Consider the following 144,179-nt stretch of genomic DNA (forward strand, 5'->3'; position numbering starts at 1 on the left):
AGCCACCCCTGTAGCTCCCCCACTACCAAAACCTAAACGGCTACAATGAGTGTCTTGCATAGATTTGGACATCCTAGTATGAAAGGCAACTCTGACTATTACAGCATCTCATCCTCTGATTTTGACATTAAATTAATGTTCCCTCATGTCTGCTGAAGTAAAACTATGCCTCTTCCATTATAGGTATCCATAAGCAAACCAACATAATGGGTGTTGGACAGGTCCCATCCAATTTGATTCTACTATGACAACTGATACAGCTTTCCTGTGATTTATCCAGGATTAATAATTTAAAATTAATTTGAAATTAATTGTTCCATTATTTTCCCTAGTTTTAAGTAATCACTGTGACAAAATTGCCAAACTGAAATCAGCAATGGAATGAGATTCAAGACTTTTTGGCAAAATGTTTCAGTTAATATGAAAAAAGTACTCTGATTTGCCGTCCTTGGATGTTAGGGAAAGCTGGTTAATTACAGTTAGTCATTATGACAGGAGTTGAAGTATAAACTGGATTGAATCCTTTGTTCATCGATACACCCAGGAAGTCTGGTAGCCAGGCTTGTTTATCTATATAGATTACACTCAATGAGATCTCTAACCAAAGCTGGTAGCACATTACAGAGGAGATATAATACTGGGAAAAAAAAGAGAGTAGAAATATCTCATAGCTATCATCTCTGTTTCTCCAGACATACATTTTTATCCCTCAATCTAGACAAAAGTCCTGGGAAGGGAAAAGCATCACAGCCACCACAATCTAATTGAAGTGAGTGAAGGGCATTATGACCTACCAGCTCACACTAGCTACTACAATCATGGGGACTGCTGTAAAGTGTAACTATTTTTGTTCTCAATTATTCACCTGTTAATGTTCAAAAAGTAGCCTTGTGCTATACATTAAAAAAACCCACCCAAATCAGAGAAGAAATTGTGGTCTATCATACCAATTTACAATGATGACAACAGCAAATAATCCAAAAAAATAAAAGAAAGCAAATTCGAGTAGAGGAATTTGTCTCTTCACTGACTGTTTACATACAAGCCCACATACTAGTGGAGTGATAGGAAAAGTAGATGACACTTTTAAGAAGAAATATGGGCACAAAGTGGTTGATTATTGTTTCCAATTGGATTTAAATGTCTAAAAGGTATATAAAGCATTATGGGAGAAAAAAGGATAATAAAAAGGAAAATATTCTGGGAATATTTCTAAAGTAAAATTACCCACTAAATGGGCTTTGAGACTGGGAAGAACTTACTCTTACATTTGAGAATTAAAAAGTTATTTGGAATGAATCAAGACTATCTTTATTATTTCAGTGTCTAACAAGCAACTCTTGCTTTGGTTCTGCAGATGTTGTTGAACAAGTCAGGCATACCATCTCCCATGATGTCAATGAAACTAATCACAACTCACTTGCTTACAGCAAAACGTGAGCCTAAATTTAGCGGTTTATGGAACTACTTTGATGAATCTGGTTTTGTACAAGTTTTGTACAACAGGAGTGAGCTTATGCCAACAAAACATATTCCTGCAACACCCACTTAAAAAAAGCTTTTACTGAAATCTTTATGACAAGTCAGATAAGTGCAGACTCTTTAAAAGAGGAGCAAAGTATCGCTATGTCTGCAATTTTTAATTATCTTCTTTAAATAATAATCTCAAAGACACATTACAATACATTATTAAATGGGTACACACTTATACAGATGAGAGCAATTTCTTTTCAGAAAAAGCTTTCCACTTTCATTTATTAAGTTATTACACACCACACATCAAACTGTAAAGCTATCACATAGTCTCATGCCAAATAGGTGCTCTCCCAGACTAATTTGCCTGGTTATTTATTCTTTATTAGTCATCTGGATAGCAAATTACTTCCTTCAGGCCTAATGTGACTCCTTACAGCTCACAGTCACTATTGCTACAGTATCATATGGAGATAAGAGAAAGTTTTTTAAGAGATTTTGAGCAATCCTCCTTCCTGCACACATTCACATTTTATCTCAAAGCACAGCACCACCCTTCCCTTCTCTCCCTCTTGAATTAGACCAAGTAGCTAGGACCAAATATGAGATCTTCACACCATAATGATAGAGAAGTACCCTGTAAGTCTAGTGTGGGCCACTCCCTCTTTTCCCAGACAGATTGAGATTTCATTGAGATTAATATATCCTCCAAGCCATCATTTTCCAACAAAAACAAAAAAGCACCAAAGCAACGTCAAAATCACTGGTTTGCTCTATTGCCATTTAAGATGCAGAAAAACCATCTCTGCTGAAGTGAGAGGCTTTCACAGTTACCCACTAGCTACCAGTGGGAAAGCACAGCATTGCTGGCATGTTTTTTGAGTGGTTTAAACTTACTTCTGCCTTAAAATTAAAGCTGCAGATAAACATAATGTTTCACACGTTGCTGGAGAGAGTAGTACGGGAATTAGAGGCTTAATGTCATTACTACACTGAGTGCATTTCTCTGCCCCACTAGCAAATACAGATATATAGATGCTTTTGTCAGTTTATGAGGCGACTGTGCAAAATTGATTCTGAGGAACTTCATCATGCACTGAATGCTGTTGCCTCTGGAGTCTTTTTAATGTCAGCATCAGATGCTTCTCAAAACTTAATAGATTTAATATGGTCTCCCCTTCCCTGACCAATTTGCATCTTTGAAATTTCATGCAATTACATTTCTCCTAACTTTTTACACTTCAATGGTGATGAGTTATGAACTGCAGAATCCAGAGGCATGGATTAAAAAAAAAAAAAAAAAAGTCTTGAAACCAGCATCAGTATGTGGACAAGGATGCACCTTAGATAGCTTCATCATTCTTTTCCTGGTGGCAAGCCGAATTTTCAGAGAAAAATTGCTAACGGATAATAAATGTGATGCCTGGTGGTCCTATAACAACACTACATTATAATACCAAGCCCAATCAAGGTCACCTTGATATAAAATTGATATTACAGGGATAGAGAAAGGAAAGTAAAAGGAGCATTGTATGATGAATAAATCTGGGGAATACAGTTATACAGAAAGGCGAATGAAACCAAGCCTGTTCTCTTTAAAAACAGAGAGACAGGAAAAATGAGATATAGAAGACTAAGACAACAATAGAAAATATAAGCATAATTTCGAGTACCTAGCTCACACAATATGACCGAGGAGACGTTCATTTAATGAATCCCTGTCTGGAAGTTATTCAGTAATAAGTTACACAAACTGAAGTCATGACAAAAAGGCAGCACCATACTATTACAGATAAACTGCAGTTTAATACCTGAATGCACACTCTAAATCTTTGCTTTGAGAATGTCACTAAGAAACATCAAAACAAAAAACCAAATCCGATAAGCATTTCCTTGACAACTGTGAAAAAAACTCCCTGCTAATCATGCAGCAAATGATTAATGATGAAGCTAATCAGAATCTCAGTTTGGAAAGAAAAAACACTGCTGTAGAAGTTGATAACTGTAAATAAATACAATAAACCAAAATTAAATGACACTACCTTCTAATCAACACACAACCCAGCACAGTGAATAGCAGTAGGACAGTATGAAATACAAAATCCACTGCTTTCCCATCCAAAGCTCTCAGTCTTTACTAATTCAACAAGTGCTGAGGCCAGTCATGACGTGGCTCATGAGGGGAGCTCAGATTTGAAGAGCTGCCCACATTTAAGCAGCACCTGAGCAGCACAGGCAGCTTCCACAAAGTGGAAGAATAGAAAGAAGGGAGGGTGAAACTGTCTGGAAAAGAAGACATTTCTGGAGGAGCTGACATTACAGAGAGTTCCCTGGAAAACCCCTGCCTAGTTTTCTTCCTCTCCAAAATGAGTCTCACATCCTTTTTCATCCTTCTTTGTCACTCTCTGTGCTAACTCAGAGCAATATACCACCTAGAGGAGCAGGACATAAAATTGGATATTTTTTTCTTTGGGTTATTTGATTATGTCTGTAAGGGTACAATAAGTCAGATTAGAAACATATAAACAAAAATTTCACAACCTGGAATTTTCTGTCTCCTTTAAAATTTATGATTATGCTGTAATTCCAACATTTACTTGAGGAAACGGGCTATGGGATGAGAGTAATTGCAATATGATACAGTACCATAATCTAAATGAATGAAAAACTAATCGATTGCAAATATACACCTCCAACTGAATGCAACATCTCTACAATTAGGCAAACATTTCCATTTAGAAATAACATGGTACATAGGCTTGTCCATAGTTTGAATTATTATTGTTTTGTAGAAACTAAAGAACTTCAAGGATATCATAGACTCATAGAATGGTAGGGGTTGGAAGAGACCTTTAGAGATCATCCAATCTAACCCCACTGCCAAAGCAGGTCTAACTAGATCAGGTCATACAGGAATGCATCCAGGCAGGTTTTGAAGACCTCCAGAAGAGATTTCGTCTTCTTTCTGCCCCATTCCCCCCCTGCCCAACTTCCTTATTTTGGGGGCAGCGAGGTCATGATACACTGTCTTGATGTTGTCAAGTTTATTTTGGATTTTTAAGATTCATGGTAAAGGAAGTAAATTTTATGTTGAAGGAAAGTATCCCAGTCTTTACTCTCTGTGCTCCAAGAGTGGCTAGCTGCTCCTAGGCTTAGAGCTGACGAAGCGTTTTACACCAGGATGGTTCCTTTGAGATAACAGTTGTCACAGTGGGTTCAGTCTTCAGTTTTGAAAAAAGTCCCATTATTACAAATAAGAAAATGGAATAAGGATACCCTAATATGTGTGTATAAAACCAATTATATACGACAGCTGACAATGAACAGTGTAGAATGGATTATATTCTGCCATACCGGCAACATGGATCAGACAATTTCATTTTAGAAGTTCTGATATGATGAAGATGATTGTTTTTCTATTTTTCTTATGAGTTCTCAATGCAAGAATCTAATGCAGTGTCATTCTTTATAAAATTTATTCTAAAAATCTTAAATTTAATTCTTAAGAAGGATTTTTTTCCTTGCAGCTTAGGCCAGTCTGGGAGTGGAGTTTTTTTCATGCCTCTGTCTAACAGATGGGTAAGCAAAGTGGCTAAGCATGCTTGCAGGAGATCGCTGCTTCCATCCCACCAACATATTTATGTGTCATGAAAACATAGTGGTATTTAGGCAAGCTGCCAATTTTGAACACCTTTGTAAAAGCTTCATCCATCAGTGATTTACTCATGATTCATTACTATGCCCTAAAATCCTTTCCTCTTCTGTGTCAGATCAACAATCAGCTTTTCCCTTTTTGTTATTTTCAGGAAATGGTTGCCTCTCTGCAATCCACTCCTGCCAGCAACTAGCAGCCTGTGAATAAGTTTGAGGTATAACTGAGAAAAGAACGTATTTCATTTGTTTTACACTGTGCTAATATAATTCTGTTTAAACTGCTGCCAGGTGACATCTCATAGCCTTAGCCATTTGTCCTATAGAGTCTGTGTCATATTTTTCACCTCCCTGAACCTGTGACATCCCTGAAGAAGGAAAAGAAAGTGCTGCTTCACTTCTGCTTGTAAAGTACCTCCCTGACTTCACTCACGGCTGGCTAAAAAACACATGATGAACATCTCACAGAGGAGTTACACTGTGCTCTTGCATCTAGAACTCATCTTTTTTTTTTTCCTTTTCTCCTTTTTTTTTTTCATTCCTAAAATGCAAAGTAAGAGCTGTTTGTATGGCAAGTACGTTGTTTATCTTCTTGTAGGGCAGATAACAGTAATACCACTAATAGCTGATGCTTCTACTTCTCTGCCATTTGGTAATATCATATGGTTCTCCATTTCTTCCTCACAGTGTCATTTACAGACTTTTGTCCCTGAGAATTTTGTAGTAATTTAGTATATCCAGCCATGCAACCCCTGTGAGATAAGGAAGCATTACCATTATTTTAGAAATACAAAGCTGCATCAGAGAGAAAATATGGAATAAAACTATGCAAGGCACTAGGTATCCTCCACAACACATAGCAAAAAACAGGCTTTTCAAGTTGGATACACAAAAGATAAGCCATCTTACATTTTCAGCTAATTAATCAGGAGAAAATGTTGAGAGCACTCACACCCAGAGGTAGGTCCTCTAGTACGTACAGTCCAAAATAACTTCTATAAAACCGGTGCCTTCAAAGTTTCACAGTAACACTGTGGAGATACTCTTGCCATTTAAAAATATCAAGGTTGTGCTGTCTACTGAAATATAACTTCTTTTGTTATGCCCTCATATAAAAACAGTGGAGGAAAGAGACGAAACTGGGTTCTGAGATAAGACACCAACAGAGAGGCTATTGAACATAAAACTATAAGCAGATCAGGAATGAAAGAAGGTTGTTGCCTCAGTGCCGCCATTGTAAGTCTATTTTCCTAGACATCACATGAGTACTACTGCATGGAGCCTTCCAGGGAAATTAGGTGCAAGATGGTCTACTTTCTAGACCCCAGCTGGAATCAAAGCTACAGTAGCCCAGCTCAATACGTGCATGAATTTCAGAAGGGAAAGACAGAAAACAGTTGTTTTACCTTTGATCTCTCAGTCTTAAACCTTAAGGAGACATACAAAGCATCTTCAAAAGGTAATTCTTTGCAATGCAATTTATACCCCTCTTGGATACCAAATATCAGGGATCCAAAATATGTGCTGGTTTTGTGACAAATTGTAATCTCTCTCCACATTAATCTCTTGATGTTTCACAGTCTGGAAATGGAATTACCTACCTTGCAATGAAAAGACTATCATCTTAATATGTTTCACCCTTGTAATGTTCCATCTATCCCACAGATACTGTATCTGTTCTCTCAGTCAGGCTAATTGATAGGTATCTAATGATTTGTATCTATTTCAGCCTGTATATAGCTTTGAAGTTTACTGCTTCTATTTCGTACTGGAAGAAAGGCACATGTGCACAGAAGTTTTTTGATGTTTCTTTTTCCAGCTATGCTTGTTGGTCTAATTAAAAAAAACCCCACAGTTTCTCCTACAAATCTGATCTTGCCAAGTCTACCAAGACTGAAACAACACTTCTGCAGAGACCTTTGTATCTAGCCTTATCAAATACAGGTCATATTAAATTAGCATCTAACAAGTACAACTCTAGGTGGTCCTGCTCTGGCAGGGGAGTTGGATAAGATGGTTTTTCGAGATCTCTTCTAGCCCATGAGATTCTGTGATACAGTGTTGGAGAGACAATCACCAAGATAACCAGGGCTTCCTTACCTTTTACTATAGACCCCGAGTTTCCTATCAGTTTAGGGACGAGTTTGAGGTTTGCAGTGAGTGGGGATGCATAAAAAGAGTGTTCCATGAACCTTACTACAAAGCATACCCTATGGTTCTTCTCATTGTGAGAAGCTTTGATGAATGACTCAGGCTTTCTCTGTTGATTCTCTGTTAGCAGGACTATGTCCACTCACAAAAAAAAATTCCATTAAAATTAGAAACCCAATACAGAGTTCTTAAGAACTCTAGCCTCCTCAACCAGTACTTAAGTTTCTGTATCTTTCCTTCTTTTTGAGGGTATAATTAAATATTTTAAGTTATTAGTTCAGCTCTATCTTTTTAATTAAGAGATTATAGTTATTTGTGGGAGACATTTTATGGGAAAATCTTAGAGTTAATTAAATTTAATTACTTTATAGGTAAGCTTGACAAAAAATGGCTTATTTTAACTTCTTGTTGCAGCTTCTCTGAAACTGCACAGGTTTTACATCATTTTAAAGTTTGAATTGTAAAAATTGCCAGAAAACGATGAAAAGACCATACCAGGGATTCTTACAAGTGCTATAAGACAGGTCAGATACAGAGAGAGCTGGTAACTCTGTCGACTACATATTTCAGCTCTTGCTGCAGTGATATGTTTCAGACATTATACTGGTAAAAGACATGTTTTTTTCTGAATCTCAAATAGTGACTTAATCATTCCATTTCCAGATTGACAGGATACTCCAGATGGTTGTGTTGTCAGAGAGTCCTGGACAGGCTGGAGTAATGGGCCAACAGGAACCTCATGCAGTTCAGCAAAGAGAAATGCAAAGTCTTACTGACTGACATCCCTGACTCTCAGAAGAGCACAAATCCCCTGTTTAATTGTTCCTGAGGAGATGCTTTCAGTTGTCTGCAGACCAGTCTAGGAGGAGGAACTTCCTCAGTACAGAGGTGGATGTTTGAGTGGACGTTGTGCTTAGGGAAATGCTCTAATGGTTGATAAAGGCTAGGATGAAGGTTGGACTTGATGATCTTAAAGGTTTCTTCCAGCTGAAATGATTGTACAATTCTATGATTCTCGACTACTTATTATCAGAAATAGGCTGTATCAATATGCAGGACAGGTTCCAAAGCATATCTTAATGCAGCAGAATGTCTGTAAAGAAACTTAGACTATTTTTCAACTCAGAGCACTGCTTTGTATGAATTTTTCCCTCATAACCCATTTGAGAGGTGAGGAAAGTGACTGTAATAGAGATACTTGGTAAGGGGCCAGGTGAAGAACACAGTTTGTACAACTCAAGGCATTTCTTTCTGAGTTACAGTGACTGTGAGTCAGGAAAGAAACATATTTGTTTATGGAATAAATCTCAACAAAGTCAAGTGGAATAAAAAAAATAACATAAACCTCAATCTCCCAGCCAAATTTACTCCTACTTGTCATATTGGATTTGAGCTGAAAATGTATTTAGTTGAGAAAATAAGAATGGGATTGGACAGTAAGTTCAACTCAATGGGGCAGTTGCTGCACCAGCTACAAAAACATAAAGCAAGAGGCCTTCAAGCATCCTTAAATTAAATGCATTTAGTTCCCTACATATCCCTACTTAATTAAACATATTTTTCATATAATTCCCAGAGCTCCTTTCATTTCTAAATACAGAAGTACTTATAATGTCTCCAGACAATTGTCCTGGATGCTAATTTGCAGGACACAAAAAGCAGACCATGTTACTGAGCAGTGAGAATATTAATAAAGCAGTTCACCGATGAATTTCATTTTTCAAGCTTCCATCAGTGTGGTCAAAAAATTTAACTGTATTCCCAGTAATTGTTTGGAAAAGATTTTGCATTTTAAGATACATGTCTCAAGTGAGTTGAAATCCTCTGTGAATATTATTGACCTGTAACAGATTTACCTGAAAGGCCTTATTTACTGTTTACATCCATTACACAAATATTTATAGTTTGCAGGAGAGGTATACAGCTAACACTTACCAGTCTTCTATCTGGTTATAAGAGCACTATTTAGTAAAAGGTAATTTGGGAAGTAACTGCTTGGAGATAGAATAGGAAAGATTGCAATTGACCACATACAAGTCTGCACAAATTGCTTAAATTAGTTTACTTAGGTGACTAGGAAGTTAGACAGGTGAGTCTGTAAGACAGATCTTTCCACAGACAAAAATCAGGCAAAAAAACCTGCTCATAAAGTAGCCTATACTTGCAAGTCTATCATTTGGATTCAAATGATTATCTGTATTATAGAATAAGATCATTGCATCATTATAAGAGACAGTAAAATCAGGATTCAGAACCAGGATTCTGTCCCCACATACCAAGTATCCGTCCATGCAGGGGTTTCTAACTGCTGTCTCCAAAAGAATCTTTAAACACAGAATAAATACAGATTTACTGACCCAATATGTTAACTACTTATTAATGGTCATCAAATTAATCTCAGCTATTGTATCTTTTACATTATTATTATTTATTTGTTTGCATTATCATTTATATGTTCACCATTTGGATATATTATATATGCAGCCATCATATGGATTTTCTGTGTCATATCTGAATTGGTTTTCCTCAGTCATATTACAAGCTATTTAATTTTTCAAGTAAAATCATTTCTTATTCTTGTGAGAATCTGGTCTGTTTAGATTCATTTGTATTCCTCAATTTTCTGTCTAATGTCTAGCAGTCTATGGAGAACTACAGATTTGAGGACTTGTATTTATAAACCTTGTTTATAGATAAGTTCTATTCATAGCACCTGCTCTAGATCATTCAAAACTAAGAATAGAAAGTGTCTTGACCCATTCCTTTCCCCCACACTTCAGTCTCCAAGACTCTTTAAGTCTTCAGTGTTTAGAGAATCAAATGGATTTTTTTTCAATAGTGATAGGAGAAAGTATCTCTCTTTAAACAGTGTTATGAAACCCCTACCCACCCAACATAATAACTTATCTTCTTTTCAAATGTCAGTTCTCCCTCATGCTGATACATGGAGCACTGAAGCTTCTAAAAGAAATATAAAATTTTATTAGAAATACAGCTACTGGGCCTAATCTCATTCTCTAGGGAGAAAGAAAAAGAGAGAAAGGGAGAGAAGGGGAGAAGCTAGTGAGTGCCTTTGCCAGGCTTTTTGGGGGAAAAAAAAAAAACCAAACAAAACAAAAAAACGTTAAGCAGTTTGTTTGATTAATTAAGGTTACATCCCAGTGCTACTTGTCAAAAGAGCATTGTGCTCTTTTGCTTGTAGAACACTTTATGAATGGACTAGCTGGAAAAATGCCTTGAGAGTGTGCAGGACAGAGTGATAGTAATTCCAGAAATAACAGCATGCTACCATAGATGTCAGGTAACTTGTGCCTATAAAGTGGCTCAAAATTAGGTTTCAGTTGTTTAAGAAGTTGGCATATATAAATTTGGCAACAGATAATCATAGATTTTAGGGTGGAACGGACTGTTCATCTGATATTATTTAGTTCTAACTGCTGTATATCACAGTTGTCCCTGCAATATGACCTAAAATTTGTGCTTAGCTACAATACATCTTCCAAGAAGGCATTCTGTCTTGATCTGAGGACATCAAGAAATAGAAAATTAATCTTTTCCCAGGAAAGCTTGTTCCAAATATTAACAACCTCTGGCATTAAAAACAGCAATGCATATCAACAATTTAAATTAGTCTATCTTCCAGCTATGAGTTTACATCATATCTTTTGTCAACTATGTTAAAAAGCTTCTTAGTACATAATAATCTTCTTGAAGATTCTTATTTACAATAACCAAACTTTTTAAACAAACAAACCCCCAAAAAACAACACCTTACAGATCCAGGTGGCTATGTTTCTTGCTCTAAGGTATCTTGTTGAGTCAGCTTCATCATTTCTGATTGTATATTTATAATCCTTTGAAACTGGATACTAGAACTATGTTATCCTTGTCACATAATCATAAATAAATCTATAGTTATTACAAAATGATCTCTTATCCTATGACTGTGTTTACACATAGAGGAGCCCATCAACCCTTTTTGCTATCACATCACACAAGCAACTCTCATGCAGTTGCATGTCCATACTGCACACTTTTCTGACAGATACCATTTTGGACTGTATCCTACCTGGTCTCTTACACTGGATGCTGCACAAAACAAACTGAAGGATAATTGGATGATTGTGTAATTGGTTTCAAATGCATACTCCTCATCTCAACTAAGATATTAACATAGGCATTCTATGAAACCCAGGTCATTTCAAAGTCACTGCTTTCAGGGACAGCCTCTAAACTGATGGGCACAAGCTGAATTCCTTGTCTTTAAATGTGAGACCTGTATTTGGTTCCTGTAAAGTACTGAGTCACAAACTTGTATTAACCACCTGCATCTTCTAATTATAGTGTCTGTCATTTTTGTATCCTCCTTAAATTTTATCAGTAATCATTTTATAATCCACTTTTAAAAAATTATTATTGACACAAATCATGCATAGTATCAAGCAGAGTACTAATTTTGTCAGTAACATACTTTAAATATTCCAAAGAAAGGAGAAATGTTACATCTTTTACTTGAACAGCAACATCTTTTAGGCTGAGTGACCACTCATTGGAAGGGTGCTGCAGCTTGCTCATCCTGCCTGGCTCCATCCAGCAGACTACAGGAACAGCCCTGAGGGATCTCACATAAGATCAGCCTAGTGTAACAGAGAAGGAGGGATGTCAGGATTGTGAGGGAGTTAATTATAATCATCTCAATGTAAGGAAATCCTAAATTGCCTCAAGACAGAACCATTATATTTCAACTGGCAATGGACTCTGAGGGATTTGTGACAGAGTAGAAGTGACAGACCTCTGCTTTTTTTTCCTCAGGCTTGCCACATGAAAGGGCAGGGAAAAAGAGAGACAGAAGGACACACATAGCTGAGGAGCAGATGTCAAAACATCTTTGCTCTGGAGCAAAAGTAAGGCAAAGAAGTTATTGCCCCTCCTTCACGTTTGCATTATGAAAGAGCTTTAAAGGCACAGAGAATGTATTCAGATAAGTAAACATGTTTATTCATTCAAATAATGAAAGAATGGCTAATTTGAATAACGGTAGCAGTGTTATGTTCAAGTTAATTCTACAGATATTTGTAGTTTTTACCTTAACCTATGAATACCAGATATGGAGTGTACTTCTCATGAGCCATATAGTTAGTTAACTGTTCCATCCTTCCCATAAGACTCAACTCACATGCCTTTCCACTCAGAATCAAAGGCTTTTATGCCACATAGCACATGTGCTGGGCTCTGTCGGTGGGAATAAAAGGCTGTGATCAGTTGCATGATGAGGATAACTGAAAAGGGCATCAGGCAGGAGGAAATGTGTGCAAACTGCTGCTCAGTAAAAGGGTCTGTGAGAAGGCAGCAGCAGGGTGAAACAATTGTAGCCAAAATAGGAGTTCAAAGGAGGGAGTTGCATGAATGCCAGTTGTACTGGAATGGTTTTGTAGATCACAAGCAGTCAGGCATCTTTCTTATAAAGAGCAAGACACAGCACAGACACAAGAATTTCTGAGATCATCGATTCCTGTACTTTTCCAAAGTACTGAAGATATTAATTTGTTTTAGATATCATTCTCCACTTTTTCACAAAAATGCTTTTGTGTTTCATGGAGCCATCTTGCTAAGGATACATTCCTCATCAAAGAGGAATATTTTAAGTAAATTGTGCTGTCAAACTGCAGTGGGACTTTAAAAGCTCTGAAAAAAGTCAGTACCTTCTAAAACTGCTTCTCAGCAGGCAAGGAAACAATCTAAAGCTCAGACCAGTTCCTACCATTACCTCTGCTGGGGAGGAAAAGTAAGGGCTTCAAATATTTTTCACTTAGTGAAACAGCACATTCATGTTTTGGCCTAAGACAAAGACTATAATGTAAAATAACAATTCTTGACATTTCTTTTCTTACCATTTATTTGTCAGCAGATTATCAAAACATATTGGTCAAATTCTCTGACAGATGTGTGCTATAAAAATGAGCTATCCAGGTAAGCATAAATATTTAGAACTGATCCCCAAAACAAACATATTTAGCATGGCAAGCATTGTTCATGTTTCCATTTAATTTCAAATTAAACTTTGTTCAGTTGTTTACAAATATACTCTGAAAGCATGCAGGAATATTTCCAATAAAGCACATACAAAGACAGCACTCGTAGCTGTTGCTCACAGGACCTTCTGTTTATCAGGAGACATGGATCTAAAGAATTGTTCTCCTTTTCTTTCTCCTCTTTGATAGCTTTGTTTCACATCTTCATGGTGCCTGTAGCTTGTGAATTATTGTTTTGCCTTCATTTAAAATAATAAAGTTGGTTTATCAGGTTAAAGCAGATGCTAAACTAGATTCTCTAATTGTCACATAAAACAGATCCATACATATGTATGGCTTTATCAGGTAATAACAGGTACTGAATATTTATCCCCCCAGCCACAATGGCTACACATTACAAATTTATGACTGCACACTATCTACTGTGCAGCCTCCTTCCAGCAGTCTCAAATGGACAAATCTCACTTCTCTCTCCTGGGACTCTGAGGTGTTTTTTTTTTGGATTTGTTTTATTTTACTGCCTTCAGATCATGGAATTGTGTTGCCCTCAGAAAATATGTATGTATTAATACCCACCAAATTTCAAGTTTTTCTGCCAAGGATCTGTGTATGTCAGGAAGTCAATAAATACAAAAATTAAAAGTATTAAACAGAAAAGTGATGCTTCAAAATCAAGTGAGACGTTTTCCAGGTCACCTTGAGATATAATATTTTAAGCATCTCATAAATTTCCCATGATAGCATGAGATGAAATCCCTGTAGCACACTACAATATCCAAATTTTTCTGTCCCTGTATAAGTATAGGATTTTTTACATTTCAGTGAATATAAAAATAAACTTGTCCCTCCTTACAGAAAGGAGAAACTTCACAATATGAAATTATGTAAATATTATAAGTCAATTTGGTCCCTACACAAAGAATTAAAAGTATGTCATGCACATGCTTTCTTGCTTTATCATAATCACAGAGTGCAACATATAATACAGAAGAGATCAAATTTTTGTTACCATCTTCAATATAACACATTGCCCTTGCTATCACACAGCACATACAAGGCTGGTGAAAACTCTGCTAATAAAATTTCAAGTCAGAAAATTGCTGAAGTAGGACACCAATGCAGCAAAGAAGACAAAAAGAATTTAGATAAAGTATCTAGAACTTAGCACCTTCACATTCTGACTGCCTCTCAATTCAAACCAAGACCAATGGTCTTCTGACCATTTACCCCGTATCACAGCTGGGTAAACTGTTCTGAGTGTAGTGACACTAATAAAGTCTAGTTTCCTTATAGCTTTCTGCCCTTTGATCTCCTAGTTCTTACTTTCAGCTTCCTTTTTCCCTCCTTCTACCTCCTTATGTGCCTTCAAGGAGAAAAATTCAGCACATTCTGCAGCTGAGAGCTGTAAATCCACTAATTGAGTAGCCAACACATCTGTGTTGATTAGCCAGCTGGCTACCACCAAACAACAGCCGCATGCCTTCCTTTTGTGGCATTGTTTCTGTTTCCATTCATTACCAGTAACTTCTGTTTTACCAAACCAGTGGTAAGGATGAAATTCTCTTGAGAACAAAATTGTCTGTGTTGATGTTATACCTGCACAGCTTTATCTGAAGTCACAGGAGCTGGGCTTTGGGCTTCCCCAAAACATTTAGTACAAGCAAACACAAGCCCTACTTTTGTTAAAGTGTTCAGACACAATTTTAATGTATCCTTCTGACTGAATAGTTTCACATCTCTAAAATGGGAAAATACCATATCCCTTCAGAAAATGTTGCATTTTTTTTTTTAAAGGACATATCAGTGGTACCAAAAAAGGGCACAAAATTCCTGTATCTGTCTTCAAAGCATAGTTTGAACAAGTCTAATAAATCAGGAAAAGATCATTCACAGGACTGTGAGATAAGAAGATGATCATTAAATGAGTACCACGTATTTGTGTTCTTATAAGTCAGGAGGCTTTGGAAAAAAAAAGAATATATGGATAAATAAACAAAGACTAAATTATGTTAGCTTGGAGTATTTTTTTCATGTTCCTAATGGAAACACTTTCCATTCAGTTTCAGTGAAGGCTGGTAATATTTGAAAATGGGCAAACAAAACTGGCAGGCAATAAACAGCCTTAGCCACCAGAGAGAAATAAAAGGAAAACATAAACGCTTGCAGCCACCTTCAGATTTTTTTTTAATGCATTCATTCTGACTTGGCACTGTGGACCATGAACTGTCTTTCCCATCGCAAAGAAAAAGTGAGTCATACTGAGAGCAAAAAAGTCAGAATCAAAGATGAATGACAGTTTTCCATCCCTACACTATGACTGCAAATATAAAGCCCTCAATCATCTATACATAACAGCTTCCACAAAGAGTCTTCCTTGCACAGAATCCATTCCTCTAAAGCACCGCTTTTTTTTTTCTTTCTCTAGAAAATGGGCAAAAAATAAATGCTAAATCAGCTTTATAGTGCCTAGGAATATCTAGAAATATGCTCAAAATACAACCACATACCCAGTCATTTGTCTGTCTCGGTACTTTCAGTTATTCTCTCTTAGTCTAGAAGACAATATTCTAGATTTTCTAAACTAGGATTTTTCAGGTGAATCAGGATTTTCTCTTCAGAAAAATTAAAAGGACGTTCTGAAGAATTTTTGTTGATTCTCAGCTGTTATCCTAATCTCTCTGTTAAAAATCCATTCTCTCATGTCACATTACAGTACAGAAATCCTTGGCTTTCTTTCAAGAATATAACATCTCAGCTTTTGGAAGATTATAAGATTACCAAAATGATTACATATGCATAATTAATTGTGAAGACTGACATCATCAGTACTTCAGAGATTAGCCCTACACTATCGCCAGCCCCGTACTGGGGTTAACAAGGCACCTTTTTGAATTGAACAAGGCAACTCTGTAAATGAACTCAGCATTCTTCTACAGTCTACCACCTTCAAAATGCCAAACCATCTGCTTCTAGATTTTTTAAGTGTATTTTGCAAAGTGAAATGTGACATTTTTGCTGTGCATAGATATCATGAAAAGGCGATTACAATAGCCTTTTTAATTATTCAGGACACAAGCACTCTTGAATGTAGGTGTAGAAAAAGAGGTATTCTAGTAGAGGACTCTCCTGTGAAGTGATAGTATTATAAAACTGGAGAAAAAAACAGTAAGCTCAGTTGTTTGTATACTCACACGATGAGTATTGATGGCTTTTTTGTCTTTTTAAAATCTGATTGAAAGGTCTCCCTTTTTTGGTTTTAAAGGAGAATGGACAAATGACAGAAAATATATGACCATCCCACCACCAGATAAATGCAATTCTTTTTTATTTCACATAGCTATTCTTATCCTGTAGTATAAAACAAGGTGCTGGTAAACAGAGGAAATTTTTTTTCATATTTGAATAATAGAACCTTAAACTTCAAAGCAAAAATGTGAGATTGACCTTTTGTTGTTGAATGTCAGAGTTATTTGCTCAAATGAAAGCCAATACATAAATGTCATCTTCATAATATGACAGTAATAAACAAGCAGACATAATAAAAGAAGCTAACATTGTCTTACTATCAGTCAGTACCAATCATTTCACTCAAGCTACTATAACACTGCTCCAAACATTTATTCACTGTAAAAGGGGGTGACTTGTTTCAGTCAATAGGTACTCACTCACTTCTTAGAAAGACAGCTTGGGTAGCTCACTGTTTTCATTTTATACATAATAACCTGCTATAAGAGCATGCAGCCTACAGATGCAAGAGAAATCTCTTATAACTCCAAGAAGAATCCTTCCCAAAGCTGAACACTAATTTTCAGAAAGTTTGATCTTCAGGGCCACAGAAAATAAGACAGATTTGACCTTGTAGCCAACAAGGTATGTTCTGAGAAATGTACTGTGTTCCACAGACTGCATATTTTTCAATACGGAGTCATTACATAAAATACATAATGAAATGACAGTCAGGGTGACAGTTAGGAAGAGCTTTATGATCTGCACACCTTTTCCTGATGCTGATATTTGGAATTTTGCAATACATTAAAATGCAACATCAAGTCAGGCACTTTTTAAAGTTTTCCAGAAACAATTTTCTTATTTATGTATTTATGATCTAGTGTTTTTATTATTAATGGCCACATTAAAATGATAATACCTAAACCTTAATAATAAAATATGCATGTTGGTACATGAAGATATCATTAAAACAAATTCACTTGTAATATGTCATGTAGTTTGTGGCTTCACATTTTATACTAGCTTTTGGCAGAGTAATTAAAGAACAATCAAGTCTTTCACTAATTAACATTTTCAGTCTGTCTATATGATATGTAAAATGTGATAATGAGTTGAGAACTTTTAGCATTCAGGATGATGTGTTTTTTCCTCTCTCCTGGAAGGAATTTAATAAAGAAATATCTGGAAGTGGGGTCATCATTATATTTATAGGAAATCAAAGAAGGATAATGAATGGAACAAAAGGTTAGAAATTGATAGGCATCAATTCATCTTCTTCATTATGTTCTATTAACTGAACCCATACCATCAAATAAAAAAAGATGATTTTGAGCATTACTGTAAAATTTGTGATTCCCGTTTGAAATTATGAACTCTGAACATGTGCATTTACTTGAAAAACTTGTCTTTTCACGTCTTTTTAACTCATTTTGGACAGAAATCCATTCATATGAAATCAGTTCATGTGGATTAGGAATCTTTAACCAAGACACTTGAGAACCTTTTAGTAAAATATTTTTTCCATACAATTAACATATATCAGATATGATCTTTTGATGGGGACATGAAGTTTTGATGATTTTTTGCTACGTCACAAGCAAGCTTCCATCAAGGACTATCTTAAGTTTTTAATCATTCAGTTAACTATTCAGTTATTTCCCAGATAGGTCTGTTATAAATAAAATTTATAAAAATTTAGAAACAGAAATCAAAATAAATTAAAAAAAAATATATATTAAAAAATATTTAAAACTTAAAATAACTTCAGGAAGCAGACTAGTCTATGCCTGAGAATTTATAGACTTTCAAGTTACTTCATTGCATTGAGGGGTAGATCAAGGAAACCAAAAGGCATTTGTGTTCCTAAGACTATCAGACTTAAAGACTTTCTGTGCAGTCTGCTAGTCTCGGGCCAGTTGGGATCGGGGTGAGGTGCTGAAACTCCAAACCCACTCTGGTTTGCTGAACAGGGAGCATTGCCATAAGCAAGTGCTGCCCTGTTGTACTCAAGGCCCCAATTTATTGTTAAAGTTACATAATATCTGGTTTTGCTTTTAGATCCTGCTTACCTTCAGGCTTTGCCTATTTCTCACAGTCACAATCAGGTATTCTGTAACATTACCTCATTAGTCAGCAATCAGTCTCATACCCTGAAGGTCTGTTTACATTTTTTGCCAATTACTAGTTCTTTATTCCCACAGCAGTCTACCCTCGGGTACCCTTGGGATTGTCTGGCATAGTGTCACGATTTTGGTCCAGCCAGCAACAAGCCACCAGAACAGTCTCTTGCTTACTGCCTCTCATTCACCCCCACCCTCCTTACGATGGTGGAGGCCCCAGTGAAACAGGAGGAAAAAGATAACCAAGAATGTTGTGGACTGAGACAAGAGCAGGGAGGGCTCACAGCCAATTATGGTTGCGGGAAAAACAGACTTCACTGGAAAATAAGAACAGTTTCTACTACCTACAAGAAACAGAATAGAACAACAAGCAAAATGAGAGTAGGGTGATGAGAAAAATACTGTCGGCACTTTAAAATCTCCTTCCCTCATCCCTCCCTTCTTCCCAGGCTCAGTTCACCACTCCTGATATCTCTACCTGCTTCCCTCTCAACGGCACAGGGGGCCAGAGAATGGAGGATGTGGTCAGTCTCTCACAGATGGGCTCTGCTGCCTCTTCAGAGGAGGATAACTCCTTGCATTCTTCCTCTGCTCCAATGCGGGGTCCCTCCCACAGGACACCTCTCCAGTGTGGGTTCTTCCCAACAGCTACAGCTTCTGCTCACAAAATTCTCCAGCATGGGACTCCTCTGTGGCCAGCAGCATCCCTGGCACTTTCTGCTGCAACACCACCCTCCTACAAATTCATGACTTCCTCTGGGCACAGTCAGTGTCCCTGGCATGGGGTCCTCCATAAACTGCAAACAAATCTCTGCTTCACCACTCCTCTCCATAGAATGCAGAGGAGTCTCTGCTCCAGCACACCTCCTCCTCTCTTCCCTCACTGACCTTGGGGTCTGCATGGTTGCTTCTCTCTCCTCCAACTCTTTGCACCACCACCAGCTGGAAAAGAAGAAAGAAGGAACAGGAAGAATCCTCCTCTTTCAGCTTCATGTTCTTAAAAAGTGATCGTGAAGGGACCCAATTGGCTCAGTCTTAGAAGCAGGTCTGGCTCAGAGCTGGGGAAATTTTTGAGCAACTTCTTACAGGAGCCATATTTACATCTCTCCTGTAAGCAAATCTCTATTCCAATGTCTACATGTAAAATTCCAGATATTATGCTCTGGGCATGTGAATCATAACTAGACTGCACAAAGTATGTATCTATGCAAAAGGGATGCTTAGGAGCAACAGGGCTGACTCCAAGAAAAGGAATAACTGAGGGTACCTTTGTGGCAATGTAGAAGCTTGTACTAAACTGTCATAAATATAAATATAAATTTTATATTAAAAATAATAATAATAATTTGAAATAGTCAGGAAACAAGCCAAGAAAGATCAACTTGAAAACACAGACTAAGCATGAAGGGACTATAGTCTTTTCAATGTCCATCTATTGACAAAATGTCTTCCTTTGGATGATGCAAAATGGATGTGAAAAATGCCTCTAGTAGCCTTTTATATTCTGACATCTTATGTCACTTTCCAGTGCAAAGAAAAGCGTAAGCAAGTTTCCTAACATTATCAGAGGATGAATGCTGCCATATGTGAAAGCAGAAGTCATGGTCCCTCTTCCCTACAGTGACTGAAAACTAAAATTACACTGAATAAATGAATCTCATCGTCTAGAGGAACAAACAGTATCTCCACTGTCACCAGACACTTCTGGGAGCTATTGCATTTCAGATACTTTTTTCATATAAAGAAACAACTTGTTCACAAGTGGTGAAACTCAACATATACATTGCAACACTTTGGGCTTGATTATATCATACAAATAACACCAATCTATAATTTTAGTGAAGCAGTTCCCGTGGCAGCATAAATAACACAGTGAGTCTCAAAAAAACTAGCAATTTGACATTATGAAGGTAGCTTTACTCTCTAAAGCTCTCCTTGTATTATATTTATCTATGAGAAAAAGTTTCTTGTTCTTTTTCACACATTCTTCCCTGTGGTTTGCATTATTATCTTCTAAATATATAATGCTTTATTTACTCTATGTATAGCTCAGGGGCTTTTCTGCAGTTTTTTCTTTCAATGTACTTTGCAGACAAGCCACTAGGCTAGATCTATGTTTTTTTCCTGCCAATTAATACTGTAATACCTTTGAAGATAAATAACTTTTTGCTTAAGTTTAAATCATGTTCTTTACCAGAGACATAAACAGTTGTAAAACCAGATAATCAAACATTCCTCCACTAAAGCTACAATTTTGCTTTGCTCAGGAGAGTATGCCCTGATTTTTTTTTTTTTTAAATTTCAATTGCACATGCAACCTAATTTAAGTAACTGAATGAGTTATAACAGTAATTATTTCTTTCTAACCACTACTAGGCTCTGAAGTCGTGTTAAAGAAGTATACGCATACAAACTGTAGTATATCTCCTAAAGCGACACTCTAGAATTTGTAGTATCCAAATTAAATCCATGTGACATTTTAGGACTTTCATGCACTGAATTTTCGTTTGTCTCTTTTCCAAAGGAAAACATTTAGTATTCTTCTCTCAAGAAGATGAACAGCTAAGTAAGTTAAATAACAAATGGATGTTAAAGCAATATCAGAACACTATGTGTGACAGTAGTCATAAACTATCTCTCAAAGTGACAGGTAAGTCTTAGTGTAGGACCTCGTGCACTGCACCTCCAGATTCAAAACTCTTAAAAACACTATATACCTACAAGTTCAAAAAATAAAAAAGGAAAGAAAGAAAGAAAGAAAGAAAGAAAGAAAGAAAGAAAGAAAGAAAGAAAGAAAGAAAGGAAGGAAGGAAGGAAGGAAGAAGGAAGGAAGGAAGGAAGGAAGGAAGGAAGGAAGGAAGGAAGGAAGGAAGGAAGGAAGGAAGGAAGGAAGGAAGAAAGGAAGGAAGAAAGAAAGTAAGAAAGAGAAAGAAAGAAAGAAAGACAGACCATATGGCAAGTGAAATTAGTAACTTGAAAACTCTTGAGTATCTTCAGTCCACCATGTCTTGACTACTGGGTACTTTCATATGCATTTCATAACAAATAGTTCTCATCATACTGTTATCCCTTATTTCACAATATCTGAAACTCTGTCATAAAAAGTAGTACAAATGTTTCTGTCCCCTCTGCTAGAATATCCAGACTGTTAAATAACTAAAAACGCTGACAATTGGCCATACTACAATACTGAATAACAGGTAAATGCGAGCCATACTTTTCCTTAGAGAGCTAGAGGAGTGTGAGAAAGTTTCATGGTTTACTGCATTGCTACAATGCACATTTTCTGATTATGTCAAAATAAATTCCTAGTATAGAAAATTTCTAAATTCTTGAATTTTTGTTAATTTTGAAATAAACTAAGAATACAAGACAGCAATAGCATGCAAAGTGGAAAGCTACTGACATATTTTTGGAGAAGGACAGTATCTAGTGAATAAGACAAACATCCAAAGAAGTTGAGGTTGGATAATGTTCAGGGAATGAGAATTGAATCTTGGTAGAGAAAAGAATACATATCAAGAACTGAGCAGATGTCTTAAATGGATGTTATCTAATCTTCAATTAAAGCATGGCAAGGATCTTCTTACAAACAAGAACAAATAGCTAAGCCTTTATACGTAAACATGAGTGTCAATTCAATTTAGATCACTGGCGACACATTTAAACTATAGTACTACTTCACTGTGACACACAGGGAGGAAAACTAACTTGCAGAGCCAAGGCTCACTTTGGGAATTCTTTTCATACTTCTTATTTGCTTTAAAAATTAATTTGGACTTAGGCTGTTAGTGTTCCATGTCCAGTTTGTAGAGAAATCCTATGAGGCCCTCCTTGATACTCCATTCATTTTCCCTACAATTCTACATTCCTTTCAATTCACACTTCTGAATAACTTTTTTTCTTCTAGATTGGAAGCATCTGCATTGTTCCAAGGTGCAAATATTGTAGTAGTCACCAAAAAAGCAGCAACTCTTACCTGCCAGTCAAAAATTTGTCAACAGGATCAGTAGCTATTAATTTACAAAGTCTAAATTTGATTGCCAAGAGCACCTAGAAGCCTTTGTTATCTGCCCAGAAAATTTATTAAAGTCTCAAAAAAATTGTGTTTATCTATCAAAAACTGTTACTTGACAAGTTTGAAATCTGAACATACTATTTCTTTCTACAGCTAGATGACAAGATAAATGGAACTTTTCCTTTTCAGTGTAATTAGTATATACAAATGCAAACACTGAAAAGGGGAACTTAGAAAATAAATAATAAATCTCTATGAAATCTGCCACCTTATAAACCTATGAACTGATTTTATTCTGTCTACATTTCACAAGAGTAAATAGGCACTGCTGAATTCTCTGCTTTAAATGAACATAGCAAATCATCTAAACACTCCAGGGTTTGCTTCTTCATTATTAAAAAGTCAGATACATACACAATTTAATTATGTCAGTAAAAACAGTGTGCATTTTCATGCATAAAGAGAATAATTTAGACTATATATTATTGCAAAATCACTTTCTTGTTGTTTCAGAAATGTTTCTGAATGCCAAATGTAAGCCTGCACTATTCTGCTCAAGTTGCTTTAAGCTGATTAAATGGTCAAATATTACCTACTTAAATGAGATAATGACTTTGAGATTAATCTAAGGCAAGGCAATATACCATAGATCAGAAAGCAAAAGGCTCTGAGACAATTTCATGCTACCAGGGCAACAAAATCAAGAGCAAAAAAGTATGTACCACTAGAGGTTTGCCAATGGGAGTGAAAGTTAAATTAGAGATAATTTAATTAAATATTTATTACTGGCTTCAAGACAGAATCACAGAACCACAGAATCTCAAGGTCTGGAAAGGACCTCAAAATATCATCTAGCCAAATCCCCGTCAGAGCAGGATCACCTGTAGTAGGTCACACAGGAACTCATCCAGGTGGGTTTTGAATATCTCCAGAGAAGGAAACTCAACAAACCATCTGGGCAACTCATTCCAGGGCTCCATCACCCTCACAGTGAAGAAATTCTTCCTTATGTTTCTCTGGAACCTCTTATGTCCCAGCTTGTACCCATTGCCCCTGTCCTGTTACCGGCCACCATTGAGAAGAGCCTGGCTCCATCCTCCTCACACCCACCCTTTACATACCTGTAAATATTACTGAGATCACCCCTCAGTCTCCTCCAAGTTGAAGAGTCCCAGATCCCTCAGCCTTTCACCATAAGACTGATGCTACACTCCATCATCTTGGTGGCCCTGTGCTGAACTCTCTCCAGCAGGTCCCTGTCCTTCCTGAACTGAGGGGCCCAGAACTGGACACAAGATTCCAGATGTGGCCTCATGAGATCAGAGTAGAGGAGGAGGAAAACCTCTCTCAACCTACTGCCCACATCCCTCTTATGTGTCCCAGGATGCCACTGGCTTTTGCATTTTCCCCAATGAGGCTCCTTTGAAAGGTGTTTTTATTAAACCATGTGCATTATCATAGATTTGTTCTTAGAAATATCCAATGGCTTTTCAAAGTTTTCATGTAAAGTCCCTACATATTTCTATAGTCCTGATACACTCTTGAATGTAAATGTGAAGCTTTAGTGCATTACATGCAAAAATATCACCAAGGAGAGGAAAATATATCCATGCATATTGACAACATTTAGAATAGATCTTAGTTTAGTACCAATAAAGCCTTTGGTAAGTAGTAATTTATATGTATTATGTGTACAAGTTTTACACTTGCATAACTGCAATTGCTCGCAATTACTTACAACTTACAATTGCTCGCATAACTGCATCTTATTTTAGCAAAGCTCACGTTCCCTTTCCTAGGATCTGCACACACTGTTTTCCACTGTAGACAGAGCCAGCTTCTGACACTCTTCCTACTTATGTACATATATGAACAGAGGTGGATTTGCTGAAGACAGGAGAAAGCCAAAGTTGTATTACGACCCTTGTCACTACAGTGTTTAAGAATCACTCCAGCTGAATGTTTCTATGCTCACAGGACCTTCATGCTGCTCTTCAGCATTTAAATGTGATCAGAGACAGGGGAAGACAAATAAATGCCTTTTAGATTTGCATTGCTGCTATGAATTTATGTTTTTAGGAAAAATATCAATAAGGGATTTAGTGGATTCCATAAATGTTTGGTGCCTGATTAAAAAAAAATCCCTCTGTGTTTAACGTGGAGAACCTCCAAAAGTGGTATAAGCTGAGGTGTGTTCAGAATAGCTTCTCAAGAGGCTAAAAAAATTAGAGTTTTGTCACCAAGAATTTGTCTAAAATTTTGCTTCACTTCAAGTCTGAGATGCCTGACTTTGGTATGTAGGTCAAGGCATTAATTCACATATGAATACAGGTCACTCATCTGTACAAACAGGTAGGAGCAATTTTGTTTCCCGGCCCAGAACATGACAATGTACATCTGCCAACAGCACACTAGTGACCAAGAGACCTTACTTTATAACCAGCATATGAGTCTGCAAACTAGCTCTTACATGATTTGAGGGAGGAGGGAGCTCTAGGATTGCTCATTTACTTATATCAAACATACATTAGAATCTACACACTCCTTTAGGCAGAAAGGCTATAGATATACATTCACTTTTGTTTGTTCATTCTGTTTGGTTTCTTTCTGCACTCTGAATGGGCAGTCCACTATGCAGTTTATGGAATTCAGTTTTGGATGCATGTATCTGAAGTCTAAAGTCCTACTTAAGGTTTCTTCAATTCTTTTTAGATCTGGGTTCTTAAATCTCTTACTTTTTGTCCTCAGTGACTTAGTAAAGAACACAGTGAAAATCTAGAGTGAATTCAGATATAGGTAATGTTTCCTGCACCTTAACTTTGTCTTTAATACATAAGCATTTTCTTGTTTTTACACTGAACTCTGACAATCTTGTTGCCTTGAGTAGGTGAGTATAACCAAGTATATGCTGGCAAAATGAGGAACATTTTGAGGTCTGGTTTTACAAACAGTCACAAAGGAAGGTCTCAGGTTAGAACACTATTGTTGATCTAAAATAAAAGTATTCCATTAACAAAACCTTAAATAAAATGAACTCATATTTAAACAATTTCTATTTCTGAATAAATCAGCAATAACTGACAATAATGTGAGCCTGAGAATCCTTCAGAGTAAATGTCTCAAGAAATATCACTTAGAATAAATATTTCCACTCACAAATAGCAATAGAAAATCAGTACATCTCATGGGACAGTGAAGATGCAGTGTTTTAATCATTTTTCACTTGTGATACAGCACTAGCAATTCCCTAGTGTTGCTTACACTTCAAGTGATATGTAATCTGTTGATGGTATGAATCCATATTAGCCATATTTCACCACATTAGAACTATTTGCATAGTCATGTTAGTAATCCTAAAATCTAATCATGCTGGGCACTGAACAAACATGGAATCTATGTGTATGACAGTACATACAGAAAGATAGAACTGAAAACAGCAGGTTTGTACTGGGCTCAGCCTAACATGTAGTGGAGAGATTGAAGAAGACAGAGAGAGGCATGTAGATATTTATGCAAAATATTCAGGGATCTCCTCCAAAATGGGGAAGTGGTGCAGAAAAACTGTGACAGTGCTTCTTTGAAATCTTGGGCAAATAGATGATGTGTGAGTGATAAAAAGAAAAGTTGTCCTGCAAAGAACAAGACAAAACAATTAGAACTAGGATACTAAGAGCTGCAGAACTTAAAATTATCAACTTGTGTTTGAGGTGACAAAGAACCAGACAAGGGCATTGGGAGAGAGGTTAGAGGTTTGGAGGAGAGCAAACACAATCCAGTTGAAAGGTGGAGTCCAGACCTGTAGCAGAATTCTTTGTGACTCTTGCTGTGGCAAAAATATGTTTGCCAAGACTAAATAAAAACCATGAATTACTAAGTTTAGAAAAATTTAACCTTTGTGAGTATCCTGAATAGGAGATCAGCTATGATACAACTCTACTGTTTTTTGCAAGCACACAAGAAGGAGCTATACTGGTCATTAACAAGGGACGGGTCAGAAAATACTTCAACAAACTGGACATAGAAATCCACAGGCCCCAGTGGGATACTCCCACGAGTGCTGAGTTGATGCGATTGCAAAGCCCGTCTCAATTATCTTTGAATGATGAAGGTAATTGGTAGAGATCATAGAATTATAGAATGGTAGGGGTTGGAAGGGACTTTTAGAGATCATCTAGTCCAACCCCCCTGCAGAAGCAGGTTCACCTAGATCAGGTCACATAGGAACGTGTCCAGGTAGGTCTTGAAGACCTCCAGAGAAGGAGACTCCACACCCTCCCTGGGCAGCCTGTTCCACTGCTCCATCACCCTCACAGCGAAATAGTTTTTCTTAGATTTAAATGGAACTTCTTGTGTTCCAGTTTCATCCCATTACCCCTTGTCCTGTTGCTAGCGACAATAGAAAAAAGGGATGCCCCAACCTCCTGACACTCACCCTTTAGATATTTGTAAATATCAATAAGATCCTCCCTCAGTCTTTTCTTTTTCTAGACTAAACAGCCTCTATTCCTGTAGTCTTTCCTCATAAGGAAGATGCTCCATTCCCCTGATCATCTTGGTGGCCCTGTGCTGGACTCTCTCCCAAAGTTCTCTGTCCCTCTTGTGCTGAGGAGCTCAGAACTGGACACAGTACTCCAGATGAGGCCTCACCAGGGCAGAGTAGAGTAGGAGCAGAACATCTCTTGACCTGCTGGCCACACTCTTCTTAATGCATCTGATGCTTGAGGACTGGAAGACTTTTTAAAATGGTCAAGAAGGAAGACCAGGAGAAGGAGAACAACAGGCTGATCAGCCTCACCTCAGTCCCCAGGAAGGTGGTGGAGCGACTAATCCTAGAAATCATTTCTAGTCAAATGAAAGATCAGAAGCAGTCAGCATGGATTCACCAACCCTATAAACTTCTATAATAAAATAACCGTTATGATAGATGAGGGTAGAGCAGTGGATATTATCTTCCTAGAGTCCAGATTTTGGTGAAGGACAGGATATACCATCTGAGGCATTACAGTACACATGTTCTGAGACATGGCCACCTGTGATTCAGATAAAAATGAAAACACAGATGTCTGCAAAATACTGCGTGGATTACACAAAATAAAATGACAGATTAAATGTAACCTCAGTCTCAAAAAGCTACCATACATCTCTTTACACTTGAAAAATGTCATTGAAAAGCATAACAAAATATAATAAATATGTTTTTTTGTAAACCAAAGACAAATTTATCTGAATTTGTCTTTCTTATTTTTCTGGCATATTTGGAAGCATGTTTCTTGAAAAGATTCCAAAATCAAACTAAATTCAATGAATTCTGAGAGGCATATAAGACAATATGATGATTAAATGCAACCTCAGTACTAATTACCTCCTGAATTAATTCTGCTACATACCATGTTTCATCAGGTTTGAAAGGCTTTAGTCTAGAACACTGAATGTCATTTATAAGGTAAAATTGTAATTTTTTCCATTTTATGTCTGTTTATCCATACTGCACTCACAATGATGCTAATTAATACGCTAAGGCAAAGAAATATGGTTTTTGTGCCCCACACAAATGTCTCAGCTAATGAAAAAGTCTCTCAGCAGCAAGAACAGAAAGATCTATTAAATTTCTTCTACATTTAAAATCCTTTCAAAAAATATTCAGCTGTAAGAAAAAGTGTAGTTTCTAAATACTTTTGCTGAAGTTGTGCTGTATTTCTAAACAGCCCTAAAGTTCTAACAAATTATAATAATAATGTATAGACTTGCATCTTAACATTTTAGCCCATGTTTCTGCTACTTTCTTGATGTTTAAGGGCATTAATCAAGAAATTCTCTCATTGAAAGTGTCTGTCATGCTTTCTTGTTTGTTCCTCTCATATTGTTGTCCCACTCTTTGCACAATCTTGAATGACTTCTGATGAGCTGCAATACAGGATCAAAATCTGCATTCATTTATGGAGCATAATTTCATTATATTCCTACTGCACCGTGAATGACTGCAGATTAATGACACTAGGTTTAGAGGTGAAACTCTACTTGAGTTTCTAAAATAGTCATTGGCTCTGGATAGTTCTTGCTTCTTGTGCTGGATAGATTTCATTCAATTTCTTAGGTATTATTTCCTTTACCTCTGATGTGTCTCACTGCGTAAGGCAGATGTATAATATCAATAGCAGCTAAGACAGAGACATTATTACCATCCATTCCCAAAACAAATAATTGAGAGTTTCTGATGATCTTACCATGGGCATTCGGGAGAAACACCAAGGAGGTAGCCCTACGTAATGCCATTCTGTCCCAGACCTGAAATTTGCCCACACGAACATCTGTTGCCTGTTGTTGTTGACACACACCTATCTTACTAAGTTTATGAGGTCTTCTTTGCAATTAACAGCTTTGAGAGAGGTTGTCCTTTCTCTCCCTTATTGAGTCTATATGTGATCTCCTTAAGAATCCAATTCACTCACAGACTAGATTTTTCTGGACAGCTTTCTTTTCTTTCTAGTCTCCTGCCAGTACTATATTATGTAGATGTTTTGGATGGAGTGATACATTTCACTTGTAAGAGAGAAGTAGCTATATTTATTAATATAAATCAGTGATTTAACAAAATTTAATAGTAAATGTGACAGTGATTTACAAAATTCAATGTCACGGTTCACTTGATATTTACTGCACAGAGGACAGGGTAAGACAAAACTGTCAGGGAGACCTTCCTGTAGAGTCATGAGGTTCAGAGAGGACCCTTTGGCTTTCTAAACCCCTTTTTGGACAGGAGTTTGGAAGATACAGATCTTATCACTCTTGGTTGACCATTTATGTCTAAAGGATTAGATGTGCACATTCAAATCTTTATATAATTTAGCTAAGATGTCAAACTTTCATCATGCGTACTCCCAATCCACTTAAAAAATACCTGATGTGAGATGGATTCTCTCAACCTTGAGGAATAACTGTGAGATACGTCCCTGCTCCAGAGGAGATCTCAACGTGCAGCTTACTGCTGTGCAGGAGAGCTCAACGGGCCCTGGGTTGTCCATGGGATGAGTGACTTATAGGCATATTTCTGTAGCAGCCACAGTTCAGTTGGCGCATACACAACTTAGTCCTCAGTTGAGGGCTTAGCAAGATTAATAGCTCTTATCTAATATGTTATCTGTCTTTCCAACTTAAACCAGATGCAGCCATCACAACAACCACTGGTGGTTTTTGGTTTAAGCAGAGAAAGTGGAAGAAGGAGCTCATCATCACAGTGGATGAGACCCTTTACAGCTTTACACTTCTAATTGCTACTGGAGCTCCCTGCTATACAGGGCTTACAGACCCATCACTTCACAAAATGTTAATTTTATTTTAGACTGCATTAATCTACTTAATGTATGAAGATGTCAAAATCTATAATGTCTATTATATTTCTCTCTTTTACTGGATCAATTATTATGTCAAAGAAGAAAATCAGACTGATTTTCATGAACAAATCAATGCTGGCTTTTACTTTTTTTGCAGATATTTGCAGGTTGCTTAATGATTTGTTCAAGTATCTTTTAAGTTAACAAAGCAAAGAAGATTGGTTCATAATTTCCAGAGATCTCTAACATTTCATCCATCTGGCCCCTAAACCAGAAAAGCTCTATGCAGCAGCTGCTTTAGTTTTCTCGGATATTACCTATTCTCCTTTAGTCTCCCAAAATAATCCCTGCAGGTTTTTGGCAAGTTCCTTAAGAACTCCAGAGTAAATTTCATCAGGCTTTGCTAATTTGAAGTCATATTACCTAAATGTTCTTTCCCTTGTTAGAGCCTACGTTTCATCCTATTAAAATTATCAGGTCACAGTATCTTTTTATACTTATGCAGACAGATGCAAAAAAAATCATTAAATCCTACAGCCTTTCTTCCGCATTTTATTTTTCATTCTCTTTCATTATTAACTAAGGGGGCATTCCTCTTATACTTGTATAGACTTCTTTCTTGCCTTTCATATTTCTTAATCTCTGTAATCTCTACATTCCCTACTTCCATAGGTTGCCGCTTGGTTCCATTCACCGCTTGGTTATACTTTATTGTTTTTTTAATGGTTTTGTGGTTAAAATACAAGTCACTAATCTAGATACAGCTATCACAGAGCATATTTAGATATTGTTTTCAGCTTAATGGGAAGATGAATTCCTTAACAATTGAAGCAAAAGCTGCAAATTTGTCCTTAGACTATGCTGCCTTCAATTACTATCCCAGATCCTTGTGCATCCTTTTCCTTCAGGAAAAGTGCTCTTACTGAGAATTACTAGATAAAAACTTTCTTGTTTATCTACATTGAAATAGTTATCTTTGCAAACCATTTGATATTATTGGGTTTTTTGTATTGGTTCTTTTGATAATTATCTTTCATTCCTGAGCCACTTTCTGACAGGCCTGACTGTTTATTCCATAAAGATCTTGCGCAACAAATATCTATACATTTAATACCTTTTATTGTCCTTATTCTTCCTTCTTTGTGAAGACTGAGGTGTTTCTAAGAGAGGTTTTGGGATAAAGAGAAAACTAAGCAACTGTCATCTCAGTTTATAAGGATACATCAGATACCAACTAATAAAGCACAATATTGCATCTTTCAGACATTCGTAGCACTTGAGATTTTAGAGAAAAAAATGCAGTAGTGCAGTGAATGTTGCAGAGACCTATGTAGCAGAGTAAGTATTCTAATGGTACCTTCAAACGTTGAAGAAAAATTTCTAATAAAAAGGAATTTTTCATCTTTCTAGAAGCTCCTATGAGCAAGCTTACCCATCTATCCATTACTGTCTTTGAAGACTACTATCCTTCCAGGATCATAAAATCATAGAATCAATAGTAGGGTTGGAAGGGATCTTTGGAGATCATCTAGTCCAACTCCCCTGCAGAAGCAAGTTCATCTAGATCAGGTCGCATAAGAACATGTCCAGGTAGGTCTTGAAGACCTCCAAGGAAGGAGACTCCACAACCCCCCTGGGCAGCCTGTTCCGCTGCTCACAGTGAAATAGTTTTTTTCTTATGTTTAAGTGGAACTTTTCATGTTCCAGCTTCATCCCATGCCAGTACCCACTTATGTTTGGTGTAGACCTGGAAGATGCAGGCCTGAGATCCACCTGAGAAGCAGCCCAGGTAGGAAGCCTTCTGAAGGCAAGACAGTCTAGTTTTGGCTATAAATCGTGGGATTGAACAGAAAAACAGCTTCAAAACAGTTTCAGCAAGGCCACAGGTGCCCAGAGTGAGATAACTGTTTCATTAACCATAAAATGAATATTAAAGTTAATATGCCTTTGACATCTCTAAAAATGAAAATGGGCAAAGGAGACACACACTAAAACATCTACGGCTACGTTCCTCAGTTCTCCACTCAAATCATGTCAAACGGCACCCTAGGAAGGAGACAGAGACGTTTGGGGTATAAAAGTCCCCAGGGAGAGTGAGACAGAGCCTGCCTTTTTTTTTTTTCTTTTTTGCTCTTTAGCACTTTTTGCTTTTTAGCTTTTGTTATTTGCCTTTGTGCTACTTGCTTTTTTGGTTGCTTTGGCCTTTTAGGACTTTTGAGCATTTTGAGCACTTTCACTCCACTTCTCCAGTCAATTGAGAGAGAGAAAGACTCAGCAGGGAGATTGAAGACTGAGACAGTCAATGGACTGTGCTTCTCTTCCTTCACCAAGACAGGGACACCTTCTTGGTAAGAATTGCGCTTCTTTTTCACTCTGTGGCAAAGAATCCCAGGGATAAGTATTTCTGACATTTTTATAATATAGTAGTGCTATTGCAGTAAGTGTATTTATCAACAGAAATCTTGAATCTGTTATGTCTGTCACCTTAATAAATTCTCATAAATCAAATTTTAATCCTTGACTTCATAAAATTATTTTCAGTGTAAGTCCCCCAGAGGGACTCTGACAGGCAAAGTTAAGTAAGACCCTTGACTTTGCAGAACTGCTTTCAGTGAATATCCACAAGAGGGAATCTGACAGGACAATCAAGCTCTCACTCTTCACGTGACAGCCACAGGGCACTGGGTATGCAGTCTGCGCTTAGTGTAACATAGGGCTGTGCAGACAGGTTCCCAGGCCCAACTCACCCAGCACCGCTCACCAAGCTCTTTGTTCACACCATTCACAGCATTTCTCTGAAGAGCTGTTTTTGTTTCAGAATTGCTTTTATAAGATGTAGGTAGACTGAAGGGTTGCTTCTGACTCTAACCCTAACTGAACTATTTCCATACTTATGATTAATATATATACAAATGCGTTTTTTGACAGGGTTAAAAAGCCCTATACATTTTAGGATTAAGCACCATTCCCAAGACATTGGTTTTGAAACAGATATTGTACATCCGATAAAAACGTGCTATGCCAGTATCACCAGATATATATAATTGATTGTTTTTCTTTCAACCTTATTTCATAAAAACACTCTTATGAAGCTCATCCTTCTAACCCTACAACTACAAGTTGTATTTAATGTCTTCACCACTGCAAAATGAAAAAAAAATATATATTGTGATCTGAAGAAATATCAGTTTTATGGAACTTACACACGGATATTCCTTGACAAGTTGATTTCTCAAAGTCCACTGAAATGAATCCAGTACCCAGATTCTTGCTAATGATTTCAGTGAGTCTGTTTACAAATGTTCAGTAGAAAGAAGATAGAGTACCTCCTTGACTTCAGTCTACAAAAGTTACATCTTTATCTAGCATCTATTACTGTAATAAGGAAATAATTGAATTTAATTGCCAGTGTTGGTAGGTGACTTCATAGTGTGATTCTTCAAGGCATAAACAAAGCATTTTTTAAAGTTTTGGGGTTTTTTTCTTCTTTAAAATGTATAGCCTTTCAGATCAAGGCATGTAAAGCTTTGAAATCAAAAGCAGTCATAATTTTTCTATATTACTTAGCAGTCTCCTAAAACCACATGACAGTCAGTTTCCTATATGATAACTATAAACAGGTAACAGAATTCTTTTTTTTTCTTTTTTTTTTATTTGTGAGAAAATGCATCAGTGAGATATATACCTTACTTGCACTGTGAAGAAATAACCTCCATATTCTCTAAGCCCATAGAGAAATAGGCTAATTCATTAACGGTATAAATTAATAAGCATAGTGACTCTACTCAGTGTGATGATGAAGAACACATACCATACACAGACTAATTTTTGTATATGTACAAAAATTAAGATGAGCTCAGAAACTGCATGAAAGAGGATATTTTACAGGAAAGTGGAATGAACTCTATGTTCTATGAGTAATAACTAATGATCATAGAGATGACCATATTTTACAGTACTGTGGGAAATGGTGTCCTTGAAAAAGAAATCTGTGTATCAAAAATGTGTAATGCTTTTTTATCCAAAGGGTTAGTCATATTTTCTAAAGAAGAAACATTTCTATGGTCTCTTTTTGGGGAATGTAATAAATTGTTTGGCATGTTAATAAAACCATTTTTGTGGTTTTCATTCGAATTTGATTTAACAAAGACCACCATAGTTTGCTTTGTAAACAGTGTAATATGAAATGCATAAAAACCTAAAAGTATAAAACATCTACATAGCTTTCTGTGCTATTGTTTTACTTAAAGAGTATGTTTTCTAGTTAAATGGTACATTTATACGCCAGTGAACATTCAACCATCTTAATCCATTTGCATTCTGTTGAGATAAGTTATCAGTAGTTCAGTAATTGAATTCCTTTCTAATTCATACAGAGTCTGCCTGCAGGGGACACATTAACTGCTAGGCCCAAAATTACATAAACTTTACAGGGTTCTGCTAGAAATCAAATAACTGAAAGCCAAAGCAAACACACACATCAGAGCTTTGAGACACCAAATTGGAAAGTGTTTTCAGAGTGGGGGAGGGGTGCGAGTGACAAGTTTGAATCTTGAGATTCAACTTATCCAGTTTACCAAGCTGTGCTAAAAGCTGTTTAAAATCCATACGAGCACCAGTGTAGACACAGTGCTGATGGTATTCTAAATCAGAGGTAATTACTTTGTAGAATAGCACAATACCACTATGTTAATGGAGCAATGAGTCTGGAATACTTGGTTAGCTTGCCTAATGGCCAATATATGTGAATCATCAAACATCTCAAATGGGAAATGAAATGGATATATAAAAGAATAGGTATCTAAACAGACACAGTTCCACATAAAATGCCTATTTCTACAGTACCACAGCCTAAGGCCACTATTTCTTAAATGTAGCTATGTAAAACAGCTTAGATAGATAACACAAACTGCAGACAAACTGTGTCAGACCCTCAGTTGTACTGAACAGTGTATACACGTCTCTCACCAGTACAGTTACATTAGTTAATACTATTTGTGGATCCTGCCTTTTGAGCAAACCATCAGTGGAACTGTAAAAGAAATATGAATGCAACTCCTCCTCTCCACATTCATACCCAGGACTCAGTAGCACATTACACCAACCAGAAACCATAATGTTAATGTGCATCCAAAAGCTACTATTTGAGTCATCATCACTTATTCTCGGACTACAATGGATTCAACTGACTTTATTGTCATTGTTTGACACGGGACGCAAGATATTACTGCTGCTGATTTCCAAACTGCTGCTGCTTGTGTAGCTGATTACAGTCAGATAGCATTCAACATTTTACAAAGCTGACTTGGAGCCACACTGTAGTCAGGAGGGTAACTCCCCAAGGCTTATTGCTGATGTTTCCTTTTGGGTTTAAGATTTAGTGACAAAATCCCACAATTAGATTTAACAACCTAGAAACTGGGAATGACTACTGGGAAAATGTCAAAGCTATATTAATGAAACTGTTCTCCAGTCTGAAGAGTCACAAGAGAAAGGAGAGGGGTTATTTCCTGTCTTTGATAGCTCCTTCAAATCCACTGAGCACCAGGAAGAAAAGGTGGAGAGACTGTGACCTCCCAGATGAATTTTGAATGAACCTGATCAGTACTTTCACAGCAATAAGCTTTATTGCTTCCAGTAGAACAAAGCATCTATGCTTAAATATATGGTACTGTCAGCATTTAAATGTTATGGAACAGAGATGTGATATATCACCCTAGGATCACATCATGACCATCTGTCAACTTCAGTTTTTCTCATTAGCAGTTGTCTGTTGAGAAATACTAGACTCCTACTCCTACTGTTCTATGAAAATCTCTGGCTGAGGTATCTGGAAGTCATTCTCAGCCTGTGCCGCTGATGAACAGTGCTGTGGTGCAGACTGTGCACATCTGTGCATGGGCTGCAAAAGCGCTTAGGGATTTGAAGTCACAGATATTTTAATAAAAGTGTCTTCTCCATACTTCCTCTGCCACCCCAAGCACTCTTGTCATACACAACAAAAGCAAGTTTCTTTATCTCTTGTAACAAAAGTATCAGAAAGTTCTGACATTGCAAGAGCCCTAGTGTATGACACCTGTTTTTCCTTTTTTTAATCCCTATAAATATTTGTAAGTGGGAATATGAGTGATTTCTTCTAATAAAAACAGGTGGTAAGCACAGATTCTTTAGAAGTCAAATGCTTGCTAGGTTGCTAGTGCTTATCCTTGCAACATTTACAAAAAAATTTATTCAGTGGACAATTCACAAAATAAGTGAGAATAAGCTGCAAAAGAAAGCACAGAAATATGAAAAACTCCAACAGAAATGAACATAACGCATTAAGGAAAAATACTTTTGAAACTTTCAGCGTGTGGTTCCTGTGAACACCTTTCCTTGAAGGCAAAACTCTGTTGTTTTCCTGCTTTTGTTGAAAAACAGAGCTGAAGCATACTGAAGACCAAGTTTCTAAGACAACATTGTTATTTGTCCCTGAACCTAGACTGCAAACAAATGTATCTCTAGAATGATATTTCCATAGCCTTTACAAAGTAAATAGGCTGATCTATTAACCCTTCTGCAATATTTTAGTCGTGTATTTTGATGCTTATGGTTTAATATCTCCATCTCACTATAAATATTAGTAGTGGTTTTGTGCGGCCAGATTTTCGTAGCTGTGGGGGTAGTGGGGAGGTGGTGGGGGAGCTACAGAGATGGTTTCTTTAAACAAAGAGCTACCAGAAGCTTTCCCTGTAGCTGACAGGGCCAGTACCAGTTGGACCTAAGATGGACCTATCACTGCCCAAGGCCTGGTCAATTAGCAATACAGGTAATACCTCTGAGACTAACATAATTGAGAAGGGGAAGAAGTTGCTATGCAGGTGTTAAACTGCAGCAGCAGCAGAAGGCAGTGAGAGAATGTGAGAACAACCATCTCAACAGACACCAAAGTCAGTGGAGAAGGAGGAGGAGGAGGTGTATTGGAAGAGAGATTCCCCTGAGACCTGTGGTGAAGACCATGGTGAGGCAGCTGTCCTCCTGCTGCCCATGGAGGTCCACACTGGAGCAGAGATCCATCCTCAGCCTGTGAAGGATCTCCCACCAGAGCATGTAGATGCCCATGGGACACTCCGGACCAAGTTCCTGGATGGACCTGGTAACCCATGGAGAGAGGAGCCCACGCCAGAGCAGGCTTGCTGTCAGGACTTGTGAGCCTATATAAGGGACCCACCTTGGAGGAGTCTGTTCCTGAAGGACTGTTCTCCTTGTAGATGAGACACATGCTGGGGTAGTTTGTGAAGAACTATAGCCTGTGGGAAGGACTCACATTGGAGGACTACCTCCTGTGGGAAGAATGAGAGGGAGAGCTCCCTCTGAGAAACAGCATCAGCAAAGTCCATCTATAATGAAATGATTATAATCCCCATTCCCCATCCTCTTTTGCTGCTGTGGGGGGAGAAGGGAGCGTCCATGAAAGAAGGAAGGGTGGGGTAGGAGTTTTAAGATTTTATGTCTTATTTCCCTAATCTGATTTGATTTTTTGGCAATAAATCAAACCATTTCTCCCTATGTTGTCTGTTTTGCCCATGATGCTAATTGCCGAGCTGTCTTTATCTTGACTCATAAGGCTTTTGTTCTATTTTTCTCTCACATGCCCACCTTAGGAATGGGAATGATAGGTACTTGGTGGGTACCTGGCACCCAACCACAGCTAAAAAGCCACAAACTGAAACTAAACAGTACATTAAGAAATGAAAGATAAAAGGTACCCTTTAGAGCAGCAAAGCTTGTGGTAAGAGCTGCAGTACTAATCATTATAGTAGCAGCAAAGTGAGATAAATGTGAGTTGGTATAAGGGACGCTGAAGCCTACAGAGATGTAACAGATCAGTAAACTAAATTAGAGCAGTTAACTAGATATTGATGAGCTGGTTTGTCAGTTATTGTTGAAGGATTGTAGGTGAAGAATCACTGAATAAACTGCTCTATCTTAGAATGGGAAAATGAAGTTTGTGGTTTTCTATTGTCAACAATACCAATTTAGCTGTTTACAATTGATAAATTACATTGATTTGTTCTTTATATTTTCCTTAGTCCATAACTCAGACTGATTTAGTTTAATGAATGAATTCTACTTGACTACAAAGGACTCTAATTTTTTTTAGCCCCATGGCCTGAATATTACTCATCATGCTTCTTTTTTCAGTGTGGCTTTGTTTTCACAACATTTGAATTACCATTGACTTAAACTGCTACTAGAGTTAATCAACTGCACCTAGTAGGTTGCAGATCCATTTGAAATGATTCTTTATCTACTTCTAGCTTTTCTTTTCTCTGAATTTCTGTTAAAAATAAATCATTTTTGAAAAAAAAGACTGGGAGGTGGGAGAGAAAGGGAGATCATCACTTCAAGTCGGATGTTTAGTCTGAGTAAAGTTGTCAACTTATGTGATTTGGATTCTCCTCTTGTTTACATTGACAAAATCACTAAATACTGTGCAAAACTGGCAAGAGAAAAGCCTGAAAATCTTAATTTTATAGAACATTTGAGAATAATTCTAGAGAAGTTAAAGGATAGAGGTTGTTCTAAGAAGCAATGGGAACCAGGTACAATATCACCCATAAGAAAGTGTAACTGCAAAGACTCTCCAATCATGCTGGGCATGCAAATATTAATATGACATATGCCTATAAATTGTATGTACAGCCTTTCTGGTTTTAAGTTTACCTAAGACAGGGATTCTCAGCAGTGTGTTGAGTCACTCAAAACAGAACTACATGCACAGCACAGCTTTGCAAGAAGTTACATAGAAAGGTCTCTCCAGTTTAAAATATCTGTACAATTCTACGGTGGAAATTGAACAGCACAACACAAACTGGGAAAATTATGCAATTGGCAGGCTTTGGCTGGGAAGACATTAATGAATTATTAGAAAAAGATACAAGGAAAAAGCAAAGCACTGTTCTTGTCAATAGCTAAGTTTTCAATGAGGAAAAAATATATTTTATGCAGAACTTGAAAATGGGGTCTCCCAAATTTAAATTCTCAAGAACATGCCATAGAAGTTTTCTGTATGGACTTCAGTGATGACAAAGAAAAGAAAGATGTATGGAAATGAACAATAGGCAGTAAATGCTTTTGTAGTGTAACTACCAACAGTAAAATCAGATTATACAAATTCACCATCATCATGAAGACTATGCGAAGACTGCTATATGTTTTCATAACAACATAACCAGGTGTAATTGCATACTTACATCCAAGTTCACCAGTCAGCTTAGTCTTATTCTCATCAGCTTAGTCTTATTCTCATCAGCTAAAGACACGAGTAATACCCAAAATTATCATACTGTCAGAATCAAAGGAGATTAAATTACGGTTAAGATTAATATCCTCCAAGAGCAACAGTATGTGTATGCATTTCATCTAAGTCTTGTTACAGCACAGAGTGAAATGGGTGAATCTAAGACAGAATATAGACATTCTGAAGTATTCAAAATCTAATCAGAAATAATGGTAAATGAAATAGATTTGAAAACAGAGAAGATTGTTCTTCAGTGCTTTGGGGAAAGTTGATGCCAAGTGGAGATGATCAGAGACATGGCAAAGGTGAGATTACCTCAGTAAATCACAATACAAACAGTTAGATATTTCTTGATTGGGGAAAAACAATTAAGAGTCAAGTTGCAAAAGGACAGTACACCTTCCACACCAAGCCTTTTGACAGAGAGCAAAACTGTGAAGAAACCCCATATCAACATCTGGGATCCAAAAACCAGGTACTGACAATTTTTTCAGGGAATTATTAGAAGTAAAGAGAGACAAAATATTTTTAGAAATTACTTTTGCTAATTTAGAGCTTCAGAAAAATTTGTTATAGGAGAAAGTCCTACAGTTGTTTTTGAGAAAAGAGGAGAAAAGTGAAATGTAACCAAAGTGAAGTATCTAATCACATGACATTATACAATCGTTTCAATCTTTCACTTCTCATACTTACTCTTCACTCAACTTGGGAGAATATCAGTTGGATTCCCCACACAAAGCCTATCTAGGATCAAATGTTTGCAGTTCCACAATTGCCTAGTAGAAGAGGGGAAGATATGGGAAGTATATTTTCTGAAGACTTTTAAAAAAAGACAAGTTGTAAAATAGTCTCCAGGTTGAAGTCACATAATTTTAAATCATAGTCAAACTACTACAAATATCTGTATGGAACTACAGAATTAAATCTCTGTCACTTCTTCTTTAAGTAATTTTGGATTAACCACAGTGTCTGTGTGTTTCTTAATATACCCTCGCATACAGAAAACTGTTGATATTGACTTGTTAAGCACTTTAAATATTAAAAGATCTTTATTTCTGGTAACTATCGAATAAAAGAAGAAATTGACTAATGGGTATAAATCCATTTTTACTTACTTTGTAAGTAAAAGTTACCTTCTGTGAAGAATATTTTTTATTTGCAATTGCTGAGAAAAATTTAACCTCAGCTATAAAATATTCTAGTTTATGCTGGCATGAGAATGGGGAAGAAATTAAAAGTGAAGAAATACATCAAAAATGGTTATGAAAATAAAATATTAATAATTTTTTTAGTAAAAAAAGAAATACATGTTGATAAGAAAGGCCTATTATAAATACAAGTGAGAGAACTTCAGTGGGAGAGATATATACTTAAGATACTAGACAGAAAAGGCATAGATAATTTTTATACAAAACTTGACCTATAGGTGAATACAAACTGTTGTAAACAACACTGAAAATCATATTAAAATAAATTGAAGCAAGTTAGCCACAGTATTTTCTGCTAAGATTACTACCCTGCATCTGTTACAAAATGACAGATGGTCCTCTAGATAGCCATGTTATACTTTCATTAAGATATCTCCCTGGTCATTAAAACAAAATAACTGCACTGATACTAAAAGTAAACTAAAAATAATATATTCCAATGTCAAAAAACACATTGTAATCAAGGAAAGAACCTTTATAACCATTATTAGATAGGTATAAACAGTATGTAGTCAAGGTAGTAATGTACACATACACATCTAAGAAATCATTTCTATGTCTGTGAACTACCAGAGATCCTAAAATCAGATAATGTATACAGTGAATGATTACAGAGCACTAGCAGAAGATTTGGAAGCACAAGGTACAAGCACTGGTTGAAACTCTGATGGCCACTTGATCAATCTGGATGCAACCTGGGAAGGCACCAGTTTTAGAGCACAACTGAAGCAATGCCCATGGCTTAACTGTGCTGATGAGGTCACTAGCAGGCTGTCAGAAAGATATATATCCTGAACAGTGGAGAGAGAAAACATGAGTCTTCAGCTGAAAGGGACTTTGTTGCTCGAAGAATGGTGAAAGAATTCAGGAACTTTCTCTTAAATCCTTTCTCAGTAACTGACCAGTGATCACATATCTTAGTCACGTCTAGAACTATGTATTGGTCTATGAAAACTGCCTATAACTCGCCACCTGTACAAGTCTGCAATAAAATCCACTGCTTCTGCTGTCTCCATACTGCAGAATTAGGTATTCAGAGCAGATCACTCCATTAATCTGTACTGTAACCTATGTATTCAATTGCTGTCTTATTATCATTAAAGAGAATTGCATTTTCATATTTGGTCTGAGTCTTGCTGATTGTGTTTGCCTTGTCAGGTCACCCACCTTTGAGGACTGGCTGTTAAATGTGAACGCAACAGTCAGGTTGTAATTTTTATTTCTACTCCTCAGAAGCTAGTTTTCTGTGCTCCAATAAACTGAAGGTATTCTAAGACTGAAAAGTCCAACCTGTTATTTCACAGGAAGTAAGAAATTACCGTGTAACACTGTTTGGTAAAAAATGTACTAAGACGATATAGGAGTAGTTTCCAAGGCTAATATTGTAGTGTGCATTGTACTATAAACTCAACCATATTTTCTCCTTAAAACACTCATTAGAAAGATTATTTCTACTTCAGATATTGCCTCCTTGAACCGTGACAGCAAAATTTATTTGACTTGTATTTAAAGTGATTTGGAAAAGCTATTTTTGGTACAGAGACCTCAAAACAAGGTGCTGCTCATCACGTTCAAAATTTCCTCTAAAACTTTTCTAACCTCATCTATCTCAAAAGCAGCTTATCTCAGTAACTGGAAAAGAGGTTTATTTGAAAAATGTGTTGACATTTAGCATACAGGGCCATTCTTCAGAGGAAGGAAAGTTTGTATAGAAATTATTTACCAGAAACCAGAAAGTCACAATAAAGTGACAGACACTCATATAGCATACCAATATTTTAACTTCCAAATTCAAAGCAAAAAGACAATGTGTACAGAGCAATGCCTCAGCTCTCACTGTGTGCTATGTCTAATCCTACTGGCATTTTAGAAAGCTGATTTATTTGATTACCTGGATTACATACATGTTTTGCACCAGCAGATACCGGTTTGTTTTGATCCCATTAAGAAAGATATTCAGTCCCTGTAGTAAAGTATTCCTTAAAATGCCATTTATTGGAGCTAAATCTAGAAATAAAAAGAGGTTAGTACAGACAATCCTACATCCATTCACGTACTGGAAACAATGAGCTGAGCAGTACTGGACAGACTTCCACCGAGGGCACAGCATGCTGTGCAGACCTCGTCTATGGTAAGGCAACCTCCTTTGATCTTTTAGAATGAGCAGGGAGAACTAGAGGTGGGGGCAGGGTCACAGGGCCATGATCTCATTACAGTTACTGAGGCATGGTGAGACAGCTCACATGACTGGAGCACAATCATGAAGAGCTACATACTTTTTTAAAAAAAGACAGACCATTGAGATGAGGTGAGATAGATCAGTGAGGTAAGATGGTGGAGCTGCTCTTTACGTAAGAGAATAGCTTGCATGTATTGAACTCAGCCTAGGTAGGGATGAGCAGATTGAAAGTTTATGGGTGAGTATTAAAAGGCAGGCTAATGCAGGTGATGTTGTGGTGGATGTTTACTATAGGCCATCTGATCAGAAAGAGGAGGTCAATGAGGCCATCTACAAGCAGCTGAAAGCAGCCTTACAATCTCAAGCCTGAGTTATCATGGGGGATTTCAATTATCCTGATAGTTGCTGACAAAGACGTGCAGCTAAGCACATGCAGTGCAGGAGGTTCCTTCAGTGCACTGATAACAACTTCCTGACACAGGTGGCTGAAGAGCCAACAAAGAAGGGTGTGTTACTCTACCTTCTACTAACAAATAAAGAAGGTCTGGCTGAGGATGTGAAGGCGAGGGGCAGACTCAGCTGCAGTGACCATGAGATGGTGGAATTCAGGATCCTGGGTGGAAGAAGCAGGACACCAAGCAGGATTGTGACCCTGGATTTCAGGAAATTTGACTTTGGCCTCTTCAAAGACCTGCTTGGAGGAATTTCCTGAGCTAGGAATCTAGACGATAGGAGTACCCAAGAAAGCCGGTTAATTTTCACCACTTCTTCCAAGCCCAAGATCAGTGTGTCTCTACAAGTCAAAAATCAGGTAAAGGAGCAAAGAGGCTTGCATAGACAAAGCAGGAGTTGCTAGAACAACTCAAAGTGAAGAAGAAATTCTATTGACTTTGGAAAAAGAGATTGGTTGCTTGAAAAGAGTATAAGAACGTTGACAGACTATGCAGCAATGTAACAAGGAAGGCTATAGCTCTCTCTGGCAAAGGAAGTAAAGTAAAACAAGAAAGGCTTCTTCAAGTATATTAGAAGCAAAAGAAAGACTCGGGAGAATGTGAGCCTGCTGCTGAATGAGCTGAGTGTCCTGGTGACAGCAGATACAGAGAAAAGGGAGCTACTGCTAAGGCCGGTCCTCAGGAAGCCCAGTCACTGGAAGATAGAGACAAAGTCTGGAGAAAGAAAGACATTCCCTCAGTCGAGGAGGATTGGTTTAGGGATCTACTAGGCTAATTGGACACCCACAAATTCATGGGTCCTGACTCGTGGGATTCACCCACGAGTGCTGAGGGAGCCGTCTGATGTTATTGTTAAGACTCTTTTCATCGTTTTTGAACGATCATGAAGCACAGATGAGGTGCCTGAGGACTGGAGGAAGGTCAGTGTCACTCCAGTCTTCAAAAATGGAAAAAAAGAGGATCCAGGAAACTCCAGGCCATCCAGCCTTATCTCCATTCCTGGGAAACTGATGGAACAGCTCATTCTGGATGTCATCTCCAAAAATATTAAGGAAATGAAGATTATCAGGGGAGTCAACATGGACTCACCAAGGGGAAATCATGGTTTACTAGCCTGATAGCTTTCTATGATGGCATAACTAGCTGCATAGATGAGGGGAGAGCAGTGCATGTCATGTATCTTGACTTCACCAAGGTCTTTGATATGGTCTCTCATAAAATCCTCATAGAAAAGCTCAGGCAGCATGGGTTGGATGAGTGGACAGTGAGGTGGATCGAGAGCCAGCTGAATGACAGAGCCCAGAGGGTGCTGATCAATGGCACAGAATCGAGTTGGAGGCCTGTGGCCAGTGGAGTTCCATAGGGATTGGTTCCAGGGCCAGTCTTGTTCAACATCTGCATCAACGACCTGGATGAGGGGACAGAGTGTATCCTCAGCAAGTTCCCTGATGACACCAAACTGGGAGGACTGGCTGATTCCCCAGAAGGCTGTGCTGCTATTCAGTGGGGTCTTGATCACTTCGAGAGGTGGGCAGAGAGGAACCTCATGAGGTTCGATAAAAGCAAGTGCAGAGTCTGGCACCTGGGGAGGAACAACCCCATGCACCAGTACAGGCTGGGGACTGACCTGCTGGAGAGCAACTCTGCTGAGAGAGACCTGGGAACTCTGGTGGACTGAACTGAATATGAGCCAGCAATGTGCCCTCGTAGCCAATAAGGCCAATGGCATCCTGGGATGCATCAAGAAGTATGCAGCCATCAGGTAGAGGGAGGTTCTCCTCCCCCTCCACTCTGCCCTAGTAAGGCCACGTCTGGACTATTGTGTCCAGTTTTGGGCTCCCCAGTTCAAGAGTAATTCTGTAATTCAAGAGTAATTTCTGGAAAGGATCCAGTAGAAGGCTACAAAGATGATCAGGGGACTGGAACATCACTCTAACAAGGAAAGACTGCAACACCTGGGGCTGTTTAGTGTAGATAAGAGACCTCTTGTCCTGGAAAGCAAGACCTAGGGTGCTTAAATTTACTCAAAGTGATTCATCCTTAATTAGCTAGACTTAGATGGGAACATAGACTGTAGTCTAGGCCTGTACCAGCAGAACATTCCTCTTTCCTTTTATTTCACTGCTATCTGATATTTTTAAAAGAAATACTCATAAAAGCAGTTTTACTACAACTTTGTAGGTAGTTCACATGAAAATTAATTTTCAGGGGTTTTTTTGTGATATATTTTCTACTTGGGAAGGTGAGAGTTTTGTGGTTCTGGTTTGATTTTCTCAGTTCATTAAGTCATTCTCTGTACCTTGTCATGGCTTAAATCGTTGACTTAATAGAGGCACTATTTAGCTGCACAACATTGACATGGAAAGTGTCATCTTGATTTTCTTACTGAAACCTGTTTGTGGTAGAGCGACTTTGTACAGCTCTACAGTTTACGAATTACTGCACTGTTTCCATGGATACTTCTCTTCTCAATACAGGCACAAGTAGTATCATTAAAGTTGAAAATCCGCAACAATATCACAACTAGACATTTTCATACTCCAACACTCCCATGATTAAATTTGAATAAGCTACCAGAAATTGAAAGTAAGTTTCCAGAATGTTAAACTAAAGCAGGTTAAAAAAAAGGTACCTTTCTATCCATCTCCAAAAAAAAAAAATACCTTTAGCTTATGGTCTGCAGCAATCTTTAAATCATGGTCCTAACTAGGAAAGGCGATTCACTAAGATAGCACTACACTATTGCAGCTCTGTGATTTTTTTTCATCTACCTGCTAAAGGTACTTTGTATTATTCAGCATTAGCTACATAATTGCATACACACTGAGCAGTGGAGCTGAACATTTTCCTAGTTCAAAGTAATTCTTTACTGCTATAAAATTTTCTTCATCACTTCTCACTAAAGCCGTTGATGCCAGGAAGGAATGTAGCCAGCAGACCTTTTAAGAAGAATGTGACCCAGTCTGCTGATCATGACCAATTCTGACTGGTGCTATCCAGGACAACCCTTCAAAACTGTCAAAATATCTCAAACTCTCCTGTTTTCCACTTTCCTCCAGAAAGTATTCACATATGGGAAGGATGTCCCATGAGTTTGTTTCTGGGAAGGGCATTGGTTTTGGCTTCAAGTTGCCAGTCCAGCACATCTACCTCACCCACCAAAAGTCAGATAGTTTTTACCTCTTTCACTGTTGACAGTGAAAACAGTTGACAGATGATGTTTTGCAACCAGTCATATCTATACAAGCTCTACAGTGTCATGATATCTGAATATTTTTTTTGTCAGCAGCAAGCTTTCATGGAGGAAAGCAGCTGGATCACAATAAAGAATTATGACTATGCATTAATGCAACTCCAAGCTGGCTTGGATAATATGACATGTAACTGTCCAACTGTCCAACTCTGTTGAGCAGAGAGGAACTTCATGAGGTTCAAGGGCAAGTGCAGAGTCCTACATCTGGGAAGGAACAACCCCATGCACCAGTACAGGCTGGGGGTCGAACTGCTGAAGAGCAGCTCTGTGGAGAGAGACCTGGGAGTGCTGGTTGACAATAAACTAACCATGAGCAAGCAATGTGCCCTCGTGGTCAAGAAGCCAAATGGCATTCTGGGATGCATTAAGAAGAGTGTGGCCAGCAGGCCAAGGGAGGTTCTCCTCCTACTCTACTCTGCCCTGGTGAGGCCTCATCTGGAGTCCTGTGTCCAGTTCTGGGCTCCTCAGCTCAAGAGGGACAGGGAACTTATGGAGAGAGTCCAGTACAGGGCCACCAAGATGATCAGGGGATTGGAGCATCTTTCATATGGGAAAGGCCACAGGAACTGGGGCTGTTTAGTCTAGAAAATAGGAGACTGAGGGGAGATCTTATTAATTTGAGGAAAGACAAGACGTGCTAAGAATAACACAACATAATTCAGCGGAAATGACAGTATATTTTTCAAAGAAAAAATGTACAGAAAAACATTTAATTGGGATTTCATCTTTGGTTTTGTTTCTTTTTATTCTTTTCTTTCTTTTTATTCTCTTCCAATCAAGCTTGCTGATGACTCCAAATCTCTGAATTGTCAACAATGTAAATATTTCTCTTCACCACTGACTTGACAAATCAGCCTTTCATTGTTTTTTCAAGTCTCTCTATACTAAAAGCAGAATGGATCCCTTTCCTCAGAGTATGAGGGACTGTTTTAGGAGCAATCTTCAGGCACTTAGTCTTGCATATGTTAGGTCAGACATTTGTCAAACCACCTAGTTATATTCACTTCCACAGCACCATACTGACCTACCATAAGCACGCACATGGTCTCACCGCATCGCTGGAGATGAGTAAATAAGCTTTATTCTCCAAGGGGTCAGTTGAAGGTGGAATACTAAAAAGTTTGATTTGTGCTCTTCCACCAAGCACAAAACTGATGTTCTGCCTAACACTCCTGTGACCATAATCTTTAATTCCTAGCAGTACATCACCTCCCTAAAACTAACAGAACTGACTAACTTGACAGGACAAGATATGGTCAAAGACAGGGATAAATAAGATCTAGCTGATTCATATGCAGAGTTTGAGACAGGTGGATGTCTTTTCCTTGGGAAAGGTATCAGTAAAAACAATCTATGGGGAAAAAAAATAGAATAAAGCAAACCATACCGTCTAACGTTATTCTTCCTCTTCTTAATAACAGATTAAAATCTTGATTATATCTTTTAGACTACTCACAGTTGATCCTCCACGATTTTTTCTGTAGCCTCTAATGCATTTTTAAATAGTTTCCTTTCTCTTTGAAGCTTTTTTTTTTCTTGCACTGTTACTTTGTTGCTTTTTAAGATCTTTTGTATCCTAGGCAAAAGTCTGTTCAAGTACCTATTGAACATCTGCTCCCTCCCATTCATATGTAGCTTTCATAAATATACAAACAGATTTCAAAGCATCAAAATGTGGAGTAAGGACTATGATTTTTAGATGATCCTATGTAGATTTGTATCCTGTGTAAATCTGAAGTACAGTGTAGAATCAAGTGTCTTTTTAGACTTTAAGAAAATCATATCCTATACACCCAAGGAAGATTTCTAGGAAGCATTTCAGTAACAATTTTGCTTGACCACACCATTATCCTCACGCAAAAAAAAGCAAGTGTCAATGTCAGCTCTCAGAAATTTAAAGGAACTGTAATTAATAGTTGCAATGTTTTGATTGTTTTAGTAATTCAGAAAGACTGAATTTACGATGTTTACTACAGCTTAGTTATAATCATGACATCTGTACATAACAATTAGGCACTGAACTTAGGGCTGAATCTAGCTTTTTTTTTTTTTTTTGCAACTTAGCTATGTAATTATATTCTAATATATGTATTATATTCAAATTGTGCTCTAATTTAGAAGATCTTTATACACATTATACAACACAGTCCTCTTCACTAAGTCACCAGCTGGTCTTGTAAGGGAGAAGTTTGAAAGCATAAAGTCGCCTCAACTACTGACATTCCAAACTCAGATTTCTCTCATTGTTCCAAAATTTATTTTAGAGGTCAGGCTTCTGCTTCAGCTAAATTGAATGTTTTTCCAATGTTATCAGCAGCATCATTTTTCCAGACATTATCAATGGATGCAAGAAGATACTCCATATATTCTTATTCTTTTAAAATATAATGTTTCCAAGGTAACTGTACCCAGGAGATTTACTAATAGTAAAAAGTGGAAAATAATGTAACTTCAATTTTAAAATAATTTTTTTTAAAGGAAAGAAGAATTACATTCCCACATTTTTTTTTTTCCTTTGTAACTCTGTCAGTCTCTTTAACAAAATTAAACAATCCAAAATGTAATGCTGAGGCTTGATATATAATCATGTTGGCAGCAGTTAGAGAGGATGTATCAGGACGTATGGTATTATAGTATTACGCATCGGCAGAAAAGAAGAAAGATGAGCAAAACTTAGTTGCGTTTTCTGAATGGTCAAAATCTTTTAGATAAATTATGATCCAGCACAACTTCTGTCCAACTGTCAAACCATACCTATACACACATTTTTTAAAAATAAAATTTAGTTTTTAATCATTGATAAAAAAGGTTTTTAAAGTCATAGAGAATGCTTCTGTTAAACAACAAAACGTATTTTAGAGCTTTATAATTCAACCTTATTACAGTTTGTGTTAGACTGTCTCATGAGAGATGAAGACCATCATGTAGGCCAAGATTTCTGGCAGTGTTAACTCTCCTATGATACCTAAAGGCACTTACAAACTAAACAACTGCAAATGCAATTACTTACGCAAACATTTACCCAATTGCTTTAGGGAAACATGACATTTTATGCATACAATCACAGTGCTCATTCTATAGTACAATCCTTTAAATACAGCCTACTGCAACTTCTTAGGTTTCAGTAAAATGAGAGAAGTCCTCAGATTAGAGGATTTTGGAGGATCTACATTAGTAAGCAGCTTAATTTAATGTTACATAAAGTGATCACACTTTTTAGTGAAATACTAACAGAGATTTAAAGTAGGCAAAGCTTGCACTGCAAAATAACTGCTTTTTTCAATGTCTCCTATGCCAACGATTGACCACTAAAAAAAACCCAAAACACAAAGATAAGGAAAAAGTCACAACCATCTGAAAAAGAAAAGCAGTAGAAATCCATCAGCTGAATCATTAGAATTGCACTTGCACATATTATAACAGAGACTCTGGGACTAAATGAACTTTGGCCGAAGGAAAAAAATTATCTACTATTCATTTTTTTTTTTACTTGACTTGTCTGATTCTGTGTGTCATGATTTGACATGACAGCCATTTCTGGTAAGGAGGAAGAGGTGGTAAAGATAGCTCCTGTAAGAAGTTGCTCAAAACTGTCCCTAGCTCTGAGCCAGACCCACTTCTGAGGCTGAGCCAATTAGGCACCTCCTTGATCACTTTTTAAGAAGCTAGAAGAGGAGGCTTCTTCCTTTTTTTTTTTTTTTTTCTTCTTTCTCTTCTTTTCTGGCTGCTGATGGTGCAAGGAGTGGAAAGAGAGGGAAGCAATCATTTGGACTCCAAGGTCAGTGAGGGAAGAGAGGAGGAGGTGTGCTGGAGTAGAGATTCCCCTGCTAAAGACCCCACATCAGGGGCAGAGATTCTCTTCACTAAAGACCCCGTGGCCAGGGGCAGTGAATATGGCCGGAGAAGGCCATGTCCCATGGGAGGGATCCAATATTCACAAAGGCTGTAACTGTGGGAAGGAACCCTCGACAAAGAAACTTGTCAAAATTATGTCCAGAAAAGGCTATGTCCCAAGGGAGGGACCCTGTATCTACAGAAACTGCAACTGTGGAGAAGAATCCATGCCAGAGATATTAGTTATCGGCAGTAGCCACTGCTGCTGGGAAGAACCCACACCAGAGAGAGTCGTTCAGGACTGTGTCCTGTGGGAGTGACCCTGTATTGGAGCAGGGGAAGAATGCAAGGAGTTGTCCTCATCTGAGAAGAGAGAAGTAGCAGAGCCCATCTGTGAGAGACTGACCACATCCTTTATTCCCTGCACCACTGGGCCGTTGAGAGGGGAGAAGGTAGAAGTATTTGGAGCACTGAGCTGAACCCAGGAAGAAAGGAGGGATGGGGGAGGGAGATTTAAAGTATTGGTTGTAATTTTCTCGATCATCCTTCCCTGGTTTTGCTTTTTGTTCTATTGTGTTTCTTGTAGGTAGTACAATAAACTTTCCTACTTTCCTTTCTAAGTCGAGTGCTGGAGTCTGTTTTTCTCAGAATCGTAATTGGCTATGAGCCCTCCATGCACTTGTCTCAGTCCACAACATCCCTTGGTTATCTTCTTCCTCCCATTTCGCTGGGGCCTCTGCCATCCTAACAAGGGTGGGAGTGGATAGGGAGCACCAAGCGAGAGATTGTCGTGGTGCTTCTTTGCTGGCTGGACCAAACCACAACACTGTGATAGACAAATATTTAGGTATATAAAAAACATGTTAGTTAAGTTACTAGATATTCATGCATTCGCCGTTTGAAATATCCATTTAAAGCTGGTAAGAGAACAAACTAGATTTATATTTAAATTTCAGTCAGAAACATGAAAACATAGCCCTAGATCTCTAGGATTTCTACATACATTGTTAAAGGAAACATTTAACAGCTAGGAAGGTGTTATGCTTTAGTTTTTCTCATTCCATATTCACTCTGATTCACTGCTATTTAGTATAAAAATACAGCTTTGCAACAGAAATCTTAAGGGCAGGTGAACACAAACCAAGAACCAGACAGTGTCAGACATTCTGAAGTTAAGCTGCAGTTCACACTTCATTGTAATACAGAGGAGAAAAACTAGCATTTTGACATCAGCCCTTGCCACGCATCTCCATCATGAAATGATGCTATGCCGATTCACTGAGCACTGTTGAATTAAGTGCAGTGCAGTAGGTCTGTGTGCTGCCTTTGCTGGGGTAGAGTTAATTTTCTTCATAGTAGCTAGCATGGGGCTATGTTTTGGATTTCTGCTGAAAATAGTGTTGATAGTGTTGACAATACATAGATGTTTTCATTACTGCTGATCAGGGCTTACGCTGAGTCAAGGCCTTTTCTGCTGCTCACACCACCCCACCAGCGAGTGGGCTGGGGGGCACAAGAACTTGGGAGGAGACACAGCTGGGATATCTGACCCCAAGTGACCAAAGGGATATTCCTGCTTTCCTGGCGATGGCTGAACATCTGCCTGCCCATAGGAAGTGAGAATGCATCTCTTGTTTTGCTTTGCTTGCGTGCACAGCTTTTGCTTTACCTATTCAACTGTCTTTTTCCCAACCCATGAGTTTTCTCACTTTAGCTCTTCTGATTCTCCTCCCCATCCCACTGTGGGGGAAGTGAATGAGGGGCTGTGTGGAGCTTAGTTGCCTGAGGTTAAATCACAGCACTCTGACATTTAAATACAGGACAAGTCTAAGACACTATGCAAGCAGAATTTTTTTTTTCAACTAAGATATTACACTTAACAGTCTAAACTGAAACTATAGCCAAGCTAGACAGAAAATGATGCATTATAAAGCATTTCCTACAAAAGGAGCTGAAACACATACTGGTTTTGGCACATAAAGATCCTTCTTGGTAGACCAGATTTTACTACTTTTTCCCTGACTACGTGGAGTCTGACAAATATTAATGATCCATCCTTTTCCAAGAACATGTGATACAAGTAGTGCAACAAAAGTTGAAGTGATACATTATTGCATTTTTGAACCATGGAGACTTTCAGTGTAAAAACTCTAAGAAAATTATATTCTCAGACATGACACACAGAGGAGGAAATTGTAATTATACATAAGCTAGAGGGCTAAATGTTTGCATCCTACATTCTTGCAAAAACATGTGTATTTCAAAGCAATGTAAAAGGACACTCTGAGGCAATCAGAACAGCAGTGAATAGGAGGGTTGCAGTGTTAGCTGATCTTTGTTGTGGTCTACAGAGACAATTCTACAATTTACCATCATAGGCTAGCAGGAGAGTTAAGCTCTTTTTTAAATAACAAAAGGCAGCAAAAAAAAAAAAAAAAGTAACTCAATTAATATGCCTATGTAATTTTACCCATATGACAAAAACAATGACTGAAGGCAGAAGGAAAAAGGTAGTGGGACAGACAGGAAAGCAGGAAGAAGGATTAGCTGACTTGAGGTTATACCTGGAACTTTACAAACCTAAGCACCAAACTGAGATGTTCATGCACAGGCAATGAACTGATGTGTGCCAAAAAAAGACTACAGACTAGTGAATAGAAATTCCTTAGGGTACGTCTCATCAGGGATGCCAAATCTCCATGATAAGGATGTTCCACCATCAGGATGTTACCACTGCAGCTGGCAATCAGCTCCACAGGTAACTAAAGCATCATAAAAACTCCTTTGCTACTTTCAAATGTGTAACCACTCTGCTTGTTCTCAGAATGGGGAAAACTAGAGCTATTGATGTACATCTATAAGCCATACATTACTGTATGCACTCTGTGATGTTCTCTGCTTTCTCTCTCCTCCCATCAAAGCCTGACTTCAAAACAAAACAATATCTCAACAAATCACCTCAGGACTTCATTGCCTAACTGTCATGTCCTTGTGCACATACATAATTTCAATGTAATGTTAAGAATGGTTTGAGATGAATGTACCAGCAATTCACATGAGGCTGTAATACCATATTATTATATTACTTAAACTTCATGATATCTAGCTTCCCTTCTCATTATAACTCAAAGGAATACAAGTTTAAATCTTTTATCTATACTGACTCTCACCATTTTTTTTCCCTGAGTTATTACATTTAATCTTGGGCCCAACAGTTTCTAAGTAATTCCTATCACTTTCCATAATGCATTTCACCATAAAAACCTATCTAACACTTGTTCATTTTTCCACCTGTGTCCCCCTTGAAATCCTTCAGGTTCTTCCCTAATCCTAACAATTAGCATCTGTCCATTACCAACTCTCTCGTCAGAGATAATGTACTTTCCAGATAATTAATACATGCTCTTAACCCCTTAAGATCTCTAACAACAGAGTTATATGCAAATATCTTAACTTCAGCCATCAGACTGACTTAACACATGCTAGAAATGAGATCAGTAGGTATATCATAATTGCTTGAAGATGTCTCTATATTCTATATCACCATTTGAGGTTAAAACCCAAGAAAAAAGTAGAATGATATCAATAATCACTGAAACATAATGAGCTACTAAGGACTCCTTTGTACAAAGTTTCTATACCTTTTTATGGTCTTTCACCTAGTATCTTATTTCAACTCACCCTACTGCCACTAGTTCCCAGTCCCTGCACCAAAACAGCAGAGGTGGCAGCAGCAGCAATGACATGGAGTATGGCATGGCCATGAGTGTTCTTCCTTGGGGAACCACTCAGAAAAACGGGTTTTTTGACATAGCCTTTGCTACAGTCCTTGAAAACCGTAAGTGGTGGAAGAAACACTGTCAATTACTGAAATGCAGAGTCAGATAATTCTATATGCAGAAGATTCTCTTATAGTATTTAAAGTCTGTTTTCACCACTTGTTACCAGTCTTTATCAGAGAATTTACATAAAGCCTTTCCAAATGTCTGTAAAAGATGGGGGTCCAGTAACATTATATTAGAAAGTAGATATTAATTGATTAATTTCCCTGTTGTAATAGATTTTTCAAGTAATTGGAGCTTCCGTATCAGTATCAGAGCTAACATTGAGCTTGTTATTGCTCACAGGAGTATGTATAGATGTTTGGCTTTAAACAGACACTTTTAAAAATTAATTAATTCAAGTATCAATGAGATAAGTAACCTAGGTCCTAAGCTTGTAGCTGAAATGCTGGGCAAGTCTTCAGAGATAAGGTATTCTCAGACTGAAAAGAACCATCTGATCTAGCACAAGAGGGATCCAACCAAGGATTACGTCAAACTAACCACAGCAGTGACAAACATTCCTTATTTGCCTCCCTAAAATGAGAACTAGAAGAAAAATCACCTTAAGTGTATGCATACGAATACATGCAGCCTGGAGAACAAACAGGAGAAATTGCATCCAGTCAGAAAGTTGTGATATCACAGGAATAACTGAAACATGATGGTCCAACTTATATGACTGGAGGATCATGATGGATGACTATAGGCTAGTTCACAAAGACAGGCAGAGAACAGGAGGAGTAACACTCCAGGTTAAGAAGAACCTTGAATATACAGAACTATGGCAATTGTGGAAGTCCTATTGGATGCCTCAGGGTCAAGACTGGAGAGGTCATCTACAAGATGAATCTTAAAATAGGCAATTGCTACTAACCTCCAAACCGAATAAGGCCAACAGAGATTTGGGTCACTTAAGCAAGGTTTGAGTCAACAGAACCAGGTTCTTATGGGTGACTTCAGCTACCCAGACACTTGTTGGAAGAACATGCAGTAGCTCACGTGGAATCCATAGAGGACTGCTTCCTTATACAAATGTTAGATGCGCCAACCACGAATGAGGCACTTCTGGACTTGCTTTGCAACATCTCAGTGATCAGTTCAGCTGCAGCAATTATAACATTGTGGAGTTTGGGATACTGCTTAGTGTACTGAAGGTTAGTACTAAGACAAAGGTTTTAGATTATAGAAGAACAAACTTCAACTCTTTCAAAGCTCAATTGGGACAGACTGCAGGGTAAGCTTCCTTGGAGGACAAAGGAGCTAGGAGTGCTGGAAGCTTTTCAAGAACATTCTTCTCTAAGTACAAAAAGAGTTGACCCACTTTAAATGTAAAGGAAGTAAGTAGAGTAAGAGAACATATCAGCTTAACTGTAAGCTTCTGAGTATGATCAATATCAAAAGATAAATGTATCAGAGATGGAAAAGTGGATGAATAGTTATTGAGAACTACAAGGGCATTGCCAGGGTATGCAGAGATGCAGTAAGAAAAGCAAAAGCTCAGCTTGAACTGAAATTGGCCAGAAATGTCAAAAAGTACAAAAAAGAAATCTTCAGGCACATACATTGAAACAGAAGGAGAATATTGGCCCACTACCAAACAGAAGAGGTGAATTAATCACCAATAATGCTGAAAAGACAGAGGTTCTCAATACTTTCTTCAACTCTGTCTTTATCAGTGCTGTTAGGTACCAGGCTTTGGGAATAAAAACCTAGGTTGAGGCAAACACAGCATCATTGTGAAGTGTTACTAAATGATAGATGAGTGTCATTCCATCAGTGAAGGAAGATCTGTTTTGTGAACTGTTATAGCAACTTGATCCCTACAAATCAATGAGACCTGACAATATCCACCCTAGGGTGTTAAGAGAGCTGGCTGATGTCATTGTGAGAATGCTCTCCATAATCTTTGAGAAGTCATGGAGATTTGGAGAAGATCAGAAGGTGGCTAATGTCATCTCTATCTACAAGAAGGATGTAAAAGAGATCCTAGGAAATAATAAGACCATCAATCTAAATTCAGTCCTTGTGAAAGTTGTGGAACAAATCCTCCTACGGGCTGAAACAAATCAAATGAAGCACGTGATTGGGAAAAGTCGGCTCAGATTCATCAAAGGCAAACAGTGCTTGACAAATCCGATCATCTTACAGGACAAAGTAATGTACTCAGTTGATGTAGAGGGAGGGGGGGACATTGTCTACCTGGATTTATCCAAGGCTTTTAATATCATTCCCTATAGCCTTTTCCTACAGAAGCTGATGCATTATGGTCTAGAAAAGTGGTCTGTGTGGCACAGGAGGAGTTGGCTAACAGGCTGCATGGACTTCTTCAAACTGGCAACCTATTCCAAGTGAAATACCCCAAGGATCAATACTGGACTCAACACTGGCTAGTAACTTCATAAACTAACCCAATGAGGGGATCAGGCATATCTTGGTAAAGTTTGCCAATGACACTAAACTGTATGGGAAAGTGGACAATTTGGAAGGGAGAGTCATCATGTAGGAAGACCTGGATAGACTGAAAGAATGGACTAACAAGAACTTTATGAAGTTCAAGAAAGATAAATGTAGGGTCATGCACCTGGGAAAACATAATCTAGGACTGCAGCACATGCTGGTATCTACCCAGCTAAGCAGCAGCTCTGTAGAAAGGGACCTGGCAACCCTGGTGGACAAGCAGCTCAGTATGAGTGAACAGTATGCTGCTGTGCCAAAGAAAGTCAACAGGAAACTTTGTTGCATCAATAAGGGCAACACTCTACTCAGTGCTTGTCAGACCACACCTTGAATATTGTGTTCAGTTTTGGTCTCTGCTATAGAAAACAGATGTGAGCAGGATGGAGAGGGTACAGAAAAGGGTTACAAAAGGACTGGGAAGCCTGTCATATGAGGAAACTCTGACAGAGCAGGTTTCTTCAGCCATGAGAAAAGAATGCTTAGGTGAAAACTTATCACCATATCTGAGTATGTAAACAGTGGCTACAAAGATGGAGACTTCCTTTTTACACAGAATCACATGGAAAAGAGAAGGGCTAATGGATAAAAGTTACTCCTGAGGAGATACCAATTGGACACAAGAGGAAACAATTTCACAATGAGAACAATCAGCCATCAGAACAATATTCCCAGAGAAATGGTGGATTCCCCAACACTGGACACTTTTAAGATTTAGCTGGATTGGGTGCTAGGTTATTTTGCCTAGATCACACTTTTGCCAAGAAAAGTTGAACCAGAGGATCACTGAGGTTCCTCCTAATCTGTTGTTCTGTGCTTCTATGATTTATTTAAGTTACAAATTTCTGAGATATTTCCCTTGCTACAAATCATCAGCAACTTCCAGCTAGCCTATCATGCTGCACCAGCCAAATGACCAGTGAAAGAAAAAAAAAAAGTTAAAAGCTTTCACATTAAGGATGTTAAGCATCCTTGGAAACCACCTATTTTGTAACACAGAAGCACTAAAATGTACATATTAACACCTGAAAAACGTTAATATTTTAACTTACCTTTGTAACTGAACACGATTCAATAGTTCTGCAATGGGTCTTCAATAACAACATAAAATAACTAAGAAAAGTATTCCACTCTTCTCGAAGTACTTTAATATTAAGCATTTCCACACAGGTTAATGGGGGATCAGTTAGACATATCGCTTACTCTTTGATGAAACTAGCAGCATATTGCAAACTGATCCTTAATCTAAAAAGTAAACTACAGAACTTGAGGAGAGTAATTCAGAAAGCATACAGTCAAGAATTTGTACATTCTATTGAAAACAAAACCATGTTAATTTTACTTGTACTCAAAAACTGCAAAGAGCAAAGGTCTCCTGCAGAGATGTCTGCCCACAATTAACACAAATAAAGCTAATAGGACCCACAAGGGGATGCTTAGTTCATTCTGTTGCTCTCTGAATGATCAACACTCTCATTGTGTTTCCTCATTCTATTTTTTTTTTTCACCTTGGTTAAATGACTCCAGCTCTTTCATTCTCTGCATACAGTCTGCCCACTGTTTATTCTCTCTGCTCTCCTCTACATGCTTCATGATGTGCTGCCTCAAACTGAGTGCTCCACTCTTACTGATATCTCACCAAATTGAGTAAACAGCTTTTTCTGTCAAAGACATCCCTTTCGTTGTCTCTGCTGTCCATTACAATGTCATGATGCTGCTGACTTACAGTCAGACTAGTTAGAAACTTCATGTCCTTTCCCTTAAAAATTACTATTTCTCCAAAAAGGACATCTGTAGTTGATTATCATGACTCAAATGGAAGATTGCACTTATCTATATTACTTTGATTTAGTATAATCAATTTGTTTTCTTATGTATTTCCAAGAATCTTTCAAATTCACATCCTGTGCTCTGATGTATTTATACCCATATCACGTGTATTCTTTTATGCATAATTTATGTCTTTCTTATGCCCTAAAAATGACCCTCCCAGAATGCACACAATTTTTTGGGGTGGTGGTGGTCAGTAAATCACTGACAAGATTCCTTTCAGTACAGTTAATCAATGTGTTTTACCTTTATCTTCTAATAGTTTAGTCTAGAATATGTTTCCCTAGCTTATTTATGACCATGTCAAAAAATACATATATCTCTTACTATATTCAAGATGAATGACTTCTATGGCTTTGTAACTCACAACAAGGCCTGCTAATCTTTCAAAAGGAAATTAGCTGTTTTTTTCACAAATCTGTCTTGCCCGGTACTCATTTCTTTGCAACCCTCCAGGTGCTTGCAAATTTTTGGATTTTTTCTAGGAACTGAAATTGAGTGGTATGATCTAAAATTTCTTATCTTGGCTCTCCTTTCTAGTACTATATTTCCCTCCTCATGATATTCCAGTACTTCCACTTTCGGAGGATCAAAATCCTCAAAGGCAGCAGCTGACAGTTCTGAGATGGCATCAGTCACTTCTTTCAGCTGATCATGCCCAATGTACAATATGATTTGTTATTTTCACTGCCATAAAAATTAAAGATATTTTTAAAGTTATGCACATTTTTGTACTCTGAATCCAAAAATATCAGTTCTTAATGAATTCTTTTTGTAACACATACCAAAATAATGTCATGTGTTGAAATAAATCATTCTCTTTCTATTTAAACTTAATTGATTCCTTTACTGTCCTCATGTATATGTAGTAAAACAGGTACTCAGAGACATTAGAATATAGGAGGCTGAATTTTAAAACTTTTAGGGTCATTTAGTGTCACACAAGATAGCAGAGAATTTTTTTTCTATACGATGTTAAAAAAACCCAAAACCTTACTGCAGTAGTTACTTCCTTTGCTGGGGTAAAAGACTGGAGACAAAATGATGTCAATAACACCTTGGGGCAGAGCACAGACAGAAAGGCAGAACTATCCAAACTGAGTAGTTATGCCTGATATGCTGAGATAGAATTTTGGAGTTGAAAGAGACCTTATAGGTCTTCCCACCCTTTTAATTCCCTGAGCAGAGGGAGACCAGTCCATGTGCCTCCCAAGTCCACAACCACCACCACCACAATCTCCCATTTATTTTCCACAGTTATGACTCATATACATGGAAAGGAAGTAACTCCTGACATAACTGGATGCTTAATAAAGCAGAACCATAGGGGGATATTCCGTGGAGACTCTTGTACAGGAGCCTAAAGTTAGACTTCTGGCACTTGGATTTAAGGTTATGTGGCCTATAACACATCAGTGACATTTAAACAGATTTAAACAGAGAAAAACATCAGTGACATTTAAACAGATTTAAACAGATTTTAAACAGAGAAAAATATCAAGTTTAGAAAATTTATGTACAGGGACAAAGCTGTTACTGTACTGTAGTGTCAGAAATTATTTTTAAAGCATTTGGTATACATGAAAATATTAAAGGAGAAGTTTATATTTAGGTTTTGTTTTCAGTGAATACAGAATTACATGAAACTAATCACTGAGACTATGGAAATAATTATGCAAAACATTACAGCACTTTTTTATTGATATTTATGATATCTCTGAAAGCCTTAATTATATGCAAATATTCACTTTCTAGTTTACTTAAAGTGTTAGTTATGCTCTCTGTGTTTACTGTTCATTTTTCATATTTGATGATTGTTGATTATGATGTACAGGAGGCCCTTTAAAACAGATGGATTTTCATCCCTGACTGGATGCCTGAAACTTGTGAACAGAATATTATAACATTTAAACAAAACAGAATCTTTTACAACTTAAAAAGACATAAAAAAATCACTAGATAGGTAACACAAATTTAGGTTGTTCTTGGAATTTTTGCTGCTGTTGTGATTCAAAACCATTTGTCATCTGTATTACCATAAATAGGTAGAAACCAAAGAAAACTCTGTTTTCTGAAAGTTTTATTACTTTAAAAATACTCTACCCTATGTCATTTATAGAATCACCATATGTTATTTAGAGAGTTACTTGTTTGGGTCTAGCAGAACTCTTGTATGCCCAGGAAGCAGAAGAGATGAAAGAATATACATTTTGGCATTACCTTTATGCAGAATTTATTAATATAGTTTGTGATTTCAAAAGCAGAAGGATAAACAGATAAAAAGGAGAACTTAACCCACCAAAAGACCTAATGTATTTCATTACTCTTCAGAACTTTACTGAAGTATGGATACCTTTCTCATGTTTAAAATGGTACATAAAACGTACTTTCAAATGAATATTTTTAATAAAACCAGAGGAGAAAAATCTGTTGAGTTTTGAACACTACTCCCCTTTATATTTCCTTTATAGACAATATAAGCTAAGAATCCTGTAATTTCAACATTTTGATCCATAGAGAGTGGCAAGTAGTTTCAACTTTTACACACATCTGGTTCAGTTATTCACCACCAGTGAAGTTAGAATGATTTATTCCCGTTAAAATTCTTGTTTGATACATTATTGTATATATATATATATATAACATAAAAATCAAACACACATAATATGATTGCTGGAGGGACTGAGTTGAAGGCGTCATCCTGTCACGAGTTATAAAAAAAGGTTGAAGGTGACAATAAAGTAGGAAAGCAATACAAAAAAAAAAAAAAGACTTCAGAGGGAAAGGAACATTATTATGACTACAAGATATGGAGAGTACTGTGAGGTTTGGAAGGTACTTTTTAGGACCTATTAAATCTTTTCAATAAAAAGGAAGTGAGTAGGGCATATTCGTTAATGTTTAAGCTAAGAACATTGTTGTGGTCGAAAAGTGTGGAGCAATAATAAATTAAATTTTTCTGAATTATTCTTTCAGATCCTACTGAGGAACAGCCAGTTGCCACTGTCATTTAAAATGAAAACCTTAAAAGTCTATATTTTAAAATGCAACACTGCCTGCAAAATACACAAGTGACCTGTTCTACAGAGAGAACAGATATTTTTCACTCTTTCATAATGCATAGCTCAGCGGCACGTAGGTTAATTGCAAATTCTGAGGTCAAGTAGAAAATACTTCTCTTAAAATATTACAATAATCTTTTGTGTTTACCATAGAGATTATTCATCAGCTGGAAAGCTGTTTTATTTTCTTAAGAATTTGCTCCACTCATAATGAAGTCACAAGTCAGACTGGTAACGGGAAGTAGATTGTGGGTCTTAAAAAGTTTCTGAGCTTTGGCACCATCCCTGTTGATGATGGGCTTCAAGGGTCTTGACTTCTTAAAACTGATTTAACTTTCTCTTCTTTTGAATGAAGTGGGCAGTTAAAAGGTATTTTTGACATGTTTGCCTAAAGCATAAGGACCATGGCTGACAGCTCAAGGAAACATAATGGCATGTCTTAACTGCTAGAATAAAGTCTACCTGTGCATGACTTATTTTGAGCCAGCCTGAGGCTAAGAAGTGAACTTCTACAAGAACCAAGAAGTGACTCTAATCTCGTCAGCTTCCATCTTTCAAAATAAAGATATTCTTATAGCCTCTTGCCTCTGGGAACATGTGCTTTCAGAAAAGCATGTGCTAAAAAAAAAATGGGCCTCTGTCAAAACAAAGACTTACTCCAAAAACAAGGCTGCCCCACCTACTCCCTACCATCTGAATGAAGATGGGAGAGAATAAGAAATTAGCAAAAACATCAGAGTCATCACTCATTAAACCTAAATTACATTTACTTTCTTGAAAGGTAGAGGTTTGGAAGTTGGTGAGAGTAGCAGAATGTGCAATTGAAGGACAGAGGACAATGGCAGACCAGGGCACAAGGGCTGTGTTTTGTTTGGGAGTCATGGGGTGAGTAGGTGGGGAGGGTGGGAGAAAAGAAATGCAGAGCCAAGGAAGAGTGGGGTGAGTGGTGAACAACACAGGCAGAAGGAATCAAAAATTATTTCCAGCTTAAATTAAACCTGCACCTATAAGCCTGAGACAAGTCTTGCCCAATTACCCTGCCTCTCCTTACACAATGTCTTGACCTGGATGCAGAAGAGCTGTAGGGAATAATTACAATAACTGTAATGAAGAGTTTTTTTCAATAGGTGATAGGTATCTATGAGTTCACCTTAAAAATATCACTCCAATGCACTGCCAAATTAGGAAGTTGTTTACAGAAGTGTTTCCTTTATGGCAACTGGCTAATAAGTTCAAAAGCCTCGAATGACAAAAAAAACCACCAGTAGATAAATAAATAGTGCATCAAAAAGCTATTTCTAGAACTCCAAAGCTGAGGAGTCATGCAGCAGCATTACAGATTTCTTTAGGTAAGCAATGTAACACCAAAAACGTTAAAAGGCAAATAATCCACAACAGGGATTAAACAGCTTGTGAAGAATGAGAAATCAAAGCTGAAAATACCTATAAATATCACAATTAACAAAACAGCTATGTCCTTTCCTCTATGCCATTAAATTGCTGCATTCAAGGTAAATGCATGTTTCATAGAGAAATGCCTTATGGTACAATTTTTAAAGATGTTTAATTTTCATTCACAAAAATGCCATTTCCACAAAAAGGAGAGAGAGACATTTGCTTCACAAATGGAGGGACATTTCTTCAAACACTGAAATTACCTGACTATCATTTATTCATTTTCTTCCTCCACAATATGGGCTGAGTAACTGTTGTATAATCTAAATATGAAAATATGAAATAGTGAAAAGGCTAATTCATATCCAGTCATATCGCCCTGAAACAATATTTTTCTCTAATGCTTCTTTCTGCAAACAGACAAAAAGTAAACCCGTTCTTTTTCATCTAAATTAAAAGATCTATGGGAGTAATAAAAAGTCTTAAGAGTAGGAGAAGAGTGGTTCGGTTTTTTCTTCTAACTAGCATTAAATAAAACAAATTACCTCAACTGAGATCCACTCATGGATGTGCAAAAAACCTTTAAAAATTATTAACACTTCCATCTAACTCTCAACTGTCATGTCCACACACTAACTTAAATGGTCTATACAATTCAGTAAGAAGTATCATAAAATTGGAGAAATGTCCTCTGATGGAAAGTTGGATGAGCCACCTAGCTGAATCAAGCTAAGAACTGCAGAAACACCAGAAGTGGTTGTTTTCAAAATAGTTCTGTATTTGAAAGAATAAAGCAAAATTTCTCATTCAGAAAGCTTTTCTCCAAAAGACTGTGCTAGATTTTTCCTAGAAGTACAAAGCACGCATGAAGCTCAGGCACATATTCCAGTTCCTCAATGTTTACCTCAACTCATAAAGCAACTCAAAGCTCTGGGAAAATTAGAAACCTGCATTCACTGAAATAAAATTTCTGTCATGCCAGGACTACTTTTTGATGACACAACCACCATGCCTTTGTTGCACAGTGACTGGGATAAAACTCAGATAAAAGACACAATTAGCTGGACAGTTAGAGCATCCAAAATCTGTGCCTTTTCTGATCAGTGTCACTGATGTCATCTAGCAGGTAAACCTATTACAGATTTCCATTTCAACACTAGCAGCATGTAACTGGCCAGAAGTACAAAGCAGCTACTAAAATTCTACCCCCTGAATGTCTGAGAAAACAAAAGATGTGAATGAAGAAGGCTAAGATACACACAGACAGATCCACATGAAAAAGAGTTGTACAACCAGACAAAATCAGAGCCAACTAGAATAATTTAAAATGCAGCACTGAATTGTTCAGTGCATTATTAACAGGAACTAATTTTTATTTCATACACCTTCTTTTGTAGACAACTATTAGTATTCACAATTTCTAAATAAGAACTGGAATAGTAATGAGCCTGATCGAAAGCCTACCAAAGTCAGTAAAGCTTTCTGTCAAGATGAAGGTAATCTACATGATTTGCCCTGCAGCAGAGTGATTAGGTACTGATAGTCACATCTATGGCTCCAGACTTTGAGGGGAAAAAAAAAGCTGTCTAACTATCATGGATGTAACTTTTATGCCTACAACAGAGAAATATATTAGGCCTTATTTCAGAGAAAATAGTGTCTATGCAAAAAAACTGAGGTCAGGTCATGAAGCATCACTTCTATTAATACATGAAGACCTATCAGACTGTCTATTTTTGAGCATAAAAGTTTGAAATGTAAAATAAATAAATAATCTTTATGTTATTGTTTTTCCATCTAATCCTAGATACAGTCAGTTTAAGCAGAAAAATTACAAAAGCGGCAATTCAAGCTACATGACCTATTACTAGCTGATCTATCAAATCCTAGCCAATAGACTTTCATCATTAACCACAAATTCCTGAAATTATTTCAGAGCAATCATTCAAAGAGCTGTCTGATGTAATGCAGTGAGTTAAATTTTTCTTAAACATTGATATGACTTGAGGAGCTTACCAGAGATCTGTACAAGTAATCTGAAATGCAGAGCATGACAAGAAATAACTCACAGAATGTAGTCATAGAATAAAAACACAATCATCAGCAGCAGTGAGCTCCTGTCAGTCACGCTTGTCTACGATTCCTGCAGGAGAGAGAATATTTGCTCAGATTCCTGTATTTATTTGCTTGCCACATTTATTTTGATATCCACCTGACAATCTGCACAGAATGAGTGGCACCGGCAAATGCTGAGTGTCAGCACTGAGATAAGATGAGGGCTGACTGCATTACCATTTTAAATGGTCTGCCTGCCGGGTGCTGTGGTTTTGTTCCTCCCTTACCTGTCGGGCTTCATTAGTCACCTCTCACCACAGCCCTGTGCTGCTGAGAGCCTCGCTCAGGCCCATTCTGGATGACAGCTGTGGTTACCTCCTCCTACAGCAGCAGATTCCCTATTTTCCTCGTCTCTTTCTGCACTACACCGACACTGCTTGTGCCCCCGTGCATGTAAAGGCCTGTGTACAGTACATCACGCAGCTGAACGTGCCTGGGCTGTGGGAGCCTGTTTGCCCTTGTCAGCCCATTAAGCAAGAAAGCCTAGGGTGCTTAGAGGACTGCTCATAGGCTAGGGCACAGGAGAGAAATACTTTGCTCCTTACTGTGCTTTCGACGACACTTCCAAGGCAAGAGAGGCATGCTGTAATACATCTAGCCTGAGATTCACACCACGGTTTAGGTAGCAGGCTTACAATAGCAAAACATTGTCTGCAGCAAAAGCAAGAGCTCTCTCTCTTTACGTTTGTAATTTCATAGAATCATAGAATGGTAGGGGTTGGAAGGGACCTTTAGAGATCATCTAGTCCAACCCCGCTGCTCAAGCACGTTCATCTAAGTCAGGTCACATAGGAACATGTCCAGGTGGGTCTTGAAGACCTCCAAGGAGACTCCACAACCCCTCTGGGCAGCCTGTGCCAGGGCTCCCTCACCCTCACAGTGAAATAGTTTTTTCTTATGTTTAAGTGGAACTTTTTGTGTTCCAGCTTCATCCCATTACCCTTTGTCCTGTTGCTAGCTACTATAGAAAAAAAGGGATGTCCCAACCTCCTGACACCCATCCTTTAGATATTTGAAAATGTTAACAAGATCTCCCCTCAGTCTCCTCTTCTCCAGACTAAACAGCCCCAGTTCCTGCAGCCTTTCCTCATATGAAAGATGTTCCAGTCCTCTGATCATCTCCATGGCCCTGCACTGGACTCTCTCCAGAAGTTCTCTGTCCCTCTTGAGCTGAGGAGCCCAGAAATGGACACAGGACTCCAGATGAGACCTCACCAGGGCAGAGTAGAGAGGGAGAAGAACCTCCCTCGACCTGCTGGCCACACTCTTCTTGATGCATCCCAGGATGCCACTGGCCTTCTTGGCCACGTGGGCAGATTACTGGCTCATGTTCAGTTTATTATCAATCAGGACTCCCAGGTTTCTCTCTGCAGAGCTGCTCTTCAGTAGTTCGAACCCCAGTCTGTACTGGTGCATGGGCTTGTTCCTTCCCAGATGCAGGACTCTGCATTCGCCCTTGTTGAACCTCATGAGGTTCCTCTCTGCCCAACTCTCCAGCCGGTCGAGATCCCGCTGAATGGCAGCACAGCTTTCTGGGGCATCAGCCAGTCTTCCCAGTTTGGTGTCATCAGTGAATTTATAAAATAACAGAGAAATTAAACAATACCATCAAATGGGTAATAGAAAACCTAATAGTTTTGATACATAGTGATATAACAATTCCTTTTCTTCAGATTACCATTCAATAGTTGGATTATCTTCTCCAAAACATAGGCAATTCTCTGGGATGAGAGCAAAGGTCTTTTTCTAAAGGTGCTTCTTACGAGAACATTGTTGTTTCACTTCTAGATGAACATTCACAAATTCATCTGACTCCTTGCATAAAATAAGCTTGATCTGACACTATACTGAGAGAATATTTCATTTTCCTAGCCTTGTGTGCTGTAATCTTGATCTTTTGAAAGATTAACACTCAGTGAGTTCAAATCAGCTGACCATTTGGGAATGAATGGGCAGGAGAAGTGAGTTAGTCATTTGTGAGCTATCCTTCTGTCCCCAAACATGTCAATAATTAGGAATGAATTCAGTGGTCATATGTGGTCTTAAAATATATTTATTTGCTAATCCACTTCACCAAAAAGTACACAGTATTCTAGTGTATTCTGGAGTTAAATAATCATTCTTGGCTTGCTGTTTTTTCCCCAATAGCAGGGAGTAGAAGTTTAAGGGTTTCTTCCTTTCTTTGGCTTTTGGCTTGTTTTTTTCACAGTAAAAGTGATAACTTGTAATACTTGAGAAGTCTAACCACAGCAATACTTGAGAAGCCTAACCACAGCTCCAGCCTAGCAGCAGAAACTGTACATCTCTGTGAAAATCTTCACATGACAAATTTTTAAAGTGTGCTTAAATATATTTTAATTACTGTCACTATCACCTTCTGAACTTCAAATGACTGAATTTATTCCAGTTAGTTTCATAAACCTTTACATAACAATGCAATTATGTAATGAAAATTTAAAAATTAGAATATTTTTTAAAATGTCAGGAAATAATTAACAATTTTAACTTAGAAAACCCATAGTGTTTTAATAATATTGTTAAAATGTAAGCAACATATAATTGACTGCAGCAAGTCAAAAATATGGTCCAAGATAAATAAATATAACTTATAAATAAATCTACTATTTTCTTTGAAAATCTTATCTACTAGCTATGAAGACAATCAAAAGTTTAAAAATTCAACACACTAGCATTTCAGAAATCTGATTGACTAAAACTGCAAACTAAACCGACATAGCAGCAGCTAGCTAGCTTGTTTTCAATTGTGATCAGAACCAGAAAAAAATCATATATTGGGCAATTATGGAATACTTAATCAGTAAAGAAAGTTCTCTCAGTTTTCTCTATCAACCATTTTTTGTTCTGAGATACAAAAATCTTCATATATAAAAATATTTGACATAGTGTAAAGGCGGATTCCCATCTCTTCGCTTGTTATAGCTTTCTTTTATGTACAAAGCATATCATAAAGAGTTCCTAATGAATCAGGCAATTATATGTGATATATGGTTTATTAAACTGAATTTTAGAATGAGATCTTGGTTATCCTTGAAATGAAACTCTTGGGCACAGTGTGCCACATTTGGGCAAGTTGTGGTGGAGGAGGAAGAGCTCTTACCTGTATCTTTCCTTGCTGGATCAGGCTTCTGGAGATTTTAGAGAGTTGCAAGGTTGTTTCAGTAAAGGAGCTGCCTTAAAGAACACATATTTCCTTCTTTGTTTACCTGCCTTTGACAAAATTCCCCAGACTCCTACATGAAAATAAGACCTTCAGGAAAATATCAGTGTCTCAATGTTATTAATTAATTAATTCTGCTTTTCTGAATGATAAACAGTATCAGAAAAACTACAGATTTCAAAACCTATGACAAATTGTACTAGCTCTGTTTTGGCAGCTTTACCACAGAATCATAGAATGGTAGGGGTTGGAAGGGACCTCTAGAGATCATCTAGTCCAACCTCCCTGTAGAAGAAGGTTCACCTAGATCAGGTCGCAATCCTATATAGTTGTGCTAGCAGGTCACTTCAGTGATATGGAAAACTGCATAACAGAAAAACAAAAAATTTAGGAATACTTTTTCTACCCACATAGATTCTGCAGGTCTGCTGATTCACAAACATCACTTTAACAACCCCAAAGAAACTACACCTGCATCAGATGAAATGTCTCTCTCCAACAAGAAGTACCAGCAGCAGACAAGCTCAGCAGCAGTTCAGTTCCTTCACACTAATAGCAGAAAAAGCAACATTGGGAAAATCCTTTTGAATAAGCAGTAAACATTAATTTGTACTTTCCTAATAAGGAGATAAAAAGGAACTCACAGCACTAGATCATTGCTTGAATATGTGTCAAACGTATGAACAGAGGATGGTGCACAACATGCTACAAAAAAAAACCCCTAAAAATCAAAACGCACATTTTCATGATAATGCAACCAGACCTTCTACAGTCTCATTTCTATACTTAACGGTCTTCATTAATTCCTTTGCTGCAGTTGTATATATTTATGTGACAACTGAGTCTTCCATGGAGAGCTGATTTAAAAAGGAGAAAAAGTGGAATATAATGAAAAGATACAGGTACTTCATTCAGGCTCATAGAGTTGATATAAAATTCAGAGATACTGCTTGATAAAGTGCCTTGAATATCCACTCTAATGGCTCTGCATAATGATGGTCCCTTCAATAAGTATGAGATGCACTATAACATTTACACCATAAAGAATGTTTTAGCCCTTGCCTTTCTATAGTTTATGAGTGCCATCCTTTAAGATCAAATAACAGTTACTGACTCTGAGTGGATTAAAGCTTAAGCTTTTTTCCCAATATGAATGATAAAAGGCTCTTTTCTTCTATGGTGAAATGTTAAAATGCTGGTAAAAGCATAAATTGTATTAAAATAGAACATTCTGTGAATAACAGCACCACAAAAAGGCAAGAAAATAATGCACTAATTTTCTCATTCACTCATAAAATCTATAAACTATAGACCCCTTCAGGAAGCATTAGATATCATTTACAATATGAAAAGGAATGGCTTTGAGATAAGGAAATTAATCAGCATGAGTTCTATGGATCTGTTAACTACAGATAATAGTTACTGCATTTTTTTTAGGCCCTGAAATCAATAACCTGAAGCCACTCTTCCTTTGTGACCTCTCCAGAAATTGTAAGACATAGCAAGGCTCTCTTTAATTAGAATTCAGGTCATTGTGAAAATTGGCACTCCAAAGAGCTGTTGAGAAAGAGAAATTTACTATCAAATCAATTCTAATTAATTCTAATTAATATATATTGTAAAAGTCTACCCCCACAAAACCACCTCTGCAAGCTTCCAGCGTCTGCATCTACTCAAACATATAGTCTTATCACTAACAACATCAATTTTACTGGTCAGCTTTCAGGCACTAACAGAATTGCCAGGTGCATACAGACCTTCCCTGCCCATTTAAGCTGGGGATGGGGATCCCACAGCCAGCAGGATCTCTGGATAGGCTGACTGCAGAGGTCCTCATGTCCTCAGCACCACGTCACTCATGTCACAGAGCAGCCCTTAGACCCTTCAACTTCTAGATCTATGGCTCTGGAAGAAAGTGCTAGAAGCCTAAAAGCTGAAACCATGGTACCAGCATTTGTACCATCCCTACTTCAGAGCCAGATCCAAACAGTTTCAAACATCTCTGGTCACAGAACAAGAACAAAGGAAGGTCTTGTACTCATTGTCAGAATATTCAACCACTAGTTGAGGCTGTAGGCTCATGCACTTAATTTGGTGTGATCTTGCTTGGTTTTATTCTCTAATTTTTATTCACTTTTCACACAGATGTACCGTCCTGTCACTCCAGTGTCTTAAAATTATTTATCATCCATAGAACTGGAATTATAAAGTACAGTCTTTTACCCTACAGGAATAAAATTCATAGCATTTGAAGAAAGAGATCCATTTCCCTCATTTTGAGTCTCTTTCACATATTGTATTCTACATTGGGCCTTGGCAGGATGAGATATGTCTGTACTGATAGAGATGCTGTCTTTCAGATGAGACATAAGGCCAAAACTCTCACTTACATCACTAAAATACATCATAGCACTTCTTTGGAAGCTTTTCTAGGACATAACTATATATAAGAAAGGATGATAACATGCAGAAAAATAAAAACCAAACAAATAATCCTCAATCTAAATTATTCTTAGTAACCTCCAATAGTAGAAAACAACTAAGACCATATAGTCACTTATGTAAACACAGATAGGACTCTGAAATAAAAATGTGAGAAAAATATCTTTGTTTTTCAGAATCTTCCATAGCAAAAACAGTGAATCTAGTGTAACCTTTTATTAGTTTCTCAAAGCAAAGCCCTCATGAGACCATATCTGGAATCTTGTGTCCAGTTCTTGGCCCCCCAGTTCAGAAGGACAGGGAGCTGCTGGAGAATGTTCAGCACAGGGCCACCAAGATGAACAGAGTGGAGCATCTCCCTTATGATGAAAGGCTGAGGGAGCTGGAGCTCTTTAGCTTGGAGGAGACTGAGGGGTGACCTCATTAATGTTTACAAATACATAAAGGGTGGGTGTCAGGAGGATGGAGCCAGGCTGTTCTCAATGACGTCCAATGACAGGACAACAAGCGATGGGGACAAGCTGGAACATAAGAGGTTCCAAAGAAACATAAGGAAAAACTTCTTCATTATGAAGGTGATGGGGCACTGGTACAGGCTGCACAGATGGGTTGTGGAGTCTCCTTTTCTGAAGACTTTCAAAACCCACGTGGATGAGTTCCTGTGTGATCTACTCTATGTGGTGCTGATCTGACATGGGGGTTGGACTAGATGATCTTTCGAGGTTCCTTCCAGTCCTTGAGATTCTGTAATGTTCCCAAACAGATGAAGTTTTAATTTGTAAGAAGAGTTTTTTTCCAGAAGTAACTGATCACAAATCAGAAAGGTGACAATTGAAAGGCACAGTCTGAAAGAAAGATAGAGAAAGATTACTGCACATCATTTTTGTCCCTCACAGCTCTGAATCTACTTTAGGAGCTTTATTGATATGAGATAGCTTTGCCTACAACTGCCAGGAAGTTGTCACCAGCCCACAAAATCTGGAATTAAGTGTTCCAGCTGCACAATCTTTCTCAACACTATGCAATCTCCCATCACAGACTTTGCTGAGTGTGACTGCCTGAGGGTATGAGTCTTCTCTAAGAAGTAGCTCTCTCTTCTCTCCCCTTAAGTTGCATGGGGCAACACTGGACTATCAGTCCAAACAGCAAAGAGGTCACCTTGGTGCAATGGCAGTGAAATACAGACAAAAATGAGCTTTAACAACAGGGTTCCCACAAAAGAACTGTAACCTTTATAACATCAGAAAAGGCCCTGAGTAAATTGCATTGTTTCTGCTATAAAAAAACTCACTCATGCTCCAATTTTCTGTAGCTTTTTTACATTTGTTAATAACTGCAGATTATGGTGATGCATTAATCTTGTCTCAACTATTTATTCACATTGCTTTCTGATAGGAGCAATCCTCTTCTTCAGTCAAAAAAGTACACTAAGCACTTGACTCTGTGACAGTACAAAGCCTTAACAACAGTTAATCACACAAACAAGTCAAGCATTGAATGCCTGAATTAATATAAAATGATGAACATGAATATTTCTAAGTATTCTTTTAGATGCACTGAGAGCCTGGCATGTTTCTCAGAACAATTTGTGATGTTACTAGAAATGTCTCCTTGACAAGACTATTAAATGACACAATCATGTAGCTGCGTATTGCAGTGACTACTACCATAAAATCATCAGTTGCTGTACACTAGCACAATTTCACAGCATTCCTGGAGGGTTACATCAAAATATAGCAACTGAAGTACCAGATCTTCAAGCTACAATTTGCTCTCTGTTATATTTATGACAGCAAATCCTGATAGAAATTTGGGGATTTTGTGATAAACAGTGCAAGCTAAGGGAATCAAATATGAAGTCTTTAATTAGAACATCTGAACCTCTGCTGATTAACACAGAACAGACACCTGTTGTAGCATTCTCTCCATTTTCTAGGACATCCAGGTAGAGTGCTTGCTGTGCTCCCATGCCAGGCAGGGTGCTAACAGAGCACAGATGAGCTTCCTTAGAAAGAAAGAAACCTACATGTAAATTCCTAGATACACGTGAGAAAGCCTAGAACATTTTCCTCAAGTAGAAAAAGATTGATATTCCTAATGGCTACTGTTTTTTCCATGAAACCACAAGTCTCTTCCTGTCCCTGAAAATTCAATGCATTTCTCTCAGTTGGGAGAACTACACATCCACAAGGAGTAACAGTAACTTCATATAAAATAATTCTCTGACAGAAGGCTTCACCTTGGAAATTTGGTTTCCTGATGGCTTGTTTGACTAGCATACGCTAAAAGGAGCTGTATAGCAAGGTCAAGCACAATATTGGCATCCCCATCTATATGGAAAGTACAGTCTCAATCTATAATTGCATTCAGCAAGGTTTCTGCAAACATATAATTCCAAAACTATTGGGGAAAGCCTGCAAACTTCATATGTTTGCTTTAGATTTGCAGATATTTCTCAGATCAACAGAGGCTTCAGTCAGCAAGGCTTGGGCCCATACTTTCAAATCAGCAGAGAATTTATTTTCTATACCACACTAAGCCAGTTCCTCAGCTAGCACAAATTACTACAATACATTCAAAGTCGTGCATGTATGACAGTCTGGATACATGCAGTGTACTCACTGTACTAAGGATAGGCTATAATTTCCACAGATACAAAACATGCTTCCCTGCTTTATCTGTCCTTTTTTGAACGCACTACATTTACTTAGATATCCTACCTAAGATTGTGGCAACTAAATGGTCAGCTCTTGTATTAGGATGTCAGTAACTTCTCTATTCACAGAGTTAGTGAATGAATATCTGAGAGCATACTCTTTTAATATGGCTGTTAATTCTGGACAGTTTTAAAGTGAAGAATCCTCATTCACAAAAAAAAAAAAATGGCCAAGACATATTAAATGTCTAACTGATAGGAGTTAGACCAGTACATTTTGCTAGTGGAATGAACTGGGGCCATGGAGATCCAGATTACACACAGATGCACTGGCATCACATTTGGCTCATCTACGTCTCTTCTATCCATGTGTTCATTGAAGATGGGCTGCAGCTGGTGCACATGGAACTAGAGATCATCCGTGTGTCACTGATGCTTGCTGAGAGACTTAGTTATTTTAGCTCTCAAATGCAAACACTGATGATTTGGGAAATGAGATGAAGACTGAACATAAAATTAGCATAACAGTGACAAAGGAACATGTCAAAAATATTTCAGAAGTCATTGAAGTTGTTAATTTGTGCTAACATATTTCCTCTTGCTATTCTACTGGAACAAATACAGGATTAATATTTGAAGATCATATTTGATTAGGTAAAGAAAAGTATGAGCTGTCAGCTTAGTATTTATGCACTGCATCTGATAGATGTGAAATATGTATTTGACAATGTTTAATTTCTTTGTTCCTCATGAAAGTATATTTTGTCCAAACACGGTACACTCCTGCTATTTACCAACTTTGCAGACAGTTCTTTATTTCTGGCCCTCTCACTCTCTCTTCTTCCATCATCATTGCTACATTTTTTTGAAAATGTACATAAAGTGTCCAACTAATATGTATGATTTTCTACTGAAGATGAGCAACTCTACCAAAAGTTTGATAGAATATAAGGCGTTTAAAGAAAAGTCTCTCTATGCTGTTACCTAATGACAAGACTCAGATACAACATTTTTTGTGCATCAATCTTCATCCCTTAGAAGTCTCACAAAAGTCACTTAGGACTACATATGAAAGTGAGATGTGATCAACTCAAGGGAAGAAGTGGGAAAAGGAACACATTTCTGAAGCTTACTCCATCACCAGTCTCAATGGAAATAACTGTCAAATCTAACAAAAGTAGGGGAGCCATTTTTACCATGGGAACAAGTAGCACATGACAGATGGCAAGGTTTAAGAGCATCTTTCAGTGAGAGACAGTGTCTGAGTACAGACAGATTCTGCAACTGAATGTGTTGTGAAGAACAGTCAGCTTAAGCAGTAAGCTTGAGAGAAGTATGCTGTGTTTTGCCTGCTAAAAGGGTCTAATTGCCTTTTTTCACTGTTTTTTTTTATCCTCTTTTTTTTTGTTTGTTTGGGGTTTCTTTTTTTTTGTATGTATATCAACCAAACCAAAGATCTGAAGTACTAAATGGGGTGACCAGGAGTACTCTGAATAGTTGATCCATCACAGAAAATTCTGGGTCTGTAAATTACTCATCCGCTACTGAAAAATGGTCATGCTCCCCATGCCAATCCTTCAGGTGATAAAACATAATTATCAGCATCAATGAAGTTGTGTTCATTTAATACAAGTGAACACATTTATTTTTTGACTTGTGAATCAATAACTGGGTTTTCATTTCTTATAAGTTAATAGCACAGAGCCTCTGACAATATGGAATTATTACAACTACAAAGAATATATCATATTAACCACCAAGTGTCACTAATCCTTTAAACCTTCAAAATGTAAAAAGGTTTGTATTTTTGGTTAAAATTTTTTAGCTATATGAATGGCAAGTGAAGTCTAGGTCACACCTTCCCTTTCAGTAAATGGCTAGAGAGGTTCTGGTCTCTGCTTTACATCAGGGCTTCATTTTAACCAGATGGTCATTATCTTTCGAAGAAAGCAGCTTTTGCAAATTATGATTACACTTGTATCTATGTCACTGCAGTGAAAGAATCTTTTCCCCTACTATGTAGTTGCCAAGACTTCATGAAAGTAATTGGTGATGGATTCATGGAAATAGATATCCATTGTCCTCAAAGTCCTCACCAAGCTATGTTAAATCTTGTTACCACATGAGTAAATCAGAACTTAGCTGGATCACCCAGCAGCAGAAAATTTATTTTCAAGGGAATGATGGTCACTAAGCATAACTCATGAGGTATGAATCTACAGTTCATTACAGTGTTTACTTAACCTGGTGTTTCAAAGCGTCATATGTGAGAGTGCTCAATACAAAAGGACCAACTGCAAACTCAAATGCATTTACAAGAGGTGCATATACAGTCAAACTCAAAATTGTTCATGAGAGTGGTAACAATTTTATGTTTCTCTCTCATCCACATCCTCTAAAATGTATGACTAAAGTATACCTCAATTTACACAAAATTTGAGCAATCAGGCTAACTGCACATCCCTTCCCTATCTTTGGTTTGCATTCTTTGATTAAATATTGCTGCCATTCTAACAAATCTGCCTCTTCAATTAAGTTAAAAATCTCCAGAATTTCTCCCCACAGTCCTGGTTTGTCAGAATTCCCAGTAATTTCAGAGAAACTCTAACTAAACATAGACTACATGCCATGCATAAATTTAGAGAAATTTGGCCACATTCCATTTCCAGCAACACTTACAAAGTATTTTGTTAAATGATATGTTTTCTGAATCTTAATTAAATAATTTGCTATTTTTTAAACTTCAGCCTCAACGAATATATATAGATATTATATTTTTCATATATGTGACAAACAAAAATATTATATGTGAAATTCAAAAATACGTATCTTTTGATAAATACACTTTGCAAGCACCTCTCTCTCTCAAAATACACTGAAAAAGCAGAGTGCCAGCAAGTAGATTGCTACTAAAAAGAAAATACGTCATGAGAGCAACAGAACTGATTATCACTCTTTTGTTTTAGAAAAAATATAAAATATATCCACACACATATATTTGGAATTGCCAATACTATTTCACAAAGACATAGTCAAATACTAGTGTCAGAATAGTCCAACTGGTGGACATCATCACAACATACCTCACCCACTTTCTAATTTTTGGTTTGTTTTTCTTACAAGCCTCTACTACTCATGGAGGAGGTCAGAGAAGCTCCACTTTTCCACACATCCTTCACATTATTCAAATACATTTTCTTCTCCCATGATTGCCCTTGTTAATTGTTCTTTAGCTATACTATTAACGGTGCAACTGATTGCTTTAATTTGCTCCTCCTTATCGTTTTTCATAAAATGCCTCCGGGGTCCCATAAGACCTATATTCCAAAGAGCATCTCAGGCTGACCCAGCAGGCTGAGATTCTAATACCTGCACTGTAGCATTACAGCGGATAAAAGTATTAAGATATATCTCAACAACAGATCTTATAGAAATGTTCAGATTTTGGGATTAATATGAATACACAATGTGTAGAGGTCAGAAGTTTTCACCTGTTGAGAGAGCAATGGTCTTTAAGATCTATTAAAAAAACCAAAAAACCCTAAAATATATCATCAATCAAATCTAAATCACTTAAGCCATACAAAATACACACATTCTCACTTAGTGGATCATTTAGCAGTATCCAGGAAAAAAAAACTTGAAGTTACCGTTCCTTGTCAGCAATCAAATGACTCCAGCATTACACTTGATGTAAGAAAAAGAAGGAAAAAAACCCACATCCTTTGATTTTGCCCCCACATGCATTATTTTCTGAGCACATTCCTTAAATCCACAATGACTTCTACTACAACTGAGCACTTAGGAAACACTTAAAAAACACGTCCTGCTATTAAACCTAATTAAGCACTTCCCTACACTCTACAGCTCCCATATCAGTACAGTCACCAAATTCTTCATCTCCTTTCACCTTCAAAGGCTGAGTGGAAAGAAAATCATCATGGGTCCTTCACCCACCTGTCCTCTTTTTGTAAGGTTGTTACATTGTAAAGGAGAGAATTCATGAGGGGAGGTGCTCTTCATCTCAAATAGAGAGAGATGGAGGGCTGCAGGAAAAGAGAAGCAAAGAGAACTAACCAGGTTCTCCCACTTACTAATGACAGGATATCAAGAAAGAAACTTTTTTTGCCTCCTACAGTGGTAGTTATAAGCTGTTTGCTGGGTGCATTGGGTGGATCATTCAGGAAGGGTTTTCTTCCTGTAAGCACATGTCAATGTTGCACCAGTACATGCATTTTAAGATGCATTTGTCATTCTGAAACTTGGCACATACCTGAGCGCTGGTAATGCCTTGTTTGTCAGCCTCAAACTTCTCACAGCAAAAGGAGGTGAGAGCAAAGAGAAAAAAAAAAACAAAACAACCCATCAGAAATAACAATGTCAGCTACAGGCTTAGTAAATGTGCTGAAGTTATTCAAGTCATTAGGCATGAAGAGAGAAGCAATATCTCAAGTCATTACTCATTAGTACCAATGAATATGTTATATGGGTTTATTTTCCAAGTAAACTGAGGTGAAGCCTGCATAATAGAGGGCTAATTGACAGAGGTGTAGATGTATACAGCAACTAAGCTCAGAGGAAAGCTTAGTGGAGAGGCTAAATGTCATTGATGCAGCTCTTCAGAGTATACATCTGCTATTCAGTGCCTCATGTTTGCCCTGAGGGTCTGCTTTTGTTTTCTCAGGCTCTTAATGCTCAAGCTGAAGTCATCAGGGATCCAGGGCATGCCCAAAGCATAGTAACTGTAAGATGCAACATACTCAGTGTCAGTTTTCTCCCAAGAAAAGTCAAGCAGGGATTTCAGAGCTGTTGCACAGAAGATATGGGTGGCCTGGTCCAGGCAGATATCTCTGCCACAGCAGTCATCTGCATTTGAAGTGGATTCAAAGACAGGAGCAGACACAGGTGGGAAGTGTGGGTGAGATGAACACTGACTGGCAACTCTGTACTCTAGGTTAATGATTGCCCTGCCATGTTTCTACAGCCTTGCTGAGTGCATGCATATTCACAAAATCTGTGGAGTATTGTCCTGTGTCCTCAGTGTATGGATAATGGAGGGGCAAAAGAAAGTTGACACTTGAGCTTCCCAAAAAAATAACGGTTTTCTGAGGCAGTAATTGAGTGATATAAACATACAGAGTGTGCATTAAAGGTAGACAGAAGTTGTTTTCTGGGAGACAAGAGACACTTCTGTCTTGCTTAAGGGACAGGTCCCACTGTCTCCTTCATTAAGACAGAGTTGCTTTGCAGAACTGGATAGCCTTAGCGGGAAGCTGACAGGGCACAACAGCAGATATGCCTGAATCCAGGATGCTAATTTCTAGCTAAAGAGAACAAAGCAAGAGTAGAGAAAGCACTGAAGACCATTTGAGTCCTGGCAGAAATGAGGAGGTACCTGTGCTTCAAATATCCCTTCCACCTGCCTCACAGGAGTGCGTTATTGCTACACCAGTGGCTTGGTTGGTGTAAGCCATGGTTTTGGCCTTCTAGGACTCTGGGGTTTCACATGGTGTGAAGATGCATGTTTCAGCAAAGGTCACATTCCTAAAACTATCAGCAGTGGGGAAGGAACTGTCTCTCTCACCAGCCCCAAGGTTCTGCGCACAGAAGAGGGCAAATTCAGACCTCTACCTATAACTGGCAAGCAGCTGAGTGGTTCTGTCAAGTACTCTCCTCTGGTAGCCCTCTGCTAAGTTTACAGAATAACATCTATTAAATTATATACTACTTCTTTATCAAAAGACAGGAAAAAAAAAATCTTCTTCTGAATATAAAAAGGATTCAGTGTAACATGTTGCTTACTATAGTCTTTTTTCCCTTTTTTCTAACACCTGTGAAAATGAAACAAAAATGCTAATTTCATACACTTTTCTTCACAATAATTTATAATTAAATAATGAATTAAAAATATTATAAAATTTAATATAATTGTCACAAAATGCACTGTAAATGCTTTAAAACTAAATAATCACTCCAACTTTATATCATATTTCTTAAGCATCTATCCTGTTATACTAACACAGAAGTGTATATATTTACCCAAATTTCAAACTATTCACTTTTATTTACCTTCTGGTTTGAAAGTATTAATTCAAGTAAAAACAAATATTGAACATTGGAACAACGATTTCAAATGGCATAAGTGATTCAGAAGCCAATGTACAATTTTTGGAGTTTAAACCCAGAATTTAATAGAGATCCTTCCCTTACTAAATTAAATATCTCTGTAAAATGGGCATAAAAATAAGAACAATATTCCTTTGAAAAGTGCTTAGAAATCTGCATTAAAATAGGAGAGTACCACTAAGTTCAACAAAGTTCAGATTTTACTGGGTAGAAACAGATGTTCAGGTAATCACAAATCTGACCCTGCAAACTTAAAAGGACTGTGGACAATCATAGCAAGAAGAATCATAGCCATTACACATACTGCTGTATAAATCATGGCACTATATAGCCCCTGCATCTTAAACAGTCCGCTGAAAATACAAACTCTTATTTTACAAGTAATCTACTGCATTTTAATAGCTGTACATTAAATGCAACTCTCCATGAAAAGTAATCCATGTTTCTTCTGTGTTTATGAATCGGATTGCCGTTTTTGTCAACAGCCACTGAAAATGATGCAAAAGATCTTACAAACTTTTGAGTTTCATTCAAAACTCATCTTTGTTGCAATATATGCATAAAAATAACAGTAGAGAAAGAGAAAAAAGTTATACAAGAAAAATATTCACAATTAACCTTTCTGCCTGCTTTTATGCAGTGCTGTAATACAAAATGACAAGCTGTAAACACAAATCTTGCACACAGCATGTATGTCTATCCCTCCTGACACCAGACAAGTTGTCAGGAGGAACTGGGTAGAAAGACCCTCTTTTGCTCACACAGAACTTGCTCATGAAGGATGAAGCCATCTAAATGCATGTCCAAAGTTAAATTCATGTATACAGCATAAATGCACACTGAATCCTGATTATCTCAGTAATTTAGTAGTATTTAGTAACTCAAACCACCCAGAAGTTAACATATGCAAATGGCAGCTTTAGACAGTTTGGCTTTGAATTTGGGGAAGTTTTCTTGGTCAGGTTGCATACTCCAGGCAGAGGAGCCATAAACATCAGTACAATAGAAAATGTGTAATCTTAAGAATTTGAATACCATTGGGACTTCTTACTGATTAAACTTAGCAGATTGATATCTCATCATTTTAAATCCTGACCTATTGCAGAGACTTTATACTGATGTCAAGAATGGTGAAGTAAATTCAGCACTTCTATGTTTTGTACTTTCGGAAAAACACTTTATTTTATATTTCTCTGTAAAAAGATATGTGCAGAGACTACTATGTAGAGCATTTATTTTACAAACAGCTTTATTGATATAGCAAAAATAAGCTTACTAATGTTCTAGTTTTTCAAATTTTGTCAGAACGTTATTGCATAAATAATAAAATGTAACACTGAACAGTCTGCCAGAATCAAAAAGAAACCAAACCAATAGCAAGGAAATTAACTACCTCCTTATGCATGTATATACATGTAAATAAACACATACTGTTTATACTACTATAAAGATCAGTAACAAATTTAGCACATATTAATTGTGGACTATGTATGTAATAATAGCACTGTCAAAGGGAAATGACCGCATCTATAGACACAGAAATCCACAGATGATCTTTTGAAACATGACAGAAAGATAAGGGCATCCTGAGGTCTATTATAGCCCGCATCTAAATAAACAAAAATGTAAAAAATAATACCCTCAGTGTACTAAATATGAGTCCAGAAAAGTTGAAGGAATTTAAATATATGCACTATTAAAGCTAACTTCCAAAAAAAAAAAAACAAAAAAAGGGAGGAGTTAAAATGTCTGTAAATTATCTTATGGTTAAATGCTAACCCTATAAATCCCTATAGGTGGATTTAGACCAGATCTTTAGATCGAGTTTACAAGTTATCCTGGCATCCTTCCTTCTACTGCTTTCCTCTCTACTTGGCCATGTCATTGTGTCAACAAAGGCAGCATACCCTGCTACTCCCCTCCCAAATCTGTATCAAATGCTACCCAGGATGCGTTGAGCTTTCTGTCCAAAGAAGGGAAGGAGTTCAGGGCAGGAGAAGGGCAGAGCCCCATAGGACTCTGCTCAGGCTCCCTCACCTCCCTGCCTGAGTGGGAGAAGAGAATCTGGGCTTGTCTGGCTCCCGTCCTAGAGGATTTCCCCCAGCCCAGCAGACCTGCTACAAGCTATAGCTACTGCCCGTTGCCAGCACTGCTGCTAGGCATGAAGGTTTTTTTTCTTATTCATATACTTGTGTCAATAGCTTTGTTGACCTGGTGTCCATCGCTCTAACCAAACCTGTGACTTTTCTAAGCTGTTCATATTAGTTGATATCACAGGTACTTCTATTCAACTAAATCGTACCAGCAAGCACCAGTAAAGAAAAAAAATGAAATATCCACAGAGGCTTGTTACAACTCTGCTAATATCTGTTGTCTTCACTTTCACCAGCAACGGATTCACTCTGCTGCCTATTTCTAGAGCTTCTACTAACTAATTGAACGCTTTTATGAAAGGCATGTAAAAATCACAAGTGTGAAGCGGAACATTCATAGGAGAGTTCCAAATATAATCTCTCATTTTTATCAAGGACTTTAAAAAAAAATCTAACATTCATCATAACCAATTACTATATAAAGAGCTACTACAGCAAAAAGAGCAGGCACATCATGCTCACAACTCTTAGGAGTCAGAAGCTGAGACACTGCTGTATTTTGCATTTGCTAAAACATACAAAAAGATCTACAGCAATCAGTCTTCGTAATCAAAAGGAAATATACTGCTGTTTATAGGGTTAAAAAATAATAAATAAAGGCATTACCAGTGCAAATTGCAATACTGGAAGGAAATATTTCCTTTCATAGCTCATCTGAGGAAAACTATTCAAAATCGAGTGTTGTAGCAGTGCAAGCTATATTCAATCAAAGACGTAGAGAACCTAGGTAATGCACATACAGAGACAGACACAAGCAACATAGTACAACCAACAGAGTTGACCCAAAACCACCCTTCCTTTGCTAGCTACTTCCTTATATGCTGCTTCTGCCCATGTGATTACCCAGGGCCCAATTGATTAACTTGCAGTACCTGTTTCTGATAATTGGCAGTAGCTTGCTAGCTGCATTAACTTGTCCCTATCATCTTTATTGAAGCTGGCTGGTCCAAGCCACATTTGTGTCTACAATCAAGTTTCTCAACTTTCTTCACAGTACACAGTAGGGATACTTCACAGTATCTCTAAAGAAGGGTTCTTTGAAAAGAACCCTTAACTGACCAATGTATCTCTCTTTATTATTAATTGAAAACTAGGGAGATGTGGTAAATAAAATTATAAATAACATTTTGAAAGCCTGAGGTTTAGGAAAAGTTAGTAGTCTCATATTTACCAGAATAGCAGTTTTCATTCATGAGTTTAATGGCAATACTCTACATAGTATTTGAAAGACAGAACAAGTTTCAAAAGAAGATATACATCTGGTCCAAGGCAAATGTCTTTGACATCATAAGCACTCAAGTGCACATGTTTTGATTTCTCATACAATTCCTAATGATTTTTTCTAAACTTTTAAGGTACTGTTTTGTGTAATAGGCTAGGATGGTACTTTGCAAATCATAGGAAAAGACTAACTTTGCTCTAAACATGTCAGTCAGCAGACATCTCCTAAATTGGCTGAGCATATTACAGAAGTACTATTGTTTCCTGCACCACAGATGCATGATACCTTGTTATTTCAGTTGTTCCTTGAGTAGAGAAGTTTCTTAGCAAACCTCTCTTATAAAAGCAACACTTTCCAACAGATAATTTCAATGGCAAGTGTTGTTTCTCATAGCAGAAAGAAGACTGCCACCACATCTCAAGGGTTTTTTTGAAACTGCTGAGGTGAAATTTTTAACTGAACATTAACATTAGACTCATTACAGAATTTGTTTTCCTTTTTAAGTTTCACTCTGTAATTATGAAAGAAATTTATTGTAATAGCTATACACTAAATTATACATTGTTATAGTGTTGTATGACGTTTTTTCTTTTTTGGAGATGCTGTAATATTTTGCATTGATAATATTTTCTTTAGATGGAAATCAGATATAGAATATTTTAATGCTTTGATAAAACAAGACTGTAATCAATATTAAAATGTTTTTAAAAATCCCACTAAGATTCTAATTTAAAATTGAGATATTTTCCTCATTTAATATATTAGAGTTATTTCTAATAATTTTCATTTGGTGTTCTTTCATTCTGTTTTATGATATAGCCTCTAAAAGAAAAAACAGGGAGGTAAGAAATTATTATAAAACCATCTTTATCCTAATGAAAACCTACTGTACCTTCAAATCATCATGATGTTTTCCTCAGATGCACATGAGATAATTTGAGGTAAAACATCAGGTAAGTAAAGTAAATATCAGCTACACTTAAACAATGTGTAAAAATAGCTGGCTTAATGCATTCATGATGAAAAAGTCATTCGACTAAGTATTTATGAGTGATGTATAATGTAATAAACTCATCCAGCAATTCTGCATGGGAAATTCCTTTTTAATTTACAAATCCAGTTCAAGTTTACATTCACTTTAATGATTTCATCAGCTTCTCATCTCATAATGATTCCTCTGCACATTTGTGAAGGAGCATATCATCACCCTAACTGTCCTAACATCTCATCAGATTTATTGTTGAATTCATAACAATGATGAGCTCTCTCAGCCAGCAGATTGTTGGCTTCAAGTCTTTAGCTAAATCACTGGCATTCCTAACGTTTGGCATATTCAGGCTACATAAAACACAGTGGCCTTCTATTGGAAAATAACTTCCTAATGATCTCTGTGCCAACATGTCCCAAGGCACCAACATGGACAGATCATTTTCTTCTTTTGCCAATTTGGAAGTCTGAGGAGATGAATATAGATCAGCTGTTACTACCTACATTGACTTTATATTTCCAATATTGTTTTGGGAGGAATATTAGTCCAATCACTTCTTTAAGGAAAGACAAAACTGTCTTTTCTTCTATTTCAGAATAAGAATCACATTCAGACAAATACTCTGTTGGCTTGGTTAAAACATAGGGAGGTAGGAAAAACAATGAGTGGAGTTAAAAAACCTCAAAAGAATTAGGGTGGAGATAGGCATAGTACATTAGGTTGTTAGGTTTGGGGTTTTTTGGGGGGATGGTGGTGGGGTTTCTTGGTTTGGCCTAGAGGATGTTGTTTTTCATTAACTTTTAAATATACTTGATGTATTTATATTCTTTCTTAAGTTTTGCAAGACATCTTCCAATGCTGGAAACAGAAGGTTATAATTGAGTAGTTAGAAGAGACTGTAAGTACAAAAGAGAAAATTTTAAAAAAGCAGGGAGAAGCATAAAAAAGACAAAAGAAGGGTAAAAACCCCATGTAGTATACGTGTATTAAGAAAACTTAGGAGAGATTCTGGCTGAAAAACAAGCATTCACCAACAAAAGCTCAAAGATTCCCAGTGCTAAATTCACACTTAGCACTGCAAATCCAGTTTGGATTCCTCTGGAATGGGCTATTACAAATGCCTAAAAAACAGGATTGTAAAAAGAAAAGGATAGGAACTCTCATTGAAGCAAGATATGTCTTGAGTTTTTTTCTAATTGATTAAGAACACCCAGAACTCTGTAAGAAGAGACTGTTCATTCTGGTCTGCACAGATGATAAATGCAAAACTGCAGAGTGGCAAACTCTTCTCTATCAGATTTACAGGACTTTGCATAAATTGGGAAGAGGGAAATCTGGCATTGACTCCACTCACTCCCTCCTCCTTTAAACTCCCTGGGTGGAGAAGCCTGCCACATCAGCTGCAGGCAGCTTCCAGAGAAGATGATAAAGATTGCAATAGCACTTACAACTCCTATCTGCAGCATAAAACATGCCTTCAGGGAGAATTTTACAGGCCCTAGAAGCCTAGCAAGAATTTAGGCTTTTGTTCAGGAAAGCACTTGAGCACGTGATAGCTCTTCCTGAATTCAGCAGTACCTCAGTTTGTGTGGAGGGTTTAATGAGTAGGGGTTCAGAATGTGCTCTCTGCATGCAAATAGTTTTCAAATTATGGAGAGACATACTGCAATAAATAATCCTACATAAATTCAAGAAATGCCAACAATCCTTAAAATATGTTTACTCTGACTATTAAAGTATTTCATAGTAAAAGATTTAAAAAGAAATGTGCATGAATTATTTATTTGTTTTATTAAAGTATTTATAAGCTACTGGAGTCACCCACCTAAGCAATAAGCATTCTGTATGTAAATAATTTACATTTTAGAAATTGTTACAAAATGTATGATGACTTTTTAATGGAAAACCTGACGGGGGATCATTGTTAGGATGGCATAACCATTACCTACAAAGAAAAAATAGCTATTTAGCAAGTTCCATACACTTAAAAGCTGGAAAAAGTTCAAATATTTAAGTTCCAATAACAAAAAAAAACCCAAAACAAAACCAAACACAAATAGGTTTCATCTATATACTTGTCTGCATACATGTAAAAGTGCACATATGTATGTATAAACACACACCTATATATAACTGGACAGGGAGGCTGATTTACTAATTAGCATATCTTGACATGATTGATATTCTGAAAAACAGTTAATATTGTCCTCCTGGATACTAGACTTACTTGGATATCAAATCTCTTGACCGCTTTTTCCTTTAATTTTCAAAACATATCTCTCCAGAATTCCTTCAGGATATACTTTTGAACTTCCTCTTTAAATGTGGAAGGAACTTCAAAGTCCTGTTGGTAATTTATGTATAGCATGATGGACTAGGGTCGGTTCACAACTGAATTCCCAAGGCAAGAATATTAGATGATGGAAAAGACAATTTAAAATTAAATGCCTACTTGCTTAAAAGTTCAGAGAACAGGCCTACATGTCTTGTTCGTGCAGGCAGTCCCCTTTGAAACCAGAGCTCTCATTGCCGTGTGATTTTTATAGTCCTTCACACCAAGGTGGATAAATGTTAAAGATTCCAGACCTCTAACCTAGCAGCAATTTATCATACTGTGTTCACTGAACCTCCAATCAGACATGGTTCATGGGAGACGGTTTCCAGTTATAGTTAGACAGCAGTGTAGGAGCAGCCCCAAAGCTCAGCTGGCCAGCTGCCTGTGCTGCTTACCTCCTGGAGTGTTCATCACTGTTTATTTAGGTCCAGAGTGATGCAGTAGCTGATGTACTGTAGAGAGTATCCTGCAATCCAGAGCCTATTTATTTGCCCCACACATCTGGTTTAACTACTCAATCCCATCCACCCTTGCAGTTGAATCACATGAAAGACCACTGAGAGAACAAGATAGAATGCCCTGCTTAGCAAATGATTCTGTTTTTGTCTGAGGCAATTGCAGAACAGGCACAGTGAATTCAACTATCCATAAAGATAATGCAGCTTGGTCTCCATAACACTCCTGTCTGCTGGTCATTGCTGGAAGCAGCCATCTCAGGCAAGTGTAGGCTTTGGCTGTGCATAAATAATGGCATCAACACGTTCTTTATGAAACCATTCACTTTGGCACTTTGAAACCTAAACCCAGCTTGTTTTGTATGGCACATTTGTGGATTAAACTTGATCCAGGATACAATGGCTGATTCTTCTGGCTCAAAGTCCTATACTGATCAAAACATAATATTCAGGAGTGCTTGTCCCTGCAACCACCTTTGTCTTTCCCAAAAATTTTATTTGGAGTAATACAAAAATGTTAATAAGACTTTTGATTACATTCTTAAACCTCGACTACAACATCTGAATCATTTTGACAGAGCTGAAAATAAGCCTACCTATCTGAAGTGTTAAATAAATTATTCATTGAGAACTTCTTCAAAATTGTAAATTCTTATTTCCTATCTTTTCAAGTATTCCTCCCACCAGCATTTTGACTCTTTTTCTGCCATCAGGTTTTTTCAACACCTAGCCAGTATTAACACCAAAGAATAACACCATACATCTACTCTGGAATAATACAAAAATTTTCGCATCAACTATATATAAAACGTGTGTGCTGAAGTAAGAAATAGCTATGCATTTCTACACTGGCCCACACAGCTAGTGAATTGGCGAAGTAAAACAAAAGATACTAAAAATGCAGGCAAAGAAGTGTTACGTATACTTACCTATACACAGCAACTGGTGTTCACTGTAAAATTTGGCACAAAGAGCCTGATTCTGTATAGAAGAAAGCCTTGTAACCAGTTATTTTCTCGAACTATCAAGATGATCATCAATGATGATTCACTAATGATAATCATATTTTCTAAATGGAAGTTACGCTTAGATCCAAATAGTGTTTTAATAACACAAATCTCAGTATTGATGCTGTAATTACGTCTTTCTCTGTGTGCTAAAAAGCAGATATTCATCATGGGATACTCACAACAGCATGTCAGCCTCACATGCCATAAAACAAGCCATAGATATATCAACATAAAAACAAATCTTAAAGAGAGAATTATTAAAACTCATCCATAAATTTCATGGCTTTTCTGAGCTTAAGACCTATCTTCTTACATTAACATAGTTTCCTCTGATCTGCTCTGCTTTTAACTGGAAATGTCTCCATCATAATATTCAAGAGAGAGATTTGTCAGGAGTATAGGATGGGAAGCACAATCATAAAACACCTACTGGTTAGCATTTACCATAAAACTTCAAGATTCCTAGTAGATGTTCTTTAGAAAAAGTCAGTAATTTAGAGCAGAACAGAGCTCATCACAATTTCTGTCATCAGTAGCAACAGGAAAGTTCTCCTTTGATTAGAATACTTACAGTGGGGGCTTTATTTGTAACCTTCATAATGGAGTTTACAATACAAAGGCTCTTTTTTTTTTTTAAGCACAACAAAACTCAGAACACTAACAGCCCTGTGTCTCTCATCTTTATCTGAAAGAATACAGATAGTCTGTTGTCAAATTAGTCAGTGAGAAGGGAGGATAATCCCTAGCAGAGAGGCTGTTAGGTAGACCAAGGATGAAAGAGTGCCTAAAAACAGGGCTCACGTATGTAATTAATGGCACATATGCAGAAGTCATGAACTACTGCCACAGCCTAGGATATTGATCTCCAGAAAACAAACTATATCCTCTCTCACAATTGCCCAGAGATTACTTCTTGATATCTCAGCTGGGCATCCAGGGGAGCAGAAAAGCATGAGTACTGCATCCATCAGCCCCAAACTCGATCAGTTTGCAAGCATTAAGATCAGATGCAGAAAGGTTGCTTTCAGGGTAGATGTATTTGAAAGTATTCACCATCCCTCATGTGTTGCTTCTCCTTTGCCAGAATAAATCCAAGAGTAAAATTATCTGATTATGCACTGTTGTTTGAGTGGCAGAGTATAGCAATGTAATCTACATGAAATCTAACCTATACAGGCTCTATATTAATAAACAAGAGAAGTTGATTTGTAGGCAAAAGATACTAGGCACACTGCACTCTAGAGGCTGATTGCAAACAATACTGATTTCAAATATTAATAAATCAATCATATCATACTAGTTGATTAAAAGGGCTGCTTCAGTATGTTTCACAGACTAGAGATTGCTTCACTTGTACTAAGTACAGTCCAGAGATACCATTCTACCTTCTGCTTTAAACAAAGTTTTTTGTTTAACTATGCACCAAGGTATGACACATCTAACATGCACTAAAGCAGTGGCAACATACACTCACATTCAGAATATTTGTAACATCACACAGCACAAGCCATGCCAGTTTTTACAACACTTGAATTCACAACAGTTGATCTCACTAAACTATTCTTGACTGCAAGCTGCAACCAAAATAGTCCTATGGATTCCTGTTGCAGCTTTATATTCAAGCAGATGAACAGCAATGCAGAATAGGACTGAGAATCCATCTGCAAAGTTCAGAGATTGCCCTACACTTAGGGAAATGAGCTAGAGAAGACTCCTTACCCCTCTGGCTGCCTTTCCAAGGTGCTGGACACAGTGAGGATGACTTTGACGGTGCCTGCAGAACGGATGGCTGTGCTTAGCACTATGGGCAGAGACCAAGCCACAAACATGTTCACCCCTTTGCTGTTCTTCCTCTGTCAATTCTAAGGCCTTTGTATGTACTCTATGGCTCCTGGAAGGAAAGAGAGGAAGTCATTCTAAGCTAGCTCCTTCTCTTGGAAGAGATAGTAGAGATTTTCCTTCAGTGCTTGATCATCTTCTTTCAGAAACACAGGATCCCACTGAGCATATTTCAATGTTTCTGCATTACCTATTTAACATATGTGAGACTACAAGAGAAGTTCATGAACTGACTTGATGTGCAATTAAATAACAGCCTTAACGCAATAGAGAAAATGTTTCTTTCACAGGAGCTACGTTACGGAGAATCTGACATGAATTTTTATTTTTATCACGGTTTTGCCCAGCCAGCAATGAAGCACCATGACAGTCTCTCACTCAGTGCCCCCCATCCACCCCCACCCTCAGTAGGATAGCAGAGGCCCCAGTGAAATGGGAGGAAAAAGATAACCAAGGATATTGTGGACCAAGACAAGGGCAGGGAGGGCTCACTGCCTATTACAGTTCTGGGCAAAACAGACTCCAGTACTCGACTGAGAGACATGATCCTTAATCAATAATTTGCAGTGGAATGTTTGGAGTGTGCTAACAGAACTACTAAAGTTGCAAATAAATTACTTTCTTACTACAGCTAATGGTATAGATTAAGGAATATCCTACAGATTACTCATTTGTTAGCTGAGAGAGACACACATGCAAGTAGGAGTGCAACTGAAAAATAGCTAAATAGTAATGTTGCTCTTTTATTTATTCACTCTTCATGATTTAATTTGCAATGATATAACGGGGCATATATAAATACTGACCATCAGCTCTTCAGGATATTGCCTAACATGAATTGATAATGTTAAGACTTAATAGTAGTCCATAGGATTGTCAAAGCATACTGAACTATGCACGTTTTCCTTCATTTGTAGCCTGAAGCTCCAACTTACATAAGACTTTTAAAATGTTTAATTAGCAGTAATCAGGCTCAATATAGCCTCAACCTAATTGAGACAATAGACAACAATTGAGTTGTCCAGCTTGGCAGCTACTGCCACAGGCAGAAGGACATGCTTCTCTAATACTCAGCAATTCACCGTTATTTTCTCATATCAGAATTTTCTGTTATTTTTCTATGACGTTTGCTAAACAAAATTGAACAAATCAACTGTTATAATCTGAAAAAAGTAATAGTTTGATACTTTGAGAAACTGGATATGAAGAGCTAGCAAGGTATCTTTTAAAAATAATGTCATAGAAAGAACTTTATGTATTGCTGCATAACAATAAAACCGTTCAAAACCGTTTCTGTGTAACAACACATTTTTTCTGAGATATTTAATTCCTGCAGATTCAAAAGAACTATGTTAACATCAGAAATGCATAAATGTGGATTTTAGGAAAACAAGCTTGCCTTATTTCCACAGTTGGAGAAAGAGAACACAGTAGACAGAGGTCTAGCTTTTAACAAAAAGCATCTATGTTTTGAGGAAAACTCACCACCACTTCATCCTGATGAGGTGTAATTTATTTGTCTTAGCTACTGGATCTGTTTAAGATGTAAAATCTGAAATTGACAGAACAAGCTGAAAAAAATACATGCATCTTCAGGTAGAAATAGCCACCGCAGAAGCAACCCAGTGAGATCTACAGCCATAAAACATCAGCGTGAGTCTGAATGAAGCCTTTGGAGGGTAACATTTTATATATTCATCTCCAATGATGTAGCATATGCAATAAATAATAGATACATTATACCAAAAAGTGAGGTTTTTTTTCCTTTTCTGAAAAAATGGAAGATTTTTCTGTTTTCGCTTTTGCATTCAGAAACCCCATAACAATTTATGAGTTGAAAAATATGTTAGTAAACTCCAGTTGGGGTTTACAGTAATTGCAGATTTCTAACAAAAAAAAAAAGTAAAACAGGAGATTTAAAGAGAATTAAAGAGAATTACAAAGCAAACTTTTAATAATGTAGAAATTTTACATGCTCAGAACAGAAAATAATACACTGCTGCTTATTCTTTTGTACTGGTCAACAATTCTAGACAAGAGTTTAAGATATTTTACAAATTATTCTTATCCTCATCAAAAAAATCTTTACGACATAACAGAAATGCTTACAGAGAATAGCTTCATTTAACCAATCATTCCCAAAATTTCTTGTAGCTGCACTGTATGAGAAATTTCCATTGATTAAGAAAGTTTTATTGAGGCATAATCAGAGAAAAATGGAACTGTGTGAGCTCTATCCATAAATGCTCTCAGAAGAGAAAACTGTGTCGGCAGCAGGTCAAGGGAGGTTCTTCTCCCCCTCTACTCTGCCCTGGTGAGGCCTCATCTGGAGTCCTGTGTCCAGTTCCGGGCTCCTCAGCTCAAGAGGGACAGAGAAGTGCTGGAGAGAGTCCAGTCCAGGCGCACCAAGATGATCAGGGGACTGGAACATCTTTCATATGAGGAAAGGCTGCAGTAACTGAGGCTGTTTAATCTAGAGAAGAGGAGATTGAAGTGAGATCTTATTAATATTTATAAATATCTAAAGGGTGGGTGTCAGGAGGTTGGGACATCCCTTCTTTCAATGGTGTCTAGTGACAGGACAAGAGGTAATGGGATGAAGCTGGAACACAAAAAGTTCCATTTAAGCATAAGAAAAAACTATTTTACTGTGAAGGGGAGACAGAGCCCTGGCACAGGCTGCCCAGGAAGGGTGTGGAGTCTCCTTCCAGGGAGGTCTTCAAGATCTGCCTGGACATGTTCCTATGTGACGTGATCTAGGTGAACCTGCTTCTGCAGGATGGTTGGACTAGATGATCTCTAAAGGTCCCTTCCAACCCTACCATTCTATGATTCTATGATTCAAGACTGCCACTTAAGTACTTTTCATAGACTACTGTATTCCAGTCAAGGCTTTATGACTCTCACTCAACACTCTTTCCCTACCTGAAGAGCTAAAAAAAGAAAGTCTGAAAGAACTTTGACTATTCCACATTGTAACTCCTTCACCTGGTTAATAACACCGTTTTATCTCCTTTCTTGTTTAAAATCAATCATACAAAGGAAAATCTTCCAAGAAACAGTCCAGAAGTACCAGAAGGTGTCTGGTTTTAAAAGCACATTACCTTATATAGTATATTTTATACTACAAAGTTATCTGGCTTGTGAAAAATCAACATAGAGAAAGTACTTTTAGTAAATATCTTTAGCAAATTGGGTAATTCTAAAATATTTGTTTTTCATGATTTCATGTCTTCTTTATGATGCATCTCACGGCTGCTTTTGTTTTATTATGTCATTTTCAGAATTTGCTGCCTATGTTGACGTGTGATTTGATATTAAGTGCCATAAAACAGTAAGCTGTAAACTATATTAATATCAAAGTAAGACATTATAAAATTCATTTATTGCCTCATCATGTGCTATGACATGCAGGAGACATACACTCAGCTTTAATGGTTGCCGTGCTTACTTTTAGATTTGTCTCTAAGCAAACTTCTATTAACTTGAGTTTATGCAGTAACGAAATGTTAATTACTTCTCAACCACCTGTGAAACTGCTTTTCTTAATACACAACATTAAAATTACATTAAATCAGATGTACTCTCTCTTTAAGTTAAAAAACCCATGTTGAAGGCATGGAGGTTTAAGCAGGATCTATATCCCATCATTCCACCAGAAAGGGTCTCAGAAATAAAATCACATTTTACTTTACCTGAATATAAAATGCAGAAAGATGCTCTGGCCAATTTTTTCAGCCTTTTTTTGGCCCAACATAAAAAAATCCTCTGAAATGAGGAAGCCTTCTGGCAGCATGGCCATTCAAGTTGACATTTAAGCCCACTGTGGTTTGAATCCAGGTCTGAGATCATTAACTGCCTCAGCACCTTGCTCTGAAAGATTACTACAGACAGTGTAATATAAGGAACTTAGATGAGAGAATCAGTAACTATCCCATATTCATATGGAGTTGTGCAAAGAATGGTAACTCCTGGCTTCTGCAACTTCCTGCCTCGGGCACGATAAGCTCAGAAATGCACACCAAGTTGTGTGGCTACACACCAAGTTGTGTGGCTACAGATCAACTGCCGTATGGCTAGCAAAAAGAAAAAAAAAAAGAAAAAAAAAGGGATCAACTAACTTGCAAGCTGATTTTAAAAACCTGGAAGTTATGCACAATAACTGGCTATCTGAAGGGCTTTAATTTATATGAGAAGTGTATGAAGACCAAAATGAGAGTGAATATACACAACGAAAGTGCTTGTTGAGTTAAAACATGACCTTTGAATTAGCTCGTTATGGCTATGACCTTAATTTTTTCTGTGACTTCTTCTTTAGTTTCCATAGCTTTGAAAGTAGGATAATGTAATTTTCACCTAATTTAGTTATTTAGGGCCAACTTTTGACTTCTATCAATGGCCAGATAAGAAGAGTAATAAAACCTTAACTACTACATCTTAAATGTAGAAATTACTGAAAGAGTGTTGGAAATATACACAATATTGGAAGAATAGTGTCCACATCGGGAAGAAAGCCAAAAAGTCTCATTGTTTGTATAGATATGTGGTTAGTCATTATTACCTTGAACCTACAAGAAAAACTATGGCTTTCTGCAACAGAGTACCATCATCTAGATATTTGTACAGTCATCTCAACTTGGCTTAAGCTTTTATAAAAGTATGAAAATTACAAAGTGCTGTAACCATCCTACAGGTAGGCAGAAGAATAATATACATATTTTCAGAAAGATCAATCCTTTACTATGGTGGTTTGTATTTTTATGTTATAATGCTGCATCTAAATGTATTGGTAAAAGTTGTAAAAGATTCCTTAGACTCTTTTCTGTCATGCCCATACTTCAGAAGAAAAGTGATGCTGTTTGTTACTGGGATAGTTTTTTACCTTAAATATTTAACTTTTTTAAGTTGAGTGAAATAAGAGAGGAAAACTGTTAATATACACAGTGTGGGAGGTAGAATGTAAGTACCTAACAAGTACATCTACAGAAGTGGGCTATTCATGCTTGAAGGCAATGTAGCTATTTTGGTGCTTTCTTTGAGGCTACATAGAATCATAGAATAGTAGGGGTTGGAAGGGACCTTTAGATATCATCTAGTCCAACCCCACTGCTCAAGCAGGTTCACCTAGAACAGGTCGCATAGGAACATGTCCAGGTGGGTCCTGAAGACCTCCAAGGAAGGAGACTCCACAACCCCTCTGGGCAGCCTGTGCCACTGCTCCATCACCCTCACAGTGAAATAGTTTTTTCTTATATTTAAATGGAACTTTTTGTGTTCCAGCTTCATCCCATTACCCCTTGTCCTGTTGCTAGCAACTATAGAAAAATGGGATGTCCCAACCTCCTGACACCCACCCTTTAGATATTTATAAATGTTAATAAGATCTCCCTTCAATCTCCTCTTCTCCAGACTAAACAGCCCCAGTTCCCGCAGCCTGTCCTCATATGAAAGATGTTCCATTCCCCTGATCATCTTGGTGGCCCTGCACTGGACTCTCTCCAGCACTTCCCTGTCCCTCTTGAGCTCAGGAGCCCAGAACTGGACACAGGACTCCAGATGAGGTCTCACCAGGGCAGAGTAGAGGGGGAGTAGAACCTCCCTTGACCTGCTGGCCACATTCTTCTTGATGCATCCCAGGATGCCATTGGCCTTCTTGGCCACGAGGGCACATTGCTGGCTCATATTTAGCTTATTATCCATCAGGACTCCCAGGTCTCTCTCTGCAGAGCTGCTCTTCAGCAGTTCGACCCCCAGTCTGTACTGGTGTACGGGATTGTTCCTTCCCAGATGCAGGACTCTGCACTTGTCCTTGTTGAAACTCATGAGGTTCCTCTCTGCCCAACTCTCAAGCCGGTCGAGATCCTGCTGAATGGCAGCACAGCCTTCTGGGGCATCAGCCAGTTCTCCCAGTTTGGTATCATCATCCATTTTGCTGAGGTTAAACTCTATCCCCTCATCCAGGTCATTAATGAAAACGCTGAACAAGACTGGCCCCTGTGACATCTCAAATGCATTCAGACTACAAAGTCCAAGAAGTCAAAAGGATAAAACGTGCTTCTGCCTTTGTCTGTTTAGAGGCAATAAACACTACTAGAGCCAACTTCAGAAGCCAAGTACTTATCTAAAACAATAGATACATCCTTTAGGATACAGAAGACATTTGTGTCCAGATATTGAAAGAAAATACATAAATGTAGCACAGCATTTTTCTCACCAAAAGCTGAATCTCCAATGTTTTTGCTGGAGTTCATATAAAGAATAAATACATACAAGTTTTGTTACACTTGAGCAAGTAAAGTTGTAAAGCTGAGATGGGTGAAGAAAGAAGTAGTAGATTACTCAAAAGCTGAAATTTCTGTTTAGCTTGCCTTTCCCATATCTATTGTTTCCTCCTTGTTCCCAAGTTCAAATACAGTGAAAAGTTGCCCAGATGAGCAAGCAGGAATTGCTTAGACACATAACATGGATTAAAATGGCAAACTACCACAATATTTAGCACAGAGGCACAGTACTATAATCCTACCAAGTGTAAATTGAATCTAAGACAAGTTTATAGGATGACACAGCTAAGGAGAAGGGGTGAAACCAAAATCTTTTTGTCCATTCAGTTTATGTGTTATGCCGAAAGTCAGGAGTTGTCTCTCATAGGTCCAAAGGTCAGACCTTTACACAAAACTCACCCATTCAGAAAAGTGGCACGGTGGTGGTAGGCTTGATGTCCCTTATTTTACTTCTGCTGCCTCCATATCAGACTTCACCTCCTCAATCTCTCTTCAGGTGAGCAGCAATAGGTATGAAACAGCACCCTTTTTACCTTGATGCTATTAAAAGAGCAAATATAGCTAACCTTGGTCAATCTAGTCTGTATTGTTATCACAGAGCACCATTTTCCTTTAAATTGCTATCTTCTAAGCCAACCTATATGAGAACTGATAAAAGATTCCCTAATGAATCCCTAAAAACAAACAGAGCTAGCTCCACTTCTCCTATTAATGTCAGCGATTAATGTCAATATATCAATAGCTCTGAGGTTAAAAATCCTTAGTTTTACTGATAAACACCAATATCTCTTAAAGATCCACTGCTTGTCCATGGCTGAAATAAAAGAGAGACTTTGACATATTATGAAGGTCCACACTACGTTTTTCTAAGCATTCCTGTGCCACAAATAAAAGACTACTAGAAAAGGTGTATAGGAGAAGTATACATGGGACTATAATGTCTGATAAAGACCAGGTTGTTTTCTAGAACACGTAGCTTTTTAAAAGTTTAGGAAGCACTGTGATAGCCTTTCAGTGAGGTGAGTGAACTGACCTATAACATATGCAATGATAGAGGTTATTGGTAGAGAAATAAATCTAGATTGTTAATAATTTTCTAGACATTATTTAGGATGGAACATTGGTTAGTGTTGGAAAGAAATGGGGCGGGGGGGGGGATTGCACACTAAATGTCATCTCCTGACACAATAGTGTCTGATGCTTCACTGAAAACATTACAGTGTCATAGTTTTGTCCACTGTCTTCTTGTTATTTCCTCCCTCTATTTATAGTAGAAGTGACATTTATATGAAAACAGGATCTTTGTGTCATGACAATTACTCTGATTCAACTGCTTATTCCTCACTTTAGGATGCAGACATTTCTATAGGTATGAAATGCATTGTCATCCAGGAACTAGTCCAAAGACCAACAACAGCAGTAATACACTTCCTATTCATTCTCTAGGCACCAGGTGATGGTAAGAATTCTACCATTGCACAGAAAACAAATGTAGCAGAAACTGATTTTTTAATGTCTTTTACCCACTAATAAAGTTAGGAATAAGAAAGTACTTCCTAAAAATCCAAGTTAAAGTACTGCAGATTGCAATACTTTTCAACACCTACACACTCCTTACACTAACAATTATTCTCACACTAATGCTATTCCCACTACTATAAAAAAATTTCCAAAACTCTCCAGACATTTATTGTCTTACTAAAATACATCTCTGATTCATCTTTGGGTGTGAATTCTTTGCCCCAAAGTGAGCAGAAGGAGAGCTAGGAAGGATCTGTAATAATTCTCTCAGTCTCAGAATTAATAAATTTAGGTCCTTCCATTCCTTCTCCTTCATGCATCCTTTCACAGAAGGAATCGCTTGGATGGTCTTTGGTATAACCATAATGGTGGTAGTTTTGAATTAAAACAGTGTTAGAACTCCAAGTCAAGGCCCCAGGTCTTCTGATAGTCAGTCTTTTCATTTGGAAATTTATTTTCCCCATCATTGCCTCTTCAACTACTTCCACTGTACTTTAATACATCAGCAATATACTATGGCTAGAGACAGTACACTGACAAATGGATCATTCTCTACAAAACTCTGCTGTCTGGTATACACATCTCAGATACACAATATCATACCATTCATGAGACTTTTAGTTGGGAAAATTTCTTTCTCCAAACAAAACTAAGGGAGATTTGGGGCATTTTATTTGCATGCAGAGGAAGGAACTGTTTGATGCACATTGCCTGAGCGATTCTCTGACTTTGTACGGATGTCAGACAATGACAAATTGATGTCTTTATTAATGGTGTAAGTTTTAGAGCTAATTTGAATGCTGAATTTTCTGGCCTAAAGTTTTCAGTATAAGCAGGAAATAGACTGTAACATGGAAAAGTCCATTTAGAAAATCAGATGTAACTCCATGGTCATGACTTCTATTAAACACTTGTCTTCATTCGATCTGTTCTCTGTTCATTTTCCCCAATCTTTTGCTGCTTCTTCATATAGCATCTAAAAACTAGAGTGAATAGAACTGTGCCAGTGGGTCTCTAAATCCACACGAATGCCAAGTAGAAATAAAATACATATTTTTCCATATTCTTCCAGGATATTACTTTTCAATCACCTGGCACTGTAGCTTCCAAACCGCTACTTTTAACAAACCTGAACCTCAAGACTGTCACCTTTCTTTACCGTGACTAGCAAAACTGTGTGTTAACACATTTCACAGTCTGCAAATTATGGAAATGAACTATGAGACTGCACTGATAATGAAAATGAGTACAGCTTTCCTTATAAGGCAATCTTAATATTGTCTTAACAAATTACAACTGTTTTGCAACTGCCTGTCTTGTTTCCCTCCAACGCATATCACATTACAAGTCAGGTGTCAATGCAGCAGCATCACCCTCTGAATGCTGGAGGGAGGAAGAAAAAAAAAATCCATTTTATTGAAAGCCAAGCAGACTGAATTGTAGCTTTTTTTGAAAACTTCACTTTATACGGGCTGAAAAGAAATCTACCAGTGTAGATTTCCCTGCCAATAAATAACACTGCAATACCGACACAGGTCTGCTGAGTATTGGAATGTGTCTTTTCTGTACGTTATTTAAGGACGGTTTTCATTAATTCACTAAATGATTAGCCAAAGAAATTAAGCCATTCTAGATTCTTTAACTTTTTACGGCAAATACAATGGTTCTGTTGTCATGTCTACTTCTGTATGGTCCAAGACTGCAACAATAATATAAACCCATTCTACGTGATATTATGAGGTACTATATGCAGTAAGAATTTACTTTTATCTTTTTTACACAGAAATCAGAGGATATCCATACCATCTCCATACATATTTTTTAAGTCTAAAGAGAAGTCCTCATAAAGTAAATGCTGCATCTGTTGTTGTCAACCATATGATTCTTCTGTCTCTTTTCATTACTTTGCTGGCGATGAAAAATTACTTTGAATGGCAAGATGAATGTGGTGATGCAGTGCTTGTGGATGCACATATTCAAGAAATTGAAGCTGACATTTTATTCTGCACTGTGTTAACCATAAAACATTATTGTTTGTCCTCACTACAGTCCAATGTCAGACAGCAATGACAGCGTATGCTGCTGGGTAACAACGCTGAACATTTATGCAGAGCTAGGGAAAAAAAAGTCATGGTGTTTGGGAATTGATTTGACAGCATAAAATCAAGATGCATTCTGGGAAAAGAGCAGGTAGCTGAAGTGATATCTTTGATGTGGTCAGCTCATATGTACTGGTGTCTCAATCTATAGTCAGTTATTTTGGCACTAGTATATTTGAAGACCTTCAGTGATAAAAAATGAGGTTTTGTTATGCAAAACAAGCAATACCTCAGCAAAAAATCTTAATGTAAAAAGATAAATCAAGAATCAACATATAACTCTATAATTATCTAATATCCTATCACCTCATTAGTGCCTCCTTTCTTATATTATGACAAACAGAGCAGATGGTCTTTTTTTCCCCATTCTCACTGTCCTGATATCAGCTAGTTTTCATTTTCTTCCTAGTAGCTGGTACAGGGCTATATTTCGGATTTGTGCTAAAAAACAGGAATGTTTTAGTTATTACTGAGCAGTACTTGCAGAACTTCAAGACCTTTTTGCTTCTCTTACTCCCCTCCCAGCAAGTCGGATCTGTGCAATTTATCCTCTACACATTCAGAATATATGCCAAAAATGAATAACCTGCACTTTGGCCATAGTACTAGACATGGGAAATCTGGATTTGAAGTTTTAATTTTATAAGACAAAGTCACTGGTGGAATGACATCAATTTTGTTTCCTAAGTGAATACATAATTAATGGGTTTCTGAATCAAATTACATGTTTGTTCAGAACAAGTCTGATGCAGTCTAAAACAGGTCTGAACCAAGTTTGAATTTCAACTGACAGGCATCAGCTGTTGCATTTCAGTGACTTCAGATTTGGTTTATGTTATGTATTAGCAGCAGGACTCTGGTATTAGACAGCAAATGATGGGGCAACTGGAAATTTAAATACAGGGTAAATTTTTTTTTTCTAACATGCACTGCTCATGGCTAATGGACCACTCATTGACTAAACACATAGTGTCTCAGGCTTTTAAGTCTAAAGGTGGCAAAATATATCCCATAATTAATGGTGAGCAACTTTTTATATAACTTTAATTTTAAACAGGTATACATCCATTTGTCTGGTTTAGTTACACTGGGATCTAAAAGTTTCCTATAATTACATTATTTCTAAAAGATAATTTCTCTCTTTTTATTAACATTTCTTATTCACCATCTCAATCTGTTTTCCAGCACGGGAAGGAAAAATATTCTTTTCTTTTTCCTTCTAGAGGGATCTTTCATTATTTGGGATGGACTTTACATCTTTTTTCTGTCTCCAGGGAAGGTCTCCAAGGTTGTGCAGTCAATGGATTAGGGTTATTATTTTCTTTTTGTCTTTTGGCCAGAACTAGGCTAATGACAAATGTTTCTCCACACAGTTCCTATAGCTTCACTGAAGCGTCTGAAGTTTAATTTTCCTTTCTTGCCATGGTAATCAAATTACTTGGTTGTAGCACTGCATGTGAAAGTTTTATATTCTGTCAGAGAATAAAAGTGTCACATGAATACATTAATTTAGGCCAGGAAGAATTAAAAAAATCACCACTAGCCTCATTTTCAGGACTCATTTCAAAGCAGTATGGATCCCTGCAGTCACCAGGACTCTGGGTTTTGGCTATGCTTCCTAACTGCTGCCCTAGGACTTGCTGCTACAGGTAGATGTGTATAAAACAATTGCAGAAAAAATCCACTATCAGTTCATCACTGAGAGTGGTCTAACCTCTTCCTCTGTGCATTCCTTTAATGGACATCACAATAGCTCTCTTCTTTCCACTTACACAAGACAAAATATTTTAACTGCTGTTCGTGTTAAGAGATGAAAAATTCAACAGCATGGTAAACTCCATGCTGAGAATACAATATGAAATGCTCATGGCAGATATATTTGATCTGTAAATACTCTACCACAGGTCAAGCTGCCTCTCTGCCCTTTTCAACAAGTGTCTCTCTCATACATAAGGCATCATGCTAGAGTTTTATTTGTACTTGTTCCAGACAGTATGCCATTACACAAACATAATGATATTGTATTCAGTGCATATTTTAAACTTGCAAAATCACATCTGAGCACACTAAAGCAGAGCTTCTACTTAGAACTGTCTATATTGCGAAACGATAGACAGACAAGTACTGGTTTGAAAAAATATTACCACTGACATATCTTTACTTATCATTAATTCAGCACTCATCACATACTCCTCCTCGTCCCTCAGACTTGATCTGTATTGAAGTAATTGAACGAAAAGTGGTATATGGTGTCTAGAGTACAGAGGACAAGACATATGAGGAGTAGCTGAGGAAATCGGGGTTGTTTAGCCTGGAAAAAATTAGGCTGGGTGGAGTCCTTATTGCTTTCTACAAAATGGTCTCTTTTCCTAAGTAACAAGTCATGAGACAAGAGGAAATGCCCTCGTGTTGCACCACAGGTGGTTTAGATTAGATTTCAGGAAAAAATTCTTTGCCAAAAGGGTTTTCAAGCATTGGAACAGGCTGCCCAGGGAAGTGGTGGAGTTACCATCCCTGGAGGTATTTAAACGTTGTGTAGATGTGGAGAATAGGGACATAATTTAGCAGTGCATTTGGCAGTGTTAGATCTACAGTTGGACTCAGTGATCCTAAGAGTCTCTTCCAACCTAAACAATTCTATATGTTTCTATACATTTCTTGAGGAACTCAGAAAGCAGTAGGTATGGGCACCACAAATAAATGCTTCTCCATGACTTTCAGCACTTAAGCAAACATGTACATTCACATGCTGACATTGTAAATGTGCATATGGGGCAGTTCAGCTCAAAAAGTCCACTTCTGCTTCACAGAAAAGAATCATAGCTTAGGCTGGATCCCTGAAGATAAAAAACTGAGCAACTCAGCAGTTAATCTGTTTTCCCAGTATCTTACCAAGTCAAGTATTGAAAATCCTCTAAAATATTCCACAATCTCTGACAATCAAGTCTTAATCCTCCAGTGGCTCCTAGCATTTCTATAAAATGGTGTTCATTGCTACAAAGATTCAGAAATAAATATATGGGAAAAATTGTTGTGCAGTTCATCTATGGCTATAACTACTTTGATCTCAGACACAATATGGCCACAACATAATGTGCTATACATAAAGTAGTTACCATAATGGCAAAAGAGGAATCCAGGAATCCAGTTCTGAAGTATCATTTCTGTGACATCCTTTAATCTCTGTATGATATCTTAAAGATTAAGTTTCTTAGAGGATACTTATTCTCTGCTATTCTTTTCTGATCTCTTGATGAGAGTTCTGTATACTGAGTAGCTGAATGATTCTTAAGGTTCCAGATAAATAATTGACTTCCTCATATTTTTCCTGAAATACACTATGAAGGCTTTTTGCAGAAGCTTGTATTAGCCATAAAGGCATTTGAGCCTCCTTTCACAAATTAATATTCTGATGATAATCACCATAATGAATAAAATAATAACGCTTGCTTATCCCTGGATGTGAGGGCTTGTGCCTCAACATTGTCAGTTTTACATGGTAGCTTTTAATTGCAGGAAGTGTTTCGCTGAATTGATTGGCATTACCTAGACAGTGTGCTGTTCTTTGCACTAAAGGGACTAGAATCGCTATCTGTCTATTTTTGCACTTTTTCCAAAATGAGTAATAAAATTCTTTCTGGCATTTCACATTTGATTAATCAATTTGTTAACATTTGTGCATTCTGATTATTCTAGTACAATAGCAAATTGCTGTAACTACAGGGCTAGAAATACAGGGAATAAAAAGATCTTTTGCTACCAGGACCTAATATTCGTTAATTATTTGTACTACAACAAGACCGAATAGCCTTAATACAGGTTTGCAAATGCATTATGTTGGCATTACAGACTCCATATTCAGAAAATTATGCTTTTTCCAAATAATAATATGTTTAGTAACATGCTTAATATGTTTTATTTCTAAAATATATTACACCAAAACCTAATAATTAATGCCAAATTTAGCAGCTTTTGGGTTTGTAAAGCTCAATTCAATATATATAGCCATTCGAAAAACTTAAAAGTAAGTATTTTTCTTCTGTTAGGAATGACCATTTTATTATTCAATTGTCACCTACAGTTGCAACACTGTAATATTGTCTCGTTATTTCTGCATATTATCTGAAATCTAGTCATGGACAATTGATTAGTCCTGTTGTGTCAGGCTTTGAGGTAAAATTAAGTAGACTGTCACAAATACATTCACTGATAACTTTGGTTCAAAGAGGTGACATATCATCAATCAATTTCCATCACAAGGAGTTGTGATGGATTTGTGCAAACCTGCTTTTTGCTTGGCAAAGGGGGAGCATTGCAGTGCTGCCCCCATAAATAGTTTCCAAAATTTCTCCCAGCTCTGAGTTGGACCAATCTCCAGCCTGGCCAGGCTGATGTGATACTTCTGCCGTCACTGTTTAAAAAGGGAAATATGTAGTGTGTAGGAGGACTTCGGAGAGTAGAGCACGATGAAGGTGACCAGGTGGATCCTGCAGATAGAGAAAGGAGGATGGGAGGAGGAGCACTGGACCAGAAATCTCTAAGAAAGCAGCTGTGCCTCTGCAACCCATGGAGGACTATGGCAGGATTAATTTTTGCCAGCAGCTCTGAAAGCACCCCTCATACCAGAGTGCTGGAGCTCCCGTGCCAGAGGGGATGAGTGTTTTGGACCTGAACCCAGAGGAAGCAGAGAGGAGCTGCTGCAGAATGAACGCACGTCACAGCAGCCAGTGCAGGGCTGCCCAGCCTGTGAGGGACCCTGTGCTGGAGCAGGGAGAACCAGTGAGAAGTCCACCTGCCCTCAGGAGTGGCAGAAGCCATCAGGAAAGGACTGACTGAAACCCCCCTACCCTGTCCGCCTGCACTACTCATGAAGGGAGGAAGTAAAGATACCAGGATAAGGTGTCTGAGCCTAGGAAAAGGGGAGGGGTGGGGAGAAGAAGATCTTAAAGCATCTGGTCATACTTTTCATCACTGCCCTATTCTGTACTTTTTTGGTTGGATGTTTCAGTTTGTTATGGTATTGGTTGGTGGTGGATTAAATTGAGTTTCATTTTATTCCTCAAGTTGAGTAGTCTTGTCTACTTTGCCAGGGATCATAAATGGTGAGCCCTCCTTGTCCTCAGGGGGTTCCAAAGGCCCTTGGTACGTATAGCTGATTGTAGACCTTTGCTCTTAAATAGACCTAAATCAAGGCAGAAGTCCACCTCATACCCATTATTTTCAAAACGCTCATTATGTCCTTATGAAGCATAATGAAGATTTGGGTTGAGCAGTCTGAGAGTTGCTGAGAGTGGCTGAGAGTTTCTTACAGGTTCAGAGACTTTTTTGGACGTTAGCCAAGAATAATTACAACTTTCTTCCCTCCACATCTATTTTCATACAACAATCCAACCTACCTGTGTGAATATAGGACAAATTATGTAATATTGAATTAATCTTTTTCCTCTCAATCTTAGTATTAAGCACAATCCATCTTGCAGACCAGATCAAAGATTGGACTTCACTTCCCATTATTATAAAGACAAATATATTTACAAGTGTTTACCTACATTTCAGTGTAGGGAATTTCAGTGAATGACCACCATTATTTCACAGTGATCTACACTCTTCATCAGACTTTTTCTCTATTTGGCAGGAAGACTCTCTCTTAATATCACACCTCTTCCACTTGCAACTTTTGTGGGAGCACTGAAACACAAAAAAAAAAAAAAACCCCAAAGGAGCACAGATAAATACCATCAAACAACAAAGAAAACAGAAAATTAAGTAAGATGGAATATGACACAATACTTTGGACTGAGTATCTTTGGTACCTAAGTGCTATATAGTACAGTCTACCCTTTACAACTTGAATTAAAAACCACTGAATTGTGTAGATTTTTCTAAATATGAACTTGGAAACTCAGTATGTTCCTTTAAACACTTAACTTTGTCTAATTACTTGAAAGTTTGCAGAATAATCTTTTGTCCAATAATTTTTAGGGATTGTGGTTTATTTTTGTTCTGGAGCAAGACAATTTCATGTTGCACAATCACACAGAGAACATTCAAAGACTGGTTCAGTAACTGAGAGAAAGCTGTTATTTCCATTGTTGTTTACATTACCATTAATACCTATCTCAATACTTAGATGAGTATTTATTTGACACTGGATTCATTGAGTTGGACATAAAAAAGATGCACCATAGTTTAAAAGGATGATACGCTGATTTGGAAACTGTAGGCCTTCAGTTGTTATTGTGGATGGTGAGTGTCAGGAGGTTGGGACGTCCTTTTTTCTATTGTATTTAGCAAAAAGACAAGGGGTAATAGGATGAAGCTGGAACACAAAAAGTTCCACTTAAATATAAGAAAAAATTATTTTACTGTTCAGGTGAGGGAGCAGTGGCACAGGCTGCCCAGAGGGGTTGTGGAGTCTCCTTCCTGAAAGATCTTCAAGACCCACCTAGATATGTTCCTATGCAACCTGATGTATGTGAACCTGCTTGAGCAGGGGGGTTGGGCTAGATGATCTCTAAAAGTCCCTTCTAACCCCTACCATTCTATGATTCTATGCTGTTAAGGACATGCTATAAATCTGAAAGCAGGTTACCCTCAATATCTGCAGTGTATTTCAGACGGGATTTTGCATATAAAGTGAAGAACTGACAAGAGAAGTACTGCTGGTATTACTTTTCACAGTGTGCAAGAGAAAGAGATGTCTCTTTAGAAAGCTAAAGACAAATGCCACCTTCTTTACAGAGTATATATGCCTAGATTTAGAAATATCTGCATTTCAAACATTATCAGAGAAATCAAGTATCATTAAATAGATAATATAGTTTGATTATAGCATGAATATGGCAAGAAAGAAAACAACAGAAAAGATTGCTGAGAATATGAAAGATAAAAAGTGTAACTTTAAGCAATAGTGCTTTGTATTTGAAAATTGAGTAGTTTGAGCTCATCTTGCATGAAACTAAGGCTCAAAATGAAAGCTTATAGCAGATCTACTTACTAGGCATTCTTTTCTTGATTCAGCATTGTATGGCACTATTAGGAGAGCTGTAAAGCAAAGCATCTTTCAGAAGCTCTTCCTGAAGGTGAGAAGTGCAGTAATGACCCTCAAGGAGACAAGCTCGCATTTTAGTGTGCAATGAGGGGATAACCTAGTGTTTTAACAGAAGTCACCAGAGACTTGACCAAGACAGAAAAGAGGACAAGCCTCTGTACATACCAGAAGGTTGTATAGCTGTTACTGCAGGTAGACAAGCGGATGGATTCAGAGCAGGTTTTGCTGGAAAAACAAAGCTTCACAAACAATCTAATGTAAAAGGGGAAAGAACTGGAGGAGGGCTCAAGATTAAGAGGAAATGAAAAAGGAAGAACTGAAAGTAGAGTAAATAAGGCTATAATAGAAATGAACATGGTATCCAGATGAGCAATTTTGTTGTCAGTGGCAGAGAAGAGAGGCAAGCACTGAAGAGAAGAGGGAATGATCAGAACCCAATTAGCATATTGGTCTTGAGAAAATATTCCGGCATCCTAAAGAATATGTTTCTCCCTAAGAAATCTATTTTGCATGGCCTCACAACTGATGAAGAAAGTGAGAAGGTAAAAAAATACACTTCACTAAAAGAACAAAAGAAGAACATGAAGCCCCAGATAAAACAAAACTGCTATTATATATGCTGCACTCAGGTTTAAATCTTTTTAAAATAGAATCAATAGTATCAATAGTTACTTTCATAGCCTTCATAACTACTAATCACATAACTTAAGGAACCCTAATAACGATGCTAGTAATTGCAGAAACATCATGGACAGACCTAAGGGAGGGAATGTCTTTACTGATTCCATTGTAATGCAAAGTAACACCTGCTGTTTCTGTTCAGAGGAATCAGTTCCATCAGAGATTATTTGTTTCTCTGAGCAGAATATTATGTAGTCATAATCATATTACAAACCCTAAATATCAAAGTATATTATTAAAAAATCACACCAGTTTCTGCAAAACTATTGAAGAAGTAGTCTGGAAAGGGAAAAATAGCGCCATCAGTTTGCCACTATATTACTAGATCAAGTTGTTTCATGATTTTAATGATTTTAATGTTTTATTGAAATACATGGTAATTTTTGATGCAAAGAATGTTTTCTTTCTCTCCAAATTTGGCAATAATATTACTGTGACTTTTAAAAATGATCTCAAGCAGTTAATTGGCTACGTAACTGCTGCTTTGAAATACATGTAAACCACAGAGTTGCATAGTAGAAGAATGACCAAATTATTGCTCTTCAGAATATACAAGCAAAGCTTTTTGAGGTATTTACAGTTACTCCCGCTGACAATGTGGCCACTGTAAATATTTCTGCTCAACTGTTACCCAGTTTTTCCCTTCCATCTAAACCAATTAAGAAATTAAGAATGAGAATTTCTTGTTCTTACGGTTACAAGAATCATGGTGACCCAAAGTTCATGACCAAGATTCATGGTCAAATTTTAATTTATGGATAATACCATAAAAGTAGCTAGAGAAAAAGTCAAGGGCCCTTCAAATGAATTTCACACAATCAGATACAAAAATTCATACAGTTAATTAAATATTCTTAAGTTCTTTCTTATTTAAGTTTCTTACTTGTTTAAGTTTCTTTACTTACGTGTTTATTTGTAATTTTTTTTTTAAATATTGTATCTGGCAATATATAAACATAATGGTACCAATGTATACTTGTGTAGAACAACTACACGTAATCAAACTACACATTTTGCTAAAAAAGCATATTAGTCATACATTACTTCTGACCACTAGTCTGCTAATCTTGGTGTGAGGGTATTAACCTATGATGGGAAAAGGTGACACAAATATCCTGATAAAAAGTCCGAGATTAAAGGTCTACTCATGCTCAGGCTATTCTTTCAGGGGCTATGATGCATTTTGAGTAAAGCAGACCTGCTTCCTGTTCTGTAAATACTTTTCTTGCCTAACAATATGTCTGAATATTACTCAACACTCCCACTATAAACCATGCTTCTCAGTTCTACGTAGAGTCCCAAAACAAAGCAATACTTGTTGCTCACTGATGTAAGCAGATATACAGTAAAGAAAGGAATTTGAAGATAATAAAGAGCCAAATTCTTCTGAGAAAAAGGTTATGTGAAAACTTGCATGTATAAAAGCTGTTCTAATTATATAATTTATTACTTTTCACAAACGTATTTAGAAAACTATAGAATCATAGAATGGTAGGGGTTGCAAGGGACCTTTAGAGATCATCTAGTCCAATCTGCCTGCCAAAGCAGGTCCACCTAGATCAGGTTGCAAAGGAATGCATCCAGGTGGGTTTTGAAGACCTCCAGAGAAGGAGACTCCACAACTTCCCCAAACATTGAAAAAAAATCATTAAATCATTTTCTCACAGTCAGCAATGGCTAAGAAAATATTTTAAATGTATGATGAGCAATGCAGCTCAGTAGAAATTCACTTTTTTCCTGGAATAAATATGACCTACAGGTAAAGGTGCTGAGTGATCCTTGCATTTAACCCAGATGAATACATGGGCTTTTTTTAAATATGTACAAACTTGGAAACTCTCTGAAGGGGAAAAAAGAAAATATCTGGAATTACTCAGAGTAAAACTGATCAGCAAAGAGCTGACCAAAATATTTAAATATCATAGCTTTCCCCAATCTAGGATATTTTGTTCTGAAAAGTCTACAATCAAACTACAATAAAATACAGAAATGATGCTTGGAAATGTATAAAATATCAGCTATTTTTAAATTTCTTCTAAGACAAAAAAAAATAGCTTGGTGAGGAAAACTCAAGTAGACTGCAAACACAGTTAATTACTTTCATGGTAGCCTTGAAATTTTGCTTCTCTGGAAGCCATTCACAGGCCAATCTTTTAACAATGGCTGGTGAAAGTTGTGGATTGCTCCATTCAGATCACAGCTTCACTCCTCTTGTGGCCTGCTATCCACATAATCACAACCATGGGCTGTCCACTCCAGCTTATTTACTCAGCATTACTACTGCAGAGTCAATTATTCTTTTCATTTTCTTGAGAAATCTGTTCACATCCCCATTTATTTGTTTGGCTACCTCTCCTGCACAGAAAGTAGGGAAGCAACGGTGCAGCCAAACAGATGGACATGACACAACATTCATCTCTTCAGGCTTGCTCACAAAATTCTCAGTAACTTGGGTATTATGAGTTATACAGATACCATATTTTGGAGCAATTCATACGGGGCATCATAAACTTTGTGTGGCTGCATCTTACCAGGATTTGGGATTGTATTGCTGTTTTCCTACTACAGAGGGCTTTCTCATTTTCTCAAAACAGTATGTTTTTAAGCTCTAGAAATGTATTTAATGTTTCTTGAATAAATAGACAGTTTAAATTTAGCTAATTAAAGAGGCAGATACAAAATACTCTCAGAGGGTAATACACTCCCCATCTACTCAGTACCACAAACAGATTGTATATTAACATATATAGAATGGGATATTCTAAAAAACATTTAATCAAACAATATAAAATGCCCATTGCTACTCTATTTCAACTACATGTTTCCTTGGGAAATGCACTAGTAATGTTTTCAGTGTCTCAAATTTCTATGGTTTTCGCAAGTGAAGTTGAGTGCAAAGCACAACTTTTCCTGCAGTGCTGAGCTTGGCAAAAAAGTATATCCATTAACCTGGTGGCTAAGAATATTTGCAATTTCTTTTGTTTCTGTTGACAGCTACTTATCAGTTTTTCTGTCAGAGATTCTTTGCAAAATACTTTTTGTTCTGCTCAGTTTTGATTCCTTCTTTAAACTCTAGTATTATTGCTTTCCTGACAACTAATCTCCATTTCCCTTTAAGTGCAAGAATCCATCCATTTGCTGTCAGAAAATTCTCCTCCACAGCTTGTTACACCTTCCTATTTAGCATCACACAAAAACTGAATTCTATTCTTCTAGCTATTGCCTTCATCTACTCTTTGAATTAGTTGTTTCATAGACTGGTGGTCAGAAGCCAATGCAGATGTCTGGCTAACTCCCTGATCCAGCAGCTCAATTAGCACTAACTGTGTACCTAATACACAGGCTGCAAACCAAAGAGAGGAAGAAATGTCCTTCCTTGTACTAGGGACACTCATCAGTAAACACAATCTGACAGAACCAGACTTTTACACTGCAGACATATTTCTTATTCTGCACAATATTGCAGGTACCTCATGTGAGGCAACTGGGGAAAAAAAGTATTATAAAAGACAAAAACAGAACTGAGAATATGAGCCAATTTCAAGTGAATGTCAATTCACTTTTCTAGCTACTAGTAAACATTTTTCCTTTCCTTTTTCTTCTACTGAAATATTCAAGCACTTCTGTGCAGAGTCCCAAGAAATGACTCAGAAATGGTAACTGCTAGTGTTTTGCTGCTCTAAGAGAGGAATGGGCACAGAAGGACAAAGAAGTTATTCATGGAGGGGTGAGACCACAACTGTAATTTGCATTCACTGTTAAACAATATAATGCTATGAGTGTTCTTTCAGTAGCACATAAGGCCACTTGCTGACTCTTGATTGTCTGTGAATCTCTCTGTCCTTGTTAAAATCACAGCACTGTGCTAAGTATACTGTGCTTTTACCATCTGGCACTATGGCAGGAAGGCTACATAAGCATAACCTGTCTTACCATCGATTTTTGGTGGCATGCTGATTCCTTCAGAACAAATAATGTTTGTCTTCAAACACGTTATATCCTTGAACTTCTAACAGCACATGCAAAAAGATTCCTACCAACCCTTTGATGATATTTGACATCTATCTTTTTTGATAATTTCACCTATCCTAAGCTCATGTTGTTCCATCTTTGTAGCCAAAATAGTTAATAAATAGTTTTTTGGCCAATGATATACAAAGACAGCCATGTTGATGGCTCATTTAGTAAAGCCATATGGTTTGCTCATTGTTATTACTGTCACTTAATAACTTTCCATTTTTAAATACATATCTGCTACTTTTTATTTAAAACAATTACTTCATTGCACACTTGTTAATGCAAGAATAAGCATAGAATATTAACATTAACAAATACTTTGAGTTGTAGTTTCCATAGTAACTTTCACCCATTGTCTTGTGTGTTTATGTGCTCTAATTTATGCGTTCTTAACATCCTCTCTCTGCTACTTTATCTACCAACAGTAAGTAAATAAAAAGAGGAAAAATATCATTATTGCTATATTCTGAAACTCCAAAATGTGGTAGGAAAGCTGCATACACATATATACATATCTTGAGATAAACAGAATCTCTCATTATGATCATTCATGCTCCACATGAAACACTAAAATAAACTATTTTGCTGAAAGACAGATTAAGACAATGGTTTGTGTTATTGCTGGCATGATGTCTTACTGCAGCTCTAGGTTCCTAAAAGACTAGAGAATATTTCCTCTTATCAGCCTTCAGCAGAACTGAAGTGTTACACTGCAGGGGACATGACACACTTTCTCTTTAGGAGGGTAAGAAAGATGGTTCAGTATGCACAAAGAGGCATGAACAAAGCTTCTTGAGGCTTTCAGACTGCTTTTGTACCTAAGGAAAGGCCGGTGAGGTTTTATCCCATGTGAGTATCTAAGACTTCAGATACACAACTGCTTATTAGGTCCTGGTTAAAAGCAAACTTATGTAAATGGACAACTTTAATGGGATCAAACTAGAGTCAAGAAGATGCATAAAACAGTGAAAGATCAAGGCTTCACTTCTAGAGTAAGTGAAGAGCTACTTCAGCATGTACTTATACAGTGACAGTACAGTGGGACTCCAATCCTAATTTTCTAGATGTTCCTACCATAAAAGTTACTGTAATGTTTCTATTACTAAATAGATAACATCCAATTGACATTAGCATTTAAGGAATGACAAAGATTCACTCATTTCCTAAAAAAACCCCCTATTGATCTACATATCTTGAGATACAGGAAAATCTGAAGGACATTTTAAATCTACCCTATTAACCTTAAGTGCTCGTTAACACAAGAGGAACAAAAGAAAAACAGGCAAGAAAAAGAGGAAAAAGAGTGAATGAAAAAAAAAGAAAAATTTGCCTGATAGAATATGAAGTACTCACTTCTAAGTTCACGCAATTGAAAGGAAAAAGAAACAAACAGAAAGAATTAAAGAAGAGAGCATAATCACTCGCCTTTCTGTATTTGCAAAAGTGACCAGTAAATATTCTACTGAAAAGAAATAACATTCTTTTCTGATTTTGAAAATTAAAGTCTTCTCTTTGATGTCTAATTTTTATATACTCTAAGAAAAAACACAGAAATAAAGCAGGTGGAAAATATTTGAAGGAAATACAGAAAATTCTAAACAAAGACAAGTAATCAAGCAGTCTGGGACACATGGAAGTAAGCATTCCACACTTCTGGCTTGCCTTGGAGTGGCATCCAGCACTGACCTGAACCAGCTCTGCTTAGCAGATGAGACCTGACAAAACTGCAGCTCACAGAAAGACCCTGCAACCTGTCAAGTTCTCGTTGCTGAGGTTAGTGAACTCTGAGAGGAGAAAAAACAAAAGTAGAACCTGAAACAGGTACCCTTGAGCAGTACCACAATGGAATACAAGAATACAAACCTTTCTCAGTATTGATAAACCACCAAGTACAATTTTGCAATGCTTGGACACTGTGACAAAACATGATAGGAATTATATTCAGGTATGCAAAATGTATAGGCCAGTCTTGATTTGAGTTTTGTAATTAGAAAAGCTCTAGAGGTATAAGAGTCTATTTGCATTACTCCAAGTGTCACTATTTCACTGTTTCAAAGTCAGTTGCGATTTACATCAATTCTGTCATTGTGCAGCCATTTGGTTTTGTGCCTAAGTACCAGCCACTCTTTAAGCTCCATGTGACGATCACTTCGCTCTGAGGGAAAATGCAAATAGTCATGGTTAACTATATGTGCAAATTATGTGATAAATGATTTCAGTGAGATTCTAAGAATAAATCAATCGTATTTCCATATTCCATTACTTATTTCATATAGATTTTGGGATTTTTGAAAATTTCATTTTCAGAATCACTCTAAAGAGCAGGGGAAAAAGAGAACACTGAACAACTGAAGTACGTGGAGTTAAGTTCTTAAATCAGATATTTTTCTCTCAAGCAAACATCTGAAAAATTAAAATGCAAATATAAAAAAGAATTTTCAGGAAGTTATTATAGAGCAATGGATTTGCTGTGCTTTCAGGTACCACTCACCACATGTGAAACTTGTTTCTGCCTTTCCTAGTGCAATAATTATAGAAGCATATTTTATGATTTCTTGGTACAAAAAGTTCCCCTCTCCAAGAGTACCAGTGAACTAAATTTTGTTGACATTCCAATACATTGTGTATTTTTTAATGACAATGTTCTATTAGTGCAGTTACAGCATTATAACATAAATGACAAAAATGTTACAGTATTATGTATGTGCCTATGTTACACTTTCTAGCCTTCTCTTTCACAAAGGTACACTTGAACAGTCTGTTCATTATTATCGTAAATCATCTGAATTCATAAGACTGGATCTACTGGATCTGAATTGTTACTTAACACTTCTGTCTAGAAAAACAAGGGGAACAGCATTAGATTGGTTTTTAATGATATAATCAAGATCTGAAACAAAAAAAGGCATCCTCCTTCATGCTGTGTTGAATTGCATAGTTGATATACAGCCAAATCTTCTTCAATCAAAAGGATGTTGATTTTGTAGAGCAGCACACAGATGAGTTCACGAGTGAAGAGTTATCAGACAGCATTTTCAATCAAGCAGTGATGAGGGTAATCCAGCCCACAAACTTTCTATCACAAACTTTCTGTAACTTTTTGGACCCTTTTCTGAAAAAATGAGTATCTCATCATTAAGCATGTACTTCATAGCAGATGCATTATTAGGAGGGAAGTATGTTTCCAACTTAGAGTATGCAGGCATGCAGCTGCGTGCCATTGATAAAGGAAAGGAAAGTAACAATGGCCAGATAAAAAACAACCTTTACGTGAAGCCAAAGTGCAAAATTTAACATTAATCTTAAAAATTACTTCTGTCAGGAAATTTAGATCAGAAAAAAGCCTTAAAAGACAATTATAAACTGTTGGTTTTACACCTGATTTCAATAAATTGATACAAAATGGGTCTTAAAATACTATAGTCTAGGAGAACTTTCAGTTAAAAAGGTTATCTAAGTTTTCACATTTTACAATTTAATGCTAATGAAATAAAATTGTATTTTCTTAACAGAAATAGATTAGTCTGTTGTGGTATGGCATAGGGATTCATTGTTTAATCTTATAGATTTTTCAAAGTATTTCATTAACAAAGGAGAAGCATTTTCTGGCACAAATCACTGCAGCAATAGAATCTGTCAAAACAGAAAAGATGGGCATTTCCAAAAAGATCCATGCATTTGGTAAATAAACACAGCATTTGCACAGGAGAAAAATTATATTCATTTTCTTTTTGTTTAGTTCCAAAATGTCCTAACATGCATGAGAATCAGAGAAGAACATCACATTTTCTGTTTTCCTCTTCTGAGTTAAAGGGGGCAGGAGAACTATTTTCCCTACCACTTTCACAGGCTGTATACATTTTTGCTTGAAGGCAATCATTATTTCCCTGATGATCACACAGAAGCATCTTTACTCCTGCCAAACATTTTCACCTTTCAGAACTGTCACTTGATTCTGTGCTCTCTGCAAAACATACAGCATTCAAGATTTGATGAACTTCCCTACAACTTTCTGCCTCTACACTGATTACACAATAACTGTTTTCTTCCAATAATCCCATGGATGCAGACATCATAAAGTTCCTAAATAAGTGCCATCATTTAGAATAAATTTCAGTCTTTTTCCACTTGACAATGCCATAGTTTGCACAGCAAGCATTCTGTTAAGTACCAAAGATAATAAAATTAACATCTCTGATGTATATGAGCTGCTTTAAGTATAAATCCCTTTTTAAAATATTTAATCAAATACTTATATTTACTGCATACAAACTATAATATTTACAGAAAAAAAAGAAAGCATTTAGTTGGAGACCTACTAATATCTATCTATTCCTGAAAGAGTACTTACAAACATATTGTCAATTTTTTACCTGATTAAAAGTCTATGAAGACACATAAACTATGATGGATAATAGTGAAAAATCATAAATCATACTGTTTTAACCTTGAACATGTGGTCTTATACATGTGTCTTTTTTTTTTACATAATACAAAAAGTAAATTACAAACTCTAATTCTGTAATACAAACAGTGAATGCAAACAATAGGAAATATCTGATTACATATAATTTTTATGGTTCCAGAGTTAGCTGTCCTCTAGGGTATGATAACAACAATAACAATTACAATAATGACAATGGATATATGAATGATAGTCCAATCTCTGAAAAGTGGAAGGTTATATAGTTTTTCACAGGTGTTATCATTTCTCTGTCCTCATTGCTATTCAACACCAATGCAAGTCAGACTTGAAGTTAGGTATATACTTAATTAACCTGTTGAATGGCTGTAATATTTTGTATTTCATATATTTCATAGAATGGTAGGGGTTGGAAGGGACCTTTAGAGATCACCTAGTCCAACTCCCCTGCTGAAGAAGGGTACTTACTTGAATTCACTGTACTTTATCTTGTGACAGACAGAAAGTGGACAGAATCGTCGTCATGTTTGCCTACACCTTGTTTTGAAGAAGCATTTGTAAAGAGCTTATAGAAGTTTAATGAAGCTTTAATCTTTAAAAACTCACACACTATGGGTTATTGCATAATCTATTATGTCAATAGGTTGTTTGCAACCAGAGGTATTTTCGTAAAAGAACAATCAGAATGTTAATATGAGGCATGAGATAAATTTGAATCCTGTTAGATGCTCTTTCACTATAAAATTTTGTTTCTAGTAGTCAGCTGACTCCTCTGTGCAGATATGGTAAAGCCAGTCATACAGTAATTTAATCTGTAAGGAGATTTCAACATGGCACAAAGTATAATCCTGCACAAAGATCCAAATTTTAGAAGATCTGTGTAGCTACGTTAGCTTGGCACTCTGCCTGGGTTTCTCAGCAATATAAGCAGCCCAGAAGAAATGCTGCTGCACTGTTACTATCGCTCAAATTACTCATTCTTAATTAATACCCATTAACCCATTTAGAACTTTATAACCATGTTCCCATCACAAAGCAGCAGTGAACAGGCCAGATGACTGTTTAATACTACCACATTTTTGAATCACTGGTGCGGGGAGTGATAGGAAATTAGTATGCTATACAGTGCCATTTGCATATTTGCTTATTTACTTTGTGTTCTTAGTCTGACAGCATCAGCTTCCTGAAAAATCCTGTGAGATGGATGCTTTCAGACTATGGGGGGCCACGAGCCTATCAATATGTTATTTCCAGTAGATGCAACATGTGGTATGCAGTATAATGAAACCCTACCTGCAGCTCTGCCAGAGCGCATCCGTTAGGACAAGAGAGACAGACAGACTTTTCCAATTTAGCCTTAATATTCACTATGGTTGTTTGGGGTTTTATGTTTGTGTGGGTATTGTTACACAACATCCTTTACAGGTTATCTACTGTAGATATGAATGGATAAGTCTTTATTTACAGGTACAGTTCAGCTCAGCCTGAACTGCATGAAGAACGGTTTTGAGGAATTCCTAACCCAGAGCATGAGTTAAATCTGTAAATTGCAATGCAATTGTTTCAAGAAATCCAGGTCCACAACAGGTTTCCCAGTAAATGCTGAGGACAACACATAGATGGAAAGCTTCTATCACAGCAACCAGGGAAGCAGATGTGTTTTCAGGCAGAGGAAAAAAAATTCTAACCAACATCAAAAAAATCAGGGTTCATTCTTGAAATGAGAGCCCTCAAGGAACGTATCACAAGGCTTGCAATCTTTTATTATTTTTCATAGCATGAAAACATAAAAGAAGAACAAAATATGTTCATAAGCTAGTGATCCAATGAAATAAGAAGACATGAGGAATGAGTGTTGGAAAATTATTTTGGCAGCAAGCTGACTCCTTCAGAGCTCTCTTTTGTGCTGCAGTGAGCCTAAAGAGAAAACTCGTTGATTTGTTGTGAGATTTTATTCTGTGTACACTAGCATTTTATGCATATTTTAGAGGTCCCTAGGGGAAAGTTATCTGCCAATTCCAAAAGCATTTCTAATTAATTAGAAAGCTTTTGTTTCTATGTTCTTATTGCATTTTCTATAGTGTTTTCAGGCTAAGACTTCTTGAATTAGATTCAAAAGCCATTAACCATAAGAAAATTTGATGAGGATTTTTCAATACAAGACTTCCAAGTTTAGGCACTGTCATCTCTCTTTAGACAGACAAAAAGCTAGCTTAATTTTTAAAAATGCTGAGCATCAAGAAGTTTCAAATTACTTCCTAACGACTTCCTTACTAAAGGTCTATCTAACCCTGCAACCTGTTGCGCACAGCAATAAGCAGTAGATGGTGAGAAAAACAAGAGTTAAGCACAGGCATATAGGCATACAGGGATAACCTCCTGAATGACCTGCAGATCAATGCACTTTGGGAAGCAAATTGCCCCAAATGACTGGAAAACTGATGATCCTGTTTTACTGTGTCTCAAAAGGACAAGAGAAAGAAATAATTTTTGTGAAGACTGTTATCAATCACTTCCATTTATGTATCTCTGCCGTCGTGGCCAAGAAGGCCAACGGCATCCTGAGATGCATCAAGAAGAGTGTGGCCAGTAAGTCAATGGAGGTTCTTCTCCCCCTCTACTCTGCCCTGGTGAGGCCTCATCTGGAGTCCTGTGTCCAATTACGGGCTCCTCAGCTCAAGAGGGACAGAGAACTTCTGGAGAGAGTCAAGTGCAGGGCCACCAAGATGATCAGGGGACTGGAACATCTTTCTTACGAGGAAAGGCTGTGGGAACTGGGGCTGTTTAGTCTGGGGAAGAGGAGGCTGAGGGGAGATCTTATTAATATTTACAAATATCTAAAGGATGAGTGTCAGGAGGTTGGGACATCCCTTTTTTTCTATTGTATCTAGCAACAGGACAAGGGGTAATGGGATGAAGCTGGAACACAAAAAGTTCCATTTAAACATAAGAAAAAACTGTTTCACTGTGAGGGTGATGGAGCAGTGGCACAGGCTGCCCCGGGGGGTTGTGGAGTCTCTTTCCTTGGAGGTCTTCACGACCCGCCTGGACATGTTCCTATGCAACCTGATCTAGGTGACCCTGCTTCTGCGGAGGGGGTTGGACTAGATGATCTCTAAAGGTCCCTTCCAACCCCTGCCATTCTATGATTCTATGATCTCCTCAAACATGCACCCTCTTTCTTTTTTAGATTTCTTAAAGACTTTGTTTCAGTTTATAACCATTGTAAACTGTTTATAAGCAATCTTACCTTTTCACTTGCTAAAATTATGGAACACATAATGCTCAAACTAAAAATGTTAAATCCTCAAACTAAAAACACTTGCCGCTTTCTGGAGCTGTTCCCTGACTACATGCACTTTCATTTACTGCAATGAAAAGATGATCTGTGAAATATAATAGGTATTATTTTATTATGTGCAACAATGTGGGTCCAGAAGCAGGAATAAATCTTTGTAGTTCCACTTCATGATTCAGATTTATTGTGGTTTGAAACAAATTCACAAATCTCATGAGTACTTCTACAATGCCGTAAAGATTAAAATAGAGTTGAAAATTAAGGCTGATGAGTACTGAAACTGTATTAGTGAACCTAAGGAGGGACTACCCAGCATATACCACTGTGGCACACATGTGAGGCCTAGTTCAGAAAAAGCTCCCTGGATTAGTTTCAATAAATTCTGTTCTGTCCTAACAAATTTCTATTCTAAAAGGACAGACCTCAATTAATCCTGTAGAGGACTTTTCAGCCATTGAAAAAGACGCCCAGTTTCAGAAGTGCAATAATACAATCAAGACAGTAGTAAGAATTTCAGACAATCAAAGCTTGTTTTGTTTTTCACACAACCATCCACTCAAGAATACTGTATGCTAGTTTCTATCCTGAAGTTGTATGCTCTCAAGATACCCTTTCACATCCTAGTCTAGATTAGCAATTGTGGCAAATGGGAATTGGTCTTCTCAGTTTCATTACATGTTCACACAAGTGTACTACAATAAAGATACTCAAAGAGCTGAGTTTATATCCACATTAAACATTTTTCCTAAATCTATCAAATAAAATTACACTATTCTAGCTAAATACCAAAACAGTTCATTCCAAACCTAAAATTCCACTTTGAGAAGTGACATCATATTGCCTCATTATAATGGTAGCAGTGTTTCATGGTTCTTCATGTTACTTTAATGAAACACCTTGTCTTCAAACATGAAAATATCCTCTTCTTGAAGGGCCACAGAGGAATATGCATGAGAGTTCATGGTTGCCAAGTTTCATATGACAGGAAATGCACTGAGGGGAGTTTGTTCCACTGAAGACAGCAAGAATATGCACAAATACCTCTTTTTGAGACACATAGGTGTTATATCAGAATAACATGTATTCCAACTAGCACACTTTTGTTTATCTGGGAACCTGTGAAATTCCACACATTGATTTGGAACTAAGATATGACACTAGGAGATACTTCACACAAATTTTGTAGATTTTTTTTTTGCAAGTGAATTAGATGTGATCAAATCAAGCATTTTTTCCTTTTTTTTTTTAACAAAAAAAAAAAGAAGAAAAAGAAAAAAAAAAAGAAGAAAAAAAAAGAAGAAGTTACAGCCCAGAAAACTTCTCCATCGTCTCTACAGCTAGGGACACACCTACAAGATTCTGCTAACAAAAATCTGGCAACATAGAACAAATAAGTGGTCTGTGGTTCTAGTTCTGTGTTATTCTATTATATTTCAGCTCTGTCTGAAGTACAGAAGATTTCTGTCAGGAGGGAAGATCAAAGAGGTTAGTTGCTTTTCTTTTCAATTAAATCTATTCATCCAGAAATCTTAAAATACATTGCAAAGGAAGATGCAATTTATACATAATGTAAGGCAGGCAGGTATCAGTATCTCGATTAAAAATTAAGGAGGCTGAGAGGAGATCTCTTAAGAGACACTCTCAAGGTCATACAGAGTCAGAAACAGCCTGCCAATAGACTGTCTACCAAGCTGAGAAAGACAGACAATGCACAGACATACATAAAAATATTTTGATATTTGTTTCAATTTCAGAACAATCCAATATTTGCAGCCACAATGCTAAAGATAAATAATCTTTTTGCAGACTGGTGACTGAAGTGGGTTTGAAAGCTGAATTCCTTAAAGACTTGGTAGAAACACACAAACCACCCTCTATTGGTGCTCTGTCACTAAAGAATGCAGTCTGGTACATTGCATGGAATGATCCATAGGTATTGACAATGAATGATAAAGAAAGAATAAATGATAAAGTAACACTATCTCCCACACAGCTAAATAATCAGAACTCATATCTTTACTTTTCCATCCTCTATTTCTGACATTCTGTAACTTTGGAGGAAGATACTACGAGAACTGCACAAGAATTTTATTTGCTTTTTACAAACAACAAGTAAATAACAAGGATAACTTCTTAAATATAGGGCAGTGCAAGGTAATGTTAAGAACTGACTAATACAAAAGCATATTATTAAGACACAAAATATGATTGAGGTAGTACATTACAATGATTAATGACTGCCTTCCAGAAAGCATTCACTGTGCTTATAAAATTATGTTCATCGAAGAATTAATCTAAAAGCTTTATAAAAACATAAAAAGACAATAATCAGGAAACTGGGTTAGCAGCGTGCTCTAATTTGTAAAAAAAAAATAATTGTATAATTGATTAATCTGAGAGCAATTACAGAGCTGGCAAAACCTTCAAACGAGAACCCACTTAAGAATGGGATATGTGTAATTGGTTCTTACTCAACTTTCCAGCACATTCATTTGTGAAATAATAGCCAAAACTGACATTCCATTTTCTGCTATACAAAGGCAACAATATTATGTGCATGCGAAAATGTGTGCTCTGGGCACACTCTACTATTAGTCCAGGCTGTCTTTGACTAATGCTAAGAAACAACTTCAACCACATCAGTTAAACAGACTTGCATTCCATCTTGGCTTATAGGCAGCTTGAAAAAGGCCTCAGACAATATTCTGCATCGTTCATTTTTATGTTTCAGAAATAATCTGCCTTTTTATTCTGTAATCTTCAGAGGTGTCATTTGGTGGTGTTTTTTTCCTCCAGAAGTTACAGTGATGACCAGATGTCAGAGGGAACACTTGTGAAGAGCAAATCTGACTTCTGCATGTGGGAGGTTGCAAGGAAAATTTACCTGTAATACAACATTAAATACTTGATGGGTCGCATCTGGCCTGCATCATCTCAGATGTGAATTTACCCAGCAACAAAGGGCTTGGAGCAGCATGTGAGAAAGAACATTAAAGGGACTTTTGCTGCTTTTAGTATTACCTCTGGCCATGAAAGCAGAATGTTCCCACTTCATATAACTTGACTACAGCTGCAATCACTCCTTCTAGTCTATCAAAGGGGAAAAATTAAGTTCTGACCCGCTAAACAACATCAAAACAGCAGTGTCTTAACCACACAACAAATTTGATCTTGGTAATTAGCACCATCTAGGAAGCAGCTGTACTAACTCCCCGTACAACGACATCTTCCATTCAGACTTTGTGATCATACTGTCTTGGTCCCTCCATCTTACATAATCCCCTGCATTTTTTAAACTAAATATAGAACACCTCATTCCTGATGTATGCATGTAAATCACCAAAATGGAAAGCAAAGCAAACATAAAGCATTCCCAGGTCTCTCTATATTCTGATAATAGACAGCTGAATTTACATCCAAGAGAATGCTGTGGAAGGCAATGGCATCCTGAACAGGATTTTCGTTCGCAACATCAGCACATAATCGTTGTCACACATCACTCTGTACATAGGCAATTTATAACTGTGTTTCATAATACTGACTGCTGCTTAATGATAAGTGCTTATTTCACCTTTTTGTGTCACAGAAGGAACTACAAATACTCAAAACTGGGGTGAGATTTTTGCATGAAGATAGAGTGAATAACTATGCAAATACTGTAATTCAAGATGTTTGCTGTTTATTTGAGGTTACTGCTATGACAGAGAACCAAATATACTATAGCTGAAAATCCAGAATACCAGAAGTATCTAAGGCAGAGCTGCTCACATATAGTATACAAAGTCTTTTTGTACCGGTAGTTTTCATAATCAAAAATGACAGAGGACTTCTATATAGGTGCTATCACCTCTGATCAGCAACATGAGAATATCACTGTTGAAAAACTCGCTGAAACAGACAGGTTCAGAGTTAGAGCTCTAAACATGCTTCAATATCTTTTGGTTTTCAGTACATGCTTAAATTAAAGTATACACATATTTTTTTCCCTCAGACAAGAGTTGTTATGATATATCAATAGTAAGTAGATGTAGGTGAAGAAAGAAAAAAAAAAACTTTGGGGAGAAACAATGTAAACAATTGGAGTACAAATGGAGTGTTTTCCCTCCAGGCAAATGAAGTATCTATGAAAAAATCAATGGTAAGATTTTTCAAATATATAGAGAGATGTAATATAACATACAAGCAGTAAAACACCTATGGACTTATTAATTCTATAAAGAATTGCAGGAGGAAGCCTATTAACAGAGGATTTAATAGGCTATTGCATATGTAGAGCTCATCTTACAAGCATAAAGCAAAGTCTTCAGAAGGAGCTTTCAGAGGTAAAGCTGAAGTCTTTTACTATATTGTTTTGTTCTGGATAGGGGCACTAAGACATTATCCTAAACAAAGGCATTTAAAGATGAAGAAACAAAAATTTATAAGATTTCAACATTTATTCTAGCTACTACTTAACCAAATCTGAGACTGTAACTCTGCAGGCTCTGTAAGCAAGGATCAGCAGTGAAAAACTCACACAAAGAGTCAGTATGAATAAACAGATTGAGGAATTCCCTGTGTCCTGAAGGGACACTAATTAGTTCACTAATTATTCTCTAAATAGGGTGAATAGTCTCATATTTAATCAAAGTTACTTCATTTGTTTTCACATCATTTATACATCCACTTTCTAAGAACAGAGTTCAATATGAAAATAGAGGCAAGAAGGAAAAGGTAGATGAAATACAGCTTTGATAAACACAAGGCAATGTATAATAAACAAAGTAATATGAACTACTGAATCATACTGCTTGAATTTGTGTACTACGTCAAACTCAGACAAAAAAAGGTTTCAGTGTCGACAACTGAGTTAGAAGCGTGTCAAGTTCAATGTCAATGAAGACAGCAAAGATTGTATTCATGTACAGTTAATGAAAACACTTTAATTATGTTTGTTTTTTTATATACGCATTCTAATGGAACCTTATTCTGGTCAGTCCATCTAAAAAGGAATTTTACAAGTGACAAAATAATTCATAGATAAAAATAAGATCCAAATTAAATTCATTAATAGGAAAACTATCAGAAAGTAAACAATTAAGGAAATGTTACTAAGAAGAAATAATCATTATACATATCCAGGGTGGAAAAGACTAGAAGATCTGTAGTGAGTCTTACTGGGATGGAGTTAATCTTCTTTACAGGGGCTAATCCAGTGCCGGGTTTCAAACTTGTAGCTAACAGAGTGCTGGTAAAACCAATGTTTTGGCTTTGCAGAGTAGTCTTTGCAAAGTAGTACATGCACAGCTCAAGGCGGTTTCTGTTCCTTACTCTGCCCATACCAGCAAGTAGGCCGGGAGTGGACAAGAAGCTGAGAGAGAACACAGCCAGGACAGTTGGCTCAAACTGACAAAAGGAATATTCATGCCATATAATATCACATGGAACAATAAAAACTGCATGTTTGTCTTCCGAAGTAGTCACTGCTCAGAGACTGGCTGGACATCAGTTTGTGGGAGCTGGTGAGTGATTGTCTTTTCATCACATGGGTTTTTATCCATAGCTTTAAAAAAAGGCAAAAAAAATCCCACACAGCTACAGATAACCGCTACAAAAAAAGAAAATTAAAAACCCAGCAAACTTCTATGGATGTGCATCTTTTCCTTACACAATACTGATTATCAATATGCAACATTTATTTCAGGAAGAAAAAGACTTCTCTGTTATTAATATCAAAGCATTCCTAAACACTGTAGAAAAATTTTACTTCGGATTTCTGAGATCACTTTTATTAGATAATGAATTTTAGCATAGTGGTTTATTACTAGGAACAAACCTTGAAGCATACAGAAATACACAGTAGGAAAATATTGACCACATTAATTTAAAATATAACATATGAACACTTTTAAAAATATATCTCCTATGCAATACATACATATACACACAATATAAAACTGCGTGTATGCACCAAAACAAAAGAGTTTTAGAAGACTAGGTTTTCAGCTGCTTTTTATATAATCAGGTCTATTGATATTACTATACTTAGTTCAATAAAAGTGAACATTTTTTATTAAAATTGAAAGGATACAATAAATTTGAGTATTAGTCATTACACAAAATTTAAAAGTCAAATCACTCTTAACTGTTGGGTGGCTAGAAGCCAGTCTGCAAATAGTGCAAGCCTCAGCCAGAGAAAGTGTATGTTAAACTAGAAAGTGTTATAAAGAAGCAATTTGCTCATATAGACATGGTGACAATATATTTGTCATTTTTATGTTTTTTAAAAAGTGTTACCACAAAATATAACCTACTTGTGAACTTACAAACAGTCAGTGAGAGTACTTTTGCTCTGCAAAACAAGAAATAATTTTTGGTTTTTACCACTTGTTGTTCTGCATGTTGTAAAATATTGCATATTTTAATACAGAAATATATATCATTCTTATATATTTCGTTATATATTATATGTTTCATTATAAATATTCTATATTATAATATATAATAATATACACAATACATACTATATAATAATATATATTGTTTATCACCTACATCACATATCATATTATGTGATATATGATATTATATATTATGTTATATATACATTATATTCTTATATTATTAATATATAATTTATTTATAAATAGTATTACATATTCTTTCTGAAGGTCAAAATCCTATGAATCAAAGGCAGATTTATGTCTACTTCACTCTCTCTCTTTGCACAAATATATATATTACACCAAACTGTAGAATCCTTACAGGTCAGATCCAAAGTAAGTTTGAGAAAAAGAATATTGTGTTCACTTCAAGATACTTTGGAACAGGCTACAATTTTGATTAGTCATTAGAAATGCAAGTCTTAAGATGCTCTTGATTTTTCTCTCAGCAGAATACTCACATGATTTTGGTCTGTTAAAGACAGATAAACTAACCCACGAGAGTCAGTGATAGACTATATCTGTAACTTTGTTGATATATTAGACAATATTTTGAGCAATGTTACCATGCAACCAGGAGCTTGGAAATGTGTGTATAAATATGAACACTGTAAAAAACTCTAATTAACCTCATAATATTTTTATTTTTGCTTTTGCCCAGTTCAACATGGCTAATGAAAATACCATCCTGAAGGAGTTGGTCCCCATCTTGTCATAATTATCTTTCTCCTTTACTTCTGAAACAGAGTTTTGCTCTCCTTGACTTTACAGTTATACATATCAGGGGAGTCTCCAATATGCTTACTCATTACTTTAGGAACATAGGAACATAAGCAAATCTAAAACTTATCTTTGGAAAACAACTGCTACCTAGAGTTATTTTTATTGGTTATTCATGGTGTTGTCACTGTCCAGAATAATGCATACATCTGATTTTTCCAAACCTTAAGGCTAACCCAAATGTCTGGACTGTTAACAAAAAAACATGGCAGTCTCTCAAATTCAAACTAAATTTCACCCGCTATATGTAGAACTGCTGCATCACACCACTTGGAAAAACAGACTGCTTGTAAGTAACTTTGTAAGTCATATTCTATGCCAAGATGCACCTATATACTGCCATTGAGAACACAACGTCAGAATACAGTGATGATGTGATGTTTCCCCTTTTGCAGTTTGGTGGTTTGGCTTTTTGGCATTTTTTTCACCTAGTGACAAGAAACCTGGAAAAAACTGTCTTAAGGACAACCTTATAGATGCCAAAATTGAAGGAGTCAACATCAATTTTCCTTCAGCCTGCTGTCCTAAATTTGAGACCTGTGTTTTCTCTTGTCTATCCTTTATCAGTTTCATATATCAATCATTACAACACTCAGACTTTTCAATCTAATGAAGAATAGTTTCCTTAAATCACTTTTCCCACATAGTATGTTATCAGATTCTAATTTACACTCTCCCATGATCCTCAATCATTTACCTTAAAGCATAATTCTTATTAATTACTTCCCTGTGTAGCTTCCTGAGCTAGCTACTGCTTTTCTAGATGATTTCCTATGTCAACCAATTTCCTATCAAATAATTTACTCAGAATGGTCTCCATCAGCATTGGTTGCTCTTTCACACAGGAAACAAACCATGAATAATAAAAAATACATTCAGGATTTTTCAGGACTTTTTTGTCATTGAAATTACAATTACCCTTTATTAGAGCTCATGGAAAATGGAAAGATTTGGCATTCAGGAAAAATATCTTTTCTTCTTTTTCAGTTTGTTTGGATACAGGAATTTAGCTCATGGGACTGACACCACATGGTAAACTGAATAAACAGACTCATTACTAGAGGTATAAATATTTGATTTGTATTTTAAAATGTGCTCATTCATTTTGCAAACAAGTCATCATTATTAAATAAATAAATAAAATGAATGATTTCTCTAAACCATAAAGGCACTCCTAGAATTTTAACTTTTTCATGACAGAGTCTTCCTAGGAAATATTTGTATACAAAAGCAACTTTAATTTAAGGCAATCCTAATTTAAGGCTTTGATTTTGTCATTCAACATTTTAATTAGCAGTGGGCAAGATGATTAAAGGAGAATTAGTCTATCTGCCAAAAGAATTGTACTAGAATAACTGTGCAACATCATGTATGAGTAAAGGGAAAAACTATCAAAGAAACTTAGGCTGATACCTTAAAACCAAGAAAAAAAAGGGGAGAAGGATGATTTATCCACTGTTTTACAAACACATGACATATTTTAACTCACAGACAATCCCACTCAACACATTTATACTCAGTAACAGAAAAGAAGATACAGTAAAGCCTGAAGATGCTGAATAATATTGTGGATGACTCATTCATTGACATCTCATTCATTATTAACAACAAAAATGAAATTCTGTAGCAGTGCCAGCCTATAAAACCAAATCCTCTGCAATTTAATTCACTAGGGTTGAAGAGACAAGTTGTGATCTAGCCAAGCTTTGGTTATTACTATTGTACTGGTTTTGAACTGGTTTTCAGCATTCCAAAATTCAAGGAAAAACATAATATAATTTTACCTGTGAACTTAAAGCTACTTTTGCTTACGTCTGGCAATTCAAAGATCATTTCTGCATCGTGTGTATGGCATCTCTTCCCTCATTGCTGAAGATGACTTGCTGACAGTTTGTGGTGATGTATACAATATAGATATTGGTTCTTTGATCGTAAAACTCTTTATAACTACAATTTTTTAAAAAGAAAATGTATTCGTTCATTTGAACTAGTATCTCTTTGGATGTATTTAGTGAAATTGAACTTTAGAAGCTGAGAGAAACTCACTTGCATTTGTGACCAGATGTTATGTAGTTGTGAATAACACATTAAGATCAGAGATATAAAACAAAATTTCACATGAAAACACAACAGATAATATATAAATTACATGATTTATCGTGTTTATTATCATTCTTTTAAAATACTCCATAAATATAAAAAAAGTCATTCTAAATAATGCATTTGACTATTTTTGTATGCCAGAATCTACTAAACAAATTCTATCAGGTTTCCCTAGATGAAAGAGATTGAGATGAAACAGCTTCTTACACACGATTGGATCTCTTTGATTACATTTACACGCTCTTCAGTCACTCCAAAACCCCATCAGTCTTTTACTACAGCTTTCAAGCTGTGACAATTTAGATAAGTGAAATGTTAAATAGCTCATTATAAGTCCACTTCTGCACCATAGGAATTGATGGCAGCACTGCCATAGGCTTCAATGGGAGCTCGATTACAGTTCAAAACACATCACATATACATTCATCAGAAAAAATTCAAAGTTCAGAGACTTTCAAAACTTCCTCAAATCAGTTTATACCAAACAAGCTTTACTATAAATCAGGTAGAGGTGGCAGGCAAGTTTTGCAGGATACTACAAAAAGCTATTGAAATGCAGCTTTTTTCATTATGCCATTTTCATCCAAATCTCTTGTTATGACTTATGTGACAAGCAATCATTGGGGAGTGAAAAGCCATTTCCAACAAACATAACATAATAGAATAAAAGGAGCAGGGGACAAACAACTTTCAAAATTGTCTTCTGAGACAAAATATTTATCTGCTAGAAACTGATCCAACTATGAAGTAGTAACCAGAGTGCAAATAATTTAAGGCTCGAGTTTATAAGAAATCACACAGGCAGAGAGCTTTGTTAATTTATTGTACAAGATAATAGTCTCGTGTACTTGGAATAATGAGTATTTCAAGCCCATATGCATTTCATTCTTTCCTACATGAAACCACATAGACGCAAGGTATAATCAGCCTCCAAAATTCTATATTCTACAGACTGTTTCTGTTGTCCTGGCAACAAGAAACTGCTAGTAAATCTCACTGTGATAAAGAATTAAATAGCAATAATACTGAATATCTATAAAAATATAGAGAGATGAGATTCCCTTCTATCTTAATTCACTATCTATGACAAATACAAACATATCAAACTATCAACTCACCATGACGTCTCTTAGGCAGAGAGGGAAAGTCTAAAGCTTTAGCAATCTTGTGACAAGTCTGGTTGACATTACTTTCAGGATTCATTACATTGAAAGCCCCTTTTAAAAGGTAATATGAAATATCACACCAACGAAATGGGAATATAACTCCTTTTCTCATCAATCCTATAAGCATGGAGCAGCATGGATCCGAAATAAGGTGGCAGATAATCCCTCAGTGACCTAGGTAAAAGAGAAATGTTGATGGCTCTCTTCCCTGAAAATCCTGTCCTAACCAGAAAAATAGTCAGGAAATTCCCAGCAGAGAATTACATAAGCAAGGCTTAGAGGTCTGACTTTTAACTTTTTTCCTAAAAATGCAGCAATGACAAAATGGACATTATAAATGCTTTTTTTTTCCATACAGAGAAGTTTGTGGTTTAAACTTTTTCCTTCCGTTGCTACAGATCTCTGTTTTGTTGACAGAGGTGTCACGGTAGAAAAGACTACCATCTTGTAGATGACTATCACCTTTTATTAGTGTAACTGAGTCATCTTCCAAACTGTTTTTCCACACATCACATAGTATTTTGAAGGTCAGAAATTAGTATTTTGGGACTTTATATTTCTTTTGTTGTTGTTCACTTTTTTGTACCCACCGAGTTTTTTCACTTTTCTAGGTAAGATATTCAGGAAGGCAGCTTACTATATTTGGCAGATAGTCTCCATTGAATACTCTCCCGGTGATAGCTAGAGTTCAAGGATCATCTCATCTTAGAGGTACCATTCTTTCTAGATTACAAAAATGAGGTACCTCAAAAGTCTAGAGTGCTGAAAAATGCTGCTATACTCTTAACTTCAGTTTGAGGAAGAGTAAAATATTTTTAAGAAACTGTATGTCAGTTAATTGAGATTTTAATATTTTCTTTTGCTCTACTTAAAAAAATTCTCATTTAGAGCTCATTTTTTCAAACACATAATCGAGGGTCCTTTAGTGATATATGACAGTGATTAAATGGTCACTTTAAGTGTTGGCTTTCCTTTAAAATGTATAGCCTTAATGAATCAAACATCAGCTATTTCTTTAGAATTATATTTTTTAAAGTCCATATTAATAATGCATCATTCCAATTACTTTTCAGAGCAGATCACATAAAACAGCATAGCAAGGTCATGTATATTGTTGGCATCAGCAGCCATAGAATTAGCCTCAAGTCTTCACATAAACCCCTGAATGAAACATTGCAGTTGCTCAGGAACAGTATCAAATGTCCCATAGATGTTTGCAAATTACATCCAGAATGTCTTCTCAGATAGCACTGTACTTGCTCATAGACTGTAACTCCAGGTAATTTCCTTTTAATATTACTATATAGTTCAACTGTGCTTTAGCCTAGCAGAGAAACTAAAAAAAAAAAAAAGCCCATTGTGTACTTAAATTTTGATCAATAGATTGCAAAATATTTCATTTCTTGAATGAAATATGGCCAGGGAACTCAGATTAACAATACCTCTCCTGTGTCAAGCCTTTAAGACCACGAGTAGTCAAAGGTTTCATTCTTGGCTTCCAGTTATTGCTTCCATCCTGCTCACTACCCTTAGCTGTGATGTTGATAAGAACCATTCTTATGGCATTTCAGATATCAGAGCAGAAATAAATATTAATTCTTGAGTATACAAAAATAAAATTCAAACACAAGTTGATTTCTAGCAAACTGAGAAGATAAATTGTACATTTTCACAATTAAGTTGATATGGTAAATATAGCAGATTAGTAGAGGTCTGCTATCTGGTTTGTGTTAAACTTCCATTAATTATTCAGGGTATCATTTTACACTAGGCTTGTTCATGAAAGCTTTTTGCACAACAATATTTTCAGGGCTTAGAGCCTGGTGGTGGAGGGAATTAAACCCACTCACAGATGTCTGCACTTACAGGAAACAGAATTATTTACTTTATACAAACAAGTATATTCTACTTTTACACAAATATTTGGCCTCCAATATGACCCCCTTTTCAGAAGATTTTTAAGTACACATTGTATTTCTTATCTGAGATCTATTCAGCTACTCAGTCACAGAAAGGCTAACTTTTTCTCAAAAGTAGCTCTTAGGGTTTCTAAAACAAAAATTACCATTTCCTCTCAGTCAAAACAGCCCTAGAACACGTAAGCCTGTAATATTTGTCTAAATACTATTTTAAATTATCTTTGGAATATACTACTTTTAGAGATAGTTCCTTTACATTTTTTTTTAATAAATTGATGACTAGGCATGACATTCTAACACTTGGTTTTCAGCTCTTGCCTCATGTGGGACTAAATGTGAAGTGCAGGTTGAGCAGCATTTGATTAGACGAGTTGTTGTTCTACAATGTTAGTGAAACAGCAATAGTCGGGAGTAGGAATTATTCCTTCTAGAGTTCTTATCTTGAAAGTGATGGTAGGGCATTCTTTGGAATTAACTTTAAGAAAATAACTAAAACAGCCATCAGAGGAAAACTGACTTTAGCATCCAACAGAAGATACCACCATCCTCAACAGTAACTTAGTGTCACATATATCATTTTTTATTCACGGGTTTAAAATTGAAATCTAAACCCTCAAATGCAACACTTTCTAGTAAGAATATATTGTCATGTTTCACCTCCCTGTGACGTTTCAGGATGTCAGGGCACAGAAATACTTGAGACTTCACTATAATCTATTTTCATCATATAGTGTTATCGCCCTCTAGTGACTAGATAGTATTTCAAGACTACCGGGTTTCACGCTGCGATAAAGCCGAGGTCCAAATCTAAACCTATGGAATTTAGGGAACAGAAGATCCAATATGCAGAGCCGACTCTCTTCTTAGGGAAGTCTGTTGCCTCTCTGAGGCGTGGGTCAAAGATATCAAGAGGAAACTCCCTACCTTGATACAGCTAACGGACTATTCTCCATTGTTGATTTTTCAGGTGGGTAGCAATGAAGTAGTGACTAGAAGTCTAAGGGCTATTAAGAGAGACTTCAGGCCATTGGGATGCCTGGTTAAGGGATCAGGAGCATAAGTAGTGTTCTCCTCTATCCTTTTGGTTATGGGGAGAGCTGAGGTAAGTACCTGGAAGACAAAACAGATTAATAACTGGCTTCAAACCAGTATTTTAGGGGTTTTGAGCATGGGACAGTTTACAGGGTACCAGGGCTACTTCAAAAAGATTGGATAGACCTGTCACAAAGACAGAAAAAGATACGGGGTCAAGAGTTAGCAGGGCTCATTGGGAAAGCTTTAAACTAGATTTGAAGGGGGAAAGGGGCAAACCTAGGCTTGACAGAGATAAGCTGTCAAGCTGTCTTGGTGGACACTGGAGTTGCAGATCTTTGTGGTAGCAGTGAGATGAGGGTTAATCTGTTAAAGGCCACGGAAACACCTGAAAATGGTCATATGAAGTCAGGACATCTTCCTCGCAAAACCCATCTGAAGTGCCTCTGCACCAATGCCTGCAGCATGGGCAACAAACAGGAGGAGCTGGAAGCCATTGTGCACCAAGGGAAGTGTGACATGGTTGCTTTTACAGAAATGTGGTGGAATGAGTCACACAACTGGAGTGCTGCGCTGAATGACCACAGACTCTTCAGAAGGGATAGACAAGGAAGGAGGGGTGGAGGGTTAGCCCTTTTTGTTAGGGAGTGTCTTGAATGTTTAGAGGACAGTGATGGTAAGGATAGGATCAAGTGTTCATGGGTAAGAATTGGGGGGAAGGACAAGAGAGATTGCATGGTAGGAGTCTGCTATATGCCACCCAACTAGGATGAGGAGGCAGATGAGATGTTCTTTAAGCAGTTGGAAAAAGTTTCAGGATCACTAGCCCTCATTCTCACTTCAGCTTACTAGGTGTCTGCTGGGAATGCAACACAGCAGAGAGGAGACGGTCCAGAAGGTTCCTGGAGTATGTGGAAAATAACTTCCTCATGCAACTGGTGAGAGAGACGATGAGTGAAAGCACCTTGCTCAACCTAGTGTTTGCAAACAAAGGTCTTGTGGGGGATGTGATGGTTGGAGGCTGCCTAGGACATAGTGATCATGAAATAATCTGAGTTTCCAGTCCTCAGAGAAGCAAGGAGGGGGACCAGTAGGATTGCCACCTTAGATTTCTGGAGGGCAGACTTTTACATGTGTAGGAAGTTGGTTGCCAGAGTCCCTTCGGAGGCAAAGGAGTACAGGAAGGATGGACAATCTTTAAGAAGGGAATTTTAAAGGCGCAGGATCAAACTGTCCCCATGTGCAAGAAGATGAGCCAGAAGAAGACTGTGTTGGCTGAATACGGAGCTCCTGCTGGAGTTCAGGAGAAAAAAGAGAATTTATGATCTTTGGAAAAAAATGTGAGGCAGCTCAAGAGGACTACAAGAATGTTATAAGGTCACAAAGGAAGAAAATTAGAAAGGCCAGGGCACAACTAGGAGTTAAGCTGGCCACTGCTCTAAAAGACAGTAATAAAAGTTTCTATATCAACAACAAAAGGAGGGATAAAACAAATCTTCATCCTTTAACGGATACAAGGGGAAGCTATACAAGGATGAGGAAAAGGCTGAGGTACTTAATGCCTTCTTTTCCTCACTCTTCAATACCAAAACCAGCTCTTCTCTGGGCACCCAGCCTCTGAAGTCAGAAAACAGGGACAGAGAACAGAATGAAGCTCGTTTAGTCCAAGGGAAAATGGTGTGTGATCTGCTGCTCCATTTTGACTCACACAAGTCCATGGAACCAGATGGGATCCACCTGAGGATGCTGAGGGAGCTGGCAGAAGTACTCGTCAAGCCACTCTCCATCATCTACCAGCAGTCTTGGCTCACCAGAGAGGTCCCATTGGACTGGAGGTTGGCAAACGTAAAACTCATTTACATGAAGAGCCAGAAGGAGAATTCTGGGAACTAAAGGCCTGTCAGTCTGACCTCGATGCTAGAGATGGTTATGGAGCAGATCATCCTGAGCACCATCATAAGGCACATACAGGACAACCAAGGGTTGAGCCCTAGTCAGCATGGCTTTATGAAGGGCAGGTCCTATTTGACCAATCTAATCTCCTTCTATGACAAAGTGATCCAGTGGATGAGGGAAAGGCTGTAGATGGTGTCTTCCTGGACTTCAGTAAGGCCTTTGAGACAGTCTCCCATAGCATCCTCGTGGATAAACTGGCTGCCCAGGGCTTGGATGGACCCACTCTGCAATGGGTGGAAAACTGGATGGATGGCCAGGCCCAGAGAGTGGTGGTGAACAGAGTTAAATGCAGTTGGTGGCCAGTTACCAGTGGTGCTCCCCAGTGCTGGGGTCTGTTCTGTTTAACATCTTTATCAATGATCTGGATGGGGGAATCAACTGCACTCTTGGTGAGTTTGCTACTGATGACACCAAGCTGGGTGGGTGCATAGACCTGCTTTAGGGCAGAAAGGCCCTTCAGAGAGACCTGGACAATTGTATGACATTCAACAAGGCCAAGTGTCAGGTCCTGTACTTGGGCTACAACAACCTCAGGCAACAATACAGGCTTGGGGCAGAGTGGCTAGAAAGCTGTCCTGCAGAAAAGGACCTGGGGGTGTTGGTTGACGGCTGAATATGAGCCAGCAGTGAGCCCAGGTGGCTGAGAAGGCCAATGGCATCCTGGCTTGTATCAGAAATAGTTTGGCCAGCAGGACCAGGGAAGTGATTGTCCTGCTGTATTCAGCACTGGTGAGGCAGCACCTCAAATACTGTGATCAGTTTTGGGCCCCTCACTACAAGAACACTGAGGTGTTGGAGCATGTCTAGAGATGGGCAACAAAGCTGGGGAAGGGTCTGGAGAACAGGTCTTAACGAGCAGTGGCTAAGGGAGTTGAGGTTATCTATCCCAGAGATTAGAAGGCTGAGAGGAGACATGATCATGCTATAACTACCTGAAAGACGGTAGTAGTGAGCTGGGGGTTGATCTCTTCTCTCCAGTAAAGAACAGTAGGACAAGAGGAAATGGGCTCAAGTTGCACTAGAGGAGGTTTAGGTCGGACAATAAGAAGAATTTTTTCACTGAAAGGCTTATTAAACATTGGAATAAGCTGCTTAGGGAGATGGTGGAGTCACCATCCCTGGGGATATTTAAAAACACATAGATGAGGTGCCAAGGGACATTGTTTAGTGATGGGATTGGCAGTGTCAGGTTAGTGGTTAGACTCTATGGTCTTAAAGGTTTTTTCCAACTGTAATAGTTTTATGCTTCTGTGGTTCCAAGTTAATGAGCTAAATGTGCAAGAGAACTAATGTCACTTGGTTTTAGGTCATTTTGTAAAGATTGTGTATTTGCATTGCAGAATAAGCAGTTTGTGCTAGCAAATGGTAGACTTCTACCAACTGTGGTCTCTCTACTTTCAGATGCCCTTGTTAACCCCTGCGTTAAATTCACTCCAGAATCTTATTAATATTGAAGTCATCATGACTCTATTCCTTTAACTCTAGTCACACACGTTAATTAATGTAAAATGTTAACTTGTAAGTTGCAGGCTAAATCTGGAAATAACTGAATTTCCACAACATTATTTAAACTTTTAAAGGTGAGACTGCAGGAAGCTTAAACCTCTCTGTACCTCTAAAATTTGGCTTTTTGTGTGAGTTTAAAAGTGCAGCAGAAAGTCCTCAGCTGATCTGAGGCAAAATAAGAAATCCTGGGGAAACCTTTGGAATTGATAACTATGACCTTTACTCTCTCAAGACTGGTAATCTTCCTTAACATTTCCCAAGAGACAAAAAGATGCAACTACATTTGTTTATCAATTAGGTTTGTCAGAAAATATTTGCATCAACTCCCACTTCTGCTTGTTACCGCAAACTGTGAAAGGTGGCTCCATGAGTGTTCAGAGAGGTTTGATATAACTGTCACTTTCCACTAGTCAACTCAGCTCTATACAAAAGGGCCAAACTGCATCACTGAGCCTCCTGCATTCTTCTTGCAGTTTTCTTCAATGTTCTTTCAACCCACTGCTGGTTTGTCATTGCTGTTGCTTTCTCTCATCTTCTGTCTTTATGTCAATGAGACCACCGCTACTTTGATGTTTAGAGTCTTGCCTTAATCATGTAAAATATGAATGCAGCAGATAAAGAGATTCTAGAAAAACAAAACTCTTCCAGAAAAAGGTTCTATACCTCTATTGCATACACAACAGCTCTTCTGCCTGACAAGAAGTTGGGTACTGTAAATGAGAAAGGCTTTAGCTCCAGATACCTTTCCTCATGTCCTAATGCTACCATCCTACATACATAATGAATGTATTACTTTGAGGGCAGGCCGAGGGGATTGTATTGTGTCATTTCCAAATGTGACACAAAAGCCCTTGTAAAGTTCAGAAAAAAATAGGTAAAGCTTGTAAAAAATTAAATGTCATCACTTTCCATAGTTTATTGCCAGTCTTCCTTAAAACAAGGCATCTGACATGAATTCCTTGAGAAATCTGGGAAAGAGAAGCTTTATAGAAGTTCCTCCCAAATCTTCCAACTTTTGTATGAGCTTTTATATTAAGTGAACTGGAATCACTTCTTTAAAACAACAATTTAACAACTCAGACGAGCACTAGGAAAGCCAGCAGTGGAAGTACAGTTTAAAGATAAAAGATTTGATATATATAATTTCTTTCATACATCCTAGAACTATAAGGAAATGGACAACACTAGAGTCCTTCATGAGACACTGTAGCTTGGTTAAATAAACCAGAATATTACAATTTTCTTTTAATGTTTTCTGAAATATCTACCATATTCAATGGAGTTTGGAGTTTTGTTTGGCTTTTTAGGGTTTGTTATGGGGTTTTTTTGGAGACAAAAACATTCAGAGATAAGCCTCAGATATTATTTTTAAGGTCTGTCAAACAATTTGGTTGCTCTTGTAATAGAAATATGCACTGCTTTGGAGCTTAGTGTTTTACTGGCTACATCTCAGCCTCAGTGCTGGAGCACATGTGCTGACCACAGTTCAGCTACATGCCAGGGTAAGATATGAACATTTACTTCAGCTTCCTACTGCAGAAAATCCAGATGTGGAAAAATACTAAATTTCTGTGCACCTCCCTGCAGTCCTCCCTTTCTGGGTTAGTTAGTAAATCAGGACTGAGCATTGCTGTGCCAGCTGTACCTGTCCTTAAGTGGAGAAACGGACATTTTCCTAAACTGCCTAAAGCATGGAACCCAACACTCTGGTGCAAACTACATTTAGAACAGTTCAAGACCAAATCAGCAACTGATGCAACGTAAGCTGATTAATGACGTGTACATAGCACAGGTTCAAGCTTCTGCCTCAATTACAGGCAAAAGTTCCAAAATCAATTACAGAATGGACCTTCTGAAAAACTGCAGAGGACATCTGGCCTTGAAATATTGAGCATGTTTTGCTTATATAAGCTTCTGGTTTAAAGACTCATTTGAAATTAATTTAGTTCAACAACACTTCAGGTAAAGTAACTGTCACAGCATTTTGTTTCTTATAGATTCTCAGGCAGCATATCTCACTGGAAGGATGAAAGTATATTACTAAGAACTATACCTTCTAAAACAAATCCCTTTGGGGCACTACAAACGCCAATTCATAACAACAGACAAAAACAAATGAAGTTTAGATTCACATATTTGTGTGCCTATACACAGACAGACACTTAAAAAAAATGAATCAGTTTAGAAGCAAGCATTAAGGCACTTTGTTACATTCAAATGTCAGTTTACTACTTTCAAGATGAAAGATTTTTCATGTACCATTTTCAAATAATCTCTAAGGACTTTAAAATTTTGCACAGCCTTGGTTGTATTTGAAGTATTATATGCATTAAAGCTGCATTTAACACTGAAGTGTGCTAATGCTAGAAGGAGAAAACACTCAGTTTAAGGTTCAATTTGGATGACTATGAACAGTAAAACTCTGAGTCTGATTAAGCTGTTACAGCCATTTTAAAGCGATGCAAGTTCACTAATTTACTCAGATGTCAATGGAAGCTGATTTGGGCACCATGCACTGGAAAAGATGATGCACTGTTGCAGGAATGTCATATTCCTGTTTCAGAATCATTGCACGAAGACAAGTCCAATAAATCAAAACAAATAATAAAGTTCTTATTTCCCCCCCACACCACCAAATATGATAATTAATCTTCTTTGACTATGAGTAATAGAGTACGTGCCATTTGGCATAGTGCTATAAATGGCAATGAACCATGGCTACAGAGAGTCATTCTTTCCAACGTCCCCAAAACAGTTTCAAAGCTTGACGGGTAAGATGGTCACAATAATAAACAATTTATCAAATTGAAATGCAGTCACCTCTGGGGTGAACTGCAATATTAACATTTTCTCCTGTGAATGTATCATTCTACTCCTTAGAGATTAGCATTATCTGATTGGAACTCTACTGTAAGATCATTTCAAGATCCCTTTTGACAGATGGAAGAATTTCTCCTCATTTATGATGGCGAAAAACAAAGGTATAAATGTCACTTTAGGTCTGAGTGTCCTCACTGGAGATAATACAGGTTGTCATTATAGCATGACAGAGCACCAAGACTGTAACTTGGTGTCTGGAAGATGAAGTCCTATCAGTCAATTACAATGCTAACTCTGAGAAAGCTGCTGACCAGAGTCATCAGATCTCATTAAAGCTTCTTTTAACCTGGTTAGATGAACTTCTAAATTACATTGTCTCCTCTTCAAAACAAGATTATGATCTCTTGCTTTAGAGACCCTAGACAGGTTTTCCTTTGCAGTTTTCTACCTTCTTGTAAGGTTTAAATCTCTGTAGGGAATTTGGAACAGAAGTTTCATTGCTGAATTTCTCACTATGTTTTTAAAAAGGATCTATTTCTCCTAGGAGTACTTCACAGTGTAAAGCATTACTTCCAAGCATATTAGTTTACAAAAAGAGATGTACCTCATCACACACAAGGCCCGATAGCCAAAAGGACTTTACATTATATATAAAAAGTACAGTAGATCTTGATTTTTTTTTTCTTTACAAAAAAACCTCTTGTCTTTTTGAAGCACTAATATTAGAGGAGATAAAATAGAATTACTTGGGTCAGAAGGGACCATAAAGATCACCTGGTTCTAACCCCCCCACCATGACTAGACACCTTCTCCTAGACCAGGTGGCTCTAAGTCACACCCAGCCTGGCCTGGAACACTTTCAGGGATGGGGCATGGACAACCTCTTTGGACAATCTGTTCCAGCGCCTCACCACCCTCACAACGAAGAGCTTCCTAATATCTCATCTAAATCTACCCTATTTCAGTTTGAAGCCATTATCCCTGTCCTACCATTACATGCCTTTGTAAAAAGCCCTTCTCCTGCTTTCTTGTGGGCTGCTTTAAGATACTGGAAGCCTGCTCTAAGGTCTCCCAGAGCCTTCTCATCTCCAGGCTGAACAACCTCAACTCTCTCATCCTTTCTTCACAGGAGAGGGGCTCCAGCCTTCTGATCATCATCACGGCCCTCCTTTGGGCCTGTTCCAACAGGTCCATGTCTTTACTGTGCTGAGGGCTCTAAAGCTGAATGCACTGCTGCAGGTGGGGTCGAATAAGAGTGGGAGAGTCACCTCCCTTTGACCTGTTGGCCATGCTTCTTTTTAGGCAGCTCATGATACAGTTGGTTTTCTGGGCTTTAAGTATACATTGCTGGATCATGATGAACTTCTCATCAACCAACATCTTCATCTTCTGCTTATTTTAATTATTCTATTTACTAAAAATATGGAACATCGATTACTCATGTTGTACTGTTAAAGAAATCAACATCTTCTTCAACAACCTAGATGACAGGACAGAGTGTAACCTCAGCAAGTTCACTGATGACACCAAACCGGGAGGACTGGCTGATTCCCCAGAAGGCTGTGCTGCCATTCAGCGGGATCTTGACTGGCTTGAGAGTTGGGCAGAGAGGAACCTCATGAGGTTCAAAAACGACAAGTGCAGAGTCCTGTACCTGGGGAGAAACAACCCCATGCACCAGTACAGGCTGGGGATTGACCTGCTGGAGAGCAGCTCTGCAGAGAGAGACCTGGGAGTCCTGATGGATAATAAACTAACCATGAGCCAGCAATGCGCCCTCATGGCCAAGAAGGCCAATGGCATCCTGGGATGCATCAAGAAGAGTGTGGCCAGCAGGTCGAGGGAGGTTCTTCTCCCCCTCTACTCTGCCCTGGTGAGGCCTCATCTGGAGTCCTGTGTCCAGTTCTGGGCTCCCCAGCTCAGGAGGGACAGGGAACTGCTGGAGAGAATGTAGCACAGGGCCATCAAGATCATCAGGGAACTGAAGCATCTTCCTTATGAGGAAAGGCTGCGGGAACTGGGGCTGTTTAGTCTAGAGAAGAGGAGGCTGAGGGGAGATCTTATTAACATTTACAAATATCTAAATGGTGGATGTCAGGAGGTTGGCGCATCACTTTTGTCTATATTATCAAGTTAAAGGGACAAGGAGTAATGGACAAAAGCTGGAACACAAAAAGTTCCATTTAAACATAAGGAAAAACTGTTTCACTGTAAGGATGATGGAGTCCTGGCACAGGCTGCCCAGGGACATTGTGGAGTCTCCTTTCCTGGAGGGTCTTCAAGACCTGCCTGGACATGTTCCTATGAAACCTGATCTAGGTGGACCTGCTTGAGCAGGGGGTTGGACTAGATGATCTCTAAAGGTCCTTTCCAACCCTACCATTCTATGGGTGATTCTATGAAATGTGCAAGTGTAAAAGCAATAAATAGTTCACTAATTCCTGAAAATCTAAATTGACTGTTCCCTCCTTAAACCATGGAAACTAATATGATGTCACTGTTCCTTTTGTAGAAAATATTTCAACATGAAGAAATGTTTTATTTAGAAAGAAACTGAAAATAATCCATGAACATTTAAGTCTTGATTATTCTTTGAATGCAGCAGACTATCAAAGCTAGCAATATTTCACTGAAACATTTGTGCACTTTGCTCATTGTAACTTATGGCCACTCACCTCTACACTGACACTCAAGCACTGGAGAACAAATTACGTGGAGGAGAACATCACCATTTTCTCCCAGTAGACATCATTTGCCACATCTCTTTTGCCCCAGGAGTCACCTTAATAACTCAAGCTAAAAAATAATTCAAATACAAGACAGAGAATTAGACAGAACTTTTTTATCGCTTTACTACTATCAGTTACAGCCTGTTGAAAGCAAAATTACTAGCATAATGTAATGAAACCATTTAACACATGTGCCTCCAAGGCACAATCAGGGTTAGTACTAGATGCTATACAGAATGACTAAAATGACACGTGTCTTCCTGTAAAGGGCACAAGTCTTCACTTCAACAAAATGTTAGTGAAGCTACGAGTTATTAATAAACATATACAATTAATCAGCTCTTGCTATGCCCAAAACATATATTTTAATGCTTTCTACATGTCACAATTTTTCACAAACTAATACATTAACACAGCAAAGTACACTGCACATACTGATGCAATCCTGCGTATCAAGTAACAAGTGAAATAAAAAAATCCAACTCATCTTTCTCCTCCGATGGGCTATTCATTGCTTGAAACTAGGTAATTGCCAAGTTCAGGTCTAGATTCTATCTGGATGAGATTCATTTGATCTAAAAATAAAAACTCATTTCCTGAAAGCATTCCAACTAGTTCAGGCATTCCCTCAAATCCATAAAATTAGAATAATACCAGCATCAGAGATATTAAAATATGAACATAGAAATGGAACACTGAAAGGACTCCGGTTGTTTGGGTTCAGGTTATAAATTCTACAAATGTAATTCCAACTGCTTTCTTTACAGCAATATTATTGTAGTTGATATCCTTCCTTAGAAATAGAGTCAGTTTTCATTCAGCTTTAGTGGGAACATTAATGCTGTAATTTCTTAGCACTTTGCAATTTTGAAGGATGACAGAAAAGAAATACTGAGGCAATCATTTTAGTTTCTACCCGAATATCAGCTTTCTTTTATATGCATTTTGAAAACTCCAGTCTCATATATCCATGTGAAGTTTCTTCTCAACTCTTTTTATACTGCAAAGGCTAACCACAGACTTCCTGGCAATAGCACTTTTTTGGGTAATTGATATGGTCTACCTACTCCACTGAGGAAGTTACCTATTAAAGTCTCAGTTTGCCTCTCCTGCATATAAGCTCTAAATTTCCCCTCTCATTCCCGTTCTCCTTTTGTCCACTCTAACATTAGAAATCACCATATGACAGGAAGGAGGAGTTGTTTAGTGCTGAGAGCACATGGCTCACACTTTGGTTGTGGGTTCCCTTCCCCTCCATCAGCTTCCCCTGTTCGATGGGATGAATTCCTTCCTATTTTTATCTGTAAAGGGTAATACAGATGGGAAGTGCTAGTACGAAGACTGTAACATGTAGATTTAATATACTGAGAAGTGATCAGACAACCCAGACAAATAAAACTGATCAGGCATAAGCCATCTATACCATAGTACCCTGCCTGCAGCTCTGTATAATGCTACTTCTTCCAGAAATGCTCTCTGCAAAGGTCCTGGTAGCTACGGCAGTCTTCTCACAGTATTTGCAATTTCTGTACTGTGTAATTTGCACAGGTGATAGGTGCTAAAATGTCAGATGTGTAGGATTGAAGCCTGGCAACAACCTCTGTTTCTTGAAATAAATAAACATCAAGGGCTTCCAACTTTTTCCTCTTAAATTCTTATCTGAACCAACAGCATCTGAACAAAAGCAAAAATTATTACATTTGTGCTGATGGAAATCACAAAATTATCAAGTCCACTCGTACTGTAGCCCATTGGTGCTGTGATGATATAACTGTGACTATCATTTGTTGTTCCTGCTTTAGGCTTCTTCTAGTACATCTCTACGTATTACTAGCACAATGGTGCATTTCCTTGTAATGGTTCTAGGATTGCATGTGAAACAGTTCATGGCATTAATTTGACCCAAAAATAAAACCACAAGTCAAAAAATATTGGGGGGGTTTTGTTTTGTTTTTCATTGCAACTCTATTGCAATTGCTTAGCAGTCCAGCCTTCTAGAAGCTGCTTTGCACAGTAGTTGGGTAGAGCCTAGATTTGAGAGCTATTGGAGTAATCCTTCCGATTACTGCAAGACAACAATATTTTCCAAGTGTCACTATCTTCTTTTGATAAAAGGAGGAAGAAAGAATACATGGGCTCTTTACCATACAAGACAGGAAACGTCACCTCCAGAACTTAGCAAAACCTTTCCCACAGTTAGCTCTTGTTCTTCTGGGTAGGATACTGTTTTTCCCTGCTGGTAAGGAGTTGCATTTCATATGATGCAAAAAGCATCCTTGATAAAGGTCATTCTATGTATGTTGTCTATAATTTCTTTTCTAAATTTCCCTACTGTTTTAATCTTGCCACACTTTGTAAGAAATTATTTGGTGACACTCCACACAACCCAAGCAGAATGATAATCATTTGAGGGTCTACTATGTCAATATCTATTGTGCCAAAAAATGACCACTTTTCCTGTTCCATTTCTGCACATTTTACTGCTTTCCATTGTATAATTTTTATCAGCTTTGCAATTTCAAGGTGGGTCAGAGGGGAAATAAGTGGAGAACATCTGCTCAGTCACCGAGGATCTGCAAAAACCAATCTGCCAGAAGTACATGCCTTTTGCTGAAGGAACTGTACTGAACCAAACATCATCTATGCACATGCCAAACGCAGAATTCATTTTTGCCTCCTCTGGAAGGGTAAAAAATAGCTTTCAGTGCAAGCATTATAACATGTAAAGGGAGCAACCAGTGAAGAACAAGATCTAAAGGCTGTTTTTCTAAACAAGGACTCTCACATCATTGCTTTCACTCTTCAGCCTAGAGAATAGGAGACTGAGAAGGGATCTCATTAATACAAGTATTTAAAAGGTGTATGTCAAGAGGATGGGGTGGCATTTTTTTTCTTCATTTTTTTTCTAGTGTACAGTGACAAGAGGTAAAGAACAAAAGCTGGAACACAAAAAGTTCCACTTAAACTTAACGGAAAACTATTTTATTGTAAGGGTGAGGGAGGACTGGAACAGGCTGCCCAGGGAGGTTTTCAAAACCTGCCTGGATCCATTCCTGTGTGACTTGATCTAGGTGAAGC

The sequence above is a fragment of the Colius striatus genome, chromosome 3, assembly GCF_028858725.1.
Source record: "Colius striatus isolate bColStr4 chromosome 3, bColStr4.1.hap1, whole genome shotgun sequence".
Classification (NCBI taxonomy): domain Eukaryota; kingdom Metazoa; phylum Chordata; class Aves; order Coliiformes; family Coliidae; genus Colius; species Colius striatus.